At 41.3% G+C, this 121,896-nt stretch overlaps 1 protein-coding gene across 6 annotated transcripts; it reads left to right on the top strand.

Moving 5' to 3' along the window:
* The first annotated feature begins 806 nt into the window (after window positions 1–806).
* CDK8 (cyclin dependent kinase 8) lies at window positions 807–100,091 on the top strand. 6 transcript variants are annotated; one of them, XM_058670947.1, is made up of 13 exons: window positions 807–1,006; window positions 45,326–45,401; window positions 50,779–50,889; window positions 55,815–55,955; window positions 76,721–76,778; window positions 79,035–79,166; window positions 85,016–85,129; window positions 87,488–87,557; window positions 88,282–88,354; window positions 96,102–96,199; window positions 97,237–97,315; window positions 97,415–97,573; window positions 99,748–100,091. In XM_058670947.1, exons 1-13 carry the CDS (start codon window positions 879–881, stop codon window positions 99,871–99,873), a joined length of 1,365 nt encoding a protein of 454 aa, XP_058526930.1. In that variant the 5' UTR covers window positions 807–878; the 3' UTR covers window positions 99,874–100,091. The 6 variants fall into 6 exon arrangements, with proteins under 6 accessions (XP_058526930.1, XP_058526929.1, XP_058526928.1 ...); XM_058670946.1 differs by having other exon boundaries at window positions 85,001–85,129; XM_058670945.1 differs by having other exon boundaries at window positions 84,986–85,129; window positions 97,418–97,573.
* The last annotated feature ends 21,805 nt before the right edge of the window (window positions 100,092–121,896 follow it).

The raw sequence follows: 121,896 nt of genomic DNA, 5'->3' as shown, positions 1-121,896 counted from the left end.
GACTCCCCGGGCTCTGTTCCCCACGGCCCTCGGGGGGCGCGGGCGACAGCGGGTCCTGCCAGCCGCCGCCGCGGGAGCCGGCTTGGAGCCAGGGCCCGAGGCTTGCCCCGAGCTTCGCGACGCTTTTGCGACAGGCGCGGCCGTGTTCCGCGGGTGCCCTCCCTCCTCCTCTCTCTGAGGAGGTACCGGCTGTTGTGCGGCGCTGCCTTTCTGTTGGAGTGTATGGGCGAGTGAGTGAGTGAGTGAGTGTGTGAGCGTGTGTGTGTGTGAGAGTGTGAGAGAGGAGAGGGTGAGGCGTGCGTGCGCGTGTGAGAGAGGAGCAGCGCCCGCCGCGGCCGCCCCGCCGCTCCCACCGCCGCGGGCCGGGGACAGCGCCCGTGGGGAGCCCGTGGGGAGCCCGTGGGGACCGGGGCACCGACCGCCGCTGCCCGCCCGCCCCGGCCGCTGCCCGGCCGGCCTCCTGGATGTCCCCGGCGCTCTGCTGCGGCCTGCTGCTCCTGCTCCTGCTCTCCCGGCCGCGTCGGTCGGGCTGCTGCTGCTGCTGCTGCGGCCGGCGGCCCTAGAGAGCGGCCGGGCTCCCGGGGACCCGCGGACGGCTCGTGCTGCTCTGCTCCCCGGCGTCCCCCTTCCTTCCCCGGCGTCCCCCCATCCCCACCCCGGCGTCCCGCTTCCTTCCCCGGCGTCCCCCCATCCCCACCCCGGCGTCCCGCTTCCTTCCCCGGCGTCCCCCCATCCCCACCCCGGCGTCCCGCTTCCTTCCCCGGCGTCCCCCCATCCCCACCCCGGCGTCCCCCTTCCTTCCCCGACGTCCCCCATCCCCACCCCGGCGTCCTCCCCCGACCCCCCGACCCAGCTCTCCGGCCTCGGAGGCTGTGACAATGGACTATGACTTTAAAGTGAAGCTGAGCAGCGAGCGGGAGCGGGTCGAGGACCTGTTTGAATACGAGGGCTGCAAAGTTGGCCGAGGCACTTACGGTCACGTCTACAAAGCCAAGAGGAAAGATGGGTGAGTGTGTGTGTGTGTGTGTGTGTGTGTGTGTGTGTGGCGGGAGGGCCGGCCGGGCTGCGGGGCTCCGGCTTCCCGACGCCCGCAGGTGTCTCCGCAGGCCGGCTTTGCAGGGAGGAAGTGGTGTCGGGGGCTGTGCTGGGGTGGTCCGTGCCCATGGGGGGGCCTTTGCCCCAGTGGGCTGGCGACTTTTCGAGGATTTCAGCGTATGATTTCTGAACCTTCATGATTCAAGGCCAGTTCGCATCCTGGTTTCTTTTCCCTGGGTCGGTTGATTATGGTAACCGTCCCTGGGGAGGTGTGTGTGCAGCTGGGGGAGCCTCTGGAATGACACCCATCAGTCGGGTGGGAAAGCTGCAATGCTTTCTCCCCCATCTGTGCGTGATCAATGTATTCTCAAATAAGGGTTTTATCTGTGCAAAAGAAGGTGCTTCTGGAGCGTTCCTCGGTGGTGACCGGCCACCCAGATGAAGCAGTGGCTATTTCGCTCTCATTAGCTGTGAGTTTTTCCGTAGAACAATGGGGGTTTGGTGCAGGGTGGGTGGTGGGAGAAAGGCAAGTGACAAATCGGGAGATCTTGGACCGGCGGTCTCCCCAAAATGTAGCACCTGACTGTGTGCTTTAAATAATCCCTTTGCTGTAAATATTCTCTAGAAATACCTCTATTAAACCAATTTAGTTTCCCGACAGGCCAGTGGAGTGTCGTTTCTCCTTTGTCAGTAGATGAGTGTGTTGAAATGTTGACAAAAGAGAAGGCAGTTTCTTAGTTGGGGGAAATAAAAAAATACATATATATATTTTATTCCCTACTTGCTTTTATTTTGTAAAAATGGGTGTTATCTCTGTAGGACAATATGGGGAGACATTGTGGGGAAGGTAGTGTCATGGCTTATTATATAATCTTTGGGTTTTATTGCCAACAAAGTAGCTTTACTTGAATAGCTATTCCTAGATGCTGGAAATTATTTTACATTTTCAGATTAGGTAGGAGATATGTCCAATTGTTCAGAAACGCATTAACACTAAAAAAAAAAAAACGAAACTATTCATAAAGCTGAAACAAGTTCCCTGGGGGGGGGGGGGCATATTTATAAATACTTTAGTATTCTGGATACTGCAGAAGGAAGTGTGCCTTTATCCAGTATTTTTCGTAGATTTGTTGAATGACTTCTCTTTATTAAAAATATTAAATTGCGGTCCAGGAGAAAGATAGCAGTTGTAATGAACTCGAAATGTGTATTTCAGTGCTTTTATGCCCCAGTGATGCAGTATAGATGTTTGGAAAAAACTTGCTGCCCTGTGTGCTGCGTGGATTTCAGAGTAGTTTTTAGTGAAGGCTTAGTCTGGTAACATTTGAGAAATCAGTGTATAGAAATAAAGCCGACAGATGTCTAATTCGATCTGTCCTGGAAGTTTTACTCTTAAATGGCATATATGTGTGTGTATATATATATATATATATATATATATATTTTTTTTTTTTTTTTAGAAACGATCCTTGTTAACTTGCCATGTGTTTTTGAAAGGCCTTCACCCATTTCCCTGCCACCTAGGATTCTGTCGATTCTGTCCTTTTGGGCAGATTCATAAAATTCCCAGGCCGGTGAGGTCAGACATTGCAGTACATTGGGCCAGTTTGTCATCCTTTTGTAAAATTCCAGTGACTTTATTTTTAATTACTTTGAGAATCAAGTTTTATTTTCCTAAGTTCTCATTTTAAGTTACTAAAAATTGCAGTGTGTTTTAACTCAGATTTTGTCTTTTATTTTAAAATTGTAATATTGTAGGTTGGCAGGAGGAAGTCCTGTTTTTGTTATTTGGTATTTTGATGGTCACATTTTAATTTAGACTGTTAAGAATAATTTGGGGAGAATTTTAAAATAGTGAATTAGTTTTTAAAAACATTGATTATGTATAAACATTTTTTAGTTATTTATGGTAGTTGAAAAGTAATATTCCGGAAAGGAAACTTTATTTGTCTTTTGGGTTTGTTTTTCAGCATGCTGTAATGATTCTGTTTATGTGATGAACGTTTTTTTCTTAATGGATCAAATGTCAGGAGAGATTTAAAATTACTTAAACCAGTTTCTGTTTTACAGAGGGAATAGTTTTTGGTTTGGCTTCTTTTTTTATGACTTTACCATCGTGAAATACCACATTACAATTATGAGATTCTTTTGATCTTAAGTCAGTCTATTGTAATTTAATGTATTTTAGTCCTGATAAAACAAAGTTTCTGGCAGTTTAATCTTATAATAAGATGATCAAATAATTTGTTTTTAGTATTGATTTTTTTTTTGAAATAGATTACATATTCTCCAACTGAAATTTCAGGGTACTGCAGGAAATCAAATGGTAATTCCTTCAAGAGGAATCCTGAGATTTTAAAAAGATGAAATAATATAAGTGGATTTTGTTTAGCTTTATGTGATTATTAAAATGATTGTATGTTGTTCACTGAGCATAGAACATGAATGAGTGATGAAAGAACTTAGACCAGAGGAGTTAGCTTTTTACAGTATTAAATGTTTGAAAATAAAATTGCTTGCAATTTCATTCTTTTGACTTAATGAAGTCACAATATTACAATGCTAGTATACACTTTTGATAAAATTGGTATTTTAAGAAATGTTGGAAAGGGGGAAATATTTGAGTCCTGAATACAATACAAGGAGGAAATGGGCATTTTACAGTTGTGTTAATTTCAGATTATAATACAGTTAAAATAAAAATTACATAAACTCAATAGAGTGGAAGTCACTTGAGCCTCCTGTGGGCATGACTGGGACCATGTCCTTTGTGTCTGAGCACCATGGGATTCGGCAGCTGGAGCTCCTCTTCACAGACATTAGGCAGCCAAACTCATTTTGTTTGAAAGAATAGAAAAGTACAACAAAACAGAAAATTATCTGTCTTTTAAAATTTTAGACTCTTAGTAAAAAGTCCTGGACATTAGTAGAATTAAAAAAAAACAGAATCTTTCCTCTAGGATGGTATGGATGTGCCCTGCAGGGCTCAGTGGGCTGCCATATCCTCCTTGTGGATCTGGGCCAGCTCTCCACTACTCCGTCTTTTCCACTGAGGAGGACCAGTTCTCGTGGGTGGACCAAGGACCCAGGTTAGGCAGCCTGGGCCACGCTGGACCCCCACCGTTGAGGCTCAGGGACCTGGCCCCCACCGCATACATGGGCCAAGGACCCAGGCCAGGTGACCTGGTCCCGTTGCCCTGCCCCTGAGGCTGACAGAACAAATTGTACAACTACCCCAGCCAAACCATGACAACAAATAGCTGGGTGAATGGAGACTCTGAGGGTGACTTTGTCAGCCAATGGACATTGAAAGGGTTCCCTTATCCTTAGATTGGTGAGATCAACAACAGTTCAGAACTATGGAAACCACCTGGGCAGAACCCTTAGAGTTTGCACCAAATTGGGACCCTGGCTTGATAGCAGGTGGCCATTCTCCATCCCTGGGTAATGGAGCGGTTGGGAGACTGTGTATGGCTTCTTCACTTATCTACCCCCACCCCCGCCAAAAAAAAAAAAAAAAAAGAGAAATAGAAAAAAATTGGAAACAATGATCACACCCACTTTTCCCTAACCCTTGACCTATCCCACTCTGATCAACTATGTTAACATGATGTAAAATTAAAAATAAATTTCAAAAATCAATTCAGGGGGCCAGTGTGGTTGTGTAGGAGGCTAAACCTCTCAAGTCATTGGTTCCCTGCACCTACATGGCCGACTCAGAGAGGATTCTAGCTTTGGACCAACCCAACTCTGGCTGTTGTAGCCATTTGGGGAGTGGAGCAGTGGATGGAAGATTTTTCTCCTTCTCTGTAAATTTGCCTTTCTAACAAAAATAAATCTTTAAAAATGTATCTCACAGAAAACTATTGATTTTGGGGCCATGGATGTAGCCACCACTTGTGGCAGCATCCCATGGAGTGCTGAATGGAGTCCTGGCTGCTCTGCTGCCTCACCTGCCTGCCTGCTAACGTGCCTGGGAAGGTCGTGGTGGATGACCCAAGTACTTAAGTCCCTGGCCATCCATTTGGGAGACCCAGATAGAGTTTCTGCCTGTTGGCTTTGGTCTAGATCTGACCTGGCTGTTGCAGCCATTTGGGAAGTGAATCAGCAGATGGAAGATCTTCGTTTCTCTCTCACTCTGCCTTTCATTTCAATGAAATAATCTTTCAAACAAATAAATTCAGGATAAGAGTTTATGTCCCAAAAGGAAAAGCAAAAAGAATTTTCTTAACTAGTATTCTTAATCTGTTTTCAAAACAGATGACACATAATTAGGACGGAGTGTGTTTTAGATATATAGAAAATGTTCTTTTGGGGCCCGGCGGCGTGGCCTAGTGGCTAAAGTCCTTGCCTTGAAAACCCCGGGATCCCATATGGGCGCCGGTTCTAATCCCGGCAGCTCCACTTCCCATCCAGCTCCCTGCTTGTGGCCTGGGAAAGCATTTGAGGACGGCCCAATGCATTGGGACCCTGCACCTACGTGGGAGACCTGGAAGAGGTTCCAGGTTCCCGGCATCGGATCGGCGTGCACCGGCCCGTTGCGGCTCACTTGGGGAGTGAAACAACGGGTGGAAGATCTTCCTCTCTGTCTCTCCTCTGTGTATATCTGGCTGTAATAAAATGAATAAATCTTTAAAAAAAAAAAAGAAAATGTTCTTTTGGACCTGTTTGTAGAAAAATGGGAGATTAGACTGTGATAATGATCACAACAGTTAAATTACTGAATAATGAAGTACAAGATCCTGAACATTAATCATGTGTTTAATCCATACAGCTATAGCCACTTGTTATTTTTCCTTATTACAGATGAGGAAACCGAGTCTTAGGAAATGGGCACATGGCTAATTGACCGTCAGTGTGGATTAGATGAGAGTCTCTTACTTCAACATCCATGCTCTTAATCATTATGCCTCATTATTATCATCTAGATAATAATACAGATTAAGTAAGTGTAAATATGGATGTCAAATTTGGTTTTCAGTAAGTTACTAAGAAAGCATGAATGCATGCATTTCATAGAGATGTTGTTTTCAATAAGCTGTGTTTTTGGTGTGCATTTTCATGACAGCTCTAGTTTTAAATGCTGTGAAAGTGTGTATGTGCCATAGAAGGGGAAGATGAGGCTGCGTACTACCGGCTCCAGCCTCACCCAGAGCTGGCCATATGGCCATCTGGGGAATGAACCAGTGGGTGCAAGATCTAGCTCTGTAACTGACTTTCAACTAAATAAATAAACCTTAAAAAAAAAAACACATAAAAAAAACAAAAAATGTGCATGTGATAAATGGTGTGTATGTATGTATACACATTGTACTTTTGTGTCTCTATAGATTATTACATACATATACTGTGTGTGTGGCGTAGGCCTAATAAAAGGCATAAGGGAAAACACCTCTAAATTAGCTACCCTTGGAGACCTGCATTAGAATTTGGCCTTCCTTTTATCAGGAGCATGACCTTGGGCAAGTCATTTGCCTCTGTAGACCTTGGCCTCCTTATTTGTAAGGGTAGGGGTTTTTAGTAGATAACTTTTGAAGAATTGAACATTATAAACATGGACTGTAAGACATTTTCAAGGTGAGATGATAGCCACCACTGAAACACAAACTCTGCTGTAGACATTGGTACCTTTCAGTATTTTTAAATGTTATTATTATTTTCTTTTAGCATTACTTCGCATCAGTGGCCAAAAGGAAGTTGGGTAACTTCCAAAGACCTTTCAGCCACTTAGCTAATTTATGGCATTCTTCCATATTTATCTCTTAGGATCTTGAGGATTCAGGCGCTAGTGACTGCTCCCATTTTTGTGAATCATTTGTCTGGTGTTCAGCACAAGGGGTCTTGCTAATTCAAGAAGTCAGTGTTAATATTTTAACTATGTCAGAACTTGGTTAGAATGCTTATTTCCAAAACAGTCCGTTAGGAACGTGTAAGTATCCCATTACTCTTGCCCTCAGAATATTGTTGGATCCTGTATTGGAGTTCATTTTTATTTGAATATTTCTTTAGATGTCAGATGCCAAATATAGCATGCTTTAAATTAATCTTCCTCTCTGGAGATTGTGAATGTGCGGCAGGGAGTATTCTTACAGCCGTCTAAACATGTGGTGGAAAAGGTTAAGCAAAAATATTTACTCTGTGCTTCTTGCCTGTTTGTAGTTGAATTTCTCTCATGGATATTCAGTGCATTCAAATCGACTGTTTGAGGCTTGGATCCCTTTTTTTTTTTTTTTTTTAATTTTGTATTTTTTTGTTTGTTTTTTTTTTCCCCCTGAGACTGGGAAATTAATTCATTTAACATTTGTTCATGAGTTTTCACTTTTGCTGTCTTCCAGCATTTGAAGAAATTCACTCATTCATTAAATTCTTACTGGACTCTTACGCTTCATGCACTGTCCAAGGTATTGGAAGTGCAGAGAGATGAATAACATGTTTCATTATTTAAGGAGTTAAGTACTGAAGAAAGAAACATGTAAGCAAACTGTAGCAATTTAGGAAGCACTGTAGTAATGATACAAGGTGTTATTGAAACTCCACAGAAGGCCCCAACCGCATAGGATTTTTAAGAGAAACCTTTCAAAGATGGCAACATTTGATTTGGATTTTTTTAAGTGTAACTTCATTTTTAAAGAGTATATAACATTTTGCTGTGTGCCCTTTCAGTACCTGTGTGTACTGTATAGTAGTTTGGATCTTGTAAAGCAGAGATGTTGTGAGAAGGGCATCCAGGGAATAGAAGGAAAGGGATGCCCTCTGTTGTGTTTCCTGCAGAACCCAGTGATTCCTCTTGGGCCTTTCCTGCACTCATTTTCCCATGCTGGCATTTTTGGGGGGAGAGGGAGAGACTCTTGCTGTATATGTAAGTATATACAGTTACATTACAAATTTTCCAATGAGCTCGCTGGGCATCAGTGGGGATATACCTTTCAACCATGTGCTGAATGCTTGAATTGTATATGTGACAGTTTTGTATCACAAGAATGTTGGCCATTCTGTGTAAGCAGCCTCTGAAATTCAAGTGTGTGGCTGAGGAGACCCTCTCATTTGTAAAACTGCCATGGCAGAATTCCATTTTGCTTGTGGTTTTGGAAGGCAGGTGATCCTGTTTTGGCTTCACCTGCATGAGGAGTAAAGGGCCAGAATTCTCGGTGGTGGTGGCAACAGCTGGGGTAGGGACTGGGTGTGAAGGGATTCTTCTCCCAGAGTTTAGGAAGTAATCAAAGTTCTTGTGATGGGACATTGATTGATTGGTGAGATGGAGATGGGACTAGGACTTCCACATGTTAGATTTTGAGCCAGAAAAATCAAGTAATGAAAAATTGCAACAAATGTTGTAGGCCATTTGCAAATGTTACAAACTTTCATTCCTTTGAAGCATTGTTTTTCCTGTAAATGTGTTTGGAACCCTGATTTATAGATATTTGAGATATGACATATTTGTTGGTTGGGAACTTGTATGTGTCAAATGAGACCATTCCTTTTGGCTTGCCGTCTGTCTCAAAGTGCATTTTGCTATTGGCTCTAATCCTCATTATCTTCTCACCGTTTTCCTGTTATTAACTGCTGTTAAAGAATGAAAACCCTACTGTCCTTTCCTCTTTCAGAATAACTTGTAAATTATTTCCTTTGTACCAGTTTAGGCAGTAGGCCTTAGTTATCACCTTGTTAGAAATTGCTCTGTCTTGTTTCCTTTAGGCAGTTCTTGATGTTATCTCCAAAAGGAGCCTTCACCTTAATGGTATCATGATGCTCTTTATTCTTTGTTGTTGTTCTGTAGTAGTTGTCAAAGTCTCCAGACAAGTTCTTGCCATGGTGGAGTGGCTTTATTGATCCAGCCTTGCTATGTCCTTCATATGTATTACTGCAGAGAAAATGCTGAAGCCCCCCACCAAAATGTTTTTAGTATATTGAACCATCATCACTATCTAATTTCAGAACATTTTTGTTATCCCAGAAAGAAACCCTGTAACAGTTTGTATTTCTACTTCTCAGCCACTGATGAATCTACTTTTCTGTCTTTATGGTTTTGCCTTTTCTGGACATTTCATGTCACTGGAATAATACAATATGTTGCCTTTTGTGTCTTTGACTTAGCATGTAGTATGTGTATGTTTCTGTAGTTTCTTGCAGTGGTTCTGAAATGCAGACTCACACAGCTCTTCTTTTCTAAGCAGCCCACTCTGACCCATTATTGAGCCAGCATCTTGGAATGGAACATTTCTCACTTGCTTGAAATAGGTGATAACCTTTAGCCTCAGAAATCCTAACTCATTCTTAACATACAATTCCAGTAATTCCCCCTTCCCTCATTGCCCCATAAAATTAGCTTGCCCTTCATTGACATAGCGTGTGACTCCTTCAGTGTGTATGTGGCTAATGTTTATATGTCCTCTGGGTCTGTCTGCTGAGTGATTATGGGTAAGAGATTACAGATTACTTCCAGGGAGGTGATTTTTGTGCTCTTGGCACATTGCCAAATTGTGACAAATATTTAATACACTTTTTTTTGGTGGGGATGTGTGAAATTTGCATTTTTAAAAAAGATTTTTATTTGATTTATAAGTTTTCTATCTAAACTTGTTAAAATTAAGAATTTAAGGAATATTAAAAAGAGTGGAAAAGCAATGCCTTGGGAAGATAAAATACCAAGAGAAGCCGAGTTTGGTGGACTGGCTGTGTTGATGCCCTGGAGAGATAGAATTGACCAATTTCAAAAGCCCAAGGCAAAGGATTGAACCCAAGCAGAGTATCCAGATGCTTGGAAGTGAAGACACTATGAAGAACTTCTCTGGTTCTGCCAGGTGAATGCTGCAAGGCTGCGGGCCAACCTGACTGCATTCCCAGGCCACAGGCAGGGAGCTGGGTGGGAAATGGAGCAGCTGGGACACCAGCCTATGGAATCCAGGCACATGCAAGGCTGGCGAGGACTTCCGCCGTTGAGCTGTTGCACTGGGCCCCTCCATGACTTTTCTTAGCTCATTAGCAGCGAGATTAACTGAAAGTAGAGCAACTTAGTCCAAATGGGAAAACAGTGTTACAGAAGCACCCTTTACCTGCTAGGCCACAGTGCTGTCCTCACAAACCTTGATTTCTAAAGTTAAGGAAAATATAATTAGCCTTCAAATGGTTTGGTATTCAATTTTATTTAAATTCCGTGATGTATGCAGCAGTATTTTTTCATATTTAAAGTTTACTTATACTACACCAATAAAGTTATTTAGGCAACTTAGTTACTCTTTTGTCTATCCAAGTGTTGTTTAAAATCTATCATTATAACCAGTGTATTCTCACAGTCATCCTATAGAGAGGAATTCATTACGTGTTGATGCAGAGCCTCGCTAGTGTTTTCTGTACACCTAAAATTTTACAGATTAACTAGAGAACTGAAAATTTAATAAAGGTAAATGTGATTATTATGGTTTATACTAAATACATCATATGTTTGGGCAAAAGGAGAGGTACTAAAATCTTACATAGCTTCTGTTTGAAGGAATACTATAAGCTGTGAGCATTTAAACTTACATGAATACATAGAATTGGGAGCTTTGTGCTTTGTTTTATGTCAGACTTCTCTTAGGTATGTGGCTTCTCAAGGTGTTCTATCCTTGACTCAGCATGAAGCAATGGTATATACAGTTTACAAGCACAAAGTGAGACATACTTGTAGTTTGTTTTTTAATATGTTAATACTCTTTTAAAGGCAAAATTGCTTAAAAATTTGATGTATTCATTGTAGCCTCTCCTTAACTAGTTTCTATGTTTTGAAAATATGTATGCTTATGATTTATTTAGTATCTGTTTACTGCGTGTCTATCATATGCTAGTTTTTATACCAGATAAAAGTAACTCAGTGGTAAAAAGCTCGTGGTCTAATCTTTAGGGAGCTTTAACAGTCTTTTGATTCTTTTCATGTAGGTAAACAGGCAATTATATAAGAGCTGAAATATAGAAAATTACAAGGTACCATGGGAGGTGTCTGATTTGCTCTTGGGAGCTCATGGATAATGATTCAGTTATGACTTTAAAAATAATTAAAAGTTGTGCAAGCGAATGGACAGTGTGAGTGGGAGTTAGAGGCTGGACAAGTAATACCAACAGTGGCCCCATCATTTCTTTATGTAAGAGAAAGTCACAATTAGTTGAAAAGGCTGTGCAATAATTTGTAGTAAGCAAGTTGTAAGTTGTTATTTATTTGTGGTAATTTGAGGAAAATGTTATAGGAGAAAAGTGTATAAACCTGGAAGATCTTTTTCTTTAAAAAATATAAAAATGCTATGGTAAGGGAACAGATAAATTTCTTTTTTCTTTTTTTTCTTTATTTTTGACATTGTTTACATAGTTAACTAGGGCACAAAGGGTCAAGGGCTACAGGAAAGTGGGTAAAATTATTATTTCCACATTGTTTTTGTCATGTATCTGGGGTAAAGGGGGAGATAAAGAAGCCCCACCCAGTCTCCCACCCTCCCCAGGTCCCTGATGTGGGTATGCTTCAAGGGTCTTGCTGAAGTGGTTCTGATAGTTCAACAGCTGTGAACTGCTGCCAGTCTTGCCATTCCAAACACGATGTCGCGGAAGAACCCACTGAATATCGTAGTCCATCTTACAGTCTCCATTTGCCCAGTTTTTCACTGCCAACATATGGCTGAGGTAGTTGACTGACTTGTTCTGTGTCTTTTCATGGTTAGGGTTCTGAGTCCGGCAGTTCGATTGGGAAGATCCCCAAAGAAACTTTGTCTGGGGTGTTCCCAGACCAGATTCTTGCATGTACTAGCAAGTACAGGTCCCAGTACAGTCCATCACCCCAATCAGCTGGTGGTTGCAGTTGCTGGGTCGGTTCTGTTTCCAGCCCTGTCTTCCACTGGAACCAATGGATGTTGCAGTCCAGCCTGGTTCTGCCCAGCACTTACTTGACCCTTACATAAACCAGTGGGAGCTACAGCCTAGTCGAAGCGACCCACAATAACCCCCACCAGGCCTGCCCCCTATCCTGGATTGCCAGTATGTGCAGCAGACTAATCTAGTCTGTCCCACATTCCGTTCAGCTCTCATACATGTCAATGGGCATTGAAGCCTAGTTCCACCCAACCATCCCGACTATCCAGCCCACACACATGCTGTTGGGTATCTGTCTAGCCACCCCTGTTCCTGTCCTAGTTTTCGTGCTCTCCCGTGGCAGTGGTAACCCAAGAGAAAGGAGCCCACTCTTGCCCTTCTAGGCCACTCCCACTCCCAGATTATGCACTCTCCAGGTGGTTCTATGGTTTAACTTGATAGAATTAGCCCCCAGTGCCAGCTTCTGCTAGCTGAATCTGTGGCTAAGCCCAACCAACCCTCACCCACTCTAATTTTGTTTGCACCAGTAGGAACAATCAGCCCAGCCTGGCTTTTCCCTGATCTAGGCCACATGAGGCCCACAGGTGTTGTAGCCCTGCCTAGTTGATCTGCCCCCATCCCAGCTCACGCTCTCCAGTGGGAGTAGCTGTCCAGCAGAGGGGGCCCCCCCACATTCCCCTGCCAGCTCCGCCCCCTCCCTCCCTGGTTTTCACTTGTGCTGGTTGGGCATTGGGAACTGATAAATTTCAATGCCAGGTCTTAGAGAGGAGTAAGGAAATAGGTTGAGAGGCACCCATTCATATTAACCCTGATTGTAATGGCTTCAACTCGTCAATCAAATGTCCTAGATTAGTAAACTGGATCAAAAAACAAAACCCATCTATCTGTTGCCTACAGGAGACACATCTCACCAACAAAGATACACAGAAACTGTATCTCATAGATTTTTTTTAAGATTTATTTATTTTTATTGCAAAGTCAGATATATACAGAGGAGGAGAGACAGAGGAAGATCTTCTGTCTGATGATTCACTCACTCCCCAGGTTACTGCAGCGGCTGGTGCTGCGCCGATCCGAAGCCAGGAGCCAGGAGCTCTTCCGGGTCTCCCATGCAGGTACAGGGTGCCAAGGCTTTGGGCCATCCTTGACTGTTTTCCCAGACCACAAGCAGGGAGCTGGATGGGAAGTGGAGCTGCTGGGATTAGAACTGGCAGCCATATGGGATCCCGGCGCATTCAAGGCTAGGACTTTAGCCACTAGGCCACGGCGCTGGGCCCTCTAAGTTTGTTTTTGTCAGATTTCTCTTTATCAGCCAATACTGCTTCTATAACTTGATTTTATCTTAAAAGACTGAGTCCTCCTGTGCGCTGCCTCCGTACACTTCCAAGTAATGCTGTTGCTTCCCACTCTTGCTTATGGTTGATCCCTTACCCTCATTTTCTGGTGCTGATTTCTGTCATCCTTTCAGTTTTTGCCCAACACTGAATTCTTAGTCTTTATTTTTTTTTCCTTTCCCTTTTCCATATTGTCTTGGGCCTGGGTCATGTTCATTCTCACCTTTGTCCATTTCATTTCCCTCTGGGCTTGCCTCCATAGCCAGAATCGGGGGCTCCTGCTGCAGCAGTTGCTTTCTGTGCTCAGCACAGGTCATCATGTTTAGTAGGAAAGGAGGGGTTTATTAAGCAGCTCTGTTCTATTCTGCTAATTTCAGATAGACTTTAAAAACTTTTTTTGAGTATGCAGAACATGATTTTGTTCATAGATGATTCCTGTACACCAGAAGTTGGAAAATGCTCTGTATAGATCGAAAGCTGAGGGAGGGGCCCGGCGCTGTGGCCTAGCGGCTAAAGTCCTCGCCCCTTAATGCACCGGGATCCCATATGGGCACCGATTCTAATTGCAGTGGCCCTGCTTCCCATCCAGCTCCCTGCTTGTGGCCTGGGAAAGCAGTCGAGGACGGCCCAAAGCCTTGGGACCCTACAACCACATGGGAGACCTGGAAGAGGTTCCTGGTTCCTAGCTTCAGATCAGCGCAGCACCGGCCATTGCAGCTCACTTGGGGAGTGAGTCATCGGACGGAAGATCTTCCTCTCTGTCTCTCCTCCTGTCTGTATATCTGACTTTGTAATAAAAATAAATAAATCTTTAAAAAAAAAGTAAGCTGAGGGAGTACACAAATATTCATTCTTTTATCTAAATACCCGTGTTAGCACAAGTGATACGTCATGTGTGAGGGAGTTTAAACCAGGCATCCTGTTGTCTTCTTTGCTAAGACTGTTTGACTTTCACAGATCTCCCTTAACTTATGACATGAATTGGACTCAGAATTTCTTAAGTGAAAACATAAGGAAACCTGTCAAGGTTCCACGGATAGTCTGTTTCCTAAAACACTAACAGTGTGCTGCTTTTAAATATCTTGATCGTAAAAGTCTTTGCTATGTTTTGATTGTACTTTGTGTAACTGAACTCCCCCGAATTTATGTATGTTTGTTGGTTTTCAAACCAGAATGCAATACAATTTGATTTTCCCTTTAGAGCAATTCTGTGCTGTAATTATCTTAGAAGCATTTTGGGGTGTTATATAACATTTAGTACTATTTGCTTATTTCTGGGTGTTTAAAAAGCAGTGTTAATTTAGTTGCAGTTTAGAAAAAGTAGAAAAATTAAGTCCTGGTTGTCTTCAGGAAAGCATTAGCGATCCCTTTCCAGAAGTTACAAATCTGTGATTCATGATGTTTCTTTTGTACATTTATCAGGGTATGTACTATATAGTTTAGTCAAAATATATATGTTAGTTGTTTTTTTATAGATTCATAGGGTTGAATGGTTTCCACTACAGCCTATTTTAGGATATTTTTGTTTCCCCTAAAGAAAGCCTCTACTCGCTAACACTCACTCCCCGTTTTCTCCAGTCAGTAGCCCTGGTCAGTATTTAGAATTTTCTGTTTCTGGATTTGTCTATTCTGTACATTTTATATAAATGAAACCACATAGTACGCGACCCTTTGTAACTGACTTCTCTTAAATATGCTTGATGTGCTTAATGTGAGTCACCATTTTGTAGCATGTATTCTATTATATTGTATTTGAATCTTGTTGACTGGCTATTGTGAATAATGTGACTCTGAACATTGCTGTACACGTGTTAGAATCTCTGCTTTTAGCTCCTACTTATTCATTATACCTAGGCTTGGAATTGCTGGGTCATCATGGTAACTCTATGTTTAGCTTTTTGAGTAACCACCGAACTGTTTTCCATTGCTACCACATCATTTCACATTCCTGCTTAGCAGTACACAAGTCTGTCTCCTTGACTAGCTGCTTGGATGATCTGATTTCTGGGCTGTTTTTCCCAATGGGTGTCCTCGAGTATTAAATGGCATTTTTCTACTAACATCATCTTATGTGTTTATTGGTCATATGTGTATCTTCTAGGAAAATGAATCCAAATCATTTATTCATTTTTAAAATTGAACCCTTTTTATTATTGCGTCGCAAGATTGTTCATGTATTCTGGATGTTAAGTACTTGTCATATATGTGATTTGCAGGTATTTGGGTTGCTTTCTTAAATTCTTGCTGATATTGTTTGTAGCACAGAAGTTTATAATTTTGACATCCTGTCATGGCTGTGTTTTTGATGCCAAGTCTTTAAATATATCACTTATATCCTGGTTCAGGAAGATATACTCCTAGGATTTTTTTTTCCCCTTCTGAGTTTTATAGTTTTAATTCTTAGATTTAGATCTGTAATCCGTGTTGTTATCCCGTGCATCAGAAGGTCCAAATCATTCTTTTGTTGATGAATGTTTTGTCCCAGCATCTTTGAATTATCTGGTCACCCTTGTTAAAAATTAGCCATATGCATAAGATTTCCTCCCCTTAAATCTGATTGTATGTTTGTCCCTAAGTTAGCACTGTGCTGTCTTGATTACTGTAGCTTTGCAACTTTGCAAATTTTGAAATTTGAAAGTGTGGACTTCCAACTCTGTTCTTTGTTTAGGTTGTTTTGACTTTTCTGTCGTCAGTAATGCTTAGAATAGACGTGCACCTGTATTATCTCTCACTTGCCTTTTTTTTTAGATTTATTTTATTTTTATTTGAAAGGCAGAGTTACAGAGAGCAAAAGAAAGAAAAAGATAAAGAGATGCCTGACCTCCATTGATTCATTTCTCAAATGGCCGCAACGTTCAGTTGGGTGAATCATGAGCCAGGAGCTTCTTGCAGATCTCTCGTGGGTACAGGGCCTAAGGACCTGAGTTATCCTTTGCTGCTTTCCAAGCCAAGGGAGCTGGATGGGAAGTCGAGCAGCTGGGACACAAACTGGCGCCCATATGGGCTGCAGGTGGAAGTTCACCATGGTGTGATGCTGATCCCTTACCTTTTTTTTCTTTAAAGATTTATTTATTTTTATTACAAAGTCAGAGAGGAGGAGAGACAGAGAGGAAGATCTTATGTCCGATGATTCACTCCCCAAGTGACTGCAACGGGCCGGTGCTGCGCCAATCTGAAGCTGGGAACCAGGAACCTCTTCCAGGTCTCCCACGCGGGTGCAGGGTCCCAAAGCTTTGGGCTGTCCTCGACTGCTTTCCCAGGCCACAAGCAGGGGGCTGGATGGGAAGTGGAGCTGCCGGGATTAGAACCAGCATCCATATGGGATCCCGGGTGTTCAAGGTGAGGACTTTAGCCGCTAGGCCACTGCGCCGGGCCCCCCTTACCTTTTTAATGACTAGATGAGCATATTTTCTGGGTGACCAACTTTTTAGTTGCTAATCTTTAGTTTAATCATTGTGGGTAAAAGTCATTCTAAAATTTATTATATAAGTTACACATTTTTATTGTACTTACAACACAATTTTTTCTATGCCGTTCAAGATCATTATTTTAAGAAGTTATCCACTGTGTAGTTGCATTTCAGGATGCTTTTTGTATTTTGGGTTCTTGGTTTCTGTAGTAAATAATTTTTTCTCACCCACATAGCTGAGGCAGAGACAGTTTTCATTTATTCTCCATAGCCACCATGGCCGGGGCTGGGCCAGTGAAGCCAGGAGTGTCATCTGAGTGTCCCACATGGTGCAGGGACCCAAGCATGTGCTCGGGCCATCCTCTGCTTCTTTCCTGGACTCATTAACAGGGGATGGCAGTAGAGCAGCTGGCGTCTTGCTGTGCCACAATACTGACCCACCGACCCCACTCCTGGCTCAACAGCTTCTTAAAACCACCAGTTTGATTGTGGAAGGGAGACTAGTGCCTGTAAAACTTGCCTATAATGTAGCTAAAATAGCACTGAAAATAATCTTGTGTGACTTTCAGCCTGGTGAACATTTCATTTTATCTCCTGGAGACTGTTAGTCTTATTGTAATCTTAGGCACAGCCTGGTGAAAGATTGAGTTGATAAGAATTTAGGAATAATGAGATGGAAGCCCTGGCAATGGAGGAGGAATCAGACCTCTGTAATAGTAGATAGCTCAAATTAACTCCTCAAAGGAACTTGTTAGAATTTTCAAAATGGGGAACCATATACTTGAATTAGAATATTAACAATGAATTTTTTTATAAAGATTTATTCATTTTTATTTGAAAGGCAGATAAGATTTACAAAGAGACAGAGAGAAAGATTTTCCATCCTCTGGTTCATTCCCCAGATGGTCTTAATGACCAGAGCTTGTCAGTCCGAAGCTAGGAGCCCAGAGTTTTTCCCAAATATACCACACAGGAACAGGGTCTCAAGACTTTGGGCCATTTTCCACTGCTTTCCCAAGCCACAAGCAGGGAGCTGGATGAGAAATGGAGCAGCAGGACATGAACAGGTGCCCGTATGGGATCCCTTTGCTTGCAAGGCAAGGATTTAGCTATTGAGCCGTTGTGCCAGGCCCAATAAAATGGCAACTGTTCAAAATTTTTAAAGATCAACTAACAAGGGCCACAGTGCTGGTCTTAACCTGCAGTGCCAACAGCCGATATGGGCACCAGTTTGAGTCCTGGGCTACTCCACTTCGCATCCAGCCTCCTGTTAATGGCCTGGGAGGCAGCGGAGGAGGGCCCTAATCCTTGGGCCCCTGTGTTCAGATGGGAGACCTGGAAGAGGATCCTGACTTGGGAACAGCCCACATCCAGCTATTGTGGCCATTTGTGGCATGATCCAGCAGATGGAAGATCTCTCTTGTTCTCTCTCTCAACTCTAACTCTGCCTTTCAAATAAAAATCATTTTTGAAAACAACTAATGTATGTACAAAATTTGAATAGTAATATTGCACTTAACAGTAAAACAGTGTTTTTTTCAAACTGATCAAGGAACAGAGATCTTGGAGTCTTCCCCTTTAATTCCAGTATAGGATGGTGTTATTCCTCCCAACTTCTAAAAATTTTAGAATTTTAGAATTAATTTTTAAAGATTTATTTATTTATTGGAAAGTTATATGTTACAGGGGAAAGATACATAGAGAAAAGTCTTCTATCCATTGGTTCATTCCTCAAGCGGCCGCAACTGAGTTGAGCTGATTCAAAGGCAGGATCCAGGAACTTCCTCCAGGTCTCCCATGAGGGTGCAGGGTCCCAAGGCTTTGGGTCATCCTCGACTGCTTTCCCAGGCCACAAGCAGGGAGCTGGATTGGAGTGGAGTACCTGGGATACAAACCAGTGCCCTTATGGGATGTTGTCACGTGCAAGGCGAGAACTTTACCCTCTAGGCTACTGCACGGGGTCCCCAGAGGTTAGTTTTTAAAAATAGAATATAAAGGACTTACTTCAGACATACGTTTCTTCCATCTTTGTGTCTTTAAAACCTTCCCTCTCAACCTTATAGGATATTTCAGTTTGTATACGTATTATCATTCTATGTATTTCCATCCCCTTTCTCTCGACTCCAGAATTTTGCATGTTATCATTTTTCAAGATTTATGTTTTCGTGTGAAATTGGAAGAATAGAGGAAAGAGAGAGTAATTACCTATTCTTTGGTTGACTTCTCCTCTGGCTGCATAGTCAAATGTAGCACAGATGGAAGCCGTGAGCTGGGACCCATGAGCTTCTTTGGATCTCCTACATGGGTACAGTGTCCTATGGAGCCAGATTCCACTGCTTCCCAGACACTAGCAGGCAGCCAGGTTGCAAGTGAAGCTGCTAGGGCTTGAACCAGTGCCCCATGGGATGTGGCGCTGCAGGCACCCAGTACCTGCGCCTGAAAGCTTTTAAGATTCTTCAGTTTGCTTTTTTTGGTTTGTTTTTCTCAATTTTGGAGTTTGTATATGTTTGTGTATCTTACTTCATCTTTTTTGCAGAGTCCCAAGATAGAGGGAAGAAGGTTTCCATTAAAAAAACACTATCCTTTAGTGCTAGGAAATGTTCTTATAATTTGATAATTTATCTCTTTACACTTTGTTGCCTTCTTTCTCTAGACTTGTTTTTTTTAACTTCATCTTTTAAGTCTAAGTTTTAATTTTTTGTTTTTGATTATATTTGTCATGTGGATGTTCTTTTACAATTTTTCCTTTATTTGCAAGGCAGAGAGAGAGACGGGGAGAGATTTACTCTCCAAATGTCCGCAGTAGCTAGGGGCAGGGCAGGCCAGGGTCAGCATCAGAATATAGTGCAGGTCTCCAGCGTGAGGGGCAAGGACTCAGCTCTCGGAACCAGCACTGCTGCCTGGCAGGTGCGGACTGGCAGGAAGCGGGACCGGAAGTAGAGTCATGGCTTGAACCCAGGCATTCTTACATAGGATGCAGGGAATCTAAGTAATATCTTAAGTACTATGGTAAGTGCTGATTTCTAAATGTCCTTTTTAAAAAAGGTAATTTTGTTTCTATTTCTGGATGTAATAGCTTGTTATTTGTGGTGGTAGGTTTTTTTCCCCCAAATTCTTTTTAATGCACTTAAAGGTTTTGTCTGTTTTTTTCCGTGAAGGGCGTAGAGGCAGAAAGAGGAAGAAACAGAATCATCTTCCATTCACTGTTTTACTCCCCAGATTTCCACTAGGTACTAGACTAAGGCCAAAACGTAAGCCTAGAACTGAGTCTGAGACCTTCATGTCAGTGACAGGGACATAGGCCTTTGAGCCCTTCAAGGGTACACATCAGGGCTTTACCAGAAGCTGAAATTGAAGTGGAATAGCTTGGACCTAAACCAGGCACTCCAATATAGAATGTGGGAATCAAAAGATTTATTTATTTTGGTACAGTGGCTCAACTGGTTAATCTTCCACTGTCAAGCGCTAGAATGTTGTATGGATGCCAGTTCATGTCCCGGCTGCTCCATGTCTTATCTAACTCCGTGCTTATATCCTGGGAAAGCAGTGAAGGAGGGCCCAAGCCTTGGGACCCTGCACTCATGTGGGAGACCTGGAAGGGACTCCTGACTTCAGAGCAGTCAGCCCTGGCTGTTGGGGCCGTTTGGGTAGCGAACCAGCAGACTGAAGATACTTCTCTCTCTCCTTTCTGTCTGTCTGCCTTTTCATTGAATATATATACATTTATTTTATGTTAAATATTTATTTTAATCATACATAATTTATAAATATTCATTAATAAAATATATTTATAAATAATTTATGAATAAATAAAATTTATAAATAATATTTATAAATAAAATAGATAATTAAATAAATATATTTCCATCGGAAAGGCAGATTGACAGAAGACACACACAGATTGAGACTCCATTTGATAATTCACTTCCTAGATGGCTACAATGGCTGGAACTGAGCCAGGAGCTTCTTCCAGGTCTCCCACATGGGTGCAGGTGTTCAAGGAACTGAACCATCGGCTACTGCTTTCTCAAACTACAGCAGGGAGCTGGATTCGAAGTAGAGCAGCTGGGACTTGAACTGGCGGCCATTAGGACTGTTGGCACTGCAAGTGGAGGATTAGCATGTTGTGTACCATGCAGACCCTAAAATTTTTTTTGACAAAAATATGTATTTATGGGCCCGGCGGCGTGGCCTAGCGGCTAAAGTCCTCGCCTTGAACGCCCCGGGATCCCATATGGGCGCCGGTTCTAATCCCAGCAGCTCCACTTCCCATCCAGCCCCCTGCTTGTGGCCTGGGAAAGCAGTTGAGGACGGCCCAATGCATTGGGACACTGCATCCGCGTGGGAGACCTGGAAGAGGTTCCTGGTTCCCGGCTTCGGATCGGCGCGCACCGGCCATTGCGGCTCACTTGGGGAGTGAAACATCAGACGGAAGATCTTCCTCTCTGTCTCTCCTCCTCTCTGTATATCCGGCTTTCCAATAATAATAAAAAAAAAATCTAAAAAAAAATATGTATTTATAATGTATGATATATTTTTAGCCTGTATTTACTCTGAGAAAAGGCTATATGGGAGTAATTAACTTTTTTCTTTTTATTGAGAACACTTAGAATTTGTTCTCTTTGACTTTCAAGTATACAAATACATTGTTAACTGTAATCATTTTACTGTACAATATATCACTTGAACTTATTTCACCCAGTCAGCTGAAATTTCATGTACTTTGACCAACATCTTCCTGTGCCCCTGGTAACTACCATTTTACTCTCTGCTTCAGAGCTTGGTAGCTTTAGATTGCACAAATGAATGTAATCATGTGATGTTTAAATTTCTTTGCATGGCTTGGATCACTAAGCATCCTGTCGTCCAAGTTCATCTGTGTTGATTATCATGGCTATTATGAATAGTGTTACAGTGAATATGGGAGTACTGATAACGTTTCAAAATATTAAATTCATATCCTCCTGGTATATTTTCTGTAGTGTAATTGCTGAAATATGATAATTCTTTTGTGACTTTTTGATGAGCATCATAGTGGCTGAAGTCATTTACATCCCATCAACAGTGTATGAGAGGTCTCTGTTTTATTTTGCTGGTAACATTGTTTCCATAGTTGAGGAATGCATACCCATGTGGGTCTCACACTGGGCGGAGGAGGATTGAGGTATGGAGCAGAGAGAATGGGACAAATGTTTCAATTCTTTTTTTCTGCTGTGTTGACTGGGCAGGGGAGGATGGTGGTCACTTCTTGCTGTCAAACTACGTCAGTACCTGGCGATGGTAGGATGGTCTTTTGATGAACATCAGAAATTCTACTGGAAGAGTATTCCAGGGGTGCCAATTCTCAGCAGTTTATTAATGTTTACAAAAAAATTAACAGTACATTAATTGAATGAACTACCTGTACAAACAGATCCTTGGTTTGGGGAGATAAGATCACTTCTTATGGGTTTCCTAGTAGTTTTTGTGCTATCTGTGGCTCTTTTGTTTTCGGCTTCCCAAAGCATCCTACTAATAAAACAGCTAGGTTTATTGCTTTCTCTGAGCATCTTCTGTCTTTAAAAAAGGAAAAAAACAAAAAACAAAAAGCAAAAAAACCCAAGCAACTAATAGCAAGCAAACCTCTTTGTATCAGACAGGAGGAAAGTAAAGGTGAAATTCGTGTGAGAGTTTTACAGGTTTAGGTGATTTCCACTGCTGAAGCCTTTTGGGATATGATGCAATTATGGCAGTAGGCAAGGGTTTCATGAATCTTAAGAAGAATGACAGGAGCTTTTGGAGACATTCCAGTTTTCTAGATGGTCGAATAGGTGAGGAAAGGTTTAAACAGATTGAGAAGGATTAGCTGAGGTGAGTCAGAGAGGTTATGACCCCGGGAAATAGGAGAGGACAGGCTGGCAGAGGGACTTCTGGAGATCTGTGCACATGGGGAAGCAGTAGAGACAGCAGGGCGCTGGTGCAGTGAACATATATCCCAGCAGTGATCGGAGGTCAAATTGGAGCTCCACCAGTGGCCAGGTGGGGAGGGGAGTTTACAGGGAACTTGGAAGGTAAACTCAAACATTGCACTGCAGGTCCTGCTGACTTGTTTAATCAGACCACAAGCAGAAACAGTGGCAGAGCCCAAGCAGTCTTGTGTGGGAACAGGGTGGATTTCATGGTCCACACCCTCACCAGTGCCACATAGGCCACCATTTTGACTTCTGTGGAAAAGGCTGTGGGAAGGGACAACAGTAAGTTGCACATGTGCTAAGCGCTACACTGGTGCCACCGGGAAAGCTATTGACTTGGAGTCCCATGATCCAAAATATACCCTTGTTCCCCCTAAACCTAATTGCTAACAGATTCCATCAAAAAGAGGAAAGAAAAAAAAGGTATCCATGCAGCCAGTTCCGGTCAAAATCCTGTATTCCAGATTAAAGTCACAGCTGGTGTTTTCTTAGACCGGTTTACTGCTGCAACCTGGAATGGACAAAAACTGCAGGCAATGGAATGGCCATGGCACAGGATCACAGGGAGTGGAGAGTGGTGAACTGGGAGCTGTAGCTGTGGAGACCATAGGAGAAACACAGCACAGGAGCCTTTCAGTGAAGCTTGCAGGAGGGAGGGGAGTGAGTGACGGCATATGAAGAACTGGGCTCTGACCAGGATCAGTAAGTTGACCTGTAGACCTATGGACAGCATAGCTAAAAACCTGCCCCAAGGAGAAGAATCCACTAATCAGAGTTGCAGTGGCCAAGGATAAAAGACATTTGAGTGAGGTTGTTGCTGCGTCTCCAAAAAGGAACAGAAATCTATGTCAACCTTAGAGTTAGATGAAGAACTACAATGATAAAAGAATTTAAAAGAACATTATAATGCTCCTTAAAAACAATGAGAAGCACATATAGAAGTTCAACAAGTATGTTACGCAGGAATTAGCAGCATTGAACCAAATCAAGCTGAATTATTAGAAATGAAGCATACAATACAGCAAATTAAAATTTCATTAGAAAGCCTCAGTAATAGAATGGGTAAGGCAAAAGAAAGAATCTCAATTTGAAGATACCTCCTACAGTAACGCTGAATCAGTCAGAGTGCTGGAGAGGAACTAAATCAAGAAAAGCATCCACTAATTAAGGGACACCATCAGAAGACCAAACGTAAGAGTTATTGGGGTTCCAGAAGGGCAAGAAAGAAAAGTTGGGTTCATTGCTGTACTCAATAAAAGAATTTTTTATCCTAACATGGAGAAAGAATTGGGAAACGAAACACAGGAGAGGTATAGAACTCTCAAGAGAGTCGGTCAAAAGTGATCCTTGCCAAGACACATCATAATCAGGGTCTGTTCAGTTGACCATAAAGATAGGATACTTAAATATATATGTGAACAAACTCAGTTAACTTGCAGAGGAACCTCAGTCAGATTTGAAACTGACTTCTCAGAGGAAACTGCAGGTCAGAAGAGAATGTAGTAATAGATTCCAGATCTTAAAAGGAAAAAATTGTCAGCCCAGAATAACATACCCAGCTGTGCTTACCTTTGTATATGAAAATGAAAGAAAATACTCCCAAAGCAAACAAAAACTGAAAGACTTCACCTCCACCACACCTGCTCTAGAAATGTTACTTACAAATGTGCTTGAGATAGGAAAATAACACCTACCAAAATGTCCCAATAAAATGACAAAAGAAGACTACACTAAACATTGAATAACCCTTTGCTAAAATGACAAGAGGAATTCACTATCAGTGTTAACCCTGAATGTAAATGGCTTAAACTCATCAATCAAACATCATAGATTAGAGCATTGGATCAAAAAACAAGATCAATCATTCTGTTGCCTACAAGAGACACATCTCACCCACAACGATATGCATAAGCTGAAAGTGAAACTGGAGACCAACAAGTCGAAATACCCCCAGAAGATATGCAAATACTTGGAGACTGAACAACATGCTGCTAAATGATCAACTGGTGATAGAAGACTCAAAGAGGAAATAAAATGAGGGCATCTACACATATCAAAACTTGTGGGACATAGTCAAGGATTTAATAATAAGATATTCATTTCATTGGATGTTTATGTCAAGAAATTAGAAAAACACCAAGTAAAGGGGATAACACTATTTTTGAAGGAGCTGGACAAACAACAGTAAAGCAATCGTATGAGCAGACAAAAAATAACCAAAATAAGGAAGGAAATAAACCAAACAAAGACCAGTAGAACGATACATAAGAGCAGTGAATCTTATATATGAATGAAGGTGCTGGTTCTTTGAGAAAATCAACAAAATAGATTCCACACTAACCCAACTAATAAAAATAGAGAGAGGATATGAATCCATAAAATCAGAGACAGAAAAAGAAATATAACAATGGATACTTGGACATATATTAAAATCTGGAACCACTGCAAGCAGTTGTATGCCAACAAATCAGAAGACTTAGAAATCGGTAGATTTTTAGACACATACAATCTGCCAAACTGAATCATGAGGCAAATAATCTAATCAGTCTCATATAACCATGAAGGATATTGAATCAATAATTCATCCCTCCCAGCAAAGAAAAGGCCTGGAACAATGACTCCACTGCTGAATTCTAATTGAAAGTTTCATTAACAGAAAGGGAGACAATCTTTCTAAACTTTTCCTATGTAGTCAGCATCACCTTAATATGAAAGACAGATATCAGAAAAGAAAACTACAAACTGATGTCCATGTTGAACGTAGACACAAAATCCTCAACAAAATACTGGCTGACAAAATCCAACAATACAGATAGATCACTCCCCCGGACAAGGTGGTATTTAACCTTTGCATGCAGGGGTGGTTTAACATAAGCAAATCAATAAAGGTGATATATCATAAGAACAAATTGAAGCAATACGATTATCTCAATAGATAACAGAGAAGGAGTTGATAAAATCCAACACCACTGAAAGCTAAAAACCCTAGGCAAGATAGACATAGAAGGAACATTCTACAACAGTCAAAGCAATTTATGAAACACCCAGGGCCAGCATCATGCTGAACAGGGAAAGACTGGAAGCTTTTCCACTAAGATCTGAGATCTGGAACTAGACAGGAATGCCCACTTTCATTACTGCTGTTCAATATCGTGTTGGAAGTCCTCACTAAAACTATTAGGCAAGAAAAGGAAATGAAAGAAATTTGAGTCTGGTGCAATGGCTCAAGGGGTAGATCCTCTGCTTAAATGTGCTGGCATCCTATGAGTGTCAATTTCTGTTCCCAGCTGCTTCACTTCTGACTTACCTCCCTTATTGTGACCTGGAAAAGCAGTAGAGGATGGGCCAATGCCTTGGGACTCTGTATCTCTGTGGGACACCCGGAAGAAGCCCCTGGCCTCAGGTTAGCTCAGCTCGGCTCAGCTCCAGCCATTGATACCACCTGGGGAGTGAATCAGTGGATAGAAGGCCTTTCTGTCTGTATCTCCTTCTCTTTGTAAAATTGACCTTTCCAATAAAAAATAATAAAAGTAAAAGGAATCCTAATCAGAAGTAAACAATTAAAATTATCCTTATTTGCAGATGACATGATTCTCTATATAGTAGAACCAAAATAATCAAGAGACTATTAGAAGTCATAAGAATTTAGTAGAGTTAACAGGCTCTAAGATTAATGAACATAAATTGATGGCACTAGTATACATAACCCCATAGTTGAGCAAGAACTAAGTGGGGTTCCCTTTAAAAAAAGCAGAAGATAATCTTAAATACCTTGGAATAAGCCTAACCAAAGACATGGAAGACCTCTATGATGAAAATACAAAATATTAAAAAACAGAAATAGAAGAAGACATGAAAAGATGGAGAAACCAACAAACTGGAGGAATTATAACTCTTTATGAAGGACTATATTATTGTAACAATATGGGGAAAATCAGCCAGGGGGTGGCAGTTGGGGGGGAAATCCCAGACTTTATATAGAAATGTACCATAAAATTCAAAATAAAAAAGGTTTTTTTTTTTAAATTTAATTACATTGAATTATGTGACACAGTTTTATAGGTACTGGGATTCCCCCCACTCCTCCCCAAATCCTCCCCCCATGGTGGATTCCTCCACCTTGTCGCATTACCACAGTTCAAGTTCAGTTGAGATTCTTTCATTGCAAGCATCTACCAAGCATAGAGTCCAGCATCTTATTGTCCAGATAAGTTCAACAGCTTGTTGGGGAGACCATCTCTGGTCTGAAGGTAGAGCTGGCAGAGTATCATCCCGATCAATTAAAGGCCCCAACATAACATCAATGACAATTTACAACATTATGGAATTAATTGACATGGTATTGAGTAACCAATATGTTAAAAGAGAAAAAAAAAATGCAAGTTCTTAACCACATCCTGTGACTACTTCATTGACATTTCAATTTTGGTTTATATATAGAACTGGGTGCTATACAACTTTAAATGGCTATAGGGTACTATTCAGCTGTCTCGTGTCTATTTTCATTATAGTATTTAGCATTTTGTAGCATTGAAGCGTAATTTTGCTGAACCTGGCTTTTTTTGGGTAGTGTAGACTGGCTTGTAACTCTAACAGGACATATGTCAACAGTTCAGGTGCAGAACAGTTTTAGGAGGGGTGTGCAGAGAAATCTTCAGTACCCTAGTGAGGAGTACAAAATAAAAATTAAGAAAGATGGAGAAATCTACGATATTCCTGGATTGAGAGGCTCAAAATCATCAATATTTATATTACTAAAAATCATATACCAATTCAGTGCAGTCCCAATCAAAATCCCAACAATATTCTCAGACATAGAAGAGATGTTAGAAAAATTCATCTGGAAACCTAAGGGACCACGAATAGCCAAAGCTATCCTGAAGAATCACAGTTCCAAGCCTCAAGACAGACTGCAAGCAGTGATCAGCAGTCTGGAATTGGTACAGAAACAGAAATGAAGATCAGTGGAACAGAATAGAAACCCCAGAAGTGAGCCAATTTATGTACAGCCAACTAATCTTTGACAAGAGAATTGAAACTAATGCAGGGGGAAAAGACTAGTTACTTCAGTGCATGCTTTTGTGACAGACAGCAACCTGCAGAAGAAGCAAGCCCCCCACCTGTCACCTCTACAAAAATTAGCTCTAAATGGATCAGGGACCTAAATCTGTACCTGGAAACCATCACACTATTAGAGGAATAGATAGAAAGCACTCTCCTAGGTATATAGGCATTGGTAAAAGCTTCTTAGAAAAGTCACCCAAAGCATAGGCAGTCAAAGCCAGAATAAACAAATGGGACTACATCAAACTAAGAAACGTCTGTACAACAACGGATATGATCAACAAAGTGAAGAAGCAACAACGGAATGGGAGAAAAGTTCTGCACACAGTAGATAGGGGATTAATATCTAGGATTTACAGAGAGCTTCAGAAACTCACCAACAGCAAAACAAACAATGCTGTGAAGAAATGAGCAAAGGAAATGAGCAGACATTTTTCAGAAGAACTGATTCCAATGGCTAATAGACATCCCGTTCCCTGATAGCTTCCTTATTATCAGGGAAATACAAATAAAGACCACAGTGTGATTCCACCTAACTCTAGTGAGATTGGCTTACATTTGGAAATTTACCACCACCAGCTGGTGTGGATGTGAGGAGAAAGGTACCCCACTTCACTGTTGGTGGTAATGTAGGGCTAGTACAGGTGCCAAGGAGTCTAGGAGCCAAGAATGCCAGAATCAGTATAAGAAATTAGTTCCTACTTTATCTGAAAAGTCCATACCAGGTCTTATGGTTATTGGTGAATGTCTTGATCCTATGATTATTTTGCTTGCTTTTTCAATCTTGTAATTAGTAGTAATTGTGCCAGAGTGAAAGGTTGGAAGCACATTTCTGCCTATCGTGCCTAATATCTAAAGTGCTGCTTCCCCTTTTTAATTTTGGCGGAGAGTAGGATGGAGCATCTTACCTGTTCACTTCCCAAATGCCTTGGAGCCTGGAATTTAATGCAGGCTTCCTTCTTGGGTGGCAGGGACCCAAGTACTTGAGCCATCATTTGTTGTCTCCCAGATCCGCATTAGGAGGAAGCTAGAATCTGAAGCAGAGTTGCAGTTGAAACGAGTATGGGATGGAGGCATCCCAAGTAGTGTCTTGACTGCTTTGCAAAGTGGCTTCTTTCTGAACTATCAGCTCTTGGGATGAAACGATGTTTGTTCCTGTTTGTTTTATCTAATACTCTTACTGTTTTTTAAAGCCTTAATATGAAATATTCTCTATCATTTCTTGGCCTGTTCCACAGCTGGAAGTGAAAAGGCTTGATGGAAGAAGGAATAAATTCACAGTGCCACTGGAAATTTGCTTTTCAAACTGCTTTTATGATGGAAACTGATAGAATAAAATGGATGCTAGGTGGTATCAGAACTGTCCTGAGGAAAAGCATCAGTTTACAAAAATAACACATCTCTGGTTAATTTGCAAGAAGTACCGACTAGATTTTTTTGCTACAAATTTAACATTACTCTTGTAGTATCCCCATGGTAATCTGTAAAGGCAAAATGCCCTATTGGAGTTGTCAGATTTGTCACATGCCATTACTTCGCAAGCATTGTTCCAGTGACAAGTAATATAGTTTGTAGCAGCACCATTAGATAGCTCTCAAGCAAAAGCGGGTGGAATTGAATTCAAGTAGTATGTTTTGTGATGTTCGTAAAGTTAGATATAGCAGGCCCGGCGCTATAGCATAGTGGTTAAAGATCTTGCCTTTCACACGCTGGGATCACATATGGTTGCCGGTTCTAATCCGGGTGGCTCTGCTTCCCATCCAGCTCCCTGCTTGTGGCCTGGGAAAGCAGTTGAGGACGGCCCAGAACCTTTGAACCCTGCACCCATGTGGGAGACCCGGAAGAGCTCCTGGCTTTGGATTGGCTCAGCTCCGGCTGTTGTGGTCACTTGGGGAGTGAATCATTGGATGAAAGATGTTCCTCTCTGTCTCTCCTCTCTATATTTCTGACTTTGCAATAAAAATAAATAGATCTTTTTTAAAAAAGTTAGATATAGCGTACAAATACACACTTTTGTTTAGAAGTCTTTTTCTAAGGTTTGTTTCCATGAAAATTAGATTGTAAAAAGAAAAACAGGACAGATTCGTAGATTTTAGCAGAGATAGAAATGACTCTTTGTATGAATGGTGTGACAGATAACCTGGTATAAGTTTGCCATTTAAAAAGTTAATTAGCAATTGGATCCAGTTATCCTGGAAACAAATTGATGTATTGTGTGGAACTGATATGAAGGAAAGCTGTATGACTCCCAAGGAAAATTTACGTAAACTTAGCAATCAGTCTAAGTATATATGCGCTTCAAACTGTGAGAAATCAGATATTACACTCATAGCAGGAATAAAATAGAAAAGCCATTATTAATGATAGGATCTGTGGGGCTAGTTGGTGCAATGTGTCGAGTCTGTGACAGCAGCATATCGCATGTGAGTGCGTGTCTGAGTTCTGGTTCTGATCTAGCTTCTTTCTAATGTGCCTAAGAAAGTGGCAGAAGGCCCAGATAGTTGGGTCCCTGTCACTGAGGTGGCCAACCTATGTGGAATTCCAGGCACACAGTTTAGCCTGGCTCAGCCCCAGCTTGTTGTAGCCCTTTGTAGATGGAAGATCTGTTTTTCTGACTCTGTCTTTCAATAAAGTTAATGTTTAAAAATATGTTGATAACAGAAGTAAATGTTCAAAAAATATGCTAATAATGAGAAAAGAATAGGTAACGTAGCCGAAGAGGTAAGCTTAACAGCAAATGGCAAATGAAGATGGCTAACAAAATAAAGGACAGCATAATAGATGAAAATCTAGCCAATCCCACTTCATGAATCTTGTTTTAGAGGTCTCTGATGGGTTAGCTCTCTTTTTATAAGACTTTCTTTTTCTAAAAGACTCTGAAAGTCCTCAGCTTAAGGTTTTTGGGGTGGTCTTTGCAGTACCTCAAGTATGACTTAAACTTTCTTAGTTGAGAGACGTGAGTTTAAGGCGTTTCATTACCATATCAGTTGTAAATAATTCCTGATAAATTTCTTCTGTTAATTTCAAGGACTTTCCCTATATATTTCAAAAGACAACATCTCTATATTTTAGGTCATATGTAATAAGGGTTGTTTATAAGAGAATGTTTAGAAAACACTCCTTACGTCTTTTGATAAGACAGTGTACTGCATGTGTCTTAATTATAGACGGGGTGGCTTATAAGCAATGTACATTTATTTCTCACAATTGTGGACCCTAGAAGTGCAAGGACAGAGTTCCAGAAGTGCTGAGCTCTCGTGAAGGTCGTTGTTGGGCTTCTTCCTGCTCTCCCATGGCAGGAGGAGGAGCAGAGACAGCTCCAGGATCTCTTCTATAGGGCACTAATCCCAGTCATGAGAGTTCAGCCTTCATGAGCTAAATTATTTCCTCAAGTTCTACAGCCTCATTCTTATCAAGGGTCAAGTATAGAGCCTGAAACTGAAGACAATATTCCTGGATGTGTGAACTGGCTTGTAGTAACTCTTAATTGGGAAATGTTTGCACCCCAGAGTTGATTTCATTGTTATGCAAGCTAGTAACAGTCATTTAGGGCACATAGGTTCAGCACACTTCTAACACCTGTGCTGTGTTCTTTGAAGATTATAATTTTTTTTTTTTTAAAGATTTATTTTTTTATTTTCATTACAAAGTCAGATATACTGAGAGGAGGAGAGATAGAGAGGAAGTGGAGCCGCCGGGATTAGAACCAGTGGCCACATGGGATCAAGGCGAGGACCTTAGCCACTAGGCCACGCCGCCAAGCCCGAAGATTATAATTTTTAAAAGATATATGTATTTTTTTGAAGACACAGATCGGATTTTACAGAGAGAAGGAGAGACAGAAAGATCTTCGATGCTGTAGTTCACTCCCCAGATGGCCACAATGGCTGGTGCTGAATCCATCTGAAACCAGGAGCTTCTTCTGGGTCTCCCACGTGGATGTAGGGTCCCAAGGCTTTGGACCATTCTCTGTTGTTTTTTGTTTTCCCAAGCTATAAGCAGGGAGCTGGATGAGAAGTGGAGCAGTGAGGATTCAAACTGGCACTCATATTGGGATCCCTTTGCTTGCAAGGTGAGGATTCAGCCACTGAGCCATCATGCCCGGTCTGAAGATTGTAATTTCGTGGAGCTGTCACAGTGTTATAACAGGCAGCCTGTCTTCCTGCAGTTCCAGCATCTCATGTGAGCTCCGATTTGCATCCCAGCGGCTCCACTTTTATGGTCTTGAGAAAGCCGTGGTGGATGGCCCAACTCCTTGGAAGACCCAGATGGGACTCCTGGCTCCTGGCTCCAGATTGTTCCAGCTCCAGCCATTATTGACATTTGTGGAGTATACCAGTAGATGGAAGATTTCTCCCTCTATCTCTTGGTCCTTCTCTCTCTACCCCTGCCTTTCAAATTAAATAAAAAAAACAAACAACTTGAAAAACAAAAGATTGTAATTTCATAATGACAGTGAAGTTTCTAAATAAGTAGAAGGGTTTTGCAAAAATCTTTATTGAAAATCAGCTTTAGAAAAACTTATGTGTCAGGGAGATACATGAATTCCTCAAGTTATAAACAGAAAGTCAAGTAATTTTGTTGTTGCTGCTGTTAGAGCTATGGATTTCCAACAGGGAAAAGCTGAAATGGAACCCAAGAATTAGTAAGGGTGGCTGGGATGTGTCGCGCCTACAGCAGGAAGTAGGTGTGTGGAAGCCGCTCAGCGGTGCTCAGACTGAGGACTGAGGTGTGGGGTTAGTGTGCACTCTGCCTGTACTGTCGTAGTCAAGGCTTTATGGAGGTGAGAGATAAGACATAGACTGGCACACCCTTAGCAATTTTGGTCAAATTTTACCATTAATATTGATAGAATTCACCCACTGATTTCTTTCAGGGTCTGTAATTTCATGCAGAAAGGTTTTTTTTTTTCCACTTAAGAACCTCTGTTGCCACAAAGGAACTATTCTGAGAACGCAAGAGGTTGATTGAGCTAATTCCATTTACACCCAGATTTCTACCAGTACTTTTCTGATTGTATTACTAATTCCTGGCTTCTCTACAAACCTTCTAGAACCTCCTTAAAGGTTTGATTCTTTAACTGTTTGAAGGTTAGAATCTTCCCAGAAAATGCCAGTATGCCACAATAATGAGCCAGAGAGCCAAAATGTTCTCATTACTGTGCATGTTCTTTTTAGGAAGTTTATTAACATAAGAAGCATTAATGCTGATGTCAAGAACCATCATTGTTTTCAAAACATCTAAAAACGATAGACTACCGTAGAAGTGGATCTAGTCTCAGTTTAAATTTACTAACTGCGTAATCTAGTAACCAGTTGAGACTATGGTCTGGTGAATGTGTCGACTTCAGTAGCTTGGGCATGTTTTGCCTCTGGCAAGGCATCTCCTTCTGAGGGTTAGTTGACATCTGTGCTAGTCATATTTTCTTGTTTGGTCTTTAAAATGTGACCTATCAACAAGCAAGATTGAATCTGAATTTTATAGAGGAATTTGGTTGTACTGCATAATTCAGTAACATTGGTTTTCTTCTTTAGGGAGTGGAAGAGTAGCAGGGATACCAGGTATTAAATAGTAGCCTTTTTTTTTTTAAATTTTTTAAACAGTCCTTTAAAAATATGTTTTAAAAACATTCTTAGCTTATAGGCAGTGCAAAAATGTGTCATGTGTAGTTTGGTTACAGTGGCTTTTTGTTGACTCTGCCACTGCAGAGCAAGAAACTGCAATAAGCTTTTAATCTCTGATCTACCTGAATTAAGTCAGAACACCGTGAACTTGTTGGGCTTGTTCAGTTCTCTTCTTTGTGAATCTTTATGATGATTGGGTAGGTTCAGAATGTTCATTTTAAATTACAAAAAGTCTGTTTATGTTTAGGTTCCCAGGGTAGTGGTTTTTCATTGAGGATTTGGTTAACTCTTAGTGATCACATAATAAGAAGATGGTAACTTGTTGCCTGCTGTAGTCATTAAGGTCTGGAATATTCTATACTGACATGCTTTAGAAAGATTTGAACAGTTTGCAGTCTTTCCAGAGTAAGGGATTTAACTCCTTAGATAGACTATACGCTATGTAGTGTTCTTTCATAATGTGTAATATCTCTTTGTTATTTGAAATGAAATCAATGTTAGAGGCTTATTTATTCTTTGAAATTAAGTCTGTTCTAGGAAATACAATTAGGTAGTGCAACTTACTAATACAGTTACTAAAGTAATTCAAACATTAGCAGACAAGCTAACTATAGCCGTGAATAATGTTTTAAGGAATTGGTGTAGTAGTATGCAGTAGCTGGTGTGTTTGTAGTTGTGTATGGTTCTGTTTTATATTTAGATGACTGTTAATTCAAAATTAACATGTAAAAACAGTTGGTATTGATGTAGCTGTGATATAGGCATGTGTGTTTTTGTTGTGCAATAATTTATGGTGATGGAATTGAAAACAGCAGTTATCTGAAGCATCCCTAGGCTGGTATTGAATTCCAGTGATATGTAATGTGGGAAAATGGGCACTGAAGTAGTCTATATTGTACCCACTTTGTAATCATAAAACTATTCTTAATTTGTATCATGATTAACTTCTCAGAACTGACCTTTTCTGTCCATGTCAATTGAATAAATTTTTAGACAGTTGTTTATTTGAAAGATGATAAGACAGAGGTCTTCAGTCTGTAGGCTGACTCCTCAGGTGCCTGCAGCAGCTTATGCCAGGCCTGAGTTTGGCTGCCCCATCAGGGTGACAGGGATACAAGTAGTTGAGGCATCATGTGTTGCCTACCAGGCTTTCTCCAGGCCGCAGAGATCTCTTCCCTTAGGGTAAGTACACCACGAGGCAAACTTGGGAACTGGATTAAGGCCCTGGCTCCACCCTGCCGCTATTTCTTGCAGCTGGAAGAATTTGGGCAATGTTTGACAGTGGGGCTGGGCAAAAGCAGCTGTCTGCAGTGTGCTGGCTGTGGGGGGGTGCCCCAGCCAGGTCGGACCCAATGATGGGGACTCAGGTAAAAGTCACTGCCGGCAGGCGGTGACCAAGTCCTAGGCTTTGGGTGGCCAGTGCACCTGTTTGGCATGAGGCTGTGCCTGCTGGCTGCTTAGCAGTGAGCTCTCAGGTTTTTAGGATCTGTAATTGCTGCCTAGGGACATCCATGGATAAGGCCAGTGTGAGTGTAGGTGAGGGATGAATTCAGGGTGATTCCCAGCGATGGGATCGTGGAACTTTCTGGCAAGTGTGGGGACTGAGACCTGGTGGTTTGGAGGGGAGGGTCCATAAGATCTATTTGGGCCAGACTGATTGACCAGCCCAAATGGGAATTCTGAGATGGGCTGTTAGTGTAGAGCATCACTGGCTGCCACACACCAGTCCATACAAAAACTATGGATGAGGGTCTGTCTGGCAGGGCTAGGTACCAGTACCTAACTGAGTGGTGGAACAGTGGATGGGTCACACTTGGCAGGGTCAAGACACTAACCAGCACGGAAGAGAACCAGGTCTGGGGGTAGATTCTGTGGGGGAAGTGTGGGCCAAACCCTGTGGGAAATACAAGTCCCACTGGTTAGCTTGCGAGTTGGGGTGGTGATGGGCTGAGCTAGGTTTGACCATGGAACCTGCCATCACTTACGGGTAAAGGAGCCGACAACAGTCTGGGCAGGTCAAGGCAGTAGCACCGGAATGTGCATCCTAAAACAGGGTGTGGGTTGGGCCGAGCTGCAACTGCAAGGGGGTGGACTGGGCAGGACCAAGCAAACCTCCACTCACAAGAAGAACAGAAATCAGGATGGAGCACAGGTCATGGTGAACTAGGCTCTTACACCAACTGGTCTGCATGAGCCAGGGATACTAGGCCACAGCATCAAAGGCAAAGGCTGAGACAGATGAGGGACTAAACTAACTGGGTCAGAGCAACCACTGGCACCTGTGTAATTTAGGGGTGGGAATAGGCTCAGTTGGGGAGCTGTGAGAGTACACCATTTCTGGGTTGGGGATCCCACGGGAGAGTGCGGGGGCCAGTGTTGTAGCCCTGCCTGGCCTGGCCTGGTCTGCTCCCAATCCCAGCTCTCACGCTCAACAGTGGGAATAGTGGCCCCACAGGGGAGCTTCCTGTAGCTCCCATACTGGGTTCTCCCCTCCTCCGCCTGGTCTCAAGTGTGCTGGTTGGGCACTGCGGCCCAATCTGGCATGGCCAGCCTTACCTTGGCATTTGCCAGTGGGTGCTGTGGCCTGGCCCACCCCAGCCAGCCCGCCCCCAGTCTTGGCCCTAATATGAACTGGCTGGTGTTGTGGTCTGATCTGGCATGACACACACACCATTCTGGCTCTCAGATTTGCCAGCAAGTGATACGAATTAGCCTGGCCTGGTTCACCCCAGACCTGAGCCAAAGGTAAGCCCATGGGTAACCTGACCTGGTCTAGGCTGCTTCCTGTCTTGGTTCTTGCACTCACCTGCAGGGACTGTGTCCTGACAGAGGAGTTGTCCAACTCCTCCATCAGAACCTGTCCCAATGCCAGGTTTCGCATACACCAGTGGATCCGTGGGCCAACCCTACTTAGTCCACCTCCTGTCTTGGCAGGAATAGTAGCCTTTCCTGACTGGCCCTCACCCACTCCAGTTTTACTGTTGGGTATTACAGCCCAGCCAAGCCTGGTCCAAACCGAGACACAGCTCACACATGGCTCAGCAGGGGCAGCAAGGGCAGAGACCTACTCCAGCCCATCCTACATCCACCCTGGTTCTCACAATTACCAGTGGGTGCTGGAGTCTAGCCCAGTCTGGCATACCCCAGACCCAGTCCACACCCATGCCAAGGGAGACTATATCCATGTCCAGACCAGATCGCAGCCCCTGCTCTGGCCTCCACGCACTCCAGTCGGACCCACAACCCAACCAGGGCATCAAGCTCCCCAAGCAGGCCTCCTGATTTCAGCCACAGATTTCGTGTGTACCAGTGGTTGCTCTGACCCCATTTAGCATAGCCCCTCCCCTGTCTTGCCCTTTGCCTTCAGATGCTGCAGCCTGGTCTGGCCCAGCCAGCCTCCAGTCCTAATTCACTGGCAGATGCTGGAACCTCTCCCTGCCCAGTTTGCTCTCATCCCTGGCTCAAGTACACCAGCAGGTATGGCAGCCTAATCTGGCATGACCTGTGCTCCATCCTAGTTTATGTACTTGTCAGTGGACTATAGTTTGCTCAGCTCTGCCCAGTCTGCCCCCTTCCAAAACCAACTCACATACTTGCTGAGGGATGGAACTACCCTGTCCCGCCTAGGCGTGGACCACATGCTCATCAGTGAGAGCTGTGACCCACTAGGGAAGTTTCCCAGGTTCCCTAGCTCAGCTCGGGATACTCCCAGATCTAGATATCTTGCATGCCAGCAGGTGCTTGTCCCTTACCTGGCAAAGCCTGGCCCTGCTTTGTATGAACTGGTGTGGCCTGGCCCGCCCCACTCTCTATTTTAGGGTACCCATGCAAGTCTTACAGCCTGGACCTTCCCTAGCCCCAGTACCAGTGAGTGTTGATGAGTTCCATGATCACGTCTAGTTCAGCCCATCACCATCCCAACTTTCAAGCTAACCTGTGGACTTGTAGTTTCATAGGGTTGGGCCCACATATCCCCCACAGAATCCATCCCTGGATCTGGTTCTCTTGCATGCTGGTTGGTGTCATGGTCCAGTCTGATGTGACCTATCCCCTGATTTGACACTCACAGTCAGGTACAGGTATCTAGCCCTGCCAGACAGGCCCCCAGCCATAGCTTGCATATGCACTGGCATGTGATGGTCAGCCATGTTCCATGTTAACAGGGCCAACCCAGGGCTCCTGTGTGGGCTTGTATATCAGTCTGACCCTTAAAGATCTTCAGGTCTCTCCTGTCCAAACCACCAAATCTCAATCCCCTTGCTTACCTGCAAGTACAGTGGCCCTGTCGTTGGGTGTCCCTCAGGATTCATTCCTCATCTACACATACAGTGGCCTTATCCATGGATGTCCCTAGACAGTAATTTCACACCCCCAAGACTCCAGAGCTCGCCGATGGGCCCACAAACCCACGATCGTCCCCCTGCCCCCCACCTAGCAGCAGTGGATAGGGAACTATGATCCCCAGCAGGGTGCCTGGATCGGCATGGGTTCCCCCAGCCATAGCCACATGATTGGAGGATCCAGACACCTGTGCTGCTGCTCAGACTTACTTGAACTCCGCCTGCCAACATGGCAGTAGTGAGCAGAGCCGTGGTCCTGAGCATGCCTCGAGCTGTCTGAGATCCGTCCCCACGTGGTCACTATGGACAGAGGAAATTCTCAGACCTTGGGCTTGGACAAACCCAGGACTTTCCCCCTGCCTAGCAGCAGTGGGTGGAGAGCTAGGATCCCCAGCAGGAAGCCTGGTTGGGCATGGGCTCCCTCAGTCACAGCCACATGGCTGGTGGATCCAGATACTTGCGCTGTTGTTCAGACTTACTGGGTTCCATCCACTGGGGCCTATTTTTTTTTTTTTTTCATTCCTTCACTTCTGTGTGTCCTAGTCTGTTTAGGCTTAATGCCATCTGTTTCTTCTATCATGAATGTTAGAGGATGGAGTGATTGTATGTGGCCAATATTAAAATACAGTTCTTGAAGCATAGATGCAGTGAGTATAATTTTATTCTTAGTAAAATTAATTTAAAAATGACAGTTTGGGAAGATGATGTAAGAAAGATTGATAAATGGTTTGATGGGAAATCCCCATAGTCTGATTATCTCTAATCACAACTTTATAAATGAATAGGTGGGAAAAGACCTAGATTTTCTTTCAGCCTTCCAAGAAAAAAAATCTGCATGGCTGTTTGTCTAAGCAGTTTAAAAAATGTAACATGAAAGCTAATAAATTTGACTTGAATTTCATGAGGTAATACAAATAAAAATTTTGTTTTGTAACTTTTTTGGAGTTTGACCTCTGAAATTGGGATAATTTTGAATTTCTTTAACCTGTCTTTTTCACCCAGTGCTAAGCTCCAGAAACTCCACCCAAACTTCCAAGAAATTCCCTCCAATCTAGAATCAGTAGTGCTAATAATCTTTTATACTTGATCTTAGCCAAAAGGCCGAGAAGCGATACTAATAATCTTTTGAATACAGTTATACTATTGAGCAGAATCTTCCAAAGAGCAGAACATGTTATTGTGACAAGGTTAAGCTTAAAAAGCTGTTAGAATTTCATTGATCAGGTGATTATGTAGAGAGCCTCTTCTGTTGTTATACTAAAGGCTTTTCATTACATATACTATTATATGAAACAGAAATGACTTTTAGATATTTAGTACTCTGGAGATTACACCTGAATGTACACTGACAAATTCTGATTATTAAACAGTTTATCGTCTACTTCTAAGCTTAGTGCCTAGGTCATCAAGTGTAGATTTTCTATAAACAGAAACTTGCCCAAGTATGACATCATAGACTGTTCTGTCTACTAGTTTACTTATTTAAAGCTTTGCTTAGTAGTTGAATGTAATTTCCCACCAACTAGAGTGCACTGGATTGCACCTAAAAGAAGGGGGCTTAACTATCAGCCACTGGTTTGGATGCTTATTTTAGAAAAATTGTATACACACTGTATCCTGGCATTAGATGTACATGTAGGAATTTTACAGCTCTCATCGTTAGAAAGGAACCAATGTCCAAAATTTAGAAATTCAAACTAATAGGATTTATATTTCAAGTTATTTGGGCTATACAAAGAACATGCAAAATAAAGCCTAATCATGTCTGTTTCTAGCTATGTGGACCTTGTACCGTGTCCTGGGCAGAAGTTCAGGGCTGTCACAGTAGCCCGTGGTGGCATGTTTTCATAGTGTTAAACTGTCGCCTGCCTCTGTGTGCTGTTCTCTGAGCACGGCACGCATTTGCATGCTTCTGTAGTTCTGTGTGTGTGGTTTCCAAGTCTGGCATATCACTCATAACTGTTGATTTTCTCTATGCAACACCTCACTGTCTTCCTGAAAAGCTTCCTAAGTCTTAATGGGTTTAAGTAGAATTTCTAAAGCTTTTTTGTGTCTGGCTCCAATGCTTCAAGACACGTTATGTCTCCTGTATTTCTAGTATGTACAACACTATATGGCAGTTATTCACTCAGATAATCTGCTTCCACTGGATCTTAGTGAAACTAAGGAGCAAATTATTTACATTTCCTGTGTGCCTTTTATTAAAGAAATATATGGATGGGTTAAAAAAATACATGTACCATGTCAACCACGAATTACTATGATACAAAGATTGTAATTACATTTTGTGATTCTCAAGGGGATGTCGCCTTAAAGTGAAATATCTTTTTTCAAATTGTTTGATATTCTCTCAATTGCACTTATTTCCAATAATTTACTTTAATGAAGATGTAATTGCTTAGGGTAGGAGAGCAAGGACTGATTACAGACTAGAATTTGTCTTTAGTTCATTAGGAAACTCATGTGCCAACTTAAGCATCATAGAATATGACATACTCCCCAGTTAGCAATATGGTTAAATCAATATGCTGAATATGAAAGTGTAACAGACTTGTTCTGATCCAAATTTCACTTTGATTTTATGTCCTTAACCTTTCTTAAAAGATTTATTTATTTTTGTTGCAAAGTCAGGTATACAGAGAGGAGGAGAGACAGAAAGATCTTCTGTCCGATGATTCACTCCTGAATCAGCTCAGCCAGAGCTGAGCCAGTCTGAAGCCAGGAGCCAGGAATCTCTTCCAGGTCTCCCACGTGGGTGCAGGGCCCCAAGGCTTTGGGCTGTCCTTGACTGCTTTCCCAGGCCACAGGCAGGGAGCTGGATGGGAACAGGGCTGCTGGGATTAGCACTGGCACCCATATGGGATCGTGACTCCTTCAAGGCAAGGACTTTAGTTGCTGGGCCATCATGCTGGGCCCTGTCCTTAACTTTTTTAAGCCTCAGAAGTTTTTCAGACTTAATACTAAGTATAGACATTTTTAAGGCCTTTTCCATATAAATTCCCAAAATTATAAAATAATTTTGTAAAGGTCATTGCCATGAAAAAAATCTTTTTCCAGAGAAATAATATTGTAATTCTGACTCATTTTCTTGAAAATGTGTAAAATATATTTCAAGGGCCTGGTGCAATGGCTCAGTGATGAATTCCTTACCTTGCATGTGCCAGAGTTCCATATGGGTGCTGGTTTGTGGCCCAGCTGCTCCAGTTCCCATCCAGATCCTTGCTTATGACTTGGGAAAGCAATGAAGATTGTACTACGGCCTTGGGATCCTGTACTTGTGTGGGAGACTGGGATGAAGCTCCTGGCTCCTGGCTTTGGATCAGCTCAGCTCCAGCCATTGAAGTCACTTGGGTAGTGAGCCAGCAAATGAAAGATCTTTCTCTCTGTCTTTCCTTCTCTCTGTAAATCTGCCTTTCCAATAAAAATAAATAATTAAAACATTTTTTTTATCCTTGATGTTAAGTAGTTGATCAGGGTGGGAAGGATCAAGGGTTAGCAGAAATTGGGTGTGATCATGATTTCCAAATTTTCCTTTTTCCTGTATCTGGGGGAAGAAGCCACAGCCAGACTTGCAACCACCCCAGTACCAAGGAATAGAGACTGGCCACCTGATATGAACCCAGGGTCTCTGATTTGGAGCGTGCTCCGAGGGTCTGCTTAAGTGATTCTGACAGTTCTGAAATGCTGTGCATCTCACCCATCCAAGGATGAGGAAATCTTGTCAAGGTTCATTTGCTGACACAGTCCATCCCATAGTCTCCATTTGCCCAGATATTTGCTGTCAATACTTGGCTGGGGTAGTTGTCCAATTTATCCTGCTCTCCTTCCTCTGCTTTGGTACCAGATGTCCTCTGCAGGCTCCAATGGGCTCCCATATCTTCTGTGTGCATCCAGGTTTGCCATCCACTGTTCGTCTTTTCCATTGAGGAGCACCCATTCTGACGCATGCACTCTACAGTCAGACAATCAGTCGTGGACTTGAGCCCTCATATCCCTGCATGCCCCCACCTGTGCCATCCCTGAGACCTCCTGCAAACCCACACACCAAGCCCAGCAAGTGCACCGCTGGGGGAGGGGGCAGTGGGCTTTGCCTGCACCATTGGTGCCCCAGGCTGTCTACCTCAGTCCCTGCTGGAACCTCCACCCAGGGCTCATTGATCCCACAAGCCAGGATCTGGGCATGCGACTTGGGTCCTGCCAAACCTCCTCCTGGGACCCACAGACCAACCACCCATCACTCAGGCAGGCCAAAGGACTGAGGCCAGACAACCTGGGCCCCACAGGGCCCATACCCCCCGCCTCCCCATATATCTGAAAAAAGAAAAATTAGGCCAGGCGACTATGGTGGCACTGGAATGGTTAGCACAGATTTGGCATTGACTAGGTCCAGGATGCCTTCCAGCTTTTAGCTGGTTTTGTTTTTTTTTTGTTTTTCCCCCAGCAGTGTAATACTTGCTTAGGTACAGTCCAACCTAGGCTGTTGCCACAGCTGGGGGAAAATAAATAAATCTGAAAAATATCTATTTAACCATAATGTTGTAAACTGTTGCTGATGTTATGTTGGGGCTTTTAATTGATTGGGATGATTCTCTGCCAGCTCTACCTTCAGACCAGAGATGGTCTCCCCAACAAGCTGTTGAACTTATCCGGACAGTAAGATGCTGGACTCTGTTTGGTATATGCTTGCAATGAAAGAATCTCAACTGAACTTGAACTATGGTAATGCAACAAGGTGGAGGAATCCACCGTGGGGGAAGGATTTGGGGAAGGGTGGGAGGAATCCCAGTGCCTATAAAAATGTGTCACATAATTCAATGTAATTAATAAAACTAAAAATATATATATATCTAAAAAGAGATAAAGCAATGCAAATCTTAGTAATAGTTGGAAATACAACTGAGGTGGCCATTGTGGTGCTGTGGGTTAAGTTGCCACTTTTAGACACTTCGCTGTGAATGCAGCTCCCTCCTCTGGTGACAGAGACAGCAGTTGATGGCTCAGGGGTGTGGGCTGCTCCCTCTGTGTGGAGACTCAGATGGAGTTCTGGGCTTCCAGCTTCATGCTGGCTCCACGTGCTGCAGGCATTAGGAGAATAAAACAGTGAATGAAAGATCAGTCTGTTTCTGTCTGTTCGCCTCTTAAATGAATGAAAATAAGTAAATAAAAATTAAAATGATAAAGTGCTGGGAGCAGGCATTTAGCCTGGAAGTTGAGACTCGTGTGTCCTGCACCTGAGGCCTTGGTTCAGTCCCAGCTTCAGCCTCTGGTTCCAACTTCTTGCCAGTGCAGCCTCTGGTTGTCAGCCGTGGTGGCTCCAGTAACTGAGATGCTGCTGCCCAGAGACTTCATTCGTATTTCTGTTAGGGAGGGAAGAAGTGGATATGAGTTTTAAATGAACTTAAATTGTTGATTATTTTCCAGTCTCGTCTATCTTCTAAAAAAAGATCTTTAAACTATAGTTTATTCTAACAGTTGCCCTGTTTCCTTTCCTTTGGATAATTACCTACATACCTATTTGTATCCCATTCATTTTGCCTTTTGCAATATAAATCCTTCTGTTATATCACTGCTAATATCATATCTTTGCCTAGTACATTATCCAGTGGTAACTGCATTTCTAATTTCACTAAATATTTTTTAAGTTCTTATGTTATTAGATTTCTCTGCATCTCTTGGCACAGTTTACTGTTCTGCCTTTTTTGATGTTTTTTTCTTGTGACAGTCTTTGTGTTATTTTCATTGAGACTACTCTCATGGCGTTGATTATTGTGTATATTCTGATTACAGCCAATTTGCCTACAGCTCTCTTGAGCTTCAGACATGTTTATTTAGCATGGCATGAACCATACCAACCTTTACGTCTCATGGCTCCTAAAAACTCAACCTACACAGAAGAGCCATTTCTGCTTCCCCCAGCAATTTCTTCTTGATGTGTCTCTTATTTTAGTTGATAGTGATGTCAATAGTCTGCTGGCCAAGATAGACATTATTATTTTAGGCTCTTCTGTGTTAGCCCTGGTAGTAAGTGACCAAGTGCTATTGGGTATACCTTGTGTCTCTCCACTTTCTAACCTCTTACTGAAAAAATTTTGAAGAATTCTTCCTGTTTTTTTTTTTTTTTTGTAAGATTTATTTGTTTTTATTGGAAAGGCAGATATACAGAGAAGAGGAGAGACAGAGAGGAAGATCTTCTGTCTGATGGTTCACTCCCCAATTGGCTGCAATGCCTGGAACTAAACCATTCCGAAGCCGGGAACCAGGAACTTCTTCAGGGTCTCCCGTGTGTGTGCAGGGTCTCATGGCTTTGGGCCATCCTTGACTGCTCTCCCAGGCCACAAGCAGGGAGCTGGATGAGAAGTGGAGCTGCTGGGATTAGCACTGGCTCCCGTATGGGATCCTGGTGTGTTCAAGGCGAGGACCTTAACCGCTACACTATTGTGCCAGGCCCAACTCTTGCTGTTCTTAAAAAAAGTTCCATGTTCCGCGTTCTAATCTTGTCCTCAGCCTCATCTCCGCTTGTATATTGTGTCCGTTCTCCTTCACATATGTCATTTTCTCACAGCTCATCTACCTGCAACCTTGCTTGGATATCCCTGAAATCCTGTTAGAGAGTTTACAAGATTAACAGTATTTTTATAATAATAATGTATGATATTATTTACCTTTCTCATGAGTGTACAGTTGGTTTTTTTCAGAGATGACGCAGGATGTGGTGATGCCATTCTGCTGGTGGAAATGTGCTTTTGTATTTCTACGCTTTAATTTAAGAAAAATATTTTAACATAAGCATTGTCTATATGTTTGGGAGGTATTATTTAACATTTTGGTATATATATGTTCTTATATATACCAAAATATATAAAATATTCGTGTGTTTTAAATTGTTTGAATTTTTAAACTACAAAAGGTCTGGAGAGACCTCATTGATCCAGGGAAATAAAGCTGTCCTGTGTCTAAAAAAGTTTCTTAGCATTTATTCAAACCTTAGTTAGATGTTATGTATTTTTTTTTTAGAGTTTTTTATTTTTATTACAAAGTTAGATATACAGAGAGGAGGAGAGACTGAGAGGAAGATCTTCCATCCGATGGTTCACTCCCCAAGTGACTGCAACAGCTGGAGCTGAGCCAATCCAAAGCCAGGAGCCAGGAGCTCTTCCGGGTCGCCCATGCGGGTGCAGGGTCCCAAGGCTTTGGGCTGTCCTCAGCAGCTGTCCCAGGCCACAAGTAGGGAGCTGGATGGACGCGGGGCCGCCAGGGTTAGAACCAGTGTCCTTATGGGATCCCGGCGCATTCAAGGCGAGGATTTTAGCCACTAGACCCTGGCGCCGGGCCCTGGATAGGTTTTATAAACAAATTGTGTGTGTGTGTTGGGTACCTGCAAACACAGTCTTTCTCTCTCTCACTCACTCACACACACACACACACACACACACACAAGTGTATGTATATTAGAACATAAAGAACCCATTACTAGGAGTTAGGATTATTGTATGTACAGTATGTATTGTACAAATATGTATAAAGACATATGCATATGTCTTTCCAAGTAACTGTGGAGCCTTGGACAAGCCTTTTGATTCTTTTATCAAATGATAAAAATTAACCTAGCTTATCCCAACAGTTTTGATGAAATGTGAAAGATGGCAAATGTGTATTAAGTATTTGACTTATTTTTAATTTGAACTTGACATAAATTTAGGTTTGTCTGTATGTTAATATAACTTTGTTTTCACAGGAAGGATGATAAAGACTACGCTTTAAAACAAATAGAAGGAACTGGGATCTCTATGTCAGCATGCAGAGAAATAGCGGTAAGTGAAGCTGCTTGTCATTATCAGCTGACTTGCAAATGTCAGCTCTGTAGGTCTGTGTATTGGTTTGTTACATTAATTGAATATTGGTGAACATTTTCATGTCAGCAATCTGGGCAATATATTTGTTTCCTAAGATTAAGTAAAAGGTGACATGTAGTTCTAGCAAAAATTTTTATTTAGATTTATGGTGAAGTTAATGTTTACATAAACAAATGTTTTTACCGTCAGTATTGTTGATAGTTGTGGGCTCAATTTTTATTTCCACTTGCATGTAGTAAAGGTTGCCAGTCCATATAAAATTGCTTCCGTTTTAAGAGTGGAATTAGTGTGAATATTTGTCAGATTTAATGAGATTATATTTGATGTTTATTGTATCTTTACATTTCAGTATGCAAAATAAATGCTTTTTCTTTTGGAAGCATTGCTTTCCTGTGGCAATGAAAGTCTCATTTTGATTCCAAGGGGAAGTGATTCTTTATGTTAATAAGTTAATAATTAGACATGGATTTGAACTGAGTTTTACTTCTTCAAGATTTACTTCAACTTTTACTGTTATAAAAGTGTAGGTCTTGGGGGCTCGGCAGCGTGGCCTAGTGGCTAAGGTCTTCGCCTTGATCCCATATGGCCACTGGTTCTAATCCCGGCAGCTCCACTTCCTCTCTGTCTCTCCTCCTCTCAGTATATCTGACTTTGTAATAAAAATAAAATAAATCTTTTAAAAAAAAAAAAAGTGTAGGTCTTTTCAGGTTTTATTCAGAATATTCTAGGATATGTATTGCTTTCTTTGCTTTTGTGGTTTGTAGTCCTTCTGTTTACTCAGGGTGTATTCCATCATAGCCTGGGAATCCCAATTTAAACAGTTGTGCTTATTGATCAGATTCTGTATCAATGAACCTCAGTCAGCAGTCACTCTTAATGTATAGATCAATAAGAACAGAGAGTAGAGTAGTAAAGTTGGAGAACTACAGACCAGTTCAGGTTTGGGAGGATGTGTAAGAAGTATTGCTGATGGGGAAGTGTAGATGAAAAGGAGGACATACGTCAACAAGGCAAGCAATCTGCATAAAGTCTTTAAAAATGCATGTCATGGAAGCAGCATTCTTTCAAAAAATTTTCTCTGCCAAAATAATCATTGTTTAGTCTTATGATTCCCCATTTTTAAGTAGGGGCAAGATACCTATATGTTAATTGTCGGTTTTTAAACATCTTTTGTATATATACTAGTCAATTTTTTAATTCTTTTGAGATAATAAGCAGATAACCGGATTGGTGTTTTCCCTTTATTTTTAGTAATGACATTTATGGCTTATTTTTTTCTTGATACAGAATTTAATTTATATTATTGTGAAAGCTTAATGCTTCACTAAGTAAAAAGTTAAAAAGCTGAAAAGTAAAAAGACAATAGTCCATTAGAAATGTAGGCAAGGCCTATAAGCAATAATCAGAGGAAAAGGTGTTAAGCTTCACTTACAGAATAAATGTTAAAATAGTCACAGATCATTAAAACAATGTTAGTATGTAATTCTTAACAGTTTGACAAATAGCTATATTTGAATAACTATATTTGCAGCAGAATTGGTGTACGCATTTCTACAGACATATAAGAAAGAACATGTGATAATTTCTGTCAGTTTTGGAGTTACAATCCACTGCAGTGGTTGGTGTCAGAGTCAGGGTGTGATTACCATTGGTGGGGACAGGGAGTGACCAGAAAGGAGTTAGGGAGCATTGTGTGCGTTGATCTTTCTGTTAGTGAGCATATGGGGGTTTATTATGTGAAAAGCCATTATGGTATGTGTGCTTTTCTTTGTATTATCTTTAATAAAACACTTTTTATAAAACAGTTTCATTTAGTTGAGGAAGAATCATGTATCACATATATGTTGGTAACTGTAAATGCAGTTAGACACAGAGAAATGGAAATGTATCTTTAATATACTTATGATTTTTTTAACTTAAGATGAGCATAAATTAAATTTTGATTAACTATAATTTACTGATTTTTAGCTCTTGCTGCTGTGTTGAGCTGAAGAAATTTTTTTTTAATGTAACATGGCTTCTAGGTGTTAGCATTTTACCTATTTATTTAAACATTTTTTTAAATTTTTATTTGAGAGAGAGTGGCAGGGATAGAGATCCACTGTGTAGTTACTCCTGAGACGTTTGAAGCAGCTGGAGCTGGGCCAGGCCCCGGCTGCAGTCAGGATCCTACAGCTCAGTCCATTTGTTCTGTGTGGGTGCCAGGGATCCAAATACTTTGAAGCAGCACCTGCTGCCTCCTGCGGTGGCATCAGCGGGGAGCTGGGATAGAGGGGGCAGACCCAGACCCAGGCACTCCAGGGTGACAGTTGGTTGTTGCCAGTGATAGCTTTCCCTCTGCACCAGACAGCCGCTTCGCTGAAGAAGTCTTCACACTGGCTACCAGAGCATCCTTGTGTTGACAACTTGTAAAGCTGGATGATTTTAACTCTGCTCTTTATTTTTCATCTACAAAGAGTCCAGTTTTTGTGGATGATATGATACAGAATTTGAATCATTTCTTCCCTAAAATTCACATATTATATATTGGAATATATATATATATATATATATATATATATATATATAGTTGTAATAACATTTTAGGAAAACATTCCATAGAATTCCATAACACCTCCGTTAAAACAAAAGAAAATATGTGTGGGTCTATTTCTGAGACTGTCAGTTCCATTAATCTCTTTGTCTAAACATATGCCAGGACCAGATCACTCTGTCACTTCAGCAGGAGCATAGTTAGGTGATGTAAGACCAACAGCTTTATTCTATATAAGGATTGTTTGGAGTTTTTTTTGTTTTAAACTTGAATTCATACAGTAAAAAGTAAATGGAAAAAAGGGATTCTGATGTTTTTGTTAGTAGTTTTGAGACTGCCCTTGCATTTGTCGATTCTTCTCAGGAAAGTCCTGTGTCCCACTTTATAATGTGTCCTCCTATGATCACACGCCATTTTATTCTTTAGTAGCACAGTGACACATTTCTTTGACAGTGTTCAACACATGGCTCCTGCTCAGCAAGTCATTGTAAAAGGGAATGAGAGCGAAGACAGAATTGCATGAGAATTTAAATCAAAGAGCATTGTGCATTTTTTAAAAGATTTATTTATTTTTATTTTTAAAAGATTTATTTATTTTTATTACAAAGTCAGATATACAGAGAGGAGGAGAGACAGAGAGGAAGATCTTCCATCCGATGATTCACTCCCCAAGTGAGCACAACAGCTGGTGCTGCGCCATTCCGAAGCCAGGAACCTGGAACTTCTTCCGGGTCTCCCACGTGGGTGCAGGGTCCCTAGGCTTTGGGCTTGTCCTCGACTGCTTTCCCAGGCTACAAGCAGGGAGCTGGATGGGAAGTGGAGCTGCCGGGATTAGAACCGGCGCCTATATCGGATCCTGTCATGTTCAAGGTGAGGACTTTAGCCGCTAGGCCACGCCGCCGGGCCCTAGCATTGTACATTTTTAACCTTATTTTAATGTAAGTGGTTTGTCTTGTGTATCACCACAATTCCCTGTGAGCTAGAACCCCATTAGCTTTGTTGTTTATTACAACTATACATGTGTGGATCATCAATTCTAATAGGCCTCCTTAAATTGGGAGGGGAGGACACAGACTAAGTTTCAGTTTTGCTTTTTAAGACTCATTGCCACCTTAATCTGAGCATCTCAAATTTGTCTTCCGCAAGAGTTTAGCTGAAGATAAGTTTGCATAGTTTTAAAAAACTGGCAATAAGTTTGAAATAATTTTTTTTACTTATACAGTGATCTTAACTCCAACTATCGCTATGCTTAAGACTTATGTTTATAATTTATTTTTCTGTGAAAATTTAATAATAGAAAGCAGTGTAGTTTTGATAATATTAGAGGTTTTATTCCTTACTATAAATGGTATTTGTTGGCAGGATATTGTTTTATGTATTGTTTATTTGTACTGCAGTCATTCAAATTAAATGTGGCGTGTGATAAATGGAATAAATCAGGTTGATGGTGAATTATGTATTAGAAGTAGTGATCTTAATAGTTACAAAAATACTTTTGCTGTCAGTTGAATTGAAAAAGACATGATTTCGTTGATAGGAAACCTGGTGTCAGTGTACTTAAACCTGTGTTTTCAAAATATTTTTACATAGAATCCTCAGAAGCACAGTATGTAAAAGTGAGAGCTGACTCAGAATGTTCCTGTGAAGGCAGCCCAGAGTAGGGGGAGGGAGGTACCTGCTGGAGTAACGCATAGAGCTGTCACCAGTGACTCCAGCATCCCCTTGTGAGTGCTTGCTCATGCACCTGCTGCTCCATTTCCAGTCCATCTCCTGTTTTCCCCTATGGATACTTACATGGATTGAAAAAGTTTCAGGAAAAAATTGTTCCTGTACTGAGCACATACAGACTTTCTTCCTTATTATTATTTAAACTATTACAACTGTAGCATTTCTGTTGCATTGCATATCATGGATAGTCTGGAAGATGTTTTAATATAGGAATATGTATGCATTCAGTAAAGCAGTACGTGGTGAGTTCTGGATTTGGTTCCTGGCGGGTGATGTGTAGTCAGCTCCCTTCAAATGTTGGGCAGCAACCATAAGTCCAGTTGGCTATTAGCTCCAAGGCCACAGCGGGAGTGAGCTGGTGCCCTGCCCTGTGTTCTGTGACTCAACTTGGGTATATGATAGGTAGGTGCATTCTGTGCTTTCCATATATCATGGGTTAATCAGGAGGTGACAGCGAGTTGATAAGCATCTGTATGCATGATGGAATGTGCTCGTCCGGAGACAGGGATAAAATTCTGATGCAGGCTGCAGCCTGGCTGGACCTTGAAGACAGTAGCGTGAGTGAAATAAGCCAGATGAAGAAGGACATGGATTGTGTGATTCCAGTTATGTGAATATTTAGAACTGACACATTTTTAGAGACTCACAGAAGAACTGAGGTTACCAAGGGTTCAGGAAAGAGAAAATATGGTTAATTTTGAGTGTAGAGTTTCTATTTGGGATGATAAAAAGTTGAGACACAGTGGTTAAATGCCACTGAATTATATAGTTAAGAATAGTTACAAAGGTCATTCTTATGTATATTTTACTGCAGTTAGAAAATAAACAAAATCACCAGCCAAACAACAAAATACATTCTCTCAGTTATACCCTTTCAGTATCTTTTTTTGTATAATTTTTTTTCTCTATCATGTGTTGCCTGGATTACCAGTGTTCCTCAAAATTGTGTGACTGCCAATTTGATTTTAAGATTGCATACCACCGAGTTTCTGTTGCGTTTGGATCACAAATTGTGTAGTTTCTAACCAGTATCTTTGTGAAAAAAATGTTTAATAGATTTCCATTGTTTTGCAGTTACTTCGAGAGTTAAAGCATCCGAATGTCATCTCTCTTCAAAAGGTGTTTTTGTCTCATGCTGATAGGAAAGTATGGCTTCTGTTTGACTATGCCGAACATGATCTCTGGGTAAGTGATTGCTGTGGACACGAGTTGCTAGCGTCAGTAAGGTATTGCTTAGAGCTTATCCTGGTATGGAAGCATACATTTAAAATAAAAACCAGGTTGTAGGATGTGGTTGATGCATTACCAAGGCTCGAGTATTTGGCTTTGTATTGTTACTCTTTGATCCTCAGTCTTTTAACAGATACTAAAGAAAGCAATAGAACCTTCAAAGTGTAAATAATTCTTCAGCAATGTTTCATCTATGCTTGGATAATATAAAAAGTAATAATTTCTGCTATAAAATTTAGGCGTGGGTCTGGTGTGGTAGCCTAGTGGTTAGCGTCCTCACTTTGCATGCCCCAGGATATCATATAGGCACGATTTCATGTCCCAGCTGCTCTACTTCCCATCCAGCTCCCTACCTGTGGCCTGGGAAAGCAGTGGCGGACAGTCCATAGCCTTGGGACCCTGTACCTGCTGGGGACCTGGAAGAAGCTCCTGGCTTCGAATTGGCTCATCTCCGGCTGTTGTGGCTACTTGGGGAGTGAAGCGGCTGACAGAGGATATTTTCTGTCTTTCCACCTCTCTGTAAATCTGACTTTCCAAAATATTTAGGAGCAACGTATTCTATTTCATTAAAATGAGAATGTGGCATTATCATAGAATGAACCTGTAATACTTAGGAGGCTAGACTGAGACCTTATGGTCTTGTTATTTGTCATGATATAAGGCAAATCTTTTAATAGCTTTAAGCTGCAGTTTTCTTCATGTGTTAAATGCAAATACTTTTCCAACATTTTTATAGGAATTTTCTTGGGAACGATTTTTCGATTTGAAGTCGTAATCTAATTATACTCTACAAATGTAGAAAAAAGATTTTGCTTATTAAGTGTCATCACAATTGATATTAATCCAATGCATTTCTTATTTTTTGAAAAACTTTACTCTTATTTTTATTGGAAAGTCAGATATACAGAGAGGAGGAGAGCCAGAGAGGAAGATCTTCCGCCTGATAATTTACCCCCCAAGTGGCCACAACGGCCGCAACTGAACTGATCCGAAGCCAGGGGCTTCTTCCAGGTCTCCCACACGGGTGCAGGGTCCCAAGGCTTTGGGCCGTCCTCGACTGTTTTCCCAGGCCACAAGCAGGGAGCTGGATGGGAAATGGGGCCTCCGGGATTAGAACCGGCACCCATATGGGATTCCAGTGTGTGCAAGGTGAAGACTTCAGGCACTAGGCTACTGCACTGGGCCCACATTTCTTTTTCCTCTGTAGTAACTCAGTATTGTATTTACTTACATTGGACATATTCTTGCAGGGGATAGTTCTTTGTGAGTACAAGGTTTACTACAAAATGAATTTATAGCTGTTTTTATTGGACTTGGGATAGCAATGTTTTGTTAGAAACTTGGACCCAATTAACTCTTTGAAGACTTTTCCAAAATTAAGTTATTATAGTTTATTAGTATAAAATTTGGTAATCATAGTAGTTGACAAACTTATTCTAGGAATCATAATTTGTCTACATGAAATAGAAACATCTGCCTTAGTATTTTGAATTTTATTAAGCAGATTGTTTTTAAACTTGTTATTTGAAAAAGTCTTACGTAGCTATAAAAGTACTCACTTCATTTAATAGTTATATGTCTAAAAATCTGAAATAGTACTTTGAGGATAGACGTTTTGGTGTGTTCAGTGAACATTTGTGATTATATAGCCCAAGTAATTTTGAACTATGTTTTCAAAACTCCCATGCTCATCAGTGATAAAGAAAATGGAAGGTAATTTATTCCTTTAAAAGGCTTCAATGGAGAGAGCGAGGCAGATCTTCAGCTTGCCAACTGCCTGTCCAAATGACCTGAGCAGCCAAAGCCAGGAATCCAGCACTCTACCCACATCTCTCATGTTTGCGGCAAGGGCCCAGGTGCGGGGCCAGTTTCCACTGCTTTCCCATGTACATGAGCTGAAATCAGAAATGGAGCAGCTTGAACTTGAACCTGAAGAGGGCTGTCTGTGTTGCAGGTGGTAGTCCAATCTGTGGTGACACAAGGCTGGCCTCAAAACCATCTTTAAATATAGATTACAGTTTAAAACACAGTTTTACCCTACTTTTTAAACAGCTGCTTTATTTTTATGAGATATAGTTTTTCTGGTACTTAGTAAGGTCTGTCATGGCATTTGTCAAAATCTTCAAAGTAATTCAGATTTTTATTGATTTGTGGTTTGTAAGTTTAAATAAAAAACCTTGAAATAAAAGTAAAGCAAGGCTGGGCAATGGCTCACTGGCTAAATCCTCACTTTGCAAGTGCCAGGATCCCACCTTGCAAGTCTTGACTATTTCCACTTCCCACCCAGCTCCCTGCTTATGACCTGGCAAAATGGTGGCAGATGGCCCATACCCGTGGGACCCTGTAACCACATGGGAGACCCAGAAGTTCCCGTCCCCTGGCTTCAGCTTGGCTCAGCTCCAGCCATTGCGGCCACTTGGGGAGTGAACCAGCAGATGGAAGATTTTTCTCTGTCTCTCTTCTGTAAATCTGACTTTCCAATAAAAATAAGTAAGTCTTAAAAAAAATAAATAAAAATGAAGCAAATGCTATTACATCTATTTTGGAAGCTTAATTCACTTCTGAAAACAGTAAATTATTTTACTAATGTCAAAGTTAGCTTCATTTTCATAATTTTAACATTCTAGATATTACAGCTTATCTGGCTTTAATATACTTTCATATTTATGCAGTAAATATTTGTAGATAAGGTTTCTCATTACTAAGTTGGTTTCATTGAAACTTTTAAAATAATTTTTTAGTAAAATTTATTTAGAATTATATTGGAATTTTTTGTTTTTTCAAGCTGTCATCCAGAGTTGATGGTGGTTCTACATCTGTCTTTGAGTATTCTGTTATATTTAAAGAAACATAATCAGGTCAGAGTTGAATTACCTAATTAATTCTGTTAAATTAGGGTAACCAATATTAAATTAAAATAAAACACATACTGAAGGCTAATATGCAACCAAATGATATAATCTAACTTGAAGAACACATTTTACAGTTCACATGTTTAAAGAATCATTTATTATCAGCTATAGTGAAACATAGGAGATGGAATTGTATCCTATATGACTTATAGTTACTGATGTGTAATACTTAACTTTACCTTAGGTATACTTCAATAGATTGTATACAATGTTATAGTGTGTGTACATTATCATAATTAGTTTTCTCATATCAGTACTCGTATAAGCCAAAATATGGCTTCGGTGTTCAGTTTCACTTCGAAATTTCATTTACTAAAACATAAGCAGTATCCATTTCTTCCTTTTCCTTAAAACAGAAGTGTTGGAGTTGATTGTCTGGAATGAGGCAGCAGTGGCTAGCAAAAGCAGTTAGCAATGAAACGTTATTTTTAAAAAAATCACTGAGGTGTTAATGAGGTGTCATGGTATGCATACCATGTTTTATAGCCTTGGCATATAAAGAAAATGAAGGTAGGAAATTCCCTTACCATAGTTTTTATTTTAGAAATATTGATGAAAATCATTTGTAATATGTTGATAGAAGTATTAACTGAAGAATTGTATATGGAATCAATTCTCTTACTGCCCCTACATATATTTTTTCTTTCCTTCACTACTCTGGCAGGCTTTTCATTTGTTTAAGATATGCTGTTTTAACTCATGTTTCCTAAACTTGGAGAGCCAGTAGATGATATTTAGAACATATCTGATTGTCACATCGCATTTTAGGACCAGTGACAAGCCATTGTAGGTGATTGCAGCCTTCTTGGGTGTGTTTGCTCATAAGGAAAAGCATTAAGGTGGTGTAACGCTGCTGTTAATATAGGTGCTCGTGCTATGTCAGTGCTGACTAATGGCTTTACCCTCTCACTAGATATTCTTTATTATATACTTTTCCCTTGAAAGCTAAAATTACTAACCTACAATGCTAAAATTCACTCCTATATTCATTATGTCTGTCGATTTCAAGAATCTGCCTGATACCCCGTTACAAGTTTTGCTTCAGGGTCTCTGTGTAGTGCCTGGGTCGCGCATGGTGGTGTGTAAGCTGGAGCTGACTGCAGCTTGGAAACTTTGCTGCAGTGTGACTGTGTTTTAATTAAGATGAAGAAGCCTGTCCAGAGAGTAAAACTTTTTTTTTAAATATAACTTTTGCAGTACTTTCATTTATAAAGTTGTATTTTGTTTTCTGGATATACAGCTATCCAGATGCTTACATGGGGTGGCTCAAGGCAGTTTTTCCCGCTCAGCTGCATCTTCCTTCCTCTCTTCCTTCCTTTTCCCTCCCTCCCTCGCTCCCTCCCTCCCTACCTCCCTTCTTCTCTCTCCCTTCCTTCTGTTTGTTTATTTATTTGGAACTGAGTGTTATAAATAGAGACAAGGAGATGCAGAGAGCTGTTCTGTCACTGGCTCTCTCCCCAGGCAGGACTGAAACCAGGAGCTCCAGCTGGGTCTTTTACATGGATGGCTGGGGCCCAAATAGTTGCACCATCTGCTGAATCAGAAATGGAGTGGCCTGGACTTGGACCAGTGCCTATGTGGCATGCTGGTGTGTCAGTCAGCAGCCTACTGCACTGTGCCACAGATGTCAGCCCCACAGTCTGTTCTTCACAATCCTTAACAAATATGAGTCAGCTGTACTGCAGAAGTCAGTAAATTCTAATTGTATTTAGAAAAATAAAACCAGTGCTTCCTACATCTGTGTTTCGAGCATTTATTTTTTGAGATGGTGTCATGTAATTAGGAAATGATGTTTTAGCTTCAGTTATCAGGAAGTTTTAAAGCTAGATAAGTTACTCAAGCAGAATATGAAAGATTATGTTTTCAAGTATCCTTTTAATCCATGAATATTTCTTTTGCTGTTACAAAAATATTTGAACTATCTTTCCTGTTTTGTTTTTCAAGTGATATGTGTATTTTTTCTTTCAGCATATAATCAAGTTTCACAGAGCTTCAAAAGCAAACAAGAAGCCAGTTCAATTACCTCGGGGAATGGTGAAGTCACTGTTATATCAGATCCTAGATGGCATTCATTACCTGCATGCTAACTGGGTGTTGCACAGGGATTTGGTAAGTCAGTCTGTAGTTGAGTTTGAACCAGAAAGCTGCATTTGATGCTTTTTTATTTGTGTCAGATTTTACTGCTCCATCTAAACGTATTGACTTTGAAGAGAAATGAAGAATAGAAGTAAACACTTGTTTTCCTAAACTTTTGTTTCCTTTTTTTAGTGTGTAAATAGATTGATAATTAGATGATAGGGAAACTGGAGATAAGTATGTTTATGAACAACTTAGAGACCAGTAAAAATTAAGTTACATATAATAAGCAGAAAATACTAATTCTGTATAGCTATTTTTTAAACTGCACTGTCCCAGCGGTAGCCCGTTAACCCATAAACCTGTATAATCATAATGAAGTATGTTATTAGAAGTCTTTAAATATTCAGGTGCATTAAATTTTTAAGAATGTAGAAATGACAGAAATTGGTTCTCATCTTGATGTGACAATGCGTGGGTATTTTTTTTTTTTTTGTCCATCTATTATGGTACATTTATCAAGTCTTCATAGATTTGAATATTGGTCGTTCTTTTGTCTAATTGCTCTGTGCTGTTTGTGCTTTCCTTAGCAAGGGTGGTAACCGTAGTGAGGTTTTTGACAGCACGTTCATTTCACATGTCAACGCGGTGCCAGAGGATATGATTTTTATCTGTAATCTCATGCGTGCATCGAAAAATCCTGTAGATTTGAAGGTAGAAAGGTGGAACTTAACCTTTACACAAAACGTTCTTTCCAAGCTTCTGTGGGTTGGTCTTCAAAGAAGCTGTTTCAGTGACACATTTTCTAGTTTGCTTGTTCATTTTCTTTCTCTCTTCTCTTCTCTTCTCTTCTCTTCTCTTCTCTTCTCTTCTCTTCTCTTCTCTTCTCTTCTCTTCTCTTCTCTTCTCTTCTCTTCTCTTCTCTTCTCTTCTCTTCTCTTCTCTTCTCTTCTCTTCCTGCTCTTTCTTCTCTTTCTTTTTCTTGTTTGTCAGTTTAAAAGAATTATGGAGAGGCTGGGGCAGGTGTCATCCACTAGTTCACTTCCCAATGGCCACAACAGCTGAGTCAGACCAAACCCGGGAGCTTCATGCAGGACTCCCACACGGGTATTTGGGGGCCCAGACACTGTGGTTGTCTTCTGGAACAGATAGGACTCAAATTGGCAACCGTATGGGATGCCAGCATGGCAGACAGCTGCTTAACTCTGAGCCGTATATCAGCCCCTATTCCTTTCATCTGCTTTAAGAATTTGCCTTAAAGTACATTTAGTATCTTCAGTCCTCATACCTACAAAGCATTTAAGTTGGAACTAGTAACATAGCAAGAATATAGCTGAAATATTTTCCTTCTGCAAGCTCTATTGTTAGTGGAATTAGACTGTATTACTAACAAAGGATTTATAGAAAATACAACAAATCCTTTGGCTTTTAATGAAACAAAAAATTTGACCTTTAGAAGTTAGTTGAGGAAAGGCATTTTTACTTTTGAGCTATACGATTTTTTTTATAATTACTAAAGGAGTCCAGCTTGATGCTAAAGATTATTTTTCCCCTAGAAGGGAAAATTAGAAGAAAATTATTTATATATAGACTCTTAAGTTAAATATAGACTGGTTTTATTAGCCAGTAACTTGAATTGCTCACATTAGTATTAACTTCAATAATGAAAATAAATATGAAGTTTGACTTGTTTTTATCTTTTGGTAAAGGTCTTTTGTGATGTGGCTTAAACATAGAAAAAATATAGTGTAAGGGTCGTTTTGGAAGTCTCAAATATGTGTCAAGAATAGAATACTTGAATACTTGGGGATCAGTGTACCCTAAGTATAGTTGAGTGTTTGTATATGATTTAAAGATAATGCATCATTTTTACAAGTGGTTACTATGTGTTGTTACCATATTTTGGCCATTCTAAATAGCCGTTAATAAAAATAATCCTCTTAATGAACCAAACCACTCCACTGTTGTAAACATCTTGATATGTCACTGCTGTGTGTTAGTCTTTCTGAGGCATTCTCCAAGTGTAATGTCTAGTGCTGCCTCCTATTCTAATAACTCCAGTGTGTGTTTCTAATGGCTCTTTTAAGCATTTAATCATTCTGTCTATCTCAGGCACAAGATTCACTAAACCAAGAGTTATTAAAATGAGACCCTGTGCTTCTAAGCTAAGTACTAATTCCGGTGCCTATTGCCTACATTTTTTAGTTCTGAAGGAATAAGTTGTTTTAATACAATGAGTACTTTCCTGCCATCTAAACATTAAATTTTGGACTATTTATATTAACAACTATAATTTTTACTTGTGACACTAATGCAAATACATTAGTATGCTATGTTTACTCAATAATATTGTCAGAAGCTATGCACGTAAGTTTTGTCATCCCATCTTATCAGGTATTTATTACTATTTTCAAATGAGATATTTACTGAGTCAGAACAAATTTTAGTTATTCATTGTAGTCTTTGCTTATTTTCAGTCAAGTTTAGGTAGAATGTGGTGATATTGACCTTAACTGAACAACATATATATCTCATGCTATGCATTTCACTGTTTGATTGAGGTATTGACTTACCACATGAAACTTCATACTAAGTGGATAAGACTTCCTAAAAGTACCATTGTACCCTGGACCCCCACACACTTATGTATGGGTCCCCAGACCACGTCTGTTGGTTTGCCAGCATCTATCCCCCACATATCTTTAAATAAATAAATAAATAAATAAACAAACAAATAAATAAATAAAATAAGCAACTATGCTTACACACTGATATAGTTAGCACAAATTTGGCATTAACCAGGTCCAGGATGCCTGCCAGCTATTAACTGCTTTTTTCCAGCAGTGTAACACTTGCTTAGGTACAGTACAACATAGGCCATTGCCTACACTTGGGGCCTAAAACAGTACCGTTTTTGTCTTGTTGATGAGAATATAAAATAGTACAACTGTTAACGGAAAACAACTTGACTCTTCCTCTAAAACTTGAAAGAAAATAGATTTAGTAGCAATTCCATTTCTGGGTGTAAACGTCACAGAATTCAAAGCAGAGTCCCAAAGAGATACTGTACATCCTTGTTTAAGAAGCATTGTTTGTCATAGCACAGAGCGTGGAAGCACTCTAGCATCTATTGGTGTATGAGTAGGTCAACAGAGCAGTGATACACACACGTGTCGGGAAATCCTGACAACATTCTCCAATATGGATGAACCTTGAGGACATTCTGCTGTGTGATTCCAGTTATATGAGATACTGGGAACAGTCAGAATCAACAAAGATGGAAACCAGAAAGATGCTAGAGCAGAGGTAAGAGTATTGTACAGAGTTATTGTTTAGTGCAGGATGGGGAACCTTTGTTCTGTCAGGGCTGAATGGATATTTGTAGCATCATTCACAGTCCATGCAGAATTAGCAACTTAAAAATTAAGTCTGTGATTGCCTTGACAGGGCCAGACTGAATGATTCACAGGCCGGGGCATCTATAGCCTGTGGGCTGGACAGTCCTCATTCCTGGGATTCATTACATCAAAGGGTTCAGAGTTTCATTTTTACAGAATAAAGAGTTGTGCAGATGGGTGGTAGTGATAGTTGTGTAACATTGTGACTGTTTAATACCACTGAACTGTACATTGAAAATTGTTAAGATGCTGAATTTTTCTTGTAGACACTGAAATGTGCATTTTATCAAAATAAAAAAAAATGAACAAGGGAAAATAAGTTTAAATGATTCATTAATAAAGAGAAAATTGAAGTCCATTAGCCTGATTGCATTTAGTTTAGTGTTTTTTCTGAACCTGTGCAGATAAGAAGGTATATGAATCAGAGAAATTGCATTTGATTTTTCGGTGTGTAGAAGCCTTGTTTGGATGTGTCAGTGATGTCTGAACTCTTCCTTTTGGGTAGAGTTCAAACGCTCTATCTGGGGGTGTGAACATTTTCACCACCAGTGCCTGTGTTGTGACTAAGCACTGATGCTCTGCCACTCGGTCTGGCCTGTAAGAAGAATTGATGATTTTTTTTTCAATTCTAGAAATTTTTGCTTTTCAAGGAAAAATGCTGAGCTAAATTAATATTTGAAGCACACTGCCATTATCTGTAAATCCGAATAAAGCCTGAAGCAGTAAAATCTAGACTCCATGCTCATTTTCTTTTAAACTTATTTTTCTGACAATCCAGATGCTGCCTTGATGTTTGTATCCCTTTTGCCTTTCATTTCCATTGTAGGGAATTCTGTTTATCTTCCAGGGTTTTCCTCATGCTGCCTCATCTACAAATTCTTACTAGCCATGCTAGCTTGAAATGAAAATTTTTATAACCAAAATTAGTTACCCTGAACTACTCAGGGGTGCTTACTAGTTTTGATAATGTAATTTATTTGATTATAAGAACTTGAAGGCAACAACTGTGGTTTAATTTGTTTGTATCCCTTCCAGTGCCTAGCAAGATACACTCCAAAAATAGCCAATGCATATATAGTGCTACTTATGTTTGCTTAAAGAATGAACCAGCTCACTTTAGCATGAAGTAAATAATTCCCAAATTTAGAGTCTTAGATTATTTCTATTATTTCCTCATGTAAACATACACACTCCTTGTTCTGTTTCTCTTTTATATTATCTGTTATGACCTACCACAGAAAAATTACATATATAAATTGCTTTTCCGTTCATATTTTAAATTTTAAATTCTCTCATTTTAATCCTTATAAATCATTTCACAGTTGGCTTTCATATTACTCCCTAGAAGAATTCAGTTCACAGGTTGTTCAACAAATGATGCTGATCTATTGATCTTCATCATTTCTTCATATCTAGAATTTTTTTTCTACTTGATGAACTGTATGGTTACCCTTTCCCATTTCATTTATTCTGTTATTCTTGTCACTTATTCCCTCTTTTTTTTTTTTGCTCTTAGTGTTAACACTGAGACACCATAATAGTTCTGCCAACCTTCATTTTATCCCAAAACATCTTTAGGTTCCTTGTGTGAAAATTATTGTGAATTGCAGGCAAGGTGGAAATACCTGCTTGTTGTAAGCTACAACTCTATTCAACTTTTGCTTTACATGTAACTGACCAATCTTTTACCAGACCATAGTTCCAGGGTACGATAGTCTTTCAGTTTTTAACAGCATTCATCAATGATTGTGTTTTATGCTTTTTGTTAAAAATTTTGACTGTAGTCTAATATTAATGTTAGATGTTAGGAATGGATTATTTTTAAATCAGTATTTAAGAATTATGTTTGTTCTAAGAAAATTAATTAAAAGTAGATTAGTAGTTATGTAACTGGTCTATATACCATTGATGTTTGTTGACTAGGTGTGTTGAAGTTCTTCAGAGACAACCATGTAAGATACAATTGACAAACAAATGAACAGATAGATAAATTGATACACACACTACAAATTTCTTGGAGGAATTGGCTTACACAGTTGTAGATGCTGAGAAGTTCTACAATGTGCTATAGCATCAAGGGAACTGGCCGCATGGCTGATTGAGGCAGCGCCTGAGGAAAGCGAGCTGACGGCGTTAGCTCTTGTCCTGAGGCCTTCGACCGGGTATCCTGATGGCCAGTGGTGCCAGGCCTTCCGTATAAAGGCCAAAGAACCTCGAGTTCTGATGTCTAAGGACAGCTGCTGAAGAGAAAATTTTAAAAATTAGAGAGCTCTGACAACTGTTGCAGCTTCTTCTGGTTACTCCTGACCTAAACTAATTGCAAATTGATTTTTTTATGTCATTGTAAACATTTCTGAAAAATTAGACTCTAAAGATAGATTTCTGTCAAAGATATCCTGGTCGGGCTGTGTTAGTGTAATATAGTAATATGTAATAGTGAAATGTAATAGTAACAGTGATATGTAATAGTGAAATATAGGCTACTGCAGGAGCACATCTAAAATATGCTAGGTACAGTTATTTCACAGTTTAACCTGGCTTTTGTTTTTTAAATCTGAAACTTTTAAAAATATTTATTTTTGTTGGAAAGGCAGATTTACAGAGAGGAGCAACAGAGAGACAAGGAGAGACATAGAGACTGTCTTTCCTTAGCTGATCCAAAGCCAAGAGCCAGGAGCTTCTTTTGGGTCTCCCACACAGATGTGGGTACCAAGGCTTTGGGCCTTTCTCTGCTTTCCCAGGGACATAACAGAGAGCTGAGTGGGAATTGGAGCATCCAGGTCAGGAGTTGGTGCCCACATGGGATGCCAATGCTACAGGTGGGAGATTAGCCTGTTGAGCCATTGAAACTGCTTTTGTCCTGTAATTTATTTTAATTGTACCCGCTATCTTGGAATTATTTGCTGGGGTTTCAGCTTCTGCTGGTGAAAAATGTGTTAGTTTTTTAGCTACTAAATAATATAAAAATCTTGAACTGTGGAGTAAAAGTCAAATTTCATAGGACTCAACTTTATCAGAGAATCTAACGATGTATTGAGGGTAGCCTGATCAGTTGTTGATGGCATTGTGAATCTAATTCCTTTTATTTATTCATCTATTTGAAAGAGGAAAGACAGAAACCCTCCATCCATGGTTTTACTCCCCCAAATGTCTAGAGAGAGACGGAAAATAGAGATCTTGCATACATGGTTCATGCCCCCCAAATGGCTGCAACAGCCAGGGCCCAGGCAGGCTCAAGCCAAGATTCCCATCTCCCACGTGAGTGACGGTGCAGGTACTTGGGACATCATCCATTGCCTTCTCCGGCGCAGTATTAGAGAACCAAGTCAGAAGTAATACCAACAGGACTCAAACTAGCACTGCAGTGTGGGATGCTGGCATCTCAAGCAGTGGGTGATTAATTCCCTGTGCCTAAGTGACTGCCCTGATTATTTTCTTAATGCCTTGATTGTTTATGACTATTTGATAGGCAGAGAGAACAGACACAGAGGTGTTGCATATGTTTGGTTCATTGTCTAGGACAGAGCAACAGTGGGCATTGTCTGGCCCAAGCCAGGAACCATTATCCAGTTCTCTCCCATGGATGGCAGGGACCTAACTATTTGAGCCATAATCTACTGCCTTCCAGGGTGCATAAGCAGAAAGGGGTGCTGGGACTTGAACCCAGGTGCTTTTAAAGGGAATGCAGTCATCCTCAGTAACTTCTTAAGCACTGAGCCAAATCCATGCTTCACGACCTGTTGGAATCATGTTGGGAAAATGAAAAATTGTCTGGTTTGTTACTTTTGCTGATGGATGCTAAGATTTGTTTATAGTTATGGTGTTTTGTTTTTGTTAGACATACATTTTCTTACTATATATGCAACTTACATAAATAGAGAGACAGAAGCAGAGAGGTTGGATAGCATGATGTCGTTACTCAGCACTGTAGTGGAACTGGGTTGCTGAAGTTTTCTCTGCACCAGTGTTTCCTTACATTGCAATCGTAAGGGCATCCAGGACTCATGTGGTACAAGCAATGTTTGTTTTGTTTTTTCTTTAATGAAATACTTGTGGAATACAGGAGATTTGAGTGTATTGAATAAATTAAGGGCAGTTATTGTTTCATAATACTTATATTCCGTTACACATGTTCATATGTTATTATTTTCATATCATATTGAATGTTTTTCCCCCAGTTGGTTGTGCTTCAAAAAAATTTGAAAGCCACAGCACTAATTTTTTCCTAGATGATATTTGCTACAGTTAGTAAAAGAAGAACATCAAGGAAAAAAACTTGAATTCCAATCTTTGGAAAATATTTAGCTCCACATTTATGTAAGCAGATTAAAATTTCTTGCAAACTGCTTGCCACTGATAATTGCTTTGAATAGCAGTAACTCCTGGAGGATATCTTTTCTAAGATTGTGTGTGGCTGGTACGATTTAGAAGTTTCATTTTATTTAATATCCTTCCAATTACCTAATGTAGTAGTTAATATACATTATTGTTACACTCTAGTAAAAAAAATGTGTTTCCATTTGGGCTTATAAACTGAGCAAAATGCATGTTTAGTGTACTATTTAAATTTATCCATAATATTTAGTGTGGTTTTAGTGAAAATTGGTTACAGAATCATGGTTATTTTGCGGGGGGTGGGGAACCATACAAGAACTTCCTATCTAAAAATAGATGCCAGTAAATTCTTGAGCAAAGAAAAGCATAACAGAAAGGAACGTTAGGTTATCCATTTGCTGAAAATGGCAAAACCACAAAGGATGGGAGAAAAGAGCCTGCGGTCGGTCTAGCCCCTGTTCTTGCCTCATGCACTTTGAATTATCGCTTCCTTGAAGTAAGTGTTAGGGATACAGTAAGTTTGATTCTTCTCATTCCCTCCTCCTTTCCTTCTTTCTTTCCTTGTTTCCATGCCATGTGGAATGCTGGTGTTGCAGAAAGCTCTTACATTGCTGCACCACAACATTGGCCACATAAGTTTGGTTCTTCACAGAACTTTCTGGAAGAAAAATACTTTGTTAATTGTCAGGTTTGATTATTGCTCATTGCATCAGATTTACTTTATCTAATGGGAATTTTAGAGATTGCATAAATTAACTGTTCATCAAAATAAAACAGTAAGATTATATCCATTATAAAGTATGGACTTCTTAACATCTGATTAATCTTTAGTTTGCATTAATTTAAATTAATGTTATAAATATATTACTTATTCTACAATATATTTACTTAAGTGACTAGTTGGACAGTTTTCTCTTACTACACAAATTGATTGTAGATTATCGGCTTGGTTTCTTGATAAATGCCATTTATACCTTTGTGTAATTTTGAAATTAAGCTTGCATGAAGGGCTGCTCTGTTAATTTATAAATAATAAAAAGTGGCCCCATTTGTTTTACTAAATATAATGGCTACAAGTAGCACGTGTTTATATAGGCAGGTTGCAAGTTGATAATAAAAATGTGAGATGGTTTGTATGTTACTTGTACTTATTCAGAATTCTGAATCTTAGTCAAGTGTCTAAATAGCATAAAATTGCATAGTGTTAGAACTTTTTTTTCAAGATTGCTTTGTTTTATTTGAAGGGTAGCTACGAAGAGATGGTTTTCCAAAGAGGAATGCAGAAGTCTTTGGATAAAATTGTGACAGTACATAAAAATTAATACTCTAATCAAATTTTCTAATAATTGAGTATTATTTTCCAGGTCTCTGAAGATTAAGAAGCTATTTAATTTTTAAATATAAGATAGATTAGATTAGATTTTCTCTTATTTTCAACTGTGGTGATTATCTAAGCCTATTTTAAGTCATTTGTGCCCAATAGGCCCATGAATTTTGTTAACAGCCTTATCTCTTTCCTGGATATAAGCTAATGGTAAATGATTATGCAAGAGGGCAAGAGTGAAAGTTTTATAAGAATAAACACAAGCAGCTAGTCATATTTCAAAATTAGTTCAATCCAAAAGTTCAAGGTGTTATATAAATTTCTGGAAATATATCACCACAAAGGAATATTTTTAGATATGGTAAAACTCAGAGTTTGCTCATTTATGATTATATGTAAAATCAGTGATGGTCTTTTAATTCACTGCAGAAAAAAAAATTTAACTTTTCCTGTCCATAACCAAACCAGTAAAACTGAAATTTATTTTCCTTTGTGCAACAGTCACGTTGTTATAATGATATGTGTCCATTTTTATTTATTTCCTATGTAATTTGCATCCATATTTTTACCATACCTTAAGAGTAATACTCTAATGAGCATGTAATCTGAGTACTACCAGCTGTTTTCTAACCTGGATTGTCTGAATCTCTAAAGTTAGTCTCAATTTTGAATTTCCAGTCTTTCCAAATCACAAGGAGGCCTATAATTCAGGTCAGTACAGCTGAAGGTAACTACTTGAAAAATTACAGAAGGTGGTTAGGCTTTTAACTCTTTAAGCAGAAGTCTGTTTATATGATCATCTTTGTATATTTTCAAATTAAGTCATGTTTTCCTAGTTTCAAAGACTTACAGAGCCTAACATTACTGTTTGTCTTCCGAGTGGCCAGAGTGGCCATTCCCATGCTTTTAGTGTAACAGCTGCAGTAAATAACCAGCTTCAATGTTTCCAGTGTGATTAATTTTCTGTCTTCCTGGGACAGACACTGCTACACAGCTGTAACTCTTAGAAGGTAGAGTCAGTTTTTGGAATCCATAGCAGTCATCCTTTGTGTCCTCTCTTTGGTCTTGTGCTTCCGTGCCTCCTACCCATCCCCAGTCCCACCACCCCCTTGATTAACACAAACTGTTGTTAATGTGGGTTTGAGGAAACGCTGAGAGGAAAAATAAGGAGGCATAAGAAATTCGGGTTATTTAATCTTGAGTAGAGGTTTTCCATCATCATAAGCTGATGAAGAGAAATTAAGCCCCTGTAAAAATGTGCCTGGGGTTTATTGAATCTTGGTCTTTGACTTCAGTGTGCTGCATTGGGAAAGGCTACGCTCTCCAATGCAGCCTCATCTTTAAAAGGGGCCAGATCTGTAACTTTCTTTTTAGTAGAAATTCATATCAAACATTAGGACCATGGCACATAATAAATATTTATTAAATACATTTCTAATCCATCATCAAGTTGCCTTAGGAGTGGAAAACTTTGTTTTGTTTTCTGCTTTGTCATTGTAGATATTAGGTGCATGAGAGATAACTTATTGGATGAATTAACAGAGTCTATCTTCTGAAATATATCTCAGAGGCAAGTGTGCCATACAGCAAGTTAAGCTGCCACTAAAAACACACATATTGGAGTGCCCTGTCTGAGTCCCAGTTACTGTTTCTGATGCAACTTTTGCTAATGCATCATGGGAGGCAGCAGAACATAGCTCAACTGGTCTGTCTCTTACCACTTTTGTGCGAGGCCCAGATTGAAATTTTGGCTTCCAGATCTTATGCTAGCCCACTCATATCTTTTGTGAGCATTTGGGGAAAGATCCAGTGCCTGGATATATCTCTGTCTCTGTGTCTTGCGTAGAAGAAAACAACTAACTAACTCCAATTTGAATGTAGTACAGTTGGCGTTTGGTCTCATCAGCCACTCAGTGACTTTCACGAAGAGTAGTGAACTGGAATTTTTAATTTTGTGGAGAAGAGGCTTTAGGAAGAGGATATGATAGATAAAAGAGTAAGTTTGGCAGGGATTCTGAAATAATCACAGCCCAATATCCATGAATTAGAACGGTTGATCAAGTGCCAACTAACAAGGAGATTCTAGAATTCAGTTGCCAGGGCATGGGCATCATGATGTACACTGGTACATTGTCACATTTTCAATTCATTAATATTTGCCCATTTGCACTGCAGTAGGCTGACCTCACATTTTACACAGGTCAATGTCTTGGACTCCACTAATTGCCATGTGCTTCATTAATTTCTATCACTCCCCCTCATGCAGGCCACCTAGAATACTGCAAAAACTCCATCAGTCTTCCCTACTTATTTTATTTGGGTTCATATCTCTGATCAGAATAAATCCTGTAGAAAATAAGTCACATGTCACTCATTTTTTTTTGAAGTTTTTATTATTATTATTTATTTGAAAGGAAGATTTACAAAGAGAAAGAAAGACAGGTCTTCCATCTACTAGTTCACTCCCCAAATGGCCCCCATGGCTGGAGCTGATCCAATTTCCAGCCAGGGGCCAGGAGCTTCTTCTGGTTATCCAGCTTGAGTGTAGTGCCTAAGGACTTGAGCCATGCTCTGCTGCTTGCCCAATCCATTAGCAGGGAGCATGATTGGAAATGGAGCAGCTAGGACTAGGACCAGATCCCATATGGGATGCCAGTGCTACAGTCAGAAGATTAGTGTGTTGATCCACCATGCTGGCCCTCATGTAACTCTCTTGCCTAGAATTCCTCAATGGTTTTCTCCTTGGGAGATTGCTGTTTTCAGATTCTTTCACCAAACACATTATATTGTGTCTTTCAACTGCAAAAACTAGAAAGCTAAACTCTTGTGTAAACTGGCAAGAAAGAAAATATGACACCAGTGTCACAATACTAAAATTTGCAGTGGAAGCTGTAAATTGGAGTCCATGGGATGAAATTGTTTGTTATGACTCTGATAGTATCTTTAATTCCTGTTGTGTAGGATGTTTACTGTGAAAATTTAGTGATGAGCAAGTTAAAGATACTGTCTTATGCCTAGTTTTTCCTAAATTAAGAATAGATTTTAACAGATGCTTTTTTTCTTGGATCTGGAGATGATCAGAAGGTTCTTCCCCTTTATTCTCATAATGTATTATTGTATTTAGGTTTCATTTTGTTTTTGATATTGAGCAGTCTTTGCATTAGTGTGACCAACTAATCTTTTTTTAAATTTTCAGTCACTGTTAGATTCCCTTTCATCTATATTCACAAAAGATTGGTTAGTAATCTGTGTTTATGTTGCCTTTATCTTCTTTTGCTGTTACGATTGTATTAGTTTTGGGAAAGTGATTTTAATTTCTGGCATAGTTGATAGAATATATGTATTAATTGTGCTTTGAAAGGTTGATTAAAGTCACCTATAAGACTTTTACTCTGGTACAGTTAAGTGGGAATGGGTATGTTTGATTACCGTATCACTTGTTAATAGTTTTTAAATTTTTAGATAATCTACAAAATCCAGGATTAGATAAATATTTTAAAATTAAAGTAGAAAGAATAATAAAATAAAAGTGATCGTAACAGAGGCTCTCATAAGCTAGCCTCCTGGGGTGCCCAAATGCCACCTCAGTGTTCTAATAATTAAAGTCATAGCTACCCCGCTTCTTAACCAACTTCCTGCTCATGTACGTAGAAAGACAGTGGACCGTGGGCCAAATATTTATGTCCCTGCCATTCATGTGGGAGACCTGAGTGAAGTTCCAGGCTCCCTACTCCTGGCTTTGACTTGATCCCAGCCCCAGCTTTTGCAACCACTTGGGGAGTGAACCAGCGCATTAAAGATCTCTCTTGTTTCTCTTTCTTTTCCTCTCTCTCAATAACTCTGCCTTTCAAATAATTAAATAAATTTTTAGAAAATTTATCTTGGGAACATCATCCAGGTGTGCCTATGTTCTACCACTCTTACCTACTGCCCTAGAAGTTATTATTTAAGAATTAGTGTGATGGTGAGTTATTGTTAACAGATTACAGTAATAGCTTTAGTATCATTCTAATATACATAGTGCTTTGGGCATCATGTTAAACCTTTTATGTGCACTATATTTGATCTGTGCAATGTTACTGTAATTATTTTTATCTGCATTATGTAGACAAAGAAACACAGGTCAGGGTTACACAGTTAAAAGCTGATGACCTCCCCTTTTCAGACTTCTGTTGGTTTGTAAGATGTATTTACTTGAAAGAATCAAGGAAAGGAAGACACAGAAATCTTCCATCTGCTGATTTACTTCCCAGAAGACCACAATAGCCAGACTTAAACCAGGAGGTTCATATGGGTCTGCCATGTGGGTAGCAAGGGCCCAAACACTTGGACCATCTTTCACTTGTTTCCACAGACCATTATCAAGGAGCTGGCATAAAAGTAAAACAGCTGGGACACAAAACCTCCTCCATGTGGGATGCCTCAGGTAGTAACTTTAACCCGCTGTGCTATAGTGCCATCCCCAAAGCCTTATTCTACACCACATGCTATACTCCTCATATTCTGAGCAACCTCATCATTTTCTTTTTTGTTAAGATTTGTTTTATTTTTATTGGAAAGTCAGATACACAGAAGGAGGAGAGACAGAGAGGAATATTTTCCGTCTGATGATTCACTCCCCAAGTGATCGCAATGGCCAGTGCTGCCCCAATCCATGGCCGGGAACCAGGAACTTGCTCCAGGTCTCCCATGCTGGTGCAGGGTCCCAAGGCCTTGGGCCATCCTCAGCTGCTTTCCCAGGCAACAGGCAGGGAGCTGGATGGGAAGTGGAGCTGCCAGGATTAGAACTGACGCCCATATGGGATCCTGGTGCGTTCAAGGCGAGGACTTTAGCCTCTAGACCACAGTGCTGGGTCCAACCTCATCATTTTCCTCAAAGGGGTAAGAGAGATGGAGAATTACCAGTCTAACATCTCCTGTTGGAATACAGAAAAAGAAGTTATTGTCACGTCAGATTAAGTATATTTCATTTCAAAATATCAAAAACGTATTTTCCAGTGGAAGGATTAAAACAGTGGAAATATAGCAAAAACCTTGTGATCTATTTAATATATGTGTAATTATGTGCCTTGGCAATTTTCTATCAGATTTTGACCAAGTTTTTCATAGAAACAAAAAGTATAGACTAAAGCAATATAATGCAGTATAGTACCATAGTATTTAGGGGTATGCATAGTATTTTTTTCAGTAAACATTTCAAAAATTTATGTGTTGTGTACTAGAAGATAGGAAAGTAGCAATATTGACAGAGGCATGATTCAGCATTATATTCCCTGAAGGCAAAATAAAACTAGAAATAGAAGCAGAAGTGTTTTCTTAACTGTTAGATGTCATCAATTGAAAAATACACCATTGGGGCCCTGTGGCATGGCCTAGCGGCTAAAGTCCTCACCTTGAACGCCCCGGGATCCCATATGGGTGCCGGTTCTAATCCCGGCAGCTCCACTTCCCATCCAGCTCCCTGCTTGTGGCCTGGGAAAGCAGTCGAGGATGGCCCAAAACTTTGGGACCCTGCATCCGCGTGGGAGACCCGGAGGAGGTTCCTGGTTCCTGGCTTGGGATCGGCGTGCATCGGCCCGTTGCGGCTCACTTGGGGAGTGAAACATCGGACGGAAGATCTTCCTCTCTGTCTCTCCTCCTCTCTGTATATCCGGCTTTCCAAGAATAATTAAAAAAAAAAAAAAGAAAGAAAGAAAAAAAAAATACACTATTGGAGTGGATCTATTAAATGTTCCTGTGAATTAAGATGTCTCTTATGATGCCCACATTCCATATCGGAATGTCTGAGTTCTGATCTTGGCTCCATTCCTGGTTCCTGTTTCTTGCTTATGCACACCCCAGGAGACCTAGGAGGGCTTAAGTGATTAGGTCCCCCTCTTTCCCACATGGGAGACTGACATGGAATTCCTGGCTCTTTGCTCCTGCCTTTGGATGGATCAGCCCTAGTGGTGACAGCCATTTAGAGAGTGAACCAACAGGTGAAATATCTGTCTGTCTCTGTCTCTAGGTCTGCCTTTCAAGTAAGTAAGTACATTGTTGAATGTGCTATCACATATATGCCAGTATTAATATTAAAATTGTTTGCAAAGTACATTAAAGTTTTGAAACATACTAGAAAAGAATAATCATAGTTGCTAAGAAAAATGTGAAGACTAACCAAAGTGAGAATACAATGATACAAATAACAAATTAGCTGTGCATACATAGTTCGCATATTAAACAGATTTTTAGACACCAGTTTCACTAGCAGAGTGATAGAGTGGTATGTAGGAGATGTAATTTTCTCCTGTCACATGGTCAGTTGCCATTGTAATCCATTAGTTAAAAGGATGGGCTCTTGAGCCCAGCTGCCTGCCTTAGACTGCAGCTTTATTACATGGGACTCAGAATGAAAGGACTAATATGTGTGAACTCACGTTAGCTGAGATCTTGCTGGTTTTGGTTATCTCATCTTACAGTTGAAATAATAATCTCTTAAAGAGACTGTATCAATTTTTGCACATGACTTTCTGTTGTTTTTGACAGATGTCATTCCGCTACTTAAATCTGTTGTGAAATTCATTCTGTAGGATAAAAAGCTAAACCCTGTGTTATCTGACCTTCATCTATCTTTGCAGTCACCTTCCTTGCACTTACCCCTGTGAATTATGCTGTACTCCGGAATACCCTTTTTTTTTAAAAAAGATTTTATTGTTATTGGAAAGCCGGATACACAGAGAGGAGGAGAGACAGAGAGGAAGATCTTCCATCCGATGTTTCACTCCCCAAGTGAGCCGCAACGGGCTGGTATGCGCCAATCCGATCTGATGCCAGGAACCTCTTCCGGGTCTCCCACGCGGGTGCAGGGTCCCAAGGCTTTGGGCTGTCCTTGACTGCTTTCCCAGGCCACAAGCAGGGAGCTGGATGGAAAGTGGAGCTGCCGGGATTAGAACCGGCGCCCATATGGGATCCCAGGGCTTTCAAGGCGAGGACTTTAGCTGCTAGGCCACGCTGCTAGCCGCTAGGCCACGCTGCCGGGCCCCCGGAATACCCTTTTGAGTAAACCAAACCATTTCCTACTTCAGAGTCATCTTAACCCTTCTGCCTGAAAAATGTCTCTGCCCACATCCCTTATACATGCAGAGGGGGTTCTTTCCGTGGTGAGTTGGTTTCCTTAGAGAAGCCTTCCTTCAACACCTTACCCCAAATGTTGCTCTCTCTATTGCAGTCCTTTTTCTTCCATAGCATTTATCACAGTTTTTAGTTTTTCCCATTATATGTTTATGTACCCTTTCTAACACCTGGTTTCCCTTCGTGGAAAGAGACTTTGTAACCCGCCATCGCATACTAGAGACATATGTACCCTTCATATGTTGAATGAATGAACACTAACTGTGGTAACATTAATTGTAACCTTTCTGAAAAGAGTCATGAACATATTTTTTAAAAAATATGCATTCTTTTGATGTGGTGCAATTTATTTTTAGTGAACTTGAGAGTATTACTAAAAAAGTGACATCATCACAGAACGAATGGTGATAATAGCAAATTACTGGAGAATAATCACATGTAGAATAGCTGGACAGATTATGTTGAATAAAAGTAAAATTTCATTTTTGTATCTTTATGTCCTAAATCATTGCTGCGTATTTTGGAATTTCACAGAAGTTCTAGTTTTTGATCAGATTCGATATGTCAGAGCTGATCAGTTCTTTCAAAAACGTGGAAAAAAGGTTATCATTGAGTATCTAGAAAACAGACTTGCCGTGAATTCCCCACTTCCAAACAGATATTAGATTTTTATGATATTTGGTCAACCAAACCCTTATCTTTCTTAAAACAGAATTCCCGCAGTCCATTTCCATCAATGTTGGCACCTATAATGGAACCAGTTTGCCATCCCTGCTGTAGGCCAAAATTGTCAGTGAGCTCTGTCCAGCCTGACAAATTTTGGATAACAGAAAACTATAAGAATGGTTGTCTCTGCAGTGCAGGACATTTAGCAAATATTAATGAGTGTGGGGGTTGAGCATAGCAGCAAACCATTAAGACAGTTTAACAAGGGCATGCTCTTTTCATTGCAGAATAGCTTGTTTCTTGGGATAAATAAAACAACAATAAAAAAGATCCCATTGCTTCAAACAGTATTATCTCAGGGATTTATATCACTGTTCAGTAGGTAGTGCAGCATGTCTTATCATCTGTACTTAGCATCATTGTGCTTAAAGATTTCCCATGGTACAATACTTCTCAGTCATGTTGGGCTTCTGATCTAAATGGCCACAGTTAGAGTTTAATGACGTATGTAATTCATCAGAGTGCCACCTGCAAAGTTCCCCATGTTCCTTGATAGTGATTATGTTTGATAGCTTATAAAAATAAGATTATTTATGAGCAAGTTATGACTGTGACTGTTTACTTCATGTATTACCACTCTCTACTTGAAGTTTTGGCTCTGGAGTTAAGAACTGCTTCCAGTACTGATAGTAACAAGCAAAAGTAAAAAAAAATTGTATCAGGAAGATAATTTTTTGGGCTTGTATTTGACTCAGCTGTTTGGATGCCACTGGGGACCACCTATGCCTTGACTGAGTACGTGAATTTGAAATGTGGCGCTATTTGTTACTACTAATGCTCACCCTAGGATGCAGCAGAACAAGTATCCCTGTGTCCCCCCTGGGGACTCCTGGCTGCAGCCTGGCTAGCCCAGGGCCAGCTGTTAAAGGCTTTCTAAAAATTGGTTTTATGGGAAGGAATATTGCTTCAGTGTGTTTTAGTATTTAATTTATGAGGACAAATGTTAAACATCACATCTTTTGAAGCTCTCCTTAATAATAAGCAACAGAAACACTGATAGGAGTAGTCCTGATCATCAGTGTTTTCTTTTGAGCTTTCCATTAGATCAGATTTAGAAAAGAAGAAATTTGAAGTAATCTGTGGACTGATTGAGTTTGTCATGCCTGGTGCATATAGAATGTTACCACAGGAGATGAGATCGTTGTTATACAGTGTTACTAATGCAACACCTACAACCTCTGTTTTACGACTGGTGAACCCAAATCTAGTGTGAATTCACTTAGAAGGAGAAGTAACATGGACTGAAAGTGTCATGTTGATAGGGGGCTTTTAGCTCTTAGACCTGCTTCAAATCATGCAATAGACAATGAATTGCCTAGCAAAGTAATTTTTAATTATTACCTAGTGTTCTGGCCCCAAGTCCCAAATCTAGACTAGACTTTGACAGAGAAAGTTTTCAGCAGTTCATCAGGTTTCAAACTTGATCATAACCAGTGGCTCTAGAATAGAAAACCTACAATAAAAAACAGAAGAGGGTTTTCTGCCTTAGCTAGTGCCAAATGGGCCGTACCTCCCATCCCAGGGCTTGTCAGATCTGGCCCAGCTGCTGGAATGAGTGGGAACCTGTGTTTTAAAAGCAAGAGATATATTCGTGTGTACTATCTGTTTTTGCCGGTTATGGAGGCAATTTTTTATAATAGGAAATTCCCATGCTGAGAAAATTACAGTAAACCACTTCCTCATCTCATGACTTTGGAGCAAGGTGAGGGGTTCTGGGGTGGGATGGAAAAGAGGTAAGTGCTGGCAGGGTAATAGTTTGAATTGTTTATATTCAGAATTCATGTTACCTCTTTCGTGGCTGAGGGATGGCAAATTGTCAACTTTTGCCACACAGCGGAGAGGAAAGCTTCTTTGGAGTGGAAGTGATAGCAGTACATTGTTGTGAAGAGTTGTAGTCCAGTGAAACACAGAAAAGTCACCTGTGTCAGGAGTCCATGGAGCAGGTGAAGATAGACCTGGAGATGCTAGGAACCAGCTTGCAGGAGCCTTGATTCACATTCAAGAACTGAATCGTATTTAGGGATAGTGAGGGGCAGTCAAGATGCAGGTGGTGCTTGGATGGCAACAAAAACGTAATGTGAAAGCATTTACATTTTGAGAAAGTTCATTCATACCTTTATCATTCTAATACTTTTCTTAGTCTTGTTTGTGGGAACTAGTTTTTTTTAACCTGAGTAATCATGATATATATAATTTCGTATCTACTATTTTTATTTAATCATATTATAATACTCTCCCATAATAATATGGAAAAGTAAAATTTTCCATAGAAAAGTAATCATACTAATCTTTTAGAAAGATAACTCTGGCAGCAGTACAGGATGCTGTATGTGATGACAAGAAATTAAAAGGATGAAGAATAAGAAATGTATCTGAGTATTAAATACCTTCTTAAACAGGAAGTCCTGCCCTGGACAGAGTTCTAGCATAAGCATGAAAGTTTGTTCCTGAAGCCTTGTTGTGAATTGAGAGAACACCCTTTGCCCTTAGCCAAATAGAGCCCTGCTTGATTCTACCTGGAACTTTCCTCCCCCCTTCAACATTGCACACTGACTCAGAAATGTGTCATTGTTTTGGCTCAACTGTAAGACGCCTTAGGGAGTAACCCAGTATTGATGGGTTAACATGGTGCACAAAAGCTTTGTTCTGGGCAGTAGCTGCATGTAGTTCACAGGGACTGTTTTTAGTAGTATCCTTATCCTGTTGCCCCAGTGGCAGGTAGGGTGTGTGTGTGTTAGAGATTCTGACATTTTTCTTGAATAAAACATTTTTATTATTATAGCGATGTATGTTAAATTTAAAAGTTGCCACATGGAATTACTTTGGGAATGGTGTATTAGGGAGGCAGTACCAAACTATCAAAGAAAGGGTAGATTCTCTGTCCCAGTTTTGCTAGTTATACTTAGGCCAATTGATTCAATCTGACTAGTGCCTAGTTTTTTTCTTAATTTAAAAGTTATGGAGATTTGTAACCTCTGAAATGTATAAGTTTCTGTCTCAGGAATATCTCAATTTTTTCTTTACTAAGAGCAAATAATAGTTCTGCTATTTGGTAGCTGATGAAGTAACACACTACAAAATACACTACTGATTGATAAATAGCCATCAATAAATATGGTTAGGGAAGCCTGTGAAGTGGTTATCACTGTAACCAGCCTTTATTAAAACACTTAATTTGATTTTGAGGTTATTTTTGGTCAGCACATATGTAATCTAGTCCCACTATTTCATAGAATGGTAGAATTAAAGTTAGACGGAAAGGATAGCAGGAGAGCAGAGGGAAGCCAGTTGCTTCCTTTTCCCTTCCTCTTTTGTGCCCCCTTGAAGGGAGAATAGCCCTTACTAAATTCATAATAGCTAATTGTAGATGACAGTTACTCTCAGATAGTTTAAAATTATTGAAAAAATTACTTTTGTAAAATCTGACTTTAAATTTAGCTTCTGTTTTTAATACAAACCAAAAAGGACTTTGTCAGAAAAGTTCCTGTTAGCTTACTAACTTTAGAAATGGCCATTAAAAATCTCTATAATTTACTTAAACATAAATACATCTTTCCAATTCCAAGAAGTGACTCCTTGCGTATAATTAAAGAGTGGGAAGGTATCACAACACAGTGATTTCTGTTACATGCTCCAGGGGAGAGAAAACAGGCTGATGAAAGTACCAGGAAACACCTTAACCCTCCACGGGGAAGGCAGTGCCATGTTTAGGCCACCCTGAAACTTGCATACATACCACTTTGCATTTATACACATACACTTTTTTTGGTGACTTCTGTATTTGATCTTAATTTTTGAGTAAATGAGGGCTTTTTAAAAGGTGGATTTATGTTATATTGGCATATTGTCTATTTAAAAGAAACCACTACTGTCTACTGAAAAAAAACACTATTTTGTTTCCACAGAAACCTGCTAATATTTTAGTTATGGGTGAAGGTCCTGAGCGAGGAAGAGTAAAAATTGGTATGTTATATCTTTGATAAGTCACAGTGTAGCACTCTTGTAAAATCTTTGCAGGCAGCCATATCACTTATAATTCTTGCTGTAATAATATGCATATATTCATGTAGTTCCATATGATCAGAGGCATTTCTAAAGAGTATACATAAAAGCGAAAAATGTTTCACACTCTTCTCAAAAGGTGTCAGACAGTCCTCAGAGACTGAAGTGTTCAGTTACGACACAAGCTGTGCAAGTTTCCTAGAAACCGCTGCCTTCCTTAAACAGAGCCTGGGAGTGAGTGGTTTCTGTTCCCGTTAGAGGCCAGCTTCACCTGGTTCACAAGGGCATACAGCGTGCTAATGATTCTGCCATCAGTCCTGTTTACCCAAACAGGACTAGCTGAGAACACAGACTTTGTTGCCGTCATCTAGACTAGTACTTACCTGCCCTAGAGAAGACCCCAAGGCCTGATAGGAGCAGAACTAGTAGGCCTTTGCCTGACAGGGAGGAAATGGCCTGGCATTCTCTACCTTGTCAGGTGTGCTGAGAGCTCTGATTTCCTACATGTCAAATAAAATTTTATCCATTTTTAGTCTGATATTCTGTAAGGATAGAATTAAACTTATTTATACAACTAGTTGTTTGTTTTTCATTAAAATCATTGTCATTTCCCTATTGTGTTTGTCACATATTTAGTTTTGTGTGTGGTTAGGGGAAATGTTATAACTGACTGTTATAGGAGTATCTGACAATTTCTGATTTGTACATTTTGATGTGAATTAAAAGTGTCAGCTGGTGTGTACCACGTCACCAAAAAGAGAAACTTGGTGTTCTGAACCCCTCTTACCTATCCTTCCTCATAAACTCCCCTGATCTCGCTCTCCACTTCTAATTAGACTTTTGAAATATTTTTATATGAAGTTTACAGATTTATACTCATGAGAACTTGATGGACCTCAGCATACTCCATGCCAGTGGCTTTCTCTGAGAACCAGGCCTTGTCAGTGCCTCTCTCAGTGCTAGCAAATGCCCGTTCAGTCCTTACTTATGCTTTTAAAGGAATCTTCCAATTCAGTTTGGTGGCATCAAACTCAAACACATTCAAAGCATGCAAAATAGAAAAGTCCAGCCAAGTAATAGCTCCAGATGTGTTCTTTGTATGTATGATTTGGGGGAGATTTACATAATACATTAAAATAGTCTAGTTTAGACTTGCACTTCTGTGTAAAATGTATGATGTTGGCAGGATTGGGTGATGCTACTTCTTAAAGCATTCAGATTTCATTAAGAAAATTTTCTGTGAAGCATTATTTGGTTTTCTGACTCGTGGTTTTAATGGCTTGCCACATTTTGGATTTTTATTTTAGTTACATGATAAAGTTGATTAGAATAGGCCCGCCTTCATTTAGAGAATGCGCATTAGGAGAGTAAACCTTATCTAGAGGTGAGTGAGGTTTGGAATCATTGAATAGGTGGTGTGAACAGCGCCCATCCATCCTGTGTCAGGCTAAAACTATGTGTAATGACAGTATAAGTGATACTGTTTGGAGAGGGAGAGAAAGGATAAAAAAAAAGTTTTTGCCCTTATAGATTAGCAGGATGAACAGCCATATCCAAGTAACTGCCTTACTACGTTTACCTGTGTTAAATGCCAACAGCCATGTAAGCTGTAGCCCACCTCTGGGGTATGAGTGTGTACCTTTGTCAAATTAGCTTCTTTAACCTCAGCTTCCTCATCTGAATAAGGTGAATTAGGTGACCTTTAAAGTCTTCGAACTTAACATACTCTGAAGCCTTAAAATTGGCTGAAATTCAGCCCAAAGTAAATGGGAGAGATAGTGATGTTCATTATGTTTAATAGTTTCTGATGAACTAACTGCACCAGTGAACAGCTTGTCATTGCAGTTAATGGGAAGCCTTACTGTCACTGGGTATCTGATGAGTACAGAGTGGAAAGGCAGCTCCATAACTCTGTCCCCAGTGGTGCTGTGACAGATGGCAAGAAATCTGCCACAAGGAGTGGGGGAACTCTAGACCTCCAGCAGCAGGGCTGGTCTTCCACCTCGCTGAAGAGCTGGGTGTCAGTAGTTTGGTGAGAATGAAGATCTCAAACTCATTTGTATTTAGACTTCTAAAAAAGTTAAGATGTTTTGTGGCCTTTTTTCCCCCTGAATTTATCACATCTTTGGTATCTTATAAATCACAATGTTAAAATTAGACTAATCAGACTTGTAAAAATCTGTTTGCTTACCAGTATTATTGATTTTTATTTTACAGCTGATATGGGCTTTGCCCGTTTATTTAATTCACCTTTGAAGCCTTTAGCAGATTTGGATCCAGTGGTTGTAACATTCTGGTATCGTGCCCCAGAACTGCTTCTTGGAGCAAGACATTATACCAAAGCTATTGGTGAGTAGAACTAATTAAAATTCATGACTTTATGAAAGTTTCCATAAAAGTTGTATATTTCTGTGTATTTTAAAATAAGGTAATATAGCAAATTACAGTAAGAGCACTAACTAACCCTGAATTCTGCTGCTTACAGTTAGCCTTAGGGCTGTGTGTCTGCACATCTGTCTCTGCATTAAAAGATAGACCTTTAAGATTTTTTAAATAAATGGGATCATACTGTGCATTCTATCTTATTAAATATTTTATGTAAAAGTTTTAAGCTTAACTTGCAAAGCAAAATAAAACAGTAAGCATTTGAAATTCTTGAATTTTAGACAAATACTTCTTACATAAAAAATATTAGCTACTAAAAGATCTCTTCAAAATTAAAGGAAAATGATTATGAGAAAGAAATGTGGGCATTTTGAACACTTTTTAGATCCATTCTGCCTATTTTATAGTACTTGATGCTCTTTTATGTCCTCTGACCCCTCCATTTTTGAGCCCCATTGGTCACATCATCTGCATTTCGGCAGTGTTTACACTTTCTTCTGTTTGCTCATAATGGCCCTTGTTGTTTGCACTGTCAGTTATATATTATATTTACTGTAATGCTCGGCCACCATAGTACTTTTACCTCTCCTCCATTACTGACATCTTGATTCTGTTTTCTTCTGTTTGGTTGAGTTTGACCGAGTTGAATTTTTTTCTTCTGTGCTTTTGTTGCTTCCTCGCGACCCCCACCTTTATTCTGTGTCCTTACTGCCTCCTTCCAGGGGATCCTCCAGTTTGCTCAGATACCCCCCCATTGTCTCCTGCATCCAAGCTGCTAATGAAGCCCATGGCGTTCCCTTGTTGTCATTTTTCAGTAAATTAGCTAGGTTTTTTTCCCTTTAAACAGGACTTCTGATCCTTACATTGATCAATGTGTATTGTGTATATTTGGACATGTACTTGGCTACCTAGTGGGCACAGTTAAAGTTCATGTCCTAGATTTGTGCAAAATTCTCCATGTAATCCTTTGATTTCATCTGTAGAGTTTCTGTTTCTTTTTCCTAAACTTGGTGCAGATGTTCTTGGATTTGGGCTTTTCTTTATAGGTCTTCTTTTCATTTATGTAACTTGTTCTCTCAGTTGTTCCACTTGGTAACTCTTGAGTGGCTCTTTGTATGTAAGAATCAGGTTGCAAAAATGCCCTTGAAAACTCTGTGTACATAGATCATGAGGCTTATAAGCTGGGGGTCCAGCAAAGAGCAGCCATTTTCTGGGGAACCCTAAATGCCAGAACTGCAGATCTTTCCTCGGAGGACATTCAGAGTCTTCGAGCGTCTTTCAGCTTCCACCCTTTCTGTACTGGCAGCCCCGGGTTAATGGTCCCAAGGGATGGGGAGTGTGGAGCCACCTATTTAAATTGCATATCTTGTCCTTGATGTTTGCAAGTACAAAAATCATTTCTGGAACTATAGAAAATACATCTGCTTTTCCCTGAACATTAGCACTAGGCCCTGAGTCTGCTTTCAGACTGTTGTGTGTGTCTTCTGTCTTCCAGAAACATTGTTGTATGCCTCTGTCTAAAACAGAATGTCCATATGTCTGGTATTTTTTTTAATTCAGGGCTTGATCAAAGGGCTTGTTTTAGGCAGAAATTCTTTGATCACATAGTCTGAAAATAGTTTCCTACCTTCCTGCTCTCTTCACTTTATTGTCTTCATCACCAAATAGCCTCTCCAGCCCACTGACGCAGATAGACCACTGTGAGCCAGTCACCACTGTGAGCCAGTGCCTTGATATAGAATTGTCTTTGCTGAACAAATGAGTGGGTCTTCTCCCTGACATTCTCTTCCTCTTTTTCTTTACTACTTTGTTGTTATTTTAATGAATACTCAGGAGCAGAAAAGGAAAATTACTTGTGATCCTTCCCTTTTGTTTTGTTTTGAATCCAGCATCTTTTCCAAAAATCTTTGTAAACTGTTATTCATTGGGGTGTCTGCAGTCCATCAATTTTGATACCGGATGTGTGTCACAAAGCCAAACCACCAGCAGTTAGAAAGTTAGATTGTCTTATTCCAGTGGATGTACCTTTTGGGATAAGGGAGATCCTTTAAAACTTAGGAGAAACATGTGTGAATGCAAATTACAAAAGCCTTACTCCTAAGAAGTTTACGATTCAATTGAGAAAACAATATGAATATGTACATAAAATCATTTTTTTTCATCCTTGAACCCTGGAGTTAGAAAGGATCGCCAGGGGACAGTTGTTTGATAAGACATTTTACCTGCTTGCTTTATTTTTTGAAAATGAGAATTTAGCATGAGTCATGCCTCAGGTATCCTTCAACTTTGAAGGGTTCATGGCTTTATATAGAAACAACTGCCTTCTGAGCCAGGGTGATCATAGAGGCGTGAACTTGGCAGCAGCTGGCTAAGACCAAGGTCTGCACCGTTTCCTCAGCAGTGGTGATCTCCACCCATCCCCCACATCCAGTATACAGATGTTTTGCCAACACCAGTTGTGAAGAACACTTTACTTTTTTTGAAACGTTGAGTCAGAAAGTTAGGATATAGGTATCTTTCTAATTTTTGTTTGTTTGAGAGGGAGAATTTACTTACCATTTTTAATACAAATTTTGACAAGTTGGAATCAGGAAATATAAAATAGAACTTCTTCCTCTATTTCAGTCTTCACCACACAATCCCATTCCTTCTGCCTCCCACACAAGTATGCTAAAGGTCCAAGAAACTGCTCAACTGGTTCCCCACACCGTTAAAGCTACTTGCAAGAATTTAGCTGTCTGATAATTGCAGTGTGAACAGCCAGTGGAAGAACCTTCATGATTGAACCATATGTATAATTTTCTGAATATATTCATTTAAGGACTTCACAGAGAACAGTGAAATCTGTTGTTGGACTTCAATGGATAAAGTTAAGCAACTAAACTGAAAGATACATGAAGGAGCAAAATTTAGGGAAAATAATCTGATCTGAACCCTTCAAACTGTCTTCTCTTTACTATGGAGAGGTTATCGTGCTGTGGTAATTTATTCAACGTACAGAGCTGTAACCTGAATGAAAATACCAAATAGTAAGGAAAATAGACCAGTAAATATAATTCAGGAACAAATTGTGGTCCATTTTCGATGTTTTATATTTTATTTTATAATTTTTTGTGGGCTTTGGGACAGGGATTGAAAGAAAGGAAGGTTTCAATCTCTAATCATCACTAAAGCAGTCTTGAAAACTTTAAGTGTTTGTCCTCAGATAGCTGAATGCCGCAGAACATACGGCATTCTGCAGTGTGGGAAATATGCAGCAGAAGAGGGGAAAATGAGAACTTACTGTTTTGTCGGGATAGAAACTTGTTGTCTGGACACCTGTTTGAAATGTTTTTGGTAATTCCCTTCCTCCAGTTTGAGTACATGAAGCGAGCCACTTTTCACTTCTGCTCTTTGCTTAGCTCAGTGGCTACATGTAAGCAGGATAGATTTTGAGAAGTAAATGGGGTCTGTTTGTTTTTAATTTGGAAAGCCTTTTTGGAAGGAGTTAGGCAGGTAGGTTAGCAGAAAGGAGACTTTTCTGTGAATCTGACAGTCTCAAGGTTCCCGGGGGAAAATTAGGAAGGAGAGACTTATTTGTGGAGAATTAAAACTTTGAAAGAGTAGCCCGATTTACTGACTGAAAATTCATGATTAACATCTGGGTTGGGATTTTAAAGAAAGGAAGGGTGGTAAACTTGATAAAAATGACAGATGATAAAAGATATTTAAAAAGAGGTCACTAGAGGTTTTTTTTTTCCTTTTTATTTGAAGACAGGATAGCTTTAATGATAGCTAAACTATTTACCTCTCATCTTCGTATATTTTAGTTTTCTCACTGTAATTCTTGATAGCTAACCAGGTAAATTAAGTGTCTTTTGGATATAGGATGAATAGAGTTTTAAATATACAAAATCACCCAGTATTCCATTTGGTCATCCTGCTTTTAGCTTACCTGTCTGACTACTGAGATTGTTAAAGGCCAAATCTATATGTAAGAATAAAAATTTTTAAAACTTGTTGCATTTAATTTGAAAAAGAGATTGATCTTGTATCACCTGGTTCACTCCCTTAATGACCTCAGCTGCCCTGTGTGGGCCAGGTAAAGCCAAGACCCAGGAACTCCGTTTTGGTCTCTCACACAGTGGCAGGGGCCTAAGCGCTTTGCCAGTGGACTCTTGACAGGGACATTAGCAGAGACTGGAGCGGAAGTGGAGCTCTCTGGCGTGGGACTGGCACATGTATAGGGGATGCCCTCTTTGCTCAGACTGCTCATTACACCTTGAAGCTGTGTGTTTCCCCCCCACTCCAGTTTACCTTCTTTTGCCAAAAACAACAGTTTGTTGTATAAAGAGACTTGAAAGTTTGAAAAAAATGAAATTAAAAAATAAGTGTATTTTGAGGTGAAAATTTTGAAATTCATGCAAAAAAGCTTATGTAAACTGTGTACACATACTCTGATTTTTTTTTTGCACCAAAATGAACTTTCAATTCTGTTTTTCGAAGAACTTTCTGAAGTCCCCTCGTATTTATTAAGACTTTTCCATACAGTAGAATTGGCTAGGTTTGATAATAACAGTGTAATCTTCAAGTAAATAAATAATTTGTTATTCTGAATTATAAATTTGAAAATTTTACACCAAATCTCTGTGCTCCAGTTTTCAGAATTTAGGAATTTCCTCCCTCATGTACTAGTTAAGAGATTATTAGCAACATGCTTTAAAAAAATCAGCTTTAATTAAACAGTGATTTTTCTATTCATCTTTAATGTTTATTTATGCTGATGACAAGTGTTGAGTAGATCGGGCAGAACCCATTTCCTGAGTAGGTAAAATATGTGCCCAACGTTGGATTTAGTGTAGGGAAGTTAATATTATCCTTTTAGGGATTTGCTAAAAGTAGAACTGGAATATTTTCAACCTTAAATTCTACATTACTATATTGAACTTGTCTTTATTAATAGTTCTATTGATTTCAAATTTAATATGAATGAAAGTAAGCCTGTAAATTATGAATGAAAGGAATTTGCTTTTTGTTGTATACAAAGAAATATATTTCTGAATATGTAAATAATTCCTATGAATTTGTAGTCTGAAACTTAGTACAAGAATGGTGTTTTGCTCTGTATTTTCTTATAGTTGTTTGTAATTACTCAAATCTGACATTGCTGTAGCATAAACAATACTTTGGAGGAGTACTGTTCATGGACATGGTATTTCATGAGAATGTTTGAGATCAGGAACTGTCCTTTTCTTGGAATTGCACCTTGCTGATAGTGTTACCAGCAGGGTGATGACTAGACTTCACAAGGAACCAAGCAAGAAAGTGTTTTATCACAAAATTTCTGTTTGCTGCTTTTGTCAAGGCCCAACTTGAAAGGCTGTTTGGATTTTCTGTTTAATTTTGTTTAGTTTTGTTTGTTTGTGATTCCCATGCTTTGTATACAGCTTTGTATTTATTTCATAGATAAGGTACTGTTTGGGGCATTTAAAAAAATCACCGAAAATCCAGCTAATCAGGTTTATTAGGCTTGCAGTAAATATACTGTGTGGGATGGAGGTATAATAGGGATTGAAGGATTGGGGTGTGGGAGTGTGGGGGTTATTTACAAATAATGTTCCCTGATAGTTATAACTGCTTAGGAATTAATATGACCCTTAGGAAAGAAAAGAAAGACGAAAAAAACTCCCCACCAAAATAAAAATGCATTTTCTTTTGGAAAGAACCACTTTATTTTCCTCCTTTCTTTTTCTTTTTCCTTTCCTTTTTTTTTTTCTTTTCCTTTTTTTCTTTTTATTTTAAAGATATTTGGGCTATAGGGTGTATATTTGCAGAACTACTAACGTCAGAACCAATATTTCACTGTCGACAAGAGGACATCAAAACTAGTAACCCTTACCACCATGACCAGCTGGACAGAATATTCAATGTAATGGGATTCCCTGCAGGTACACATTATGTTTCTGTTTTTGATTTTAAATTACTGCTGTTTGAACTTAGATATCTCCATTGGAAAGGTATCTATTTTTACTGATGAAAGCTATTTATACGTGATGCTTTTGTTTTATTACTTGTATTATGAAATATTGGTAGAAATAGCAAAATTTGTAAAATTCACATGAGTATCAGTATAGACATGTTTATGGATTTCCTGAATTTGCAAAGTATGTTTTTGGCTTTGTTTTTCTTTGTTTTGTTGTTTGCTGTTTGAAATGATTCAGTATTTGCAATATCTGTATTAAAATGGTGTTTTCAGTTTCTACTAGTAGAAACTATAAATCAGATTCAATAGAAAAATTTTTTATTGTAACACATTTAATACCATCACTTCTTGACATTTGAGATCAAATTAGGGCACTATGGATGTTATTATATTGGACATTTCTGATCTCTAACCCTCATCTTTAAAAGCATTCTTTTAAGTGTTCTGTTGGAACAGTCAGAGTGAGGATTAAGGCATTACACTCCTTTGTTTCACAGCAGGGTTCTTAGGTGTCCAGTTCCTGTCCTTCCATCTCCACAGCTCCGTCCTGTTCCCTAGACAGAACGCAGAATGGCAGTTCATCATTTACCAGAAACTGCCCAGAGGTGCAGGATAATGATGGATTGTTTAAAACATGGAATTTTGACATGTCTAGGACTTAATAGAAATTGTTTCTCATTAGGAATATTTCTCAGGTCACTATAATCTAAGTCAAAGATAGAAATATCTGGGAGTTTTAATTCCACATTCCCATGTAAAGGTGTTAGTTACCAGTAAATGCAAATTAACAATACCGTTATCTTTTTCCAAACATGGTCAATGGTTTTAGGAAGATGACTTTGTTCTGATGGAATTTCTTTTATTCACTAAATATTTATGAGTAGCTGCTATATGAGAGCACTGTTGAGTAAAACATTGATACAGCAGGCAGCATTCTTGCCCTGGTGTGGTTTACATTGTAACTGCTGTTAAGTAGAATGTTTAAAGAATAGTTCCAGTCTGAACAGATACAGAAGAATGGCCTTTCCTTCCTGCTTCTGAATTTGTTGGCTGTTTGAAGCCCACAGGAATGTAGGGATAGTGAGTGCCTGCAGTGTGTCTGCGCAGTTAAACAAGGGCCCTGAGGAAGGTGTCAGCGTTTACGCTTGATAAGCTGAGGCATAAGAGTCCATGATGAGTGCATGACTGTAACAGATGCAAATTATATTTTAACAAAGACTAGTATGGCAGTGGTTTGTAAACAGGGAAACAGACCTCTAATCACAGCCGTGCTGAAGGTGGAAAACAAGAGTAATGAAGGAAAATGGAAGTCACAGCTTTTTACGGGAACTCTGTAACAGAGAGAATAATCTCAAGATTTCTACCTCGAGGAATTGACAAAATAGAGAAATTAGGGAAAGGAAAAAGTAAGGAATGTAAGTGGATATTTAGCTTACTGAGCACTGTGATATCTATGGAGGACAGGTAGCAAATATTTTTACAGGTGACTTTAAAGAAAAGCAAACCGTGAAAAGGCCACTTAAAAGTTAAAGGTGCACTTAAGCACACAATGCTATATGCCTAGTGGGCTTTCAGGAGGAAATCCTTGGTGAATGAATTATGGAGAAAGGTTGTCTAGCATGAGTTGTTAAAGCAGCTTTTTAATACCAGCAATATGGATTAGTTTTACCCTCCACCACTACCACCAAAAAAGTTATTTGGTAGTCAGGGGCTTTTATTTAGTGTTAGATAATGTTAATAAAACAAGTCAAGGTACCAGGTAATTGTTAATATACTGGTTCTGTCCTGCCCTGTTCTGGTAGGAACAGTTGTTACTCACTACATTGATTGCTGGTGTAAATAAGGAAACATATTTAATAAGGTTAAAGTGGTATGGTAGCACAAAGTTAAAAGCCACTGGGGTGTTGGGGGCAGGGGAGAGCTTAGTTTTCTCATTGAAGATATGCCTGATTTAACCAAGAAACTTAGTTGAAAGGGAAAGATAAATCATTTTACTAATAGAAATGTGACTGTTTAATAATAGAACTAGAAATATTGATTGATTCTTCCCTAGCCATGGAAATTGAGGCAACTTACAGTAAGGCATACAGAAAGTAGAAAGCTTAAAAATGTACAAGATTAACAGCTGTATAAGCTGTTTGAAGGGATAAAGAATTGTGTATTTACAGTTCAAGGTGTTTAATGGAACTGAACATTTGTTTGAAGTCTGAGCATTTATGGAAGTTAAAAGAATAGGAACTGTGGTGAAAATGGAGGCAGTGTCATTAAAATTCTCGAGAATAGGAACCTAGGCAACATAAACATTTATCAATGTGTTTCACAGATAAAGATTGGGAAGATATAAAAAAGATGCCTGAACATTCAACATTAATGAAAGATTTCAGAAGAAATACGTAAGTTGGGAAAAAAATAGATCTTTTGTTGGTTTTTGCTTCTCCAGAATACTTAGTGTTAAGACTGAGTACTCAACACACTCAACATAACATCTCTGCAATAAGTAACTTGATTTATAAGATGCTTAAATGGTGCTAAAAAGAAAATGACTAATATTAGAACTGATTTAGATACAAAAGGAAAAATCAGTTCTTCCTGTTATTTACTGCTTTCTAGAAGTTAGGTATCATTAATATCACTGCTAAAGAGATGAGGAACTAAAATAAACCCTTCGGTAGCCACTTGCCTACTCACCCTCTTAAACAAGTTGTACTCATTTTACCAAGAAGTTATTTTAAACAAGTTGAACAGAAAAATGGCTATTGCACTTATTTACAAAGCAAGGCCAGTGGTTGAAACAGTCTGGCTTATAAACCCACAGCAAATGTATTTTAAAGTTACTGGTAAAGATCTATTAAACTTTTGACTCAGATGTTGTCTAAAATAACTAAGAAAAAAGCTATTCAGTATGTTATTCATGAAATTGTCTTGATCTGGCATCCATTCACAAAGTGACTAGTATAAATAGTGAATGGAACTATAAAATTAATTTAATGACTTTTTATCCTGATAAGTTTTTTTTTTTTTTTTTATGCTGATCAAAATGATTCGCTTTGGAAGAACTTTAGCCACTGTAAGTTTCCTCACATCTAATACAGGTATTTCATAGTATTTCTTTTTCAGGTATACCAACTGCAGCCTTATCAAGTATATGGAGAAACATAAAGTTAAACCAGATAGTAAAGCATTCCACTTGGTAAGCATTAGTAACAGTTTTAATGAAATCCGTTTCCCCTGAATTCAAAACCACCTGTTCTTTTGAGTTGGTTTATTTGATCAGTACTCACAGAATAATGGTTGATGCAAAGGTCTTATTGATATCCAGGGAAGACATTAAAATATTTACTTTTCCAAAACTGTATATGATCTTTTTTTTTTTTGTATTTGAATTTCTTTTTTTTTTTTTTTTTTTAGATTTATTCATTTTATTACAGCCAGATATACACAGAGGAGGAGAGACAGAGAGGAAGATCTTCTGTCCGATGATTCACTCCCCAAGTGAGCCGCAACGGGCTGATGCATGCCGATCCGAAGCCGGGAACCTGGAACCTCTTCCGGGTCTCCCACGCGGGTGCAGTGTCCCAAGGCATTGGGCCGTCCTCAACTGCTTTCCCAGGCCACAAGCAGGGAGCTGGATGGGAAGTGGAGCTTCCGGGATTAGAACCGGCGCCCATATGGGATCCTGGGGCTTTCAAGGCGAGGACTTTAGCCGCTAGGCCACGCCGCTGGGCCCTGTATATAATCTGATGTATGTTTTGTTATTAGATTTTCAAAAGATCCTATTGTGGCATATCTGTCAATACCACTAAAAATTATATTTGTATTCGTTGTTTTTGGATTGTTATTTTTAAATTTCAAAAACCTCCAGGAATGTATCAAAATAAAATAGTTGCACTATTCCAAAATAATTTTTGCAGACTTTCTGGTGTTTTAACTCTGGAAAGATTCTTAAAGGTTTTAGCACCAGTGATGTATCTCCAGGGGGTGGTATGTGGCTTTTCACATTGGAAAGTGGGAGAGTACTGGTCAGTGTAGAATGGAAAGATGGAATGACCTAGAATCTGTGAGTGTGAACACTTGGAAGGTATATGTCTGATGAGGTTGCCAGCTTCAATTTGTTTGCAGTAATATTTAGTTATAATTTCAGTTTTATGTTTTCAAAAAAATTTTGATTATAGTGTATGAAAGGGGAGCTTATAGAAACAAGTTATATTTTGTGTGGCTTAAAATTCTTTGAACTCCTGACTGTTTACTTTTTTATTTATTTATTTTTTTTTTAATTTTTTTTTACAATCTTTACATAGTTAATTAGGGTAAAAAGGTTCAAGGGCTATAGGAAAGTGGGTAAGACTATTATTCCCATATTGTTTCTTTCCTGTTTAAAGGGGGGTATTGAGGGAGAAGGCCCACCCTATTTCCCACCCTCCCCAGGTCCCGGATGTAGGGCATGCTCCGAGAGTCTTGATCAGGGGGTTTTGATAGTTCACGCATTATGAATCGCTGCCAATCTTGCCACTCCAAGCACGATGAGGTCTTTGAAGAATCTACTGATTGACATAGTCCATCATAGAGTTTCCGTTTGTCCCATATTTCGCTGCCAACATATAGCTGAGATGGTTGATTGACCTGTCTTCTGTCTTTTCTTGGTTAGGGTTCTGAGTCAGCATTTCAATTGTAGAGATATCTGAAGAAATCTTGTCTGAGGTGTTCCCATACCAGATTCTTGTATGTACTAGCAAGCACAGGGTCCGGCACAGTCCATTGCCCTGATCAGCTGGTGGTTGCGATCTCTGGGTTGGTTCTGTTTTCAGCCTCGACTTCCACTGGAATCAGTGGGTATTGCAGTCCAGCCTGGTTCCACCCAGCACATACTCGGCCCTCGCATAAACCAGTGGGAGCTGCAGCCTAGTTCGAGCGACCCACAATAACCCCCACCAGGCCCGCCCCCTACCCTGGTTTGCCAGTATGTTTAGCAGTAGTCCAGTCTGTCCCACACCCCATTCGGCTCTTGTACATGTCAATGGGTATTAAAGCTTTGTTCCATCTAACTAGCTCCAGTATGCAGCCCACACAGATGCTGTTGGGTATCTGTCTAGCTACCCCAGCCTCAGTCCTGCTTTTCATGCCATCCCGTGGAAGTGGTAACCCAAGAGAAAGGAGCCCACTATTTCCCTCCCAGGCCTCTACCACTCCCGGATTATGCACTCTCCAGGTAGTTCTGTGGTTTGACTTTGACTTGACAGAACTAGCCCCCAGTGCCAGCTTCTGCCAGCTGATGCTGTGGCTAAGCTCAAACAACCCTCACCCACTCTGATTTTGTTTGCACCAGTAGGAACAATCAGCCCAGCCTGGCTTTTCCCTGATCTAGGCCAAATGAGGCCCACAGGTGTTGTAGCCCTGCCCAGTCTGGTCTGCCCCCATCCCAGCTCACGCTCTCCAGTGGGAGTAGCTGTCCAGCAAGGGAACCCCCACTTATTCCCTTGCCGGCTCCGCCCCTCCCATCCTGGTTCTCACGCGTGCTGGTTGGGCGCTGTGGTCACATCTGGTACAAGCAACCTCACCTTTTGGCATTCTGTATTGTGCACTAATTTTTGTTACAACCAAGCCTGACTTGACCCACACTGTTCTGGTGGTTGGATTTGCCAGTGGATGACAAGAACTGATTCAGCCTGGTCTGCCCCCGACCCATGCCAAATGTATGCCAGTGGGAGACTTTCTATGGCTAGATCTGGGCTGTTTCCTATCATGTTTCTTGTGCTTACCTGCCGGGTCTATGTCCTGCCAGAGGAGTTGCCCAGGCTCCTCCATCAGAACCTCTCCCAATGCCAAATTTTGCGCATACCAGGGGGCTCATGAGACAGCCCTACTCGGTTCACCTCCTGTCCTAGCAGGAACAGTGGCTTTTCCTGACTGGCCTTCAATCCAAACTGGTCCTTGCTGTTGGATGTTTCAGCCCAGCCTTGGCTCGTCCATACCCACATATGGCTCACACATGGCTCAGTAGGGATTGAGACCTTGCCTCGTCCATCCTACATCTACTCTGGTCCTCCAGGACACCAGAGGGTGTTGGAGTCTGACCTGGCTCGGTGCATCCAATCCCAGTCCACACTTGTGCCAAGGGAGACTACAACCGTTTCCTGATCAGAATGCAGCCCCCATTCCAGCCCACACGCCCCTTGGTGGGAACCTCAACCCAGCTAGGGTTGTCCCCTTTGCTCCCCAGCCAGGCCTGTTCCCAGCCATAGATTATACGAGTGCCAGTGGTTGCTCTGACTCAGCTTGACTCAGACCATCACCTGTCCCAAGCTCTGCCTTAGACACTGTGGCTTAGCATTCCTGGCTCATGCAAACCAGTAGGTTCAAGAGCCTAGCTCGGCATGACCTGTGCTCCATCCTGGTCTCTAGTTTTGCTTGTGAGCTAAGGTTTGCTCAGTCCTGCCCGGTCCACCTGTTCCATTACCAGTTGAGACATTACCCAGCTGTTGGAGCTGCTTTGCTCAGCTTGTCCGACCCGCAGGTCTGGACCACATGTTCACCAGCTGGGGCTATGACTCGCCAAGGGAGTTTCCCAAGTTCCTCCACTTAATCCACTCCCAGAACCAGTTCTCATACATGCCATTGGGTTTTAGGCCAGTGTTTGGCATAGTTTGGCCTTCCATTTGAGCTGGTGAACGTTGCAGCCCGGCCCATCCCACACCCTATTCAGTATGCACATTTGGGTGCTGCTGCCTTGACCAGTCCAGACTGTTGTCGGTTCCTTTACCTGTGATTGATGGCAGGCTCCTTGGTCACACCTAGCTTAGTCCATCAACACCCCAACCCTCGAGCTAACCAGTGGGGCTAGAATTTCTACAGAGTTTGGCCCACACATCCCTCACAGAATACCCCGGATATGGTTCTCGAGTGCTAGTTAATGTAATGGCCCTGCTTAATGTGACCCTTCTCCTGATCCATCATCATGTCAGGTAACAGGATATGATTCTGCTGGACAAGCCCCGAGCCTTAGCTTTTGCATGGACTGGTATTTGGTGGTCAGCATTGTTCAGTGATTACAAGTTTTTTAAAGAAAGAGTTACTGTCATTGGGAATCTTTACGATTGATTAATGTCCTAGAAGCTCAGTGGGTTCAACCTGGAGCTACCTAAGCAGCGATTCAAAGAACCAAAACTCCAGAGCTGCCCGGCTGGGTGGCCAACAGGCGGAGCCTGGCACCAGATGGCACACTGGCCGCCCGGGGACAGCTCACCACATGCACATGGTGGCTGGCGTCTGGGATGGAGGCATGAGACGCCCTGTCCTAAGACCCACCAGCAGCTGGGAGGCTGCAGGAAATTTAAACTCCCAGGCCCAAGGTCGCGCCCCTCCCCAATCCCATGCACCACCCATTGAGGGCGGGGGGTGGGCCCTGGACCTGCCCAGTCACGGAGACCTCCCCCTTCAGTGTACTCGCCCGGAAGAGAGCAGCCCCTGGAGCCTAGGCAGACCTGGGGACAGCTCACCACGTGCACGTGGTGGCTGGCATCTGGGATCCAGGCATGAGATGCCCCGTCCTGAGACCCTATTTGTTCACTTTTCTTTTTCTTTTTTTTTTATTCATTAATTACATTGTATTATGTGACACAGTTTCATAGGTACTGGGATTCTCTCCACCCCTCCCCACACTCTCCCCCCATGGTGGATTCCTCCACCTTGTTGCATAACCACAGTTTAAGTTCAGTTGAGATTCCTACTTTTCTGTTTGAGAAGCGGTGGCAGGCAGGATTGGGGAGAAGAAGATGCAGAGAGTACTGCCATGGATTAATTTGCTCCCAAATGCCTGCAGCAGCCAGGGCCTGAGCTGGGCTAGAAGCAGAAGGTGAAAACAGCCCTGTCCCTGTGTGCGTGGCAGAGGCCCAGTTCCTGGACCCCTGCCTGCTGCCGCCTTGGGCTCCTTAGCTGGAAACTGCAGTCAGGCTCTGGAGTTAAGCGTTGTGAGATGCAGGAGGCTCAGTGCCGGCTGCTCAAGTGTTTCTGAATAGAAACTGTTTTATCTTGAAAGCATTAAACCTGTTTTATTGCAGCCAGGCCACTTGGCAAGCATTTTTTGCATTTCTGCTTTTATTTCTGTTTTATCTGTTTCTGCTTTTGTTTTTATAACTTCTTATTTCCTTGTGTTATATTTTATAACGTTTCATATTTCATTATAAGCAATATTAAAAGCAATGCTAAACCTGTTATACTATTCAAATACTGATTTGTTTTAATGTACTTCTAACAGGACAATTGGAAGGCTAAATTAGATCCTTCAATATTAGACTTTTTTTTTTAAGATTTATTTATTATTTTTACTGGAGAGGCAGATTTACAGAGAGAAGAGAAAAAGAAAGATGCAGGATCCAGGATCCTCTTTCCAATCTCCATTGTGATTGCAGGGTACCAAGAAGTTGGTTCATCCTCTGCTTTCCCAGCAGGGAGCTGGATGGAAAGTGTAAAAGCTGGTACGTGAACTAGCACCCATATGGTGTTCTGGCACTTGGAGGCGGAGGATTAGTCAGGTGAACCATTGCCCCAGCTCCCAGAGTTTTGTATTCTAACAAAATAATGATGGTGGTGGTAGAATAAAAGTCATGGTTAGGAGGAATTTCTCTGCCTATTCCCTAGTTCCCTGCTATTCATTATAGTCTGTGATTCCGAATGATCACCACTGAAACTCCAGAAGCAACCTGCCTCGCTGTAACTATGGATGATGTTTCCTGGAGTGACCTGTCTTCACGGGTGACTGTCTACAATCGTCCCATCTGAAGCTCTCTTAAAACCCATTAAAATTATTGGGTATTATAAATAAAAGACCAGAGGGGTTTTTGTTTTTGATTTTTCCGCTCAATCCTAAAGATTATGCTTCCACATAAATATTAGATGTTTTAAATTTGAATCTCACCATCCCAGTATTTTATTTGCATTTTTAAAAAAAGGATGTATTTTCTTATTTGGAAGGCAGAGTTAAGGGGAAAAAAAGCGAGAAAGATACATAAATAGAAATCTTCTATCTGCTGGTCCACTTCTTAAAATTCCTCCAGTGACCAGGTCTGGGCAAGGTCAAAGTCAGGAGCTTCATTGGATCTCCCACCTAGGTAAAAGAATCCCAAACACTGGGGCAGTCTTCCTGTTCTTCCCAAGCAATTAGGTAGGGAGCTGGCTTGAAAGTGGGTCATCTAGAGAAAAAATGATCTCCTTCCTATATGGGATGCCACTATTGCAGCTGGCAGCGTTACCTGTCAGACCTGGATTTTTAGTCTGTTAATTTGTCATCTTCCACTGAGTCCCAGTGTGTCTGTTTGCTAATTGGTTTTCAAAGCATGATCCCTTCTCACCAGCATTAGCGTCACTTGTGGACCTTGGGCATCGACCCAGCTTCAATCAGAAACTCCCAACAGTTTGTTTTAGGAACCCTCCAAGTGATTCTGATGCATGCTCAGGCTTCAAAGACTGCTGCACTAGATCAAAGAGGATAAATCAAGAGCCCTCCATTTAATAAGCTATATATTGGAATTAGATATTCTGGGTCATAGTCTTCAATGAACTGTTTTGACTGAAAGTACTAAATGTTTAAATTAGTGTAGCAATAATAGTAATAGTGTAGGGCCTGGTGCGATAGCGTCGTGGTTAAAGTCCTCGCCTTCAATGTCCCAGGATCCCATATGGGCGCCGGTTTTAATCCCGGCGGCCCTGCTTCCCATCCAGCTCCCTGCTTGTGGCCTGGAAAAGCAGTTGAGGACGGCCCAATGCTTTGGGATCCTGCACCCATGTGGGAGACCTGGAAAAAGCTCCTGGCTCCTGGCTTCAGATTGGCTCAGCTCCTGCTGTTGTGGCTGCTTGGGGAGTGAATCATCGGACGGAAGATCTTGCTGTCTGTCTTCCTCCTCTCTGTACATCTGCCTTTCCAATAAAAATAAATAAATATTATAAAAAAATAGTAATAGCTTATACTTACATAATGCTTTCTTTGTGTCATGCAACACCCTAAATTGTGTTCTGTGTATCAACTCATTGAATCCTGAAGGTAAACCTGTATCTTCATTTCTTTTTTTTTTTTCTTGATTTATTATCAAAGAGTTTCCTATTGATTTTTTTTTTATTAATTATTTTGCATTATGTGGCAGTTTCATAGGCTCTGGGAATCCCCCCACCCCTCCCTGCGCCCCTCCCCCCGGTGGATTCCTCCACCTTGATGCAGTATTACAGTTCAAATTCAATCAAGATTCCTTCCTTGCAAACGTATACCAAGCATAGAGTCCAGCTACTTATTGTCCAGATGGGTTGTGTATCTTCATTTAACAAATGGGGTGAAAGATATTAAATGAAGAGCTGTCCAGCATCCCTCAGCTTGTAAAAGTTGATTCAGGATTTAAACTACGCAGTCTCCTTTGAGAGTCTGTATTCATCACCACCACTCTGTACTTTTCAGGTCGTGTATCACCGTATTTGTTAGACTAGTGTAATAGAACTGTTGATGCGGGTCTGCAGAGTTCAGTTGGGCAGTCAGTAGCCAGGTGCAACTCTGGAGCTCTCAGAGTGTAACGGATGTGACTCAGAAATGGATTTTTAAATTTTAATTTGGTTTTAATTAATTTTAATATGAATAATTTCCAACATCTAGTGTATTATTTGTTATGACAATTTTTCCCTTAATAGAAAATACAAAAAACTTTAATCTTATTCTAAATTCATAAAGCAGCTAAGATAGCATTAGTCAGAGATTAATGATTTACAATCAAAAGTGTTTAGTTTTGTGAGAATCAGGTGAAGTTATGGGAATGATTACAGTGTAAATTAGTTCTTTTAATTATTGGGGGATTTTTTGTTCTTAATATGGGAGTGTAAATTTTAGTAATATTAAAAAATGCCCTGCATAGGTGCTAAAAGGAAATTCTAAAAATTTAATAATAATGCTTTAATGATTTCAGCTTCAAAAATTGCTTACTATGGACCCAATAAAGCGAATTACCTCAGAACAGGCTATGCAGGATCCCTATTTTCTGGAAGACCCACTTCCTACATCAGAGTAAGTAAACCATATGGATCTTTTGTTTGTTGGTTGGTTTGTTTAAATGTTTTAAGTTTTTCAAAACCATTGGCAGTACAGAAATACGAAGATTCTGTCTGCTGATTCACTCCCTAAATGCCTATAACAGCCTGGGTTGGGGCAGGCCACAGCTACAAGCCTGTAGCTTTGTGTAGTTCTCCAGCTTGAGTGGCAAGACTTCAGCCACATGAGCCATCATCACTCCTACAAATAGGGATGAGATTAGCAGAAAGTTAGAATCTGGAGTGGAACTGGGTTTCAAACCCAAACACTCTGGTATATGATGCAAGAACCTTAACTGATGTTTTAACCTCTAGGTCACACGGCTGTCCCTGTGGTTGATGTATTAACTTACTGGTTGGAGCCTACTTTGTTTTAGTTGTTAACTCTGGTTGCTACTCCTTCCATTTGCACACCCAAGGAAATTCTTAGGACAAGCAACAGTTGAACTCCACTGAAAGAAGTGTCATTTAAAGGCATTCCTGTTTATCTCTTGCTTTACGAATTCCTGATCACATTAGTTTGGGCCCTGAGCCACTTGTTCAGTGACACCTTATGTGCATCCTGCAGTTGCCTTAGATTCACTGAGTTTGTTGATTGCTTTTAGTTACTGTTTTGCACTTTAATATTTCAAGAACCATTTTCCGATTTGTGCTTCCTATACTATTTTTTGTTTGCACTAGTAGGGACAGGAGAAACAGAAATTCAAATGTGTAAAACTCACATCCTAGCTGAAATCTATATTTTGGTTGTACTAAGAGTGATACTGGGATAAAAGAAGAAATTTGAGTCTTGGTAGATGATTGATTATTTATAATGTAGTGAAAGGCCCTCAGGTGACTTGTTATAATGTGACTTAATTAGAAGAAAAAACTTTGTCATAGTTGTATGAAAAGTGCTTATTTTTGCAAATATAAAGATCATCTTAAAAGAGGAAAATGAAAACTGACAAGTAAAGTATTTGAAGTACTGGGTAGCCTACCAGAACTCATTTTCTTTTTGTTTCTTATGCTCAGTGTTTTTGCTGGTTGTCAAATCCCTTACCCCAAACGAGAATTTTTAACAGAAGAAGAACCTGATGACAAAGGCGACAAAGTAAGTATTAAAGTACAGTTGGCAAGGTTCTTGTTTCTTGAAGGGTATATCTTGTTCTCCTTCTGAGTTGAACTTTGTTTTTCTGTTGAACCACTTGAGAAGAACCAGCAGCAGCAGCAGGGCAATAACCACACCAACGGAACGGGCCACCCAGGGAACCAGGAGAGCAGTCACACACAGGGACCCCCTCTGAAAAAAGTGAGAGTTGTTCCTCCTACCACTACCTCAGGCGGACTCATCATGACCTCAGACTATCAGGTATTTCAGATTTATTATTGACCTATCATGTTGGTATTTGCCTTTGGATTTCACGACCTTTGGAAAATGGAGTGTAACTAAGAAATACTAACCAGTGTGGGGCAACACACTGATACCAGGTATCACTGGCATGAAAAAGAACAGCAGGGAGGTGATAGAGGGAGGATTTAGGCTTCTGACCCAGGAAGACTTGGAGTGATCAAATTCAAATTCTGAAATTGGACAAGTAATGGAATATCTCCTTACTTTTGTTTCTCCATGGATATAAAGGAAGCTGGGAAAACCTGTCTTGCAGGTGTTGTCAGATTGGACTTGATGTGGCTTAGTCTCAAGGAGCTTGATAAATGCGATCTGTTGCCTTGAAGCAGTGGAATGTAGTGGTTAAGTGCACAGGCTTTGAGATCCTGGCCCTGTCGCTCATGTCTCTAACCTTGAGTTCAGGTGTGTGTAGTGATATCATATGTAAAAATGTGGGCAGTGCTGTGGTTGATTTGGGGGTAAATGAGATAATGTATGCTAAGGCATCTTGGCCATAGGTGAACACTAAGCAGATGATGTGTTACTTTTGTCATTAACGTTCTTAGTAGTATTCACAGTATGCAGAAGCACTTCTCAAGGGTGGTAGTGGTTTGGGCAATGCTGTGGTAACAGCTGAATGGCTCACCATGCGCCATGCCAGTTGTTACACTCGGGATGAAATATACAGTCTCCTTTCCATAATTGTGTCTCCACGAGGTGAGGGCTGTCTTTGCCGCGGCAGGAAACAGAGGCTCGCACATAGTCCCCCAGCCAGTCAGTGGCCTACCTACCTAGGACTCAGACCTAAGCAGAGTTTGCTCTGTTGCATTGTCAATTCCTTAGTGGAAAGGTCTGTTTTGAAAATTGCATCCCTCCTTCTTTTCTCTTCTTATTCTCCCAATCCCAACTACACTGGGTTTCAGTGCAGGAACATAAAACCTGACCAGTTAGAGTTATTTACATACAGAAAGGGACAAGAAGAGCTTAGAAAAAGAGTAAGTTTCCAGGTACCTGCCACTTTGCTTCAAGAATACCATATTTGTCTGAGTTGCTTGGAGAGAGGGGGTCAGCGCACTGTGGGAGTCTTGGTTGGCGTGAGTGTGATTCTCTCCCTGCTAGCTACCAGGGACTGGCGACTGGGGGGGTGGAGAGTTGCCTCCACAGTGGTTCTTTCCCCTCCCCCGCAGTCTGGAAGGGAAGGGAAGACTGCATCTCTTTTTGCACACTTCCTTAGAAGGGAGGAGAGCAGTGCCTGACCTTGATTTCTGAAACCGAGAGGATTGTGTTAGACTGCTCTGTTGGTGTTACCTGTTATTGTTGGGACAGGTTCTCTAAGTAATTTCAAAATAGGATTTTAAGTGCCAACTCCAAAATGTTATTTTCTTAAAAGTGGTAGAATTTAGAATTGTATGATTTATTAAATATGCTTTGAAAGAGAGAAGTAAGAAATTATGGTTAATCTTTTATGGTGTTTGTCTTAAAATATAATATAAGAGATGTGGGAGTAGAAATGATTCTCTAATAGATCAAAATGAGAGAGCTAGGTATTATCAGTCTTTCTTTGTACCTTCTAAAGAATTGAGAATACCATTTTTATTTCAGTGGGTATATTTTTAATTTTGTTCATAACATTGTAGCAGAAAGTAAGAGTCAGTATTTTTAACGAGCCTACGAATGGGTCAGCACTAAAGGAATTAGTTGATCCTCTGATGCCTTTCCTTGTTATATTCAGTTTGATTCCTTGGTCGTACATAGGTATTGGAGTAGGGCTTTCTGTTGATGAAGGAAGCACAAGAATTACTTTTGAATTTCTTAATGTGTACAACACTAAGTTCTTTATATGTGAACATCTCAGGTAAATGGATTATTATTTATCCAATAGGTATAGAGCTGTCTAAAAGGGGTTCCTGCTGTCCTCGTCCCCTAAAAAAAAGTATTTCTACAGAATAATCAGACTTAGAATATTTGAGTTTCTTGCTAAAGAAGAGACGTGAGATTTTTGCATTTGAATTCTGAAGCTAGTCCTAAGCACAAAGCTTTGCTGACTTCATTAAACATTTCGACCACTCACCTTCACCTCAGCTTTGCTGCTGGCTTGGGGGTCCCACTACTTTTAGGAATGTGTGAATCATATTTCTCCCTCATCTCCTTTGCAGCGTTCCAATCCACATGCTGCCTATCCCAACCCTGGACCAAGCACATCACAGCCCCAGAGCAGCATGGGGTACTCAGCTACCTCCCAGCAGCCTCCACAGTACTCACATCAGACACATCGGTACTGAGCTGCGTCGGAATCTTGTCATTGCACTGTTGCTAATGCTGCAGGGCTGACTGTGCAGCTCTCCGCGGGAACCTGGCATGGGCCGTGAGAATGTACTGTACAACCACATCTTCAAAATGTCCAATAGCCAAGTTCCACCACTTTTCACAGATTGGAGTAGTGGCTTCCAAGTTGTACCTATTTTGGAGTTAGGCTTGAAAAGAAAGTGCTAGCACAGTTTGTGTTGTGGATTTGCTACTTCCATAGTTTACTTGACATGGTTCAGACTGACCAATGCATTTTTTTCAGTGACAGTCTGTAGCAGTTGAAGCTGTGAAATGTGCTAGGGGCAAGCATTTGTGTTGTATGTGGTGAATTCTTTCAGTGTAACAACATTATCTGACCAATAGTACACACACAAAGTTTAACTGGTACTTGAAACATGCAGTATATATTAACTCAACAAAATAACTAAGACTCAAAGTGAGATTATTTTGGTACACCTTTCTTTGTAGTGTCTTATCAGTGGGTTGATTCATTTTCTGAATTAATCAGTATTTTTGACCAAGACCATTGCTTGGATTTTTTTGAAAGTACAAAAAGCCACAGTTTTTCCAGAAAGGTTTCAAGACTCCCAAAGATTAATTTCCAATTTATGAGTTTGTTTTTATTTTCAATCTATGACTTGACTGGTATTAAAGCTGCTATTTGATAGTAATTAAATATGTTGTCATTGATATAAACCTGTTTGGTTCAGCAAACTAAAATGATTGTCATAGACAGTGTTTTATTTTCCCTGTTGGTGTTGCTGATTTGTGAGCATGCTTTAAGATGAAAAAAGCATGAATGATAACTTCCTTAAAAAGGTGCGGCATCCAATTCAGATATTTTGTCCTGATTTTAAAGCTGGCTGGTGTAGTGCTGTTAAGATTTTATTCTGTTAAATTTCTTTTTTAAAACTTGTCCGCACGTTGTTTAGGGTGCCCTTACTTCAGCAAAGGAGAAAGAATAGGAGAGCCTTAGAATTTTTGAGGAAAAAAAAAACCTATAACATACAATGTACTGTATCAAACTATTTTACATGAATGACACAAGTATTCTGAATAAAAAAATTGAACATTGTTTTAAAAAAGGCAAGGTGTTATGTAATAAATTTATTTTTCATAAATCAAAATATGGTGTCAGCTGTATTTTTTTCTGTGCATAGATGTCCCGTGATAAGTCTGGTCAGTTGCTTTCACAAGAATCGTTGTGTGTTCTGTGGGGTGTTGCCATGGATTGCTTCTCTGGTGTATTTGGTACTGTAATATATGACAGAGCGATGTGTTTAAACTGAAAGATACCCCCTGAAGCCATTGCTTGCTCTAGTCTGTGTCACATGCAGAAGGCTTTGACCCAAGTTCTATCCTTATTCAGTACAATATACAGAAGCTGCCAAGTAGTATTTTTTCTTATAAAATTTCATTTCATTCACAGAAAACTATCATAAAATGTTTTAAGAACTGAGGAATCTTATTACTGATGATCTTGACCTTTAACAGTCAAAGATACTTTTTAGGAGCTGAATTTGTACTCGCATTTGAAGTCTGGCCCAGTTCATTCCGAAGATGCAAAGACCTGATCTGGAACTTCCTATGGAGAACATAGGCGCTCTCCTATGACAACCACAGTTAACTTTCCTCCCCATGCATTCTTACATCCCTTCCACACCAGTTATCTTCTAGTATTTCTCACTGCCTTCACTGCAGTAAGGTTAAAGCTTTAGAGGGTATGAGGCTTGTCTAAACAGTCTCCCCGACTCGGCCTAGTCCCAGAAGTTGATTCCATAGTGTTAAGATGCAACATGGAATCTTCATTGATGCAGCAATCTGAAAAATAGATTTTAAGAAAAACAGCTCTTGGATCACATATCCAAGCTATTCTAAAGATTGAACCAGCAGTACAGCTAAGAGATTTTCAGAGGGCTTGCCCAGTGGATACACCACCTCCTCTTCTAAAATAAATTTCCAAAGGCAAAACCTGTTTTGATAGAGTCCCCGAGGTCTGAGTTCTCAGTCTGTGTGCATTCACTCCTTGAAGTGAGCCCATCAGCTCCATGGTGTTGAACATTGATGACCTCCAAATTGATATATCCCAGCTTCCCTTCTCCCTGAGCTCCAAGTTTTTATATTTAATTGTATCTGTGACAGATACAACTACTTCCACAATCCTGTTCTTCTTAATCCCATTTCCTGGCTTTATTTTCTACATAGTACTTGGCATGCGGGCAATAGTTTCTCTAAGACTTTCTTCCCAGTAGAGTGGAAACTCTGGGAGAACAGAGCTACCTCTGTATTTCCACCTTATTCTCTAGTTGATATCATGTCAGACTTGGGACGGCGAGAGCCTGATGTTCTCTGAACTGTCATCCCAGACCGATCTGTCTCTGATTGGTCACTCTCTAGACTAAATGGCTCCACACCCACTCAGGCTGCTCAGTCCACCTTTCAGGCTTGGACTCCTGAGTGGATGCCACCTTTGCAGTGGGCCAGACCAGGTGGCAACCTTCATGCTGTCATTTCACACACACTTTTCCAACCATTACAGTTGCAAATCTTACCAGTCCTCGCTCTGAAATACAGGGATGACCTCTGACTTAAAGATGGCTCCTCTTGATCTTATAATGTTACAATAGTCATATAATTCAGTGGAAATTATATTTGGAGGTTTGAATGTGGGTTATTCCAGCCAGATCCTCTGTTGGACACTGGGCCACCATGGTAGGGGCTGCAGCTGCCACTCAGTTCTCTTGGTCATGAAGGGATCTAACCAAAACTGTACAGTGTGCAGTGTGGCTCAGCTACAATGTTCAGTGCGTTAGGAGGTTCAGTATATTTTCCAGTTAAATTAGGGTGTGGGTTTGTGGGGATGTGTTATAATTTCCTAGATCTAGGAGCATCTGTATCTCGAATGGTCTGTCCATACCACCTTTACTCTAACCAACCTATGCCAAGCTACAGTCACCTCTCTTTCTACTTCTAGGGCAATCTCCTGCTCCCACTTTTGCCCTCTCCCCTCTGCAAGCAATCTAAGTGAACCCTGTAACGCTGCAGCAGCAGTACAGCCAGTATCCCCGCAGTGCATCTGCCTCGAATCTTCCCTGTGCCCAGCAACTCCTCGCCTCCTCTTCCTTTTTGCTGCCATCTGCTCCACCTCTCCTCTCTGTCTACCTCATTCCCCCTCCCCTGCTCCTTGCTGTTGTGCTGTCCAGCCTAGCATGCTGTTGACTGAACACGTGTACACCTGCTGTGCTGGCTGCCTCACATGCTGCCTCTGGTAACACGCTTGCTGGAAGCCGTCGTTCCAGGTCTGTGCAATCTTCTCATCCTGGGCAGGTTCTTCCTTTCCCTTGTTAACGAAGCGCCGCTTGACCCCAGTCCCTGTGCACCAGCCTCCTTATTCCATTTGCCCCACTCTTCCATTTGCTTACTGTGTCAGTAACCTCTGTGCTAATTGATTTTTTTTCCTCTTGCAGTTGAAGAGAAACTGCAGGAGGGTGGTGTCTGTTACAACAGCCCCAGCAACTGGAGGAGCAGCTTACGGTAGTCCTCTGAAAGAGTGAGTGATTGTGTGACTTGGTGTTTGGATGGCAAATAGTAGTGCCTCAAACTGGACATGTCCTACATATGTGTCCCCCCCCTGCCCCAGAGAAGCCTTTATTTTTCTGGAAAAGAAATTTTATGAGAAATCTTCCAAAAGGTCATAGTAAATACGTATTGTGAAAAATGTGCACAGATTAAAAAGATTTTTCCCCAAAACAAATGTTATGTTTAATTTCATGTTTCACAGATGTTTTGAAGTGCCCGTGTGTTTCACACCACAACTGAGATCTGAGAAGACAGCTGATGATAGAATATTCTTAGTGTATGCACTTCAGTTATGTGCACAGCTTCTAAAATGCATGCAGTCTAGCAGGAGCTGCTGCTTTGTATTTCACTTTGTGTTTATCAGTGCTTCCGTTTGCTTCTCTACATTTTTTATACCGTCTTCTTTTTTGGTCTTTTATGTTTTTCTTTTAAAACAAAATCCTAAAGTATAGAACCCATATTCAGTGTTCTTTTCCTAAAATGCCAGGAGTCTTACAAATCATGATGCTAACCATAATCCAAGTGTATTACTTCCAAATTTCTGATGCTTGGTAGCCTTGGAAAGCTCAACAATTACTCTTCATTGAGTTGCCAGAGTAATAAGGATCAGGTGTTACTTTGTGGTAAAAAAAATGAGATAACTGAATTCTTCCTTCTTACCAGATGTAGGTACCTCCTCTTAAAAATGGCTCCACATGGAACTTGCCCCACTGCCCATATGGGATGCCAGTGTTGCAGGCGGAGCCTTAGCCCAGTATGCTGTAGTGCAGGCCCCCAGCTCGTTTCTCCTAAGAAGAGATGGTAGCCCACTGGGAAAAGTTTCTTAGGGGAAGTGGGGACTGAAGTGAAGCATCGTGAAGAACATTGAATTTGGAGATAAAGTCTTAGATCTTGGCCTTGCCAGTTTCTGTCAGCAGGACAAGTCATTGAACTTTTCTGAACACCTGTAAATAGTAAGAATCATCATAACTGGGATACTTTCACTGGGTCACAGATTCCATAATCCTCTATCAATTCAGCTGTCCCCTAAAGTAGCACTTGCTGAACACTTGCCCTGAGCCAGGCCCTGTGCCAAGTGTCTGGCAGATTCTTTACAAATTTCCATGAGGCACCCGTGGCCCATTCCCCCTTTTTCACAGATGAGGAAAAGCAGTCGATCGGTAGTATCATAAATCTGGGTTCGGACCCAGCTCCCTCATTTTCAAGGCCTCAGAGGAAGTATTACACATGGATGTCACACTCAGGCTAGTGGCCACTCCATCATGAATGCAAGAGTGTCCCCTGGGTAGATGTAGGCATCTGATCCAGGAGTTCAGGTGCCACTTGGCTGCCTAGGTGCAGGTCCCTGCTCTGCTGAGCTCCTGGCTTCCTGCTCAGGCAGACTAGAAAGAAAGCAGTGATGGCTCAAGGAGTTGCATCCCTGCCAAAGGACCTGGATTGAATTTTCAGTGCAGCTTGAACCTGGCTCTCAGTTCCCGGCCTTTGTGGGGTTGGGAAGTGAACCGGTGGAATGAGAGCTTGCACTGTCTCTCTCCATCTCCCTTCTCTCCGTCTCCCTCTACTTGTCCCTGTCCATCTCCTCTTCCTTTCCCTCTGTGTCTCCCCCCTTCCCCTGAAACAAAACATGGGAAAGCGCACTGGGCGTGGCAGGAAGCTGCTGCTCGGGATGCTCACATCCCGTATCAGAGTACCTGGTTCTAGTTTCAGTCCTTTTCTCCACTCCGGTTTCCTGCTAATATGTACCTTGGGAAAAAGCAGGTGCTATCTTAAGTAGTTGGATCTCTGCTGCCCATATGGAAGCCATAGATTGAGTTCCTGGTTCCTGGCTTCAGTCTGGCACAGCCCTGGTTGTTGCAGGCATGTGGGGAGGGAATTACGGGGAGATAGCACTCTCTTCCTCTGTCTCTTTGCCTTTCAAATATGTGAGCAAAAAGTTTAAAAAGCAAAGCACAGGAGCCAGCATTGTGGCATGGTGGGTTACCTGCAATCCTAAGTGAACATCAGCTGGTTTTCCAGCTGCTGCACTTCCCATCCAGCTCCCTGCCATTGCTCCTGGGAAGGCAGTGGAAGATGACCCAAGCACTTTGGGCCTGTGCCACCCATGTGGGGGACTCAAAGCTGTCTTTGGCCTTGCCCAGCCCCAGCTGCTGTACTCATTTGGAATGTGAACCAGTGGATGGAAGATCTCTGTTTTGTTTATTTGTGTGTCTCTTTCTCTTCTGCCCTTCACATTAATTAAATAAATAAACTTATAAAAACAAAGACATTTTAAGAAAGAAAAAAAGTATTAAGGAAACAAAACCATGTCTGGGCAGAACAGCCTGATATGAAATTAGTAAATTATAGGCTACCAATGACTGTTGTCTTGTATGTAAATAAGGTCTCTGGTTAAGCGTATTTTCTTGGGGTCAGCTTTATGATGGTGCAGGTTTAGTTGCCCCTGTGACACATCTCCTATGAACACCTGTTTAAATCCTGGCAGCTCCACTTCTGATCCAGCTCCCTGCTAGAGTGCCTGCAAAGACAGTGTAAGATGGTCCAAGTATGTACTGCATGCGAGAACCCCATGGCGTTCTAGGCTCCTGGCTTTGGCCTATCCCATCCCTAACTGTTTAAGGACTGAACCAGCAGATACAGAATCCCTGTGACTGTGTCTCTCCCTGTCTCTGTAACCCTGTTTCTTAAATAAATATTTTAAAAATAGTAAAATGCGATTTTTAAGTGTGTTCTCTGCTTTAACTTGCAAAGTACAAAAAATTTGCATTTTACTTATTAATAATTTGTTAAAAGCATACTCAACAACTATAATGAGTTTAAAAGCCAATGCTGGTAAAATAGACCCTAAAATCAGCTTGATTAATACGCAATCACTTTTTTCCTTGCAGTCAAGTTTCTTCATTAGCAAAACAGATGCGAAAATGGCCAGGCAATAATTTTCTCTGATTTTTGTTAATCAGAGGGTTTCCCCTAGGTGTCTTGTCTGTCTTCTTGATTGGGTGGTTTATAAAAGAAAGAGACTTGTTTTGGTTCATGGTTCCAGGAGCCTGGAAGTCCAAAATTGGGTGGCCACACTGCTTGGTTTCTAGTGAAGGCCTAGGGGGCTTCCTGTCACGGTAGAAACCAAAGGACAGGCAGGCATGCGTGAGAGGAGCGGGTGAACAAGAGACTCCAGCTAGGTTGCAGGCTTGCTGTGTGACGGCCTTTTTCATGATGCCAAACACACTTGCCCAGGGACAACATCAGTCCCTTCATGAGGGTGAGGCCCCTGTGACCTAATGACAGTTGAAAGATTCCACCATTTGCCAACATCATTACACTGGGGACCAGATCAGTGCAAGAGTTTGAAGTGAGGGGTAAACGGATTCAAATTATAATCTTCCATCCTTGGTCCCCATGCAATCCAAGACTTGATTATCCTATACCAGATGTCCCAAAGCATCAACTGAAAAGTACAAAATCTCACCTGAGACTTTAGGTGGACACCTTTCAGCTGTGTACCTACAAACTCAAACTAGTTGTCCACTTCTAAGTTGCAGTCATAGAGACATATGGCAAGCATTCCCATTCTGATAGAAAGCAGAATAACCGGCCCGAAGGAAAGCCAAAACCCAAGAGCACATACCTGTGTCTTAAAGCTTCCATGTGCTCCTTCACTGCACATACTGCCTGTTTGACACACTGGGTGGAGTTTGGGGCTCCAAGGTCTCAGGCAGCCCCTAGCTCCATGGTATTACTGGATTTAGCATACGGAGCTGCTCTGTCAGGTTGAACTGATCTGGTGCCCAGGCTTCCATCGTCACTGACATTCTGGACTCCTCATGGCCTCTTTCCCCTGGCTGCAGAAGGCGTTACCTCAGTAGGGGCTGTCTGTTGAGGCCTTGTTCCAGGGGCAGGAATTTTAAAGAACGTTCTTTAAAATCTGGCCTGAGGCTCACACCACAACAGTTCCCACCCCATGCTGGTGAATGGCTCCAAGGCTTACTGCTCCGGAGCTGTGGGCCAAGCCACACGTGGGAGTGTTTGACCCATGGTTCTAGCAGTCTTTTACTGTGCCCATGTGTGAGGAACAGTCATAAGGTGGAGAGCCCTGGGCCAAGCCAGTCCTCAGAGACTGCCCTGCCCTCCAAAGCTCAGGAGCTGGATGGATGGCATTTCCCCGTTATCCTGACGGGTAGCACCTGACTGCCTTGCATGTATTCATTCTCGCCTCTTTAATAAATGGCTGCTTGGACACACTTTTACACACTCTGTTGTTCTTTAAGTTTCCCAAATCCTTCTACTCTGCTTTTCTTTTACTTAGAAATTCTCTCTTTACCTCATTCCTTTGTCCCCCAAACTCGAAGTAAATGGTTAAAAGTAATCATGCAGCCCCTTGCAAACATGGTGTAGGAAATCTTCTGCCACATTCACCAGTTCATGCCTCTTAAGTTCTGCCTTGCATAAAGCCCTAAGAGCTTGACAGACCGTGCAGCTACGATCTTTGCAGCTGTAGGTCATGGATGGCCTGTAGTGCAGTTCCCAATGATCGGTTCCTCTTGTCAATCTGAGCGCTCGCGAGAATGGCCTTGGTTGTCCACATTTCTAATAGCATTCCGTTCCCAACCACATCGATCATCTCTGAAGCTCCAGACCGCTTCAGCCTTCTCATCTGATCCCTAACCAGAATGTCCTTAATGCTCTGCTTCTGCCATTACAGGCTTGTTTGTTTGTTTTCTAGTGTGTGCTTCCAAACTTCGTTCCCTATCTGTTACCCTGTTCCAAAGCCACTTCCAAATTTTCAGGTAACGTTATAGCAACATCCGACTTTCTTGATAGCAATTTTCTGTTTTGGTCCGCTTTCTGTAACAGAGTTATCTGAGACTGGATAATCTTTAAAGAAAATACATTTATTTTAGTTCGCAGTTTTGAAGGCTGGGAAGTTCAAGGTCTGGGTAGTCATGTCTATCTGGCTTCTCGTAACAGCTTAGTGCAGCTTCTGCTCATGGCAGAAAGTGGAAGGACAAATGGACAGGTGAGTTAGCATGTGTGCAAGAGAACAAGGGGAGAAACCATCCTGGCTTTATATCAACCATTTGCATGGTAAGTAATCCTAGTATTCCATCTCTAATTGCCTATCAAAGTTTCCAGTATCTCTCAACCATTGTATTGGGGACCAGATCACCAATGCATGGATTTGGGGAGGGGAGAAACTCTGCTCAAGCCATAGTAATATGCCAAGTGACATTGGCCTTCTCTTGTGCAGCCCTTCAGACACACTCCCTTCCTCTAGCCACTGTGAGGGTGACTTGCTCTACCTGCACCCAGACCAAGTTCAGACAGGTGCTTTGCCTTAGGCTTATGTCAGGTATCTGCTCTGGCAGCTCTGATATTGTAAGATAGAGTGTCTCCTGTGAACTCAGGAATAGTCAGGATAAGAAGGCAAGTGAATGGCTTGTAGAACTTCTCTTTGACCAATGGATAAAAGGAATCAACAGATAAATCCTTCCTCCTCTGGTCCCCAAAGGAAAACAGCTTGGAGATTTACTTGCTAAGACATTTCAGAAGTTACAGAAAAAACAGGATCCGTTGCACATAGTGCTATAATGTGTCTTTGTACCGGATTTCCTTTTTGTCTCAGTCTCCCCATTATCTCACACTATTGCTCTCCGAGATCACATGTACAAGTATAACACCTGCACACATCCTTTATCTCAGGCCCTGCTTTAGGGAAGGTAGATCTAGGTTAAGAAGTGTTTGTATTCAGCAATAGGGATGGTCATTGTGACATCCTACGTTGGTTGTGGTACAGCAGCTTATGTCGCTGCCTGTGACGCTGGCATCCCATATCAACACCAGTTCAAGTCCTGACTGCTTCGTTTACAATTCAGCTCTCTGTAATGAGCCTGGGAAAGCGCTGGAAGATGGCTAAGTACCTGGCCCTTTGCTACCCATGTGAGATACCCAGATGGAGTTCCAGCTCCTGGCTTTATTCTAGAGAGTGAATCGGCAGATGAAAGGTCTCTTTCTCACTGTGTCTCCTCTCTGTTCCTTTGATTTTCAAATTAAAGAATCAGTCTTTAAAAAAAATTTAAAAGTATTCCACAATTTTGAAAAAACCCTCCTGGCTGGCAAGAAGTAGCATCACAATTTCCCTGTGTTAGTTTGGGATGAGACAGAGGTGAAAGGTGACACAATACATCAAACAGCTGCTGGAGTCCTTCGACAGTATGGGAGCAGTGCTAAAAAGACTGGAATTGGCTGACTTTTGTTGCTAACTTTGGAAGGCTTGAAAGAATGGCATGCTGAGGTTAGCCAATTATTAACCTAAGGCCTGATGTGAAAGTGGGTTAGAGTGTGTGGCATGTTCATGCAAATTTGATGTAAACACAACCAAGTAATGATTCCAATTGCAGCTACTGTGCCAGATGCCTCGCCTTTACTGAGACAGATCAACAAAGCTGCTAGCACTTTGTGGCTTTTGATGTGACAAATGCATTGTTTTCAATCCCCAGCAATAAAGATGATAAAAAACACTTTGTGTTTACAGAAGGGCAATGCTCCAACTTCTCTCTTCCCCAAGGCTACATGAACTCTTCTGTTCTTCTTCACGAAATAGCCTGCAGGAGAGTGATCTCAGGAATTATGGGAGAATGTGAGTTTGCCCAAAATCCGCCTCTCCACCTCTCCACACTGCTGTACTGACAGCAGTGTGAAAGGATTATTCCAGAACCCTGTAATTTATTTGAACCCTTGCAGTTTCCAGGGCTTGGTTGGTGAACTGCAGTTGATTTTAGCTGCCAGCTGGAGAATGGCGCAACTTTATGGAGCCATGATGAATAGTAATGACCTTGTTCTCCAAATATTGAAGTTGTGAGTTCTGACTGTGGGTTACTACATGGATCACTGACTGGTGGGCAAAGAGTCTAATCAAGGCACATCACCTGAAGCAGCTTCCAGCAGATTTAAAAAGTCATTTCTATTTTTCTGGAAATCAAAATTAATTTAGAAAGCCACCATGCATCCACAGTCTGATACAGGACTCAGCAAAGACCCAGGGAGACATCAAGCCTTAATGTCAGATCCCTAGTACAGAGACCCCCTCCAACAACACCAGCAACAGAAAAGCAAATTCCAGGAAGAGATACTCTCCAGTTCCCAGAGTCTCCACATTAAATGTGCATTTTTTGACAGAAAAGTCAGAAGTCATACAAAGGAATAAAATAATCTACACAAAATGTTCTTGAAATTCAGATATTGAACTTCCTAGACAAATGTTTAAAATACTCATCTTAAGACTATTCAGAGAGCTGAAAGAAGACACAGACCAACATGTGAAAATGATGTATCAGCAAAAATAGGATCAACAAAGAGATTTTACGAGTCCAAAATTCGGGAGCTAAAAAGTACAAGTGCAATTGAAAATTTGCAGCATGAGCTCAAAAGCAGATTATAACAAGCAAAAGAAAGAACTTTTCTTTCTCTTTGAAAGATTTGTATTTGAAGATAGGATAATTGGAATTTCCAAATATATGAAGCAGAGATAGTGTTAAAAACATGAAGTGAACAGAACCCGAAAGATCTGTGGGACATAGGTATGGATCAGTAGATGCATTTCAGAATTTCCAGAGGGGGAGAAGGGAAGGAATAGAGATTATTTGAACAAATAATGCTCTGTAATTTAATTTTTTTTAGTTTCTATAGAATTTTAAATACAAATGCCTGAAAATAATCATGTTATCGGGTACAAAATGTGTAAAGATGCCACCTGAATTTGTTGAAAATTATAAACTGATAGATCCAAAAATGCCAACATAACCCAAGTGGCAAACCTATATATAAAAACAGTCCAGTTACTGAAAGCCAGGGCTAGAGGAAACCGTAAGGCAACCAGAAACAGAAAGATGTAGTACAGTTAGAAGAAACATGAATGACTATCCAACAGAGAAGGTATTATGCTACCTTTGAAGCAGGACTCTTTGCCTTGTTTCATATCTTTTTTTTTTTAATTAGAGATTTGTTTATTTTTATTTGAGAGTTGCAGAGAGAAGGAGAGACACAAAGAGAAATCTTCCATGTGCTGATTCACTCTGCAAATGGCCACAATGTCTGGGACTGGGCTAGGCTGAAAGCAGGAGCCAGAAGCTTCTTCCAGGTTTCTAATGATTTTGATAAGGCTCGTTTACAATGTGCCCAACAATTGAGTACATCCCACCAGCAAGATTAATGGCTAAGTACTAAACATGTTCATTTGTTTTGTTCGTTTTTTTAAAAAGATTTATTTATTTATTTTTAAAGATTTATTTATTTTATTACAAAGTCAGATATACAGAGAGGAGGAGAGACAGAGAGGAAGATCTTCCATCCGATGATTCACTCCCCAAGTGAGCCGCAATGGCTGGTGCGCGCCGATCCGAAGCCGGGAATCAGGAACCTCTTCCGGGTCTCCCACGTGGGTGCAGGGTCCCAATGCATTGGGCCATCCTCCACTGCTTTCCCAGGCCACAAGCAGGGAGCTGGATGGGAAGTGGAGCTGCCGGGATTAGAACCGGCGCCCATATGGGATCCCGGGGCGTTCAAAGCGAGGACCTTAGCCACTAGGCCACGCCGCCGGGCCCGATTTATTTATTTTTATTGGAAAGTCAGATATACAGAGAGGAGGAGAGACAGACAGGAAGATTTTCCGTCTGATGATTCACTCCCCAAGTGAGTGCAATGGCCAGTGCTGCGCCAATCCAAAGCCAGGAGCCTGGGACTTCCTCCAGGTCTCCCACGTGGGTGTAGGGTCCTAAGGCTTTGGGCTGTCCTCGACTGCTTCCCTAGGCCACAAGCAGGGAGCTGGATGGGAAGCGGGGCTGCTGGGATTAGAACTGGCACTCATGTGGGATGCCAGCACTTTCAAGGCAAGGAGTTTAGCCGCTAGGCCACCACACCGGGTCCTGCTTTGTCCATTTTTAAAGCCATCCATTTCCATCAGATGACCTCTATAATCATCCAAAACAAACATTTCATGGCCACTTTAGACAAAAATTACAAAATTAAATACACAGTGTCCAGTAAAATTTGAAATTTAGGTAAATGAAAAACACTTTAGCATTAATAATTTCCCCCAAACAGTTCACAGATCACGTTACACTAAAAGGGAAAAAAATGTTTATAGGAAATTCAAATTCAACACTGGGTATCCTTTGTTTCTGTTTTATATTTCAAGTATCGATATTATCAGCAACATTTGGAATAATGAATGATAGTTGAGAATCTCATTTTATTTATATGCGTATTTAGACCTTAGTAGTAATTTCCACCATTTCTTTCCTTCAAAGAACACAACTGCCATAAAGCAGTCCTGAATATAGTTCCAAATATTTTTCTTAAATTGGATGTAGGAGTTAGTTCAGAGTAAAGCTCACTAGGCCTTCTGTAGCCATGCTTTTTGCATCCAGCTGACTATGGACCAAAAATACCTGGAAAAGCATAGCCTGCGGACTGAAGATGGACAGCCTTTTTCTTGTTGCTATTCTCCAGGAAAAATAGCTTAACAACTGCTTACACAACGTTTTCGCTGTGGCAGGTGTTAAGTAGAGATGAATAACATGATGCATAGGTTCAATGTAGATACTTCACTGTTTTATATAAGGGACTTGGCATCGGCCTTAAAACCTGTCCCCTCTCCCACCCTGCAGGCTGACCTCATTAAAAACCGAGATTCACTAGTTCCATGAATAGATCATGAAAATGCACGTTTCAAAACAGAATGTGATCTTCATTAACACAGCTTTGCACCCATGAGTTTGCACTTTTTCTTTTCCAGTTTCAGATGGATCTCTGATCCAGCACACTGGTGTTATCCTGACCATCCTGGCCACACAAATGGGCGTTTTCTAAACCCCGGATGTCCAGGAAGCCATTTAAATGACAAACCATAGCATCTTGGGAGGAATTGTCCTTTCCCTTTAATCTAATTGACTGTTTAAAAAAAGGACGAGAAATCTCCAGGACTGAATTGCTTCATAAAACTAGGCATGTTTTCCTCAGTCCTCGGCGTTATAACCTGAATGCTTCCATTTTCCTTTCCTGTATTATTGAGGACGAGTAATTCAACTTCTCTCGTACCTTGGACTCCTGGTGAGCTGTCATATCTTTAATAACTTAACATACCCTGTCATTTTTATTAGGTTAGGGGGAACATAACCATTTGCCACTTTGGATCCCATCCTCCAATCTATGAAAAAGCATTCTGTTCTTTGGCGACTCCTGACTGTCCTCAGTTAATATCAAATTGTCCCCAGCTTGATTCGTTTCCCATGATTCAGAAAATCATTTTTGTTTTGTCCCTAAGGATACAGATTGGAAATAAAGTGATAAAACTGGGAAGTAATGCAATAAAATACCCCTTGGATGCCTGGGAATCTGAGATGAAGCAGTTGCTGAGTTGAAGATCTTGCCCAGATGTACTGGAAATAGTCCTTCCCTGCAGTAAAAATATTTACTGCCTTTTTAATTCGGTGATTTTTTTCCTTCTTCTGTGATAGAGAAGCAGTTGCTGTTGGCAGCTGACGCCACTGGTTCTGGGGACAATTAGAGAGCTGGCTGCCTTTAAGGCTGATGCATTGGCAGGGCCCAGCCATCCTTTATACCCTGGCCTAGAAGGAATTTCTCCCAACACATTCCTGCCTTTGCTTCCTTTCCAGAAAAGTCCTTTCCCCAGGAGCCCAGCCTTGATGTCGCCCAGAGCCTAGCAACCTTGTACCCAGTTCCCTCCGATCTATGTGAGGAAAGAAAATTCTATGTGTGCCAAATTTAAAGAAGGGATTTCTAGAAGATTCATGTAAACAGCAGCGTTTTCTTAGGCCTTCCTGTCTCCTTTGCTCGGAGCAGGTGTGGATGTTTGCAGCATTCTCTGTCATCCAGCACCTGCCAGTGTGGCCTGATGATTTTCCTTTAGAATTTGCTTTCTTCCCCTTTGTACTTTGCGATGACATGTAATTCAGAATGAGCCTGCAAACAGGCATGAGCTTCTTATTGGGAAAAAGAATGTGACCAAAGGAAAAAAAAAAGAGAGAGAGAGAGAGAGCAGTGAACCATGTTCTGATCTGAACCGGTTCCCTTGTGACACAACTGGGGCAAGCCAGTCCAGCTCTGGGTGTCTGTGATTTTCCCTGTGAGGCCCACGGAGTGGAGGACCAGGCGGACAACCAGGCCAATGAGGCTGTGAAGTCACTTCCAGAGCTGAGGCTGGTGCCTTGACACAGCTCCATCCCCATCCGTGTGACTGAGCTAAAGGCTCCCCTTCCAGCTGCACCAATGCTCTGCCAAGAAACCGCGAGAGCCCATGGGATCCCCTTCCTCTGCTGCTGAGAGCTGTCCACCAGCCTCTGGGCAGGGGCTCACAGTCACACAGAACTCCCTGATGGCACAGTATGTTGGCTCAACAGAGTAATCTGTGAAGATGATGTTTAAGGTGAGTTTCTCATTGATTCTCTGCCCCTCCCCAACACCCCAGTGACTACAACTCAGGGGGACTACCAGCAGGAAGTGGGGAGAAGGGAATCGTGATACCCAACATGGATTCCTTAACTTGCATGTTGTGTTAAATAGATCTCGGTAGCTTTTTCCTCTTCCTTATGAGAAACTAGGTTAGTCCATTCTTTGCTGTCTACTCCGAGTGTTGACCATTTCTAAGCACAGTTATACTCTTGCTTCCCAGTTGTCCAGAAATAAATGCCAGGGAAAATAAACCCCTCCTATTCCTGTCCCTTTGCATGGTTCTGAACCACACAGGTTCTGGCAAGGAGGTAAGCAGCATTCCTTCTCCCACCATGATACTGGAGTACTTGGTGTGATTTGAAATGAAACAAGACATCACAGAAAGGGACCTAAAAACCCTATGGCATGCCAGAGGTCAGTGCCGCCTTCCTCCTGCTGTCTCCTGTTTCTTTCATCTACAAGCTGTGAGTCGGACACACCCCCAGTCCTGTCCCAGTGCAAGACTGAGACTATCAGAGGCAGGATCCCTGTCATGCTTGTCTGTATTCCAGGAGCTCCTGGGCCTGAAGCTACTACTGTGCCCGACACTGTGTACTCACTCAATACTTCCCAAGACCAAGAATGTTCTCTTAGATGGACATCCAGCCGAGCACTGAAGAAACCCACATTCCATATGGAAGTACCTTCTTTCTTCTTGCTAATGTGGAACCTGAGAGCCAACAGGTGATTACTTAAGTAACTTGATCCCTGCCGCTCACATGGGAGACCTGAATTGAATTTCCAGTTACATTTAAGCCCAGACCAGGAAAGCCATTGTGGATATTTGATAAGTGAATGGGGGAGGACTGCCTCTCCTCCCTCTTTCTCTCAATTGTTTTCTTTTTTTTTTTTAATTTATTTATTTTTATTGGAAAGTCAGATATACAGAGAGGAGGAGAGACAGACAGGAAGATCTTCCGTCTGATGATTCACTCCCCAAGTGAGGCGCAATGGCTGATGCTGTGCCAATCCAAAGCCAGGAGCCTGGAACTTCCTCCAGATCTCCCACATGGGTGTAGGGCCCCAAGCCTTTGGGCTGTCCTCAACTGCTTTCCCAGGCCACAGGCAGGGAGCTGGATGGGAAGTGGAGCTGCTGGGATTAGAAGCGATGCCCATATGGGATTCTGGAATATTCAAAGTGAGTAGTTTATCCTCTAGGCCACCGCACCGGGCCCTCTCTCTGTTGTTTTCTAAGAATGAGGTCTTGGCATTCAGTAAGTGCTTATCCTATGCCAACCATTGCCTCCCATATCATCTAATGTTCACGACAGCCCTAGGACGTGAGACACTGGGATGATTCCTGTTTTCCAGGTGAGAGACACAGTGCCTAGAGAAGTTCACGTGGTCCTGAAATGGGAGATCTTGGCAGATCCAGGATTCAAATTAGGCCCCCTTGCCCTGTGGAGCAGACATCCTCCCCTCTGCAGGGATTTAGCAGCAGCAGGAGAACAGCATGGGAGCAGCCAGTTCAGGACGAAGCTGATACAGAGGAAAGCCAAGGACCTGACATAGACCTGGAGGCCTGTCCTCCCCTGGATCTCCAAGCTATACAAGGCCATCAGTGTCCTTCCTGTTTAAGCTATTTTGATTGACCTTTTGCTATTTGGAGCAGAAAGCACCGGGCAAGCCAGGTCTAGTGTCCTTCATCCACGGCTGCTTCTGCTTCCTGATAACTTATAAATGCACTGAGTTCCTGCAGGAAGATAGCCTTTAATGAAATCTTAACTGTTAGCTTTTCTTCTGCAGTTGGGAACGAAACCACATCAGTAGATTGGCTTTTTGATGTTGACAAATGCATTCACAAACTGTTGTTTTCATTTTTTCCCATCTCTTAACTTCTGTGTTTATTCCATGCCCCCTGAGAGTTTATGAAAGCCTCCCACTCTACACTGAGACAGAGGTGACATTGATTTCTTCATGGTGCATTCCAGGCATGCTCTGTGTTGGCCGAGCCTGCTCACACTCATCTCTGAGCTCATGTATTTACTTAATAGCTACACAATCCCAGCCTTGTCCCTGTGGTGGAAAGAGATTTGACCACATTCAGATAGCAGGGCCTGGTTTAGAAATGGTCTGTCTCAGTTGGAGCCAAAGTCTCTTCTGCATCCTAGATTATGGCTAAATGATGCTCTTATCTTTACACAGAACCCGCTTTCTCAGGCCCCCAGGAAGCACTTGAGTTATCTACCAGACATCCCCTCTCCCCCAGGATGGGAGGAAGTGGCCTTGTGAAAGGCAGTCACATGGCCAGGTGAGAGCTGCCAGCAAGCTGTGGCTTGAAGAGGAGAATCGTTTTAGACACTGAGATGCCTACGCTCTGAAGAACCTGCTCCAACCCGCCTGGGAAATGGGACAGGCAAGCACAAATGGGGTTCGGAATCTTCCAGAAAGTGACACCCAAGGCTGTCAGAAACAGTCACAAGGGGATAGTACTCATGTTGTATGTAAAGTGGAGCAAAGACACAGAAACCCTGGTCCTTAGGGCCCAAGTGTCTGGGGCCCCTGTCCTCCTCTGGATCTCCAAGCTATACAAGGCCATCAGTGTCCTTCCTGTTTAAGCTAGGCTTAGATGACTTGTTTCAGGGACAAGCACAGCCAGGGAATGGGATGGCAGCATCGGGGGTTCAGGGAGGACAGAGATCTTCATAGAGTCTGCATTAGAAAAGATGATCCCTTGAGGCTGGCGCAGTGTCATAACAGGCTAATCTTCTGCCTGTGAGGCTGACATCCCGTATGGGCACCAGTTTTAATGCAGGCTGCTCCACTTCCAAACCAGCTCCCTGCCTGTAGCATTGGAAAACAGCAGAGGAAGTCTCAAGGATTTGGGAGCCTGCTCCCACTTGGCTAGGCTCCAACACCCACTGGTGCTCATGAGAGCCAGAATGGGTGATACAACACCTGCTGGATCACATGAGAGCTGGGTCTGGAAGTGGGCCAGGTTGGACTAGGCTATAGCAACCATTGGCTAGAGTTGAAATGGGTATGGGCCAGTTGGACGAGGCAACAGTACCCACCAGTGAGCACCAGGACTGGGGACTGGCCATGTCAGGCTGGGTCACAGTGCCTGTGAGCACATACAAGATTCTGGCTGGGAGCAAGTAGGGGAATTTAAGGAACTTCCCTGCTAGGCTGCAGCTCCCACTGGTGAGCGCAAGAGCCAGGGCTGGGGCAGGCCAGGCCAGGCCAAACTAGGCTGAAGCACCCTTCAGCACATTATGTGAGCCAGGTCTAGGGGTGGGCCAAGTCGGACCAACCCACAGCACACACTGGCACAAACAAGAGCCAGGATGGAGTGCAGGCCAGGCTGGTTGAACTGTAACACACTCCAGTTCACTGGAGGGCTAAGTATAGGCCAGGCTAGGCTAGAATACTGCATCTGCTGGCCAAACCTGGAACTGGGAGGTGGGCTGGACTTAGCCAGACTGTAGCAACAGAGGGCAAATGTTGAGACTTGGGGTGGGCCGTCTCAGTTTGGGCCACAGCATTCACTGGTGTGTGCAGGATCCAAAACTACAAGAGGGCCTGGAAGGGGAACTTCGAGGACTCCCATGCTGGACTGCTACTTCCACTGGTGAGCATGAGAGCTGGGACTGGGGATGGGCTGGGGATTTAATGTGGGGTCAGACCACATTAACTTAGGCTGCCATGCTTACTGGAGTGCATAAGAGTCATAATGGATGTGGGCCACCCAGGCTAGGCTGCAGTATCCACTAGCAAGTACTGGGACTAGATATAGGTCATATCAGGCTGGACCACAGTACCACATGGTAGCTGTAAGGCCCAGGGCTAGGAGTGGACCTGGTAGGAGAAATGTGGGGCTATAGCTGCTGCTGGTGAGCATGAGAGCCAGGGCTGGGACAGGCCAGACTGGTCAAGGTAGCAGCACAGGTCAGCATATATATGGGCTGGGTCTGGGAGTGGGGTGAGCTGAGCTAAGCTGCAGCACCAGAAGTGCATACACGACCCAGATGGGATGTGGGACAGACCTGGCTAAGCCATAGCAGAGGCTGGCATACACAAAAACTGGGACTGGGGGCGGGCCTGGTGGGTGTTATCGGGGGTCACCTCGACCAGGCTGCGGTCCTCCCTGGTGTGTGTGAAGAGTGGACATGTGGTGGGCCGGGCTGGGCTAGGTTGGAGCACCCATCAATTCCCATGAGAGACCGGGCTAGGGGCAAAACTGACCTAGCAGCTGCATCTATTTTAACTAGTAAAGCCCTGGCCAGAACAATCAGGCAAGAAAAAAAAAAAAAAAGTCACCCAAATCAGAAGCAAAAAAAGTTGTCTCTGTTTAGACGCTACATGAGCTTATGTCTCGAAAACTCTGTAGTTGCCACCCAAGACCTGTTAGAATTTCTAGACAAATTCAGTCAAGTTTCAGGACATAAAATGAGCATCCAAACATCAGTTGATTCCTGTATATTAACAGGGTATGCAAAAAAGTCAAGAAAGCAGTCTCATAGGCAACAGCTATCAAAATAAATGAAACATCACCAAAGGAAGTGAAGATCTGAATGCTGAACACTGTAAGATGTGGCTAATGGAACTGAAGAAGACAATAAATGAGAAGACAGCCCATGCTCCAAGCACTAGGAGAATCAATATTGTTAAAATGTTTATAATATCCAAAAAATATATAGATTTAGTGAAATCTTATTCAAACTTTTAGTGATGTTTCCCACTAATATAGAAAAAAACAATCTTAGAAATTAGTGTGGAACCACAGAAGACTTCGAATAGCCAAAGCAATCTTGAGTGAAACAACAAAACGAAGGAGTAATAAAATAATATGGTACTTACATATAAACTAACATGGAAACTCCAGTATGGAATACCCTGGAATAAATAGACACATTCATAGTCAAATGATCACCAACAAAGATGCCAAGACTATGGAGTGGGAAAAAGAAAATCTCTTCAATAAAGAGTGTTGGGAAAACCAGGTATCTATATGTAAAAAATGAAATTAGACCTTCATATCATATACAAAAATAAACTCATAAGGTCTCGAATTGTGCAACTCTGAAAAAAAGAGTGGGGAGGAAACTCTAAGACATTGATCTAGGTAATGACTTTCTGGGTATGACCCACAAAAATGGTTAACAGAAACTGGGGGAGGGAACTCGGAGGAGCATTTACCGGGTACAAAACTTCAGTTTAGGATGGGTGGCAGCTGTGGTAATGCCGGGCATGGGCAGTGTGGCCAATGTGCTTAATGCCAGTGAACTCCGCACTTAAAATTGTCCTAACAGCAAGCTTCACGTTATGCTACCATCATTATCGTCATCATCATCACAGCCATTGAAGGCTGACTGGATACCTAGAGAGGGGCAGGCTGCAGCCCTGGGTGCCTTCTACAACACAGGCCACCCAGTGTTCATCCGTATTTACCCTTTGCTTTCTCTTCCTAAATTGGAAACCCCCTGCCCCCACACATTCCTCTATGCCCCTGCCTTTCTTTATGCCTTGGACTGGGCTCTGGATAACCACCTCTGAGCACACTAACACATTCTCATGGCAGATTTTCAGCCACCCCAGGACACAGAAGCAGCCTGAGACAGGGAGATGTTACACTGTTCTAGGGCAATCAGTGAAGTCCCCTGTGGCCAGGAGTCTGGCCACAGCCCAGAGCAGACGACCCAGGGACCTCTAGGAGGTCAGCTGACCATAGCTGTGTCGGGCTGGTGTCATAGAGCAGCCTCTGCACAGGGTGTGAGCTGTTGTGGAGACACAGCTGCAGAGCTTGGCCTCCAGGCACCAGTCCACCTGGGCCCACCCAACCACACCCGCTAGCAGGTGCCAAACTCTCCAAAAATGATCTGGGGGACTTTGACCAGCGCTCACTCCAACAGGCCAGAGCCAGCACTCACCGTGGAGGCTGCCAGTGTCAGGCCAGCATCGTGTTTGTTTGGAGGAGGCTTGAAGGTGGGGCTCCTGAATGACAGCGTAGCTAGAAGTTCTCCAGGCCTCAGGCAGGGCACAGCTGTGCTGTCACCACCTTCTGTGCTCTGTTTCTCCTCCAAAAAACATCCTAGGACAAAAGTCACCCACAAATGGACCTGGGGTGGAAATGGCCCCTGGTGGCAGGATGGAGTTGAGTCAGCCAGGGTGCTTAGAGAGCTGGCATGTTATTAAAATTTTGCTCCAGTGAGAGTCAGACTCAGATAGGAAGCTGGCAGTGTTTCTGAGAGCAGAGAACGAGAAAGGTGTGAGAAATTGCTCTGCGGGTAACACTCTGCTGCTGAGCACTTAGGATGGAATTGTAGACCTGGGCTGAGGATTTGGATTCTCCCACCCGAGCAGGTGTCTGGGTCAACTTTCCCATACACTGAGGTGCTTACAGCAATGCTTGTCACTCTTAGATAAGATCCATATGCGCAGGTCAAGAAAGGGACCCATAGAACGGCTGTAGCTTCCCACGTGCCCCGACGTGTCAGCTTTCCTGCCCTGGTGGGCCAGCAGCAATAAACAATGTGGTTGCTTGGTTTTCTGAAGAGCTGTGGGCCGCCGTGTTCCTGATTCCTGCACCCCATCTGGCTGCCCTTGTGATTTCATGGAGCCTGGCAGGACCACATGCTGCTCCCAGGCTGGGCAGGGCTGAAGCACCTGCAGCTAAGATTTGCAGCCAAGATCGCAGAGCTCAGCAGGCTTCTTGGCGACACAGCCCCTCTGCCTGCTCTGTGTGCCTTGTCTGCTGCTCCCCTTCCTACAGCAGGCGTCTTGCGCCACCCTGACCCTGCAGGCCGGCAACCTATCAGCTACAGCCTGAAGGAGGTGCAGTTAGGGGGACAATCACCTGCAAATGCTGTGCAGGGCTTATAGGTGCTGCCTTGAGGGAAATATTTTTTTCCTTCCATGATGTGCAAATCCTGAAGCCCCTAGCCAGGAGTTTCCAGGTACAGCCACTAAAGATGCAG

This window comes from Ochotona princeps, chromosome 12, assembly GCF_030435755.1.
Source record: "Ochotona princeps isolate mOchPri1 chromosome 12, mOchPri1.hap1, whole genome shotgun sequence".
Lineage (NCBI taxonomy): Eukaryota > Metazoa > Chordata > Mammalia > Lagomorpha > Ochotonidae > Ochotona > Ochotona princeps.
The sequence above is the reverse complement of the archived record's forward strand: the minus strand, read 5'-3'. Positions and strand labels throughout refer to the sequence as shown.

Bases quoted from the DNA above. Each gene is read 5' to 3' on its own strand.
- CDK8 (XM_058670944.1), top strand. From the start codon at position 879: ATGGACTATGACTTTAAAGTGAAGCTGAGCAGCGAGCGGGAGCGGGTC. The intron at 97,316-97,414 runs GTAAGTATTAAA...GAACCACTTGAG, and splicing joins CTGATGACAAAGGCGACAAA to AAGAACCAGCAGCAGCAGCA. The intron at 97,574-99,747 runs GTATTTCAGATT...TCTCCTTTGCAG, and splicing joins TCATGACCTCAGACTATCAG to CGTTCCAATCCACATGCTGC.